The sequence below is a fragment of the Podarcis liolepis genome (genome assembly GCF_965112155.1).
Source record: "Podarcis liolepis genome assembly, chromosome: 7".
NCBI classification, from domain to species: domain Eukaryota; kingdom Metazoa; phylum Chordata; class Lepidosauria; order Squamata; family Lacertidae; genus Podarcis; species Podarcis liolepis.
Window position 1 is genome coordinate 11,967,587 of NC_139561.1, and position 140,017 is coordinate 12,107,603.

A 140,017-nucleotide genomic window follows, 5' to 3' on the forward strand; every position below is an offset into this window, starting at 1 on the left:
CTTAATGTCTATGATTACCTTTTATATGTTCTCAGCTTTTAGGTTTTTAATCTCTGTTATTATAATTTTTGTAAGCAGCTTTCAGTCCTGGTCTGGAAAGAAGGCGGGTTATAAAATATAACGACAACAGTAATGGTAATGAATTCATATTACAAATATTGCTGTTATTATTTATATCCCACCTTTCTTCCAAGGTTCCCTGCCAATCCCATCATTTTCTGCTCACAACATCCCTGTGAGGGAGGTTAGGGCTGAGTTTAATGACTGAATTGCAATTTGAACCCTGGTCTCTTCCAGGCCCTCTAACCCCTATGCCAGACTTTTTTTGTGTGAATAGCCATCAGTTTTATCCTTCAAGCAGATGGTGAGGGTGGCAAAATGGTGTCAAGAACGAACCAGGAAATTCCATTTTTATGCCATGAAATTTTGTCAGAACTGTTGGGGAACTGCCAGGCATAGTAGGAGAGCAGGCACTGCCCCCCCCCAGCAGATTTCCCACAGATTTTGACACTCAGATAGACACTCTCGGTTTGCGGAGGCTCCAAAAATCCATTTAGCCCATAATTCTGTTTCCAGTGACAACCGGGTAGAAGCTTCTAAGGAAGTTCTCAAGAAAGCAGGGCCTTCCCTGCTGTTCCTACTCCACCCCCATATGATCCTCTGAGGTATACTGCCTTGACAAATGGAGGTTCAGATCAGCTATAATAAGAGCCAGTGGGGGGGGGGGACACTTATCTCTAGTTTCGACAATCTGCTTTCCACAGAAGCCTTCATCAAGGCATGAAAGCATGAAGGAGATGGCCTGCTTCCCTCTTGACCGAACACAGTGTCAGGTATATTGCCTTGGAATATGGAGGTTCTGTTCAGGTGCTGAGACCAATACACTTCTGAAACGCCAGGGATGGGGGGAGCAGTCTATAAATTATTTCATGCTAACCCTATGCCAGGATTTATTTATCTTTTGCAATGTTTTATTTTTTGCTTAAAATTATTATTGTACAATATGGGTTGTATTCAACTCACTTTTACTCATAGAGTAGACCCATTGGACCTCAGGCATATCCAGTAATTTCAATGGGTCTACTCTGAGTAGGGGGACGTGGGTGGCGCTGTGGGTTAAACCAAGAGCCTAGGACTTGCCGATCAGAAGGTCGGTGGTTCGAATCCCCATGACGGGGTGAGCTCCCGTTGCTCAGTCCCTGCTCCTGCCAATCTAGCAGTTCGAAAGCACGTCAAAGTGCAAGTAGATAAATAGGTACCACTTCAGCGGGAAGGTAAACAGCGTTTCCATGTGCTGCTCTGGTTCGCCAGAAGCGGCTTAGTCATGCTGGCCACATGACCTGGAAGCTGTACGCCGGCTCCCTCGGCCAATAAAACGAGATGAGCGCTGCAACCCCAGAGTCGGCCACGACTGGACCTAATGGTCAGGGGTCTCTTTACCTTTACTCTGAGTAGGAGTAGTAGGGGATAGCTGTTTAAATTAACTTTAATTTTTAAAAAGCCAGAGGCTTTTCTATTAGGATTTGTAGGTGCTGATATCCCAAGGGAGCAGAAAATACTCTTTATGTATGCAACGACAGACGCACAGAATAGAGAAGAATGGCAAATAAAACTGTTGTTGGACTATGCCGAAATGGCAAAGCTTGACCAGAAAGCTCAGGAACCAAGAAGACCAAAACTTCAACAAAGAATGGGGGAAACGTATAATTTATCTTGGAGACCACTGCAAGCAGGTGAAAAGATTAGCAGAATTGCAATAACACTTGTAACCTAGCAAGTACTATGGAGTTCTTTAAAACGTGGGACTATTGAAAAAGATGCAGTAGGAAAGGTTTAATAATAGGGCCCATGGAGGTGAAGTCCAGAGATTCAGAGGAATCTTTTAATCGTTGATGTGTATGGTTGTATGTGTATGTTATGATTTTACAGTGGTGCCTCGCAAGACGAAAAGAATCCGTTCTGTGATTCTCTTCGTCTAGCGGTTTTTTCGTCTTGCGAAGCAAGCCCATTGACGGATTAGCGGATTAGCGCTATTAGCGGCTTTTAGCGGCTTATCTGCTGATCGGATCAGCTGATAAGTGGCTTAGCAGCTTAGAAAAAGGGGGGGAAAGGGGGGAAAAACCAGCAGGAACTCGCAAGACATTTTCGTCTTGCGAAGCAAGCCCATAGGAAATCCGTTTTGCGAAGCACCTCCAAAACGGAAAACTCTTAGCGAGTTTTCCGTCTTGCGAGGCATTCGTCTTGCGGGGCGCCACTGTATATTCAAAGAAAATTTATTTCAAAAATAAATAAATAAATGTGGCCCTTCCCTCAACAGCTCTTTTACCGATTTATTGTTTTTTTCCCTTTTTTGCAGACAGCTGAGAACACCCCAGAGTAAGATGGTGAACATCGGAGATTTGCCGGAAGACATCCTGATCGATGTGCTGTGCCTGCTCCCCGCCAGGGAGCTGGTTCTCCGCTGCCGCCTCGTTTGCTCGCTGTGGCGCGACTTGGCGGACCTCCCTTCGCTGTGGAAGCGAAAGTGTCACCTTGAAAGGTTCCACCCCCGTGCGCCGGATAGGAACATTCCCGACTGGAGGATATTCTACTTCCTCTCCACCCTGCGGAAGAACTTAATTCAGAACCCTTGTGCCGAAGGTTTGTTCTTGTCTTGTCAAGACAGAAGTACTGTTTTGGGGGGACAGGAGGCGGGTGGGTGTGGAGGACTCCCTGGTCCTGAATGGGGTAACTGTGCCCCTGAAGGACCAGGTGTGCAGCCTGGGAGTCATTTTGGACTCACAGCTGTCCATGGAGGCGCAGGTCAATTCTGTGTCCAGGGCAGCTGTTTACCAGCTCCATCTGGTACGCAGGTTGAGACCCTACCTGCCCGTAGACTGTCTCGCCAGAGTAGTGCATGTTCTGTTTATCGCCCACTTGAAGTACTGCAATGTGCTCTATGTGGGGCTACATTTGAAGGTGACCCGGAAACTACAACTAATCCAGAATACGGCAGCAAGACTGGTGACTGGGAGTGGCCACCGAGACCATATAACACCGGTCTTGAAAGACCTACACTGGCTCCCAGTATGTTTCCGAGCACAATTCAAAGAGTTGGTGCTGACCTTTAAAGCCCTAAACGTCCTCGGTCCAGTATATCTGAAGGAGCGTCTCCACCTCCATCGTTCTGCCCGGACACTGAGGTCCAGCTCTGAGGGCCTTCTGCCGGTTCCCTCACTACAAGAAGCTAAGTTACAGGGAACCAGGCAGAGGGCCTTTTTGGTAGTGGCACCTGCCCCGTGGAACACCCTCCCATCAGATGTCAAAGAGAAAAATAACTACCAAACTTTTAGAAGGCATCTGAAGGCAGCCCTGTTTAGGGAAGCTTTTAATGTTTAAAAGGTTATTGTATTTTAGTGTTTTGTTGGAAGCCGCCCAGAGTGGCTGGGGAAACCCAGCCAGATGGGCGGGGTATAAATAAATTATCATTATTATTATTATTATTATTATTATTATTATTATTATTATTTGGCGCCGATTTCAAGCTGATTTAGAGCACCCTTCCTTCAAACGTTGGTGGGGTGCGGGTGGCGTTGAGCTGGGCCTCAAAAGTCTGGATGATGGGATGCGGCCCTCGAGGCCTTTCTGTCTGGCCCTCAGGAATTTTGCGAGCCATGCCCCCTTCTCCACAAGCCACACCCTTCGCCCTCCCTGCTTCCCGACCTGAGCGTTTGTCCCTGGATGGGATGTAAAAAGGAGGCGGGTGGCGCTGTGGTCTAAACCACCGAGACTCTTGGGCTTGCCGAACAGAAGATCGGCGGTTCGAATCCCCACGACGGAGCGAGCTCCTGTTGCTCTGTCCCAGCTCCTGCCAACCTAGCAGTTCGAAATCACGCCAGTGCAAGCAGATAAATAGGTACCGCTTTGGTGGGAAGGTAAACAGCGTTTCCGTGCGCTCTGGTTTCTGTCACGGTGTCAGATTGTTGAAAGCCTTTGAAACTCAATAAAAAACAATGGGCGAAAAATAAAGAGAAAAGAACAGCCGTAGTGATCACTGTCATGGAATCATAGAATGGTAGACTTAGAAGGGACCACGACATAGCTGTCAACATTCCCTTTTTCTGTGGGAAATTCCCTTATTCCAGCGCTGCTTCCCGCTGCTATCCCAGATTGTTAGATATCCCGTAGACTGTCCCCGGGACTCGTGAGGCTGCTGATCCCTTATTTTCGAGGCTGCTGATCCCTTATTTTCAAATCTGAAAGTTGACAGCTATGGACCACAAGGGTTATCTAGTTAAACCCGCTGCAATGAGGGAATCTTTCGCCCCACGTGGGGCTCCAACCCACAACCCTGAGGTTAAAGAGTCTCATGCTCTGCCGACTGAGCTATGGAAGGATCTGGTAAAGTGTCAAGAGCGGTCAGAGCAATTCAGAGCCTTGAAAAGCACATCAAAGTGAAAGAGGAAGTGGAAATGAGTGCCTCTCTTTCAGTTTCCTCCTTCAGCTCTATGAACTTGTCAAGGGACTTGGAAAAGGTCACTGCCAATTGGACAGTGACGGTGTCCTCTGCTTTCATTATATCTTCTCTTTCTGCTTTCCCCTACAGCGGGCTTCAACTCCTGGAAAATTGAACAGAATGGAGGGGACGAGTGGAAGATTGAGGACCTTCCTGGAAACCATGGGAGGGAATTTCCTGACCCGCACGTCCGCAAATACTTCGTGACATCTTACGGGTGAGGATTGTGGGTCTTACGTGAAAGATCTTAGCGCTGTACCTGACAAACTTCTTCCTTTTCGGGTGTGCCAGTTTGCACCCAGATGCCACCCTCTGGGTTGTCTCCAGCCAAGTCCTACTGAGAGACAGGCCAGCTGAAATTCCTGGACCTAAATCAGTCTTGAGGACTAGTAACTTCCATTTTTTATTTATTTTTAAAATGAAATGAGATTCCTAGGGTGCACCAGTTTTCATCCAGATACCGACTACGTTCCATTCGAGAATTGACCCATTGAGGGGGGAAATGGACCATAGTCAGTCATGTCCCTTGACTGCAGTGGGTCTACTCTGAGTAGGACTAGTATTGGAAGTAACCCATGCTGAAAAGTGAGATCAGATTGGCCTCATTGTCTGGTTGCCAAAGAGAGCAGGAGGTAGGGTCATCGTGGCTGCCTGTCAGATGTTGGTGGGGGATCTGTGGCTTTGAGAAGTTGTTGGGCTTCTAGTAGCCATGCTCCAGGATGATGGGAGTCAGAGTCCAGCAACACCTAGAGGGCCACAGGTCCCTCATCTCTGTGTTATGTAATAAACAAAAATCTGCCCTTATTCCCTTACGGGGGACACAAGAGCCCTTATAGAGTCCTTTGTAGGTTCCCCATCAGTCAGAGGAAAGAACAGAGGCCAACCAGAGAATATTGAGAAGCAAAGCGGCTTGTAAGCCTGATCTTTATTGAACAGTTGCAACAGGGTGCCCCCTTCACACACAGGAGAAGGAGGAGGACCCAGAACCAAGGTGTGTCCCCCCTTATATACATTTTAAATTGCCAGCCCTGGAGTCCAAGACCACCCCCAGAAACATCATACATACATCACAGAAGGGGTGTAGCTTAAGACCACCCCCCAGATACATCATACCTACATCACGGAAAGGGAGGTCTACAGCGGAAATCTGAGTGCTTTGTTTACCTCCTGTCGTTGTTTATCTCCTGTCTGGCAGATTACCTGTTAATGCTTACTGGATTGATTCCCTGGGGAGCCTGGCCAATCTTTTGTAATGATAAATACTTAGTTCCTGAGCCAGATCACAGGCTCACCCTATTCATATACAGATAAGACAGGGTTTGTGAAGGAAAAGACAACGGGGAGGCTTTTCCATTTGACTTTGCAGAAAAAAACACCTGGCCAGTTTGGGAGTCAAAATGGCAACATGGCTGTTCTCCTGTGCAGCTTCAGACATGTGGTTTATATATTTATGTACGTGTTTGCTTGGTACATTTATGAACCTTTATTATATACATAAGACCTTAATTTTTTATTTCAGTTAAAAGAAGGCAGAGTGGTTATTGTCATGGAATTCTACTCAATACTGATCCAGAGCAGAACTCCGACATAGTTAGCAAAGTAAAAACTTAAACGTTGCAGGATTCCCAAAAAATAGACCAGAGGCAATTGTATTTTATCCAGCAGAGCTTTACTGCTACTGAAGGCAAATGAGCATAATGGTCACAAATAAAATACATACAGGATTGGCACTGTCCATAAGAAATCCAGTTGCAGCAGAAGTAACTTAAACTTACAATAACTTAGAATAAGTCTAAACCTTAACACTAAGCATACTATGTGCAAAACACCACACGAGAAGGAAAAGAGATAGGAATAGGAAGTGAAACCCAGACTCCTTCTGGCCCTACTTTTATAGTCAGCATGACCTTGACTGAAAGTGATAACAGAACCAGTTTAAGCCAGCTGTACTCAGCTTCTCTGAAGGAATAACCCAAAGATCATGAACCTTCTGCTTGTTTCTGTCACACGGAGAAGCTTGAGGCGTTCCCAAAGCAAAGGAAGGATTGAACTCTGATTAATAAGAAAGAGAGCCAGTGTGGTGTAGTGGTTAAGAGCGGTAGTCTCGTAATCTGGGGAACCGGGTTCGCGTCTCCGCTCCTCCACATGCAGCTGCTGGGTGACCTTGGGCTAGTCACACTTCTTTGAAGTCTCTCAGCCCCACTCACCTCACAGAGTGTTTGTTGTGGGGAGGAAGGGAAAGGAGAATGTTAGCCGCTTTGAGACTCCTTCGGGTAGTGATAAAGCGGGATATCAAATCCAAACTTCTTCTTCTTCTACACTCAGAGGCTTGAACCAGCAAGACTCTGGGAAGGGTGAGTATAAGAATCTCTGTCTCCACCCTCTAGCCCAGGTCGTTTTATTCACAAAAGAACTTTTTACAGAGTGTTCGTAAGAACCAATCAGATATCTTCTAAGCATTTCAACAAACCCCAAGTGGGGACAAAGTTAAACTACCGAAACTAATTAAGCACACATATTTCTGGGGTAAACAAAACAGAACTACAAAGGAGTGCCTTTGGCAACCCCTGAGGTCATGAACAAGCAATACACTTGATAAGATGGATGGCCAGGAAGACAGCGATCATTATCACCTTCCCTAAGATTAACATCCTAAGATTAACATATCAGAAAAGCTGCACCAAAGAAACTTGCCCACTTTCTTTATGGCCCAGGAGGCATGCCTGGCAAAGCAACTGGCAGTGTACGTGACTGGTCAAGCAAGAGAAGTGGAACAGGGATGCAGAGGTTTGGAATGATCAAGAATCATATCAAAATAGTTTAAACCCAGTCAATGCAATGCTTTCATTGCTGACACAGATGGTTTACTCTATATTTGTTATAATTCCTCATAGCAATCCCACCTGATCACTACAAAGCTTCCAGAATAAGTAGAATAGGAAAGATCTCTACATATCAGAGCGATGCTTTTTGCACTAAGAAATGCAAACTGACAGTTACGGTGGTAGCCAGGGGCAGTAAAGGCAAGTGATGGAGTTCAGGGATGAGGAACCTGTAGCCATCCAGGACTCCCATCAGCCCCAGTCAGCATGAGATAATGGGAGGTGTTGTCATACAACATCTGGAGCTTCTCCAGCTCAGCATTAAAAGGAAGCGGAGTTCTGACGGTGTTAGCTAGGGGCAGCAAAGACAAGTAACGGTTCAAATATGGTGAACCTGTGGCCTTCAGGATATTTTAGACCTTCCCCCTCAGCCAGCAGAGCCGATGACTGGAGATGATGAGAACTGTGTCCCAGAGCGACGCAGCTTCCTCATTCCTCCCGTAAAATTGGGTTGACGCGTTTGTTTGCCCCATTAGTCCTTCTGTCCCCCCTTAAATTTAATTTGAATTCAGCCTGATCTTTTATTTCCCTTTTCTTCCCTCCCCTTTTATGAAGATCACCCGCTCTGAGACCCCACAACTAATTCTCCTCCGGCCTCCTTGCTGGCCCAAGTAGGGCCCAGCTAGCCCTGGGGATTATCTAATGCTTATTTCCCCTAAATTGATTTCTGAATTTTGAATTTTATTGTTATTCATGTTTTTATACTGTATTTTATGCTGTTTTTACAATTAAGTGTTTTAAATTTGTTGTTAGCTGCCCTGAGCCCGGTTTTTGAACCGGGAAGGGTGGGGTATAAATAAAAAATTGATTATTAAATCTGCACTGAGACTTTCCAGTCCCGGAAGCTGTTTTCACTGCTTCGGCTCAGCTCAGAAAAAATCCTTAGCGGTTTCCTAGAGCTTTTTCTCTGGCGGTGTGCAGTACTGCCACCTTTTGCGGGGGAGACTGGAGGGCTCCAAAATCCTGTCAGAGTATTGCGCATACTTCCCCAAGCCTGGGGAAGCGCTTGCCCAGCTTTGGGAAGGATGCACGATGCTCTGACAGGATTTTGGAGCCCTGCTGCCTCCTTCCCAAAGCCAGGCAGGGGAGGCCTCTTCACATGGGCAGGAGCACCAAGCAGCTAACCCGCCCTCACTGTCCAGCCTTGGCATCAGGCTACGCCCCTCCCTCATGCACTGCTCCATTTGCTGGTGAATACCGGCACTTTTCCCCCCTACAAGAAAAGCATTGGCATACGGCCTCAGCCCAGTCTACCTGAAAGAGCGTCTCTACCCCCATCGTTCTGTCCGGACACTGAGGTCCAGCGCTGAGGGCCTCCTGGCAGTTCCCTCCCTGAGAGAAGTGAGGTTACAGGGAACCAGGCAGAGGGTCTTCTCGGTGGTGGCACCCGCCCTGTAGAACGCGCTCCCATCAGATGTCAAAGAGATACAACTACCTGACATTTAGAAGACATCTGAAGGCAGCCCCGTTCAGGGAAGTTTTTAATGGAGGTCTTTAAGCAGAGGCTTGACAACCATATGTCAGGAGTGCTCTGATGGTGTTTCCTGCTTGGCAGGGGGTTGGACTCGATGGCCCTTGTGGTCTATTCCAACTCTATGATTCTATGATTCTATGATTCTAATGTGTGACATTTTGATGTATTTATTTTTAATCTTTGCTAGAAGCCTCCCAGAGTGGCTGGGGAAACCCAGCCAGATGGGCAGGGTACAAATATTATTATTATTATTATGGCCCGATGGAGAAGAGATCAAAATGGCCCAACGGGAATCTCAGGGGTGTGGTCTCCCTCCCTCTCAAGAAAGTGACTCTGAAGGTGTTTGTTTGCTTGTTGCAAACCTCTCCTCCCTGCCACATGCACTCCCTGCCCCCCCCCTTTTGAACCACTGGTACCTTTGAACACCTCCAATGTGCCTTTGCAGGCTCTGCCTCAAAAACCAGCTTGTTACCTTAAAGAATCATGGCTACTGGGATGAGCTGATGGACGAGGTCAAGCCAGCTATTGTGGTGAAGGATTGGTAAGTAAATTGGGGTGGGCGGGAGGAGAGAACTCAGAGAAAGGAGGGCACAAAAACGGGAGGAAGGGGTAACAGCACTGAAAGCCCACTTTATTTGCTATAGAATGAGGCACACTTAATTCCTTGCAGGGGTAACTATTTGCAAAGGTATGTTCACCGTTAATCTCCTCCAATGGGGTGGTGGCCCTGGGTCTAGATACTATTTCTGCAGTGGGGTCTCTGCCTCCAGTATCCCAGAGCTGACCAATCGGCACAAAAGTGGAGCTTTTTAGCCACTGAGAAGGAGTCTTCTAACCCTTTGTGCCAACGGGAGCCAATTGGAGTGAAAAGAGGCAAGTCGGCCACTGAGAACGGGCTCCTAGGGTCCCTCTGGAGAAGGCATGTGGGAAACGAGTTGTTCTGTGTGCTTCAAAGCTATAAACAAGCTATAAACTGTAAACAGGTTGATACTGTTACGGAAAAATCTGGGTGCGGGGTTACTCTGCCACCCAGCTCATCGGACTAAGTCCGTGGGTCCCTGCGGAAGAAAATGAGCTCAGCCGGACGCAGGAGCAAACTGCAGAAGATCCAAGTTTATTGCGCAACAGGTTCAAGGCGAGATTGAACAGAGAGAAAGGGGTGACATGAACTTTTGAAATTTCCCTCCATGTCCCAGAATACAGTGCAAAATACATCCCAGTTACATCATGAATACATTAGGAAGAGGTTGGGTTACACAGATTACATCATGAATACATTAAGGAGAGGTTGGGTTACACTGGATTAACATATGGAGGAGGGAGGGGGGAATATGCAGAGCTGGAGATATGCGCAGATAAGCACATCCTGAGAAGACAATGGTCCATGTACGCATAGTCTGTCACCTGGCATTGCCCGAGGAAAGGTTTGGCAGAGTGATTTTGACAGGATTACTTGAGAGATTATGGAGGACAGGGGAGGGGTGATGGAGTCCTAGAGAAATTGAGCAAATATATTGTAGTGAAGAAGACATGCCCCCCCCCCCTTCCGTAACAATACAGTGGCAGGATTTTCAGTGAACACTTGCAACTAGTAGAAGATTAGATAAAATTAAGGGAAATAATAATTGGATAAGTGTAAGTATGGAAATGGGACGCGGGTGGCGCTGTGGGTTAAACCACAGAGCCTAGGACTTGCCAATCAGAAGGTCGGCAGTTCGAATCCCCGCAACGGGGTGAGCTCCTGTTGCTCGGTCCCAGCTCCTGCCAACCTAGCAGTTCGAAATCACATCAAACTGCAAGTAGATAAATAGGTACCACTCCAGCAGGAAGGTAAAGGGCGTTTCCGTGCCTGCTCTGGTTCGCCAGAAGCGGCTTAGTCATGCTGACCACATGAACTGGAAGCTGTACACCGGCTCTCTCGGCCAATAAAGCGAGATGAGCGCTGCAACCCCAGATTCGGCCACGGCTGGACCTAATGGTCAGGGGTCTCTTTACCCTTTACCTAAGTATGGAAATGCAGCAGAATTTTGTTTATATAAGGAGCCAGAAGAGGGTATGCAGGGAAGTCTAGAGATTCAAAGAATCTCAAAGAGAAGGTTCGTGAAAATGTATCTGTATAAATCCAGATCTGGTAGAAACGTGAGTTAACTTTTGTTTTTAATTGTGGAAATGTAACTGTGGAAAATAAATAAATTTACAAAAGAAAAAAAGCTCAGCATTTAGGAGCACTGAAATGCAAGGTTTCAAGGGTATGGTGTGCAAGCTTTTATTACGTACAGTGGAACTTCTAAAGTCACCTTGAAAATTGATAGTGCCGCACTCCAAATCATTTGCCCATGAAAGTAGTAGATCCAAGCAACTTGTGGAGATCTGCACTGATAGTTGCAATGCACCCCTCATTATTAAAGGTAAAGGTAAAGATAAAGGGACCCCTGACCATTAGGTCCAGTTGTGACCGACCCTGGGGTTGCGGTGCTCATCTCACTTTACTAGCCGAGGGAGCCAGTGTACAGCTTCCAGGTCATGTGGCCAGCATGACTAAGCCGCCTCTGGCGAACCAGAGCAGCGCACGGAAACGCCGTTTACCATCCCGCTGGAGCGGTACCTATTTATCTACTTGCACTTTGACGTGCTTTGGAACTGTTAGGTTGGCAGGAGCAGGGACTGAGCAAAGGGAGCTCACCCCGTCGCGGGGATTCGAACCGCCGACCTTCTGATCAGCAAGTCTTAGGCTCTGTGGTTTAACCACCTGCATCCCATTCCCTTGTTATTAGTATTATATAATTATAAGATAATTGCAGGTGTGTGGCTGTGAGCCGGTAGGGTGGCCTTGGAGGAAGGGCCCCAGAACTTCCAAATTTGACACCGCACTACCGACCTCCAGTGCCAGATTTACGTATAAGCTAAACATGCTCTAGCTTAGGACCCCACTCTCTTGGGGGCCCCCAAAAATTTTAAAGGAAAAAAACCTGGATGTTCATTTCCAAAATATAAGATAAAAAACAAATAAAATAAAACCTACATACAGCAACAGTGTTTTGTGTTGTGTAGGCTCCTATGATGTACATCTTTTGTTATGTGCAAATGGCTTTAGGTCCATAAATAGCATATATTCAACACAAAAAACAGTGGCAATTTGTTGTTGACAAAGGACAGCTGGACATAGAAAGGGCCCCATTACCTGTCAGGAGCTTAGGGCCTCATCAAACCTAAATCCGGCCCTGGATGCTGCAAAGACGCAAGGTTAGAGCTGGGGTCTGCCCCCACCTGTCCAGTTGTGACATCCTTCTATTCCTCGTGTTCCGCATCCTAGGTATGCCGCCCGACATGACTGCGGCTGTCGCTACCAGCTCCGGGTGGAGCTTCTTTCCACAGACTACATCGTCCTGCAAGAATTTCACCCCGAAGACGTGGTCATTGAAGCGTGGAGCGATGCAACATGGCACGAGGTGAAGGCATCAGGGTGGGGCGGGGCAGTGGGGTGGGCCTGGCATGGCTCTGCCTTCCCCCAGAGCACAACCGCAAGGTGGGCATTTGTTTTTTGCCGGTTTGTGGTCCTCGTGGGGCTCGTGTAGTCCAGCATCCTGCAAAGTGGCCAGTTCGAGGGCAGAAACAGGGATCTCCCTACCTGTGATTCCCATTAACTGATATTCAGGTACACCAGTTCATTTATTTATAGAAATATATTTGTAGACCACTATTCGTTTAAAAAAAAAAAAAACCACCATAGTGGCTTACAACATATAGAAAACCATATACAGTGGTACCTCATGTTGTGTAACCTCCAGGTTATGGAATCTTTGGGTTATGGCCACGGCAAACCTGGAAACACTTCCACGTTTCTCCGCTCATGCATGCGCAGAAGTTCTCTATCGCGCCACGTGTGTGCGCAGAAGCTGTGCCTCTAGTTACGGATTTTTGGAGTTTCGCATGGCACTCCGAAACAAATTAAATCCGTAACCAGAGGTACCAGAGGAAACTCTGGAAAAAATGTATTCTTAAAAGTCTGCATAGGCCTGGAGGAATAGAAAAGTTCAGCAGGCATTTAAACGTCGGCACAAAAGGCGCACCTGCCTGAACCTCTAGTGGCAGAGAGTTCCACAGGACTGGGCCGATGACACTAAAAGCTCGTTTTCTTGTTGTCAAGTGAGTTGTGAAATAACACTGCTGCAGTGGATGTCAGTGCTTGAGCTGGGAGATAAGGGTTCAGGGGACGCTTGAGGTAGCCAGGACCTAAAGTTGTTCAAGGCTTTGTAAATTAGTGCAAGGAACTTGAACCTGGCTTGGCAGTAGACAGGCAGGCAGGGGAGATGCTTTAACAACGGTGTCATGTGGTCTTGACCCATCAGCAATCTGGCCGCAGCATTCTGCACCAGCTGGAGTTTCCGAACCACCCCCAAGGGCAGCCCCACGCAGAGCGCATTGCAGTACAGTGGTGCCTCGCAAGACGAAAAGAATCCGTTCTGTGATTCTCCGTCTAGCGGTTTTTTCGTCTTGCGAAGCAAGCCCATTGAAGGATTAGCGGATTAGCGCTATTAGCGGCTTTTAGCGGCTTATCTGCTGATCTGATCAGCTGATAAGCGGCTTAGCGGCTTAGAAAAGGGGGGGAGGGGGGAAAAACCAGCAGGAACTCGCAAGACATTGTCGTCTTGCGAAGCAAGCCCATAGGAAATTCGTTTTGCGAAGCACCTCCAAAATGGAAAACTCTTTCGTCTAGCGAGTTTTCCGTCTTGCGAGGCATTCGTCTTGCGGGGCACCACTGTAATCTTGCCCAGTGGTCAGGTAACTTTGGTAGGTCTACTCTGAGCAGGTCTACAGCCTTAAAAGATCAGCAGAGGGCTGCTGCCTCTGTGCCTCGCGAGGCTCCTGATGTCGCAACGTCCGATTGGCTACCTGGAGAAGAGGATGCTGGGATGTTCGGACCTTTTGCTTCTTTATCCCGCGAAGGTGGCCTTACGATGCGATCAGAAACTTTGCAGCATCCAAACCTCTTCCTCTGGACAGCCTGGGAGTCATTTTGAACTCACAGCTGTCCATGGAGGCGCAGGTTGATTCTGTGTCCAGGGCGGCTGTCTACCAGCTCTACCTGGTATGCAGGCTAAGACCCTACCTGCCCGCAGACTGTCTCACCAGAGTGGTGCATGCTCTAGTTATCTCTCGCTTGTACTACTGCAATGCGCTCTATGTGGGGCTACCTTTGAAGGTGACCCGGAAACTGCAATTAATCCAGAATGCGGTAGTTAGACTGGTGACTGGGTGTCGCCGCCGGGACCACATAACACCGGTCCTGAGAGATCTGCATTGGCTCCCAGTACGTTTCTGAGCACAATTCAAAGTGTTGGTGCTGACCTTGAAAGCCCTAAACGGCCTCGGTCTTGTATACCTGAAGGAGCGTCTCCATCCCCATCGTTCAGCCCGGACACTGAGATCCAGCACCAAGGGCCTTCTGGCGGTTCTCTCATTGCGAGAAGTGAGGTTACAGGGAACCTGACAGAGGGCCTTCTCAGTAGTGGCACCCGCCCTGTGGAACGCCCTCCCATCAGATGTGAAGGAAATAAGCAGCTATCCTATCTTTAAAAGACATCTGAAGGCAGCCCTGTTTAGGGAAGTTTTTAATATTTAATGCTGTACTGTTTTTAATACTTATTATTATTATTATCCCATCTCTCTCTCCAGGTCTCGCACACGTTTCACGATTACCCTCGTGGAGTCCGCCACGTCATCCTTCACCACGGAGGCAGCGACACCCAGTATTGGGCTGGCTGGTACGGCATCAGAGTCACCAACAGCAGCATAACCATTGAGCCGGAGGTGGCAGAGTGAAAGTTTGTGGCGCTGCAAGGCTTGGCTGGATTTTTTAGAGAGACATATATACATATAACTATAAAACCTCCCTTTTCAGCACTTTCTTTCTTTCGCGTGGTTGATGGCGAAGCATCCCTTCCTGGCCCCTTTAAATTTGCACAGCCAATAATCCTCTTCCATTGCTGCCCTTGAGAAGGATCCCTTTTTTTGAAGACAACCTGGTTTGCCAGTTTATTTAGAGCAAGCTGGCTCTCGCAGCGCTGATTGGCTAGCCCTTGTGTCGGTCATGGCTGTGTGCAGCGCTGATTGGCTGGCCTGTGTGTCCGCAGTTAGGACGCCGCTTCCTTTACGTCTTGAGAGCAGAGTTGGTGTTTATGTCTGTCATAAAGCCAGTTTTTTTATTTTAAAAATATCTCCCAGAGGACCAAATAAATGCCCACACTTGAAAAAGAAAGTAACCAGCCATCTTAAAAGAAAGTTGGGGGCTTTTTAGTGGTGGGGGGAGGTGGGCAGAGAAGAGGGGAAACAGCCCCATCAATTTGGAGGCAGGCCTGCAAGGGAGATGCAGTAGTTCTGTAGGAGCACACCTGTTCAGGTAAGGCTGGGGAAAACTCCTGCCTGAAGCCCAGAGAGCCACTGCCAGTCAGTGTAGGAAGCACTGACCTAGATGGACCAACAGGAAAAGGCACCTTCCTGTTTAAACCAGCTCTTTATTCTAATCATGATGGACGCGGGTGGCGCTCTTGGTTTAACCACAGAGCCTAGGGCTTGCCGATCAGAAGGTCGGCAGTTCGAATCCCCGTGACAGGGTGAGCTCCCGTTGCTCGGTCCCTGCTCCTGCCAACCTAGCAGTTCGAAAGCACGGCAAAGTGCAAGTAGATAAATAGGTACTGCTCTGGCAGGAAGGTAAACGGTGTTTCCGTGCGCTGCTCTGGTTCATGGCTTAGTCCTGCTGGCCACATGACCCAGAAGCTGTACGCCGGCTCCCTTGGCCAATAAAGCGAGATGAGCGCCGCAACCCCAGAGTCGGCCACGACTGGACCTAATGGTCAGGGGTCCCTTTACCTTTACCTTATTCTAATCATGAAGGCTAGCCTCTTCTAATTTTTATGGGGAGGCAGTTGCTCATTGAGGGAGCCCTTGCTCTGTACGCAGAAGGGATCTCTGGCACCTCCGGGTAGAGCTGGGGGCGCTCCCTGCCCGAGACCCTGGAGATCCATTGCCAGTCAGTGTAGATAGCACCAAGCTGCATGGATCTGGTGGTCTGACTCTGCCTAGGGTGATGTCGTCGGTTTGTATTGGTGGCTGGGCGGATGGCAAGCTGGATCCTTCTCTCCATTTCCCTGTATGTCTGTATGCAAACCCAACTTTCAGGTGTTCTCTGCTATTCCTGGCTAGGCTGCAAGCAGCGATGTAGTGGGTTTGTTCCACAAGGTGGTGGGTTGGGCCAGGATTTCCGGATCACTGGTTATTGCAAGGATGTGGTCATGTCCTCTGGCTTTAGAGAGCAAGTCAGACCAACTTTATGGTGGTGGTGAATTCTATGAATGGATGCATCAGCTGCAATGACAAAGAAATGGAACCTCCAGCTTTAGACGCAGTCTACCTCCAAATACTTCTCGCTGGGCCAAAATAGCAGCAAATGGGAGGAATCTGGTTCCCTGCTGTGGGAAGTTAGAGCTGGATGGACTTTTCATCGGACACCAGGAGTTTTATTCCTTCAGGCTCTGATTGGGCGCCACACAGAGGGAAGAATGGAATCTGGTACCTGAATTGTGCTGGCTTTTGCTTAGAGAACGAATAGTACCCCCAACCTGGGGAGGGGGCAGTTGTGTGGGGAGAGGCCTTAGCTTCAGCCCAACCTAAGACTCCTGCCCTTATGGCTCTATTAAGATCGGCACGTCCCATTGTAAAGCTTTTTCTCCTGGAGGGGCAAACCTGTTTTCAGGGTCTTAACGTCTGCCTGCTAACATTTCTTTTCCACAGGTGTGTGGAGACAGTTAAAATCATGCCCTCCTCCTCACCAGCAGGGGGCAGCCTTTCTCGCCACTTTGCTGCTGAAAGTGCCTGTTCTTGTCTTGTGTTTGCTCCTTTCGCTGGAAAAAGAAATGCAGAGACTGTTTTGGCACATCTCAAAAAGATCTCTGTTTTGCTGTTTTGTGATAGTGGAGGCAGAAGAATGCATATACAAGTAATTAAAAAAACCCTGTTCAAACACCTATTTGCATGATTCCAGAAACCTCCTGCTCGGATTAGCAACGGTGTATCACCTAAACGCAGGGACACAGGGGGCACGTGGGTGGCGCTCTGGGTTAAACCACAGAGCCTACGACTTGCCAATCAGAAGATCGGCGGTTTGAATCCCCGCAACGGGGTGAGCTCCTGTTGCTCAGTCCCTGCTCCTGCCAACCTAGCAGTTCGAAAGCACACCAGTGCAAGTAGATAAATAGGTACCGCTCCGGCGGGAAGGTAAACGGCATTTCCATGCGCTGCTCTGGTTCGCCAGAAGCGGCTTAGTCATGCTGGCCACACGACCCGGAAGCTGTACACCGGCTCCCTCGGCCAGTAAAGCGAGATGAATGTTGCAACCCCAGAGTCGGTCACGACTGGACCTAATGGTCAGGGGTCCCTTTACCTTTACCTTATCACCTAAACATGAAAGGAAAGGAGGCGGAGGCAGCCCAGAAGGAAGGTGTTGGAGGGAGAGCAAGGGAGGTGGGAACAGGGGCTGGGGGTTTTTTATGATGGGGTGGGGGGAGACAGCAGGTGCCTGAGAAAAGGAGTACATACAAACAAGCAGCGGTGGGTGGTCAATGAGGGGAAGTGGGGCACCCCCAACCTCTCAGTGTGCCCGCTTTCTAGCTTTTAAGTGGGCCAGGGGGGTGGAGTTATCTGTCGCCTTCCTCCTCCTTGGTCTAGATGTTTCTCCTAGTAAATCTCATCAGGGAGGATGATGGGAACAAAACTGCAATCGGTCAACTCTGCCTATAGCCGCTTCTGGTGCCACCTACTGCTGACCTCTGTGCCTGTCACCATATCACTCTCTATGGGCACCAGAGGTCACTTCCTATATTGTTATAAGAATTTACGGTCATATATATATATATATTCATAACTGTACAAGGCAAGCACATATACAGTGGTACCTCAGGTTACAGACGCTTCATGTTACATACTCCACTAACCCAGAAATAGTACCTCAGGTTAAGAACTTTGCTTCAGGATGAGAACAGAAATCGTGCTCCGGCGGTGCGGCGGCAGCAGCGGGAGGCCCCATTAGCTAAAGTGGTGCTTCAGGTTAAGAACAGTTTCAGGTTAAGAACGGACCTCCAGAACGAATTAAGTACTTAACCCGAGGTACCACTGTACTTAGTTCCCGAGCAAGGTCACAGGCTCACCCTATTCAAACACAGACAGACATACCCTTAAGACAGGATTTGTGAAGGAAAAGACAATGGGGAGGCTTTTCCATTTTCCTTTGACCTTTCAGAGAAAACATTTGGTCAGTTTGGGAATCAAAAATGGTTTCAGGTTGGGTTTCCTGTGCTGATCTATGTAGGTGCTAGGTTGGTACATTTATGAACATTTAAGATATATCCAAGACCTTAAAATTCTTATCACACCAACATCAGGGTCTTTTCCAGGGAGTCTTCTCTTCTCATGAGGTGACCAAAGTACTAGAGCCTCAGCTTCAGGATCTGTCCTTCCAGTCAGCACTCAGGGCTGATTTCCTTCAGAATGGAGAGGTTTGATCTTCTTGCAGTCCATGGGACTCTCAAGAGTCTCCTCCAGCACCAGAATTCAAAAGCATCAATTCTTCAGTGATCAGCCTTCTTTATGGTCCAGCTCTCCCTTCCATACATACATTTATTCTATATCTGAGGCCTTAAAATTCTTATAACAGAGGCTTCAAATGAAGAGGCTTTTTAAAATATATATATATATATCCACCCCCAGCTAGGAACTGCAACTTGAAGAACTTCAGACCAACAAAATAAGTCCTTTTCATTGTTCATGCACTGTACTGGGGCTTCTGTCCCACATCTATCTCACACTTAACATCGCAGTGCTGGTGTTGTAAACAAAATCTGCCCTTTTTCCCTTATGGGGTATCCAAGAGCCTGTATAGAGTCTTTAAGTGGGTTCGCTACCAGTAGGAGAAAATAACAGAGGCTAACCAGAGAAAATTGAATAGCAAAGCAGCTACTAAGCCTGATTTTTATTCAACTGTTGCAACAGGGTCCCCACTCACCACACACAGGAGGGAGGAGGAACCCAGAACAATGGTATGCAAACCCTTATATAGACTTTTTGAAATTGCCCACCCTGTAAGCTTAAGGCCACCCTGCAACACATCATACATACATCACAGAAGGGGCGGTCTACAGCAGAATCCTGTCTTGCAGGAAACCTATTAATGGTCACTGACTGGATTACCCGGGCAGCCTGGCCATTCTTTTTTGATGGTTAATTAGTTCCTGAATCCAGGTCACATTTCGCCCTTGCGTCCCGAGTTCGAGTGTCTTCAAAGCCCACGACACTTTTGGTAAAGGCTGATTTCCAAGTGGCGCGCTCGCAGGCTAGGGTTTCCCAATTAAGATGGCATTAGCAGTGTTTACGGAACTGTTCACCTTTGGTTGAACACACAGGGTTAAAATAGGGGGTCTCTTTTTAGATCCATCTTTGCCAGTGTCAATGAGGCCATGATCTGCAGAAAAGAAGTTCTGGTTGCCACCCAGCATTGCGATGTGTCCTATCCAATGGGGGTGGGAGAAGAGGACCCCTTGCTATCCCAAAACCATCTCACTTAAAAAATAGAGTCAGTTTTCACCAGCCTCCTAGCCAGCCCATTGTGGCGATCACACAGGACCCCCGGACGTCTGACAGTCTACTGACCCTGTGCCACCACTGTGATTGCTTACTTTGCTGCCACCCGTTTCTCCCAGGGACACATGGAGTCCAGACAGTTGTTAACATTAACAAATAATCAAGTTTACTTTTAAATGCAGGAACAAGCGTATGGTTTCAGTTAATTTTTCTTGTCAGTTTATTAATCTTAGTTCCTTTGCTGTCCTATACGTTTCTAACAACTTCAAACTGATTATTCCAACTATCTGACTCCACCTAACAATTCCTCTCACTCTCTCACAATACAATTCAACCAACCCACTGCCTATTCCTCCCTCTTCCTTCTCCGACTCCCAGAACTCAACTGACTTTCAAAACCTCCCACTCGTAACTTTTTCTCCTCCCCTTGCATTCCCACTGGCCAAACACATCACACTCGTTTAACCCTTTCCTTATGTCCCATCCTAGGAGGCAAACGCCACACCCATCTCTTGCCTTGCTTTCATATTCAGACATGCTTCTAGATCACAGATATGTAGAAACAGAGCATCTGCAAAAGTTACAGGTTGAGAGAAGCAAAGAGAACGCAAAATTGAAGCTACAACTGGGTGCAAATTTAGCGCAGATGAGAGAAGGGATGATGGCGTTAAGGAGAGGAGCGGTCATCATTGTACCAGTCATCATTGTACCACGAATCACAACTGGACGCACTGTAAAAAAACTCATAAGGCCATTCGTCACCGCTGAAATGCTCCGATGAATCGGAGTAATCTCTGTAGTGGTAGTCGTAGTAATCATCATCCACTTCTTCTGCCACTAGTGGTGGGTGAAGTGTGATGCTGCTTTGCAACACCATCATCCCACCCCAGGATAGCTCCCTGTCTTCACTTAGGCCTTGCGCTTTGTGTTCAAAGAGGATATGACGGACACCTTGAGGGTAGTCGTAAATAGTGCGTGAAACCTGGAGAGGAGAGAGAAAGGGAGGAGGCTGCTGGGTCTGGGGGAGGATGCAGAGAGGAAACTACCCCTTCCAGGATGCAACCTCTCCCCCCACAGCTGTGTCTGGAGGGGCGGAAGTGGGGAAGTCAACAGTAGGGGGAGCCAGAGCCAAGGAGAGGCAGAGGCAGTCAACAAAGTCTAGTTTTGTCCCCATTCTCCTCTTGCCGAATGTTAAGCAAGAGGAGGAAGCTTGCAGGTAGTCAACCAGCTGAGCTGCTTGTCAGTAAGACGCTTGGAGGTTTTCTATAACCTAGTGGTATATCTCTTTTATGAAATATTTACACAAGAAGGCCTGCACGTCGTAGCAGACAGAGGTTGGTGGGACCCCTTTCACCCCCATAGACAACCCTCCACTAGTTTAACAAAGCTTGCATTTTCTACTCAGGCTCAGCTCACCGGAAACCACATTAACACACGACGTTCTTCATATTGATGTTCTTTAAGGACTTCAGAGTCTGCAGACAACAGCTTCACGGTCAGTTTATAGTCTGCATCAAACCAACTTGAAAAGCTGTTTTTGGTGGGGGGGGGGGAAGGAAGAGAGAGAAATTATATGAGCCTGGGACAAATTGAGGTCCAGCTGGGCACGTCAACCGCCACTGTTTCTGTCACTACAACATGGTGATTGAGAGAGATCTTGGCAGTGCTTTTTTTCCCTTAAAAATGTTTAGGGGTACTCTCATTTTGACTCAATAAAATCACCATGTTATACTTCAAATCAGGGGAAATAAATACAGTAAATGGACAAAAGTACAAAGAACATGTATTACTACATATTACACAGCTGACTATTCACCGTGCTAGAGAAGAAGCTACATTTTTTTAGTTTCTTCTCCCATTAGATTCACATGTTTAGGGGTATCTTCTTCTTCTTCTTCTTCTTCTTCTTCTTCTTCTTCTTCTTCTTCTTCTTTGGCGATCACTCGTACCCAAGTAAGATTGTCTTCCATAAACACGTTTTAACAATGAGTCCGTAAATGACTGTGGATGCCAGTTCTGGATCCACACATCTTTCCACAGTGGGGACAGAGGTTTCCGGGTGGGAGTTGATCACGGTGAGGGTTTGCCAAGCATGCCTTCCTCTTATCACGTTTCTCCCTTGCATCCTGAGTTTGAGCGTCTTCTTTTATATATATATATAAATATTTATTAAAGTTTTCACAATATGACATAATGAAAAAGAAAAAAGAATACAAAATAAAAAGCAGTTAAAAACAATTCCAACTTTTTGTCACTTATCTTTCATTTACTTGTTTCCCAGACCTCCTCATACCTCCCTTTTTTGTATTCCAGTTCAATTTATTAGTTCAGCAATTCCTTTCCCTCCTTATTTTATCCTGATCTTTAATCTAAATATATTATAGCATTAAATTTTTACCTGTTAAAAATCCAATTTTTTCATTTTCTTTTATACCATTACAGCTAGAAACCACTTAACTTCAATCCAACATCATTCTAGCATTCATTAATTTTGCAATATTTCTGTAAATAGTCTTTAAATTTCTTCCAATCTTCTTTCACCGTCTCTTCCCCCTGGTCTCGAATTCTGCCAGTCATTTCTGCCAATTCCATGTAGTCAATCACTTTCATCTGCCATTCTTCCAAGGTGGGTAGATCTTGTGTTTTCCAATACTTTGTGATGAGTATTCTTGCTGCTGCTGTAGCGTACATGAAAAAAGTTCTGTCCTTCTTTTGCACCAATTGACCGACAATGCCCAAGAGAAAGGCCTCTGGTTTCTTCAGGAAAGTGTATTTAAATACCTTTTTCAGTTCATTATATATCATTTCCCAGAAAGCCTTAATCTTTGGGCACGTCCACCATTGGTGAAAGAATGTGCCTTCAACTTCTTTACATTTCCAACATTTGTTATCGGGCAAATGATAAATTTTTGCAAGCTTGACTGGGGTCATGTACCACCTGTATATCATTTTCATAATATTCTCTCTTAAGGCATTACATGCCGTAAACTTTATACCTGTGGTCCATAACTGTTCCCAGTCAGCAAACATAATATTATGTCCAACATCCTGTGCCCATTTGATCATAACAGATTTCACCGTTTCATCCTGAGTGTTCCATTTCAACAGCAGGTTATACATTCTTGACAAATTCTTAGTTTTGGGTTCTAACAGTTCTGTTTCTAATTTTGACTTTTCCACCTGGAAGCCAATTTTCTTATCCAAATTATATGCCTCCATTATCTGATAGTAATGAAGCCAGTCTCTCACTTTCTTTTTTAATTTTTCAAAACTCTGCAATTTCAATTTATCTCCTTCTTGTTCCAAAATTTCACAATATGTCGGCCATATTGAACCTTTTCAAAGCTTTTGCTTCCATTGATGACAGCCACCTTGGTGTTTTATTTTCCAATAAGTCCTTATATCTTATCCAGACATTAAACAAAGCTTTCCTGACAATATGATTTTTAAATGCTTTATGGGCTTTGACCTTGTCATACCATAAATATGCATGCCATCCGAATACATTGTTAAAACCTTCTAGGTCCAAAATGTCTGTGTTTTCAAGAAGTAGCCATTCTTTCAACCAGCAAAAAGTTGCTGATTCATAATAAAGTTTAAGGTCTGGCAGGGCAAATCCACCCCTTTCCTTTACATCTGTCAATATCTTAAATTTTATTCTGGGCTTCTTGCCCTGCCAGACAAATCTAGAAATATCTCTCTGCCACTTCTTAAAACAGTCCATCTTGTCCACAATTTGCAATGTCTGAAATAAAAACAACATTCTCGGCAATACATTCATCTTTATCGCAGCAATTCGGCCCAACAATGAAAGCTTCAAATTTGACAAAATTTCTAGATCTTTTTTCGCTTCAGCCCAGCATTTTTCATAATTATCTTTAAATAGGTTCACATTTTTTGCTGTCATATTAATCCCCAAGTATTTCACTTTCTTTACCACATTAAATCCTGTCTCCTTCTGAAACCTATCTTTTTCGATCGGTGTTAAATTTTTCTCTAAAACCTTGGTTTTTAACTTATTCAGTTTAAAACCTGCCACTTGACCAAATTCCTGAATTAATTCTAAAACCCTTTCTGTACTAGATTCTGGCTCCTGCAACGTCAATACTAAGTCATCTGCAAATGCTCTCAATTTATATTGTTTAGCTCAGACCTGTATACCTTTAACGATCCGGTCCCTTCTGATCATATTTAGCAAAACCTCCAGGACCGATATAAAAAGCAGTGGGGAAATTGGGCACCCCTGTCGTGTCCCTTTTTCTATTTTAAATTCTTCCATAACCACATTATTTACAATTAATTTAGCCTTTTGTTCAGAGTATACTGCACCTATACCATTTTCAAAGCCTTGGCCTACCCCCATCCCATGTAAGTTCTTCTTCATAAAACTCCAAGAGATATTGTCAAAAGCTTTCTCCGCATCCACAAATATCAAAACTGCTTTAGTATTTATATTCACTTCTAGTTTTTCCAGAATATCTATTATATTCCTCAAATTGTCAGATAAGTGTCTCCCTGGGAGAAAGCCCGCTTGGTCTCTATGAATCTCTTCCATCAATACTTTTTTCAATCTCTTGGCCAAAATGTCTGTAAAAATTTTGTAATCCACATTAAGTAACGATATAGGGCGGTAGTTCTTAAGCTGAGTCTTTTCAGTCTCTGTTTTCGGTATAAGTGTAATGTACGCCTCTTTCCACGACTCTGGTGCCCTTTTCCCTTCCAATATTTCATTGCAGACTTCCTTCAAAGGTTGCAATAACCACTCTTTCAAAGATCTATAATATCTAGAAGTCGGCCCGTCAGGTCCTGGAGATTTGCCCAATTGCATGTTTTGAATGGCACCTTCAACCTCCTGTTCAGATATTTTGTAGTTCAACATTAACTTACTTTCCTGAGAGATTTTTTGTAATCCGTTTGTCTTCAGAAATTGGTCTATGTCCATTTCTTTCTGTGGCCCTTGCGTATATAATTGTTTAAAATACTTCTGAAAACAATTTTGGATCTCAAATGGGTTATGTATATTCTTTCCTTCCACTTCTAAATTTGTAATAGTATTTAATTTTTGTCTTTTTTTCATTTGCCAGGCCAGCAGTTTCCCACATTTATTAGCTGATTCAAATGTTTTTTGTCTCATTTGTTTAATTTTCCATTCTATTTCCTGATTCATTATTTCCATGTATTGTACTTGATATAGTTTTATTTCTCTCAAAATCTCCTGGGACTTTGGTTTTGCTCTCAATTTCTTCTCATTTTCTTTTATTTTCTCCAAGATTTTATCTTTCTTCTCATTTTGACTTCTCTTCTTTATAGCATTCTGTTGTTTCAAGAACCCTCTCATAACAGTTTTGCTTGCGTCCCAGATTACTCTCTTCTCCACATTAGTATTCATATTTAATTCAAAGTAGTCTCTCAATGTTTTTTGGGACTTCTTTAAAACTTCCTCCTCTCTAAATAAGGTGTCATTCATCCTCCATCTGAAGGAGCCAGTTGATATTAATCTCATCTCCATCTTAACAGCATTATGGTCAGAGCAGGTTTTCGGGCAGATTTCCACTTTCCTGGTCTTCGGTGCCATTCCTCTAGTTACCCATATTTGGTCAATTCTAGTCCATGTCATTTTGGCTTCAGAGAAGAAGGTTCCCTCCTTAGCCAAGGGGTTCTTAATTCTCCAAATGTCCACTAGGTCCAAGTTGTCTGTCATCTCAAAAAAGGTCTTCGGTAGTCTACCATCCTTGGTGACTACCTGTTTTTGTGCCTTATCCATATAAGTAGATACCACTCCATTCATATCTCCCATCAAAACTACATTGTAATCCAAATAGTCCATCAGGATCTCATGCAACTTTTTTTTTTAAAAGTCAGATTTCCCCTCGTTTGGTGCATAAACACCTACTATCAAAAAAATTTCTCCCTGTATTTGAATTTCAACTGTCACAAATCTTCCTTGGTCATCTTTAAATATAAATTTTGGTTGCAATCTTTCTTTTACATAAATCACAACTCCTCTTTTTTTTACCTTATCCGATGAGATGAACTCCTGACCAAGTCTTTTGTTCACCAATAATTTCCTATGTAACCTTGTTATATGAGTTTCTTGTAGGCAGATCAAATCCAATTGCTCCTTTTTTAATAAATGAAACACAGATCTCCTTTTCTGAGGGGAGTTCAAACCATGACAATTCCAAGTTAAAAGTTGCAGAGCCATGATATAGGTACTATGCTTCTCCTCCAACAGCACCCAGTGCCTGTTCCTGTTCTGTTGGTGGTATCACCTTCTTTAAACGCTCTTTCAGTTCAGGAGGGAGATCTGGTATGTCTAGAGTTTCACTTACAAGGGTTCTTAGCTCTCCTTCGGCTTTCTTCTGCAAGTCTTCTCCGTGGTCTCTCCAAAATTTAGTTTTGTCGTCCTCTGATTTTATCTTTATCTTTTTGCCTTTATAGCTGAAAGACAAACCTTCAGGAAATTCCCACTTGAAAAAGATTCCGTTACTTCTCAGTTGTGCAACCAAGTCCTTATAATTGGATCTGAGGTCCAAAAGATGTTTCGGAATATCCTTAAATATCTCCACTCTTGATTGATGTATTACCAAAGTCTTTTGGAAATGTAGACTCAAGATTCTATCTCTCTCCTCCTTTGTCCGGAGGGTGATCAGACAGTCTCTCACTCTATCTTTTCTCCCTCCTTTTCCAAGTCTAAAAGCCCTCACTATCTTGAAGCTATTCTTCTCCAAATCTGGGTTCCAAAAATCTGTAAATTCCTTTGTAAGAAAATCAATCAAATTGTTTTGCTCCAATTCAGGGACTGCCCTGACCCTTAAATTTGCTTGTTTCTCCCTCAACTCAATCAAAGAAAGAGTTGATTTGTGTTCTTGTAGTTGTTTATGTATTGGTGGAATCTTCTCATCTACAACAGTGGCTGTATAGTTTGCAATTTCTTTCGCCTCGTCCGCTGTCTTTCGTATTGAACTTGATTCCTGTACTAATCTCTGGATAGTCTCAGTGTTAATGTTCACTTTCTGACCCAGACTGTTAATGCTTGTGGTATTTTGGTTGATACTTGTAGTATTTTGATCAATTTTATTCGATGTCTCAGCTAATTGTTTACTTATTTTGTCCAAAGTCTCATTTATTTTGCTAAGAGCCTGGGCCACGGCGTCATCAGCAGCCATACCTTTGGGCTTAGGTTGTGTCAATGGGGTTGTTATTGGCAAGCCAGAAGGACTGGATGTCGAAGCTCTCCTTTGAAACCCAATGTCTGTACGTATTACTTTTCCAGATCTGGTTGCTTCTTGGGACTCTAATTTCTCTTTCCCATCAGCCATAACCCTCCAGATAAAAGCCAAGCTCAGTCACGTACTCAAAGTCAGAGTCAAAGTCTGTCAAGGTCAGTCACACACTCAGAGACAAAGAAACAAAGATTGTTTTGGAATGGAAAATTCCCTTGGTCCAGCCACAGTTGCAACAATTTCACAGTTCCTCTAGGGGGACACAGTATCAGCAACAGTCAATAATGGTTTTTTTCCTATTATTTAAAGTAACTTATTTTACCTTCCGTCCCCCGATCTCCAAAAGACAACAGTTCTTTTTCCAGTTTATTTATTGCTTGATACTTTAAAATCAGGAGAGACCAGTCAGTAATATTGTGTCTTAATTGTGTCCTCAAGCACAGAGTTAACTGTTGCAAAGGAAAGATACTTTCAGCGACAGCACACTTCCCAGTACGGCTTTTAACTGATCACAGGAGCTGGTCTCAGGGGTTTGAGCAGTGAATTTAGTTGCTCTGGTTCTCTCTTTTTGCAGGGAAATACTGTTCAAGTCCTTTCCCCCTCCTCCCCTGCCTCAGAAGGGGGGCTAGCACTTATTTGATGTTCAGATTATAGTCCTTCAAAACGACCTTTAAGGTTTCCGCTTACAAGTTCATTGCTTAACTCCTTTACAAAAACGGGAGGCAGACTTCCTTTTTATACCTCTCCACGTTCGGTGCCAAATCTTTAAAATCAGTTCCTTTAATTGCCAAATGACCTACTCACGGGTCGTAGATCTTGGTGCCAAATTTCAAGGAAGAAGGCAGCGCTCTCCGGCAACGGCTTTGCGGCTTCACTCCACGGAAGTAGCAGACGACTCACAGCACAGCGCCACTTCCCCGCTCTGCTCCGGAGCCCAAAACTGAGCTCCTTTGCAGATTGGGGGGGGCGCAAAAAGGTGCCCGCCGAGTCCCACAGCCACAGGCTTCACCCGCCTGTGGTTTTTAAGGGTTCCCGCTGCGCCGTAGCGGTAAAAAACCGAATTTCCGCGGAGCAAATTCCCTCTGTTTTAGAGGAAGTCAGCCATTTCCAATGGCGCCACCCCGGAAGTCCTCTGAGTTTGAGCATCTTCAAAGCCCATGACACCTTTGGTAAAGGCTGTTCTCCAACTGGAGCACTCGTAGGCCAGTGTTTCCCGGTTGTCAGTGTTCATACTACATTTTTTTTATATTTGCCTTGAGACAGTCTGTAAACCTCTTTTGTTGACCACCAGCATTACACTTTCCATTTTTAAGTTCGGAAAAGAGTAGTTGCTTTGGAAGACGATAATCAGGCATCCGCACAACACGACCAGTCCAACAAAGCTGATGTTTAAGAATCATTGCTTCAACAATGGTGATATTTGCTTCTTCCAGTACACTGATATTAGTTCACCTGTCTTCCCAAGTGATGTGTACAATTTTTCAGAGACACCATTGATGGAATCTTTCGAGAAGTTGGAGATGGCATTTATAAGTGGTCCATGTTCACAATAGCTTGGTAGTACAATAGCTTTGTAAACAAGCATTTTGGTTTCCCTGCGAATGTCCCGGTCCTTAAACACTTTGCATTGCAATCGGGAGAAATCCGCACTTGCAGCGCTCAGGCGATGCTGGATTTCAGCATTAAAGTTGGCCCTTGTGGAAAGATAACTGCCTAGGTAGGAGAAGTGATCGACATTTTCCAACATTACACCACTGAGTTAGATTTGTGGCGCTGCAGAGGGGTTCTTTTGTACTTGTTGGTGCAGCACTTTGGATTTTGGATGTTGAGTGATAGGCCAAGCTTTTCGTAAGCTTCTGCAAAGATATTTAGCAAGGTTTTGAGGTCATGCTCTGAACGTGCGCACACTATGTTGTCATCAGCATACTGAAGATTTTTCCCGATGAGCTTGTGAAGTTGTTGTGTGAGTTCAATTCCACCCACTTTGAAGATTTTGGCAGGTATCCCATCAGGTCCACTGGCTTTGTTGTTTTTCGTTTGGTTAATAGCTGTACACAACTCTCCCATATTTGGAGATACTGCAAGCTCATCTCTAACTTGTTTTTGCGGAATTTGTGAGAGGACCTCAGCAGCTACAGGGGAGTTGCGGTTAAGGAGATGTTGGTAATGTTATTTCCAGTGCAGTGCAATGGCTTCTTTATCTTTTAGAAGTGTGATACCGTCTGCTGAGCATAGGGGGCATAGGCCCATAGATGTTCTTTGTGGCTTTAAAGAAACTCTGTGCATCATGAGTGTCAGCTAAGTACTGGATCTCTTGAGCTTTTTTTATCCACCAGGTGTTTTTTAGTTCTCTGGTTCTTCTTTGAACCTCAGTCTTAGCGTTGGCATAGGTTTATTCTTAGTGGCACAGTTTCTATCTCTTTGCCTTCCTGAATGGCCTTCCTTTTCTTGTCAATCATGCGTTCAATCTCACTGTCATTCTCATCAAACCAGTCCTGGTGTTTCCTGGTTTGGTATCCAATAGTTTACCTTAGGGATATGTGCACCCCTGCGTCCCCCCAGGAAAAAAGGACTGGATCTTGGTACCGGCATTTTTATATTTCTGCGTATCTTTGGTCAGGGAAGTGAAGAGACTCAATATTAGGAAGTGTCTCATTAACATTCAAAATAAAACTAAAAGATGGGTTCCAGTGCCTTCCTGATTAACACATGTGGTAACTAATTTGGGCTGGGTGCCACTCTAAATAAGTGGAGACAAACTGCAATCCCTAATTGGCAGTAGCTCAGTGGTTGGAGCATCTGCTTTGCATACAGAAGGTCTCTTGTTCAATCCAGCTAAGCCTGGGAATGCGCCCTGACTGAAACCCTTGAGAACCACTGCCCTCTCTGTGCTGCCATGGAAGTGATAGCCAATGGCAGCCTTCCTTCCTCTAGACAACTCCCCCTGGGGCTGAAGCCTAGGTCCAAGCAGACCTTCCCCTGTGCCTCCAATTCACTGACCACATCTATCCTTGGGATCTCACAGATGCCGAGAACTTGGTTTGGGGTGTCCACCCCCCCTGAGCCCCAGCCGGGACAGGACACTTGGCACTCACCAGTCCTTCACCTCAATCGTGGGTCTGGCTTCATCCATCAGTTCGTCCCAGTAGCCCTCGTCCTTCAAGGTGATGAGCTGAGACTTGCTGCAGGGCCTGAGACATTAAGCAACACCATCACTACCCCACATCACCATCACTATCCTACAGCATTGGGGGATGCAGGTGGGTCTATGGTCTAAACAACTGAGCCTCTTGGGCATGCCCATCAGAAGGCTGGCGGTTCGAATCCCCATGACAGGGTGATCTCCCATTGCTCTGTCCCAGCTCCTGCCAACCTAGCAGTTCAAAAGCACGCCAGTGCAAGTAGATAAATAGGTACAGCAGCGGCGGGAAGGTAAATGGCATTTCCGTGCACTCTGGCTTCCGTCACGGTGTCCCATTGTGCCAGAAGCAGTCTAGTCCTGCTGACCACATGACCTGGAAAGCTGTCTGTGGACAAACGCCGGCTCCCTCAGCCTGAAAGCCAGATGAGCGTTGCAACCCCATAGTCACCTTTGACTGGACTTAACCATCCAGGGATCCTTGACCTTTACCTTTTACCCACAGCTTTTGGACCACATGTTCTAAAAGGCTCAGCAACTGGCTATTGTGGGCCACCTACAGCTCCCTGGAAAGAAAGTTTGCCCCCTCTTATGCAGAGGCAACGAATGATGGTCGGCTAGCAACCCATTGTAGGGAAAGCCATTGGGGCCTGTCTCTCACCACTCCCCACAACAACAAAAAAGAACAGCTCATTTGATAGGATTTGGTGATGCAAATTGCTCCACCTTTTTATGACCATTGCATTTTTATGGGTTATATTTATGGGGGGGGGCTCTACTTATGCAGAATACAGTGTGAAACACAAGAACTCGCACAAGGGCAAATGAAAACTCCCTTTCCTCATCTTTAAGTGGATTTGAATTTGGACAATGATAGGTTCCTCACCCGTTACGTGCAGCAAAGCATTTGTAGAGCTGAACAGGAGCATCTTCATCATTCTCCCAAAAATAGCCCATTTTATAAGGGCTGAGCATCTCACCGACGCTTTTTGAGTCTTCTATGGACAGTTCCTGAGTTTCCCAGTGGCCCTTGGCAGGTGTCTGGATTTGCCAGGAGTCCAGGCCATCTGACGCAGCGTGTGTGACGGGGAGACAGAAAATGAAGGGAGAGGCTTTGAGTGCATGGAAGCAGCCCGTGGGTTAGAAAGAAAACAAGAATGACTTAGGTCACTTTCAGACTGTCCCTGTTTCCAAGAGGGACTCAATCGCATAAAGGCAAGTTCAGGGTCTCCGATTTAGGCTGGTTTGGCGATGGTGTGCAAGCAACCTGCATCACAACAAAATCAGACTTATTGATGCAATGCCATAAAACCTCCCCACAAATGAATTTTCTCGATAAATAGCCAGTATCCTTAAATGTGGGGCAAATAATCAGGATGAAGGGGCAAAAAACAGGCAGCCTGGAAATGAACGTAGTTAAATTATCACCCTTGGTTGGCATGATTAAGTAGTAGACACCCAGAACTTCAAAACTGAAGTTAACTGACATTATTACTTTGGGTCCATTAATTCCAACAGGTCTACTCTGAGGAGCAGATGTAGGGAAACTTTGGCCCCCCAGATGTTGCTAAACTACCATTTCCATCATCCTGGGTCATTTCTCGATTGCTGGGGTGGATGGGAGCTGTAGTTCAGTAACCTCTCGATTCTTACACCTGGAAAAGACATGGTGCTTGGCTATTTAGAATATGCAATTATTTATATACATATGGTACAGTGTGTGTGTGTGTGTGTGTGTAGATAGGTAGATAGATAGATAGATAGATAGATAGATAGATAGATAGATAGATAGACAGACAGGCAGACAGACAGATAGATACTGCAGTCATGGCAAGGTGTTTCTGCCACTGCTGCTTCTTCTGTCTCCTAAGAGGCCTGCTGGCGGTCTGTCTGTCCCTGATTATTTGTATTTACTATGACTCACCACCGCACTTTGGATTGTCCTGAATACCACCATTTGGTAGCCAAGCCCAAAGCCAAAAAAGAAGAGGAGTTTGGATTTGATATCCCGCCTTTCACTCCCTTTAAGGAGTCTCAAAGCGGCTAACATTCTCCTTTCCCTTCCTCCCCCACAACAAACGCTCTGGGAGGTGAGTGGGGCTGAGAGACTTCAGAGAAGTGTGACTGGCCCAAGGTCACCCAGCAGCTGCATGTGGAGGAGCGGAGACGCGAACCTGGTTCACCAGATTACGAGTCTACCATTCTTAACCACTACACCACGCTGGGATGTAGTCCTGTTGGGCTGCATTTTGGCTTGCCTGCTGATGAAACTGAGTGTGTGATGATAATATTGTCATTTATCTGTTTTAGACCCCTACGTAGTAGCAGTTGCCAGGACATTGTCCTGTTCGCCTCTGTATAGTTCCATCCTCATTTCAGACATTGTGATAGGTTGCAATGTTTAGCTGGTGATATTGTCAGGTTTAGCTGCTGATAACATTGCAGTGTTTAGCTAGTGAGTTATCCCGATGTTGAAAACCAGCTCAAATATTATGAAAAAAATATCAGGTGAACTTCAAACCGGTCTTGGATGATATATTGCCCAGCCCTAGTGTAGCCATTACGGTGCTAGATGAACCAATATTGGGACTCAGTGTACAGCAGCTTCCTATGTTCCTAAAGGCTTTATTATTCATATTTCTGCCCAGGAGCGTTTTATTCTACCAGATAAATGGGGACATACCTTGGCCATCAGGATTCTTGATTAAGTTCTTCTTTAGGCGGGAGAAAATGTAGAAAGCCAATGGCTTTGGAGAAGAGTCGTGGTCCCTTTTCTGGAACTTGCGCTTCCATAGGACCGGCAGGTCTACCAAGTCCCGCCACTGAGAGCAGACCAGCTGGCAATTGCAAATGAGGTCTCTTGCTGGAACCAGAGACAAGATATCCAACAGAAGGTTTTCGGGCAAATTTTCCATGTTCGCTGCCATCTTCCCTTCAATGAGGTCTCAGCTGCCTGCAGAGATGAACCATGAAAGAGGGGAGCAAGGGGAAGGAGCAAACATAAAGTGGTACCTCCGGTTACATACGCTTCAGCTTACAGACTCCGCTAACCCAGAAATAATGCTTCAGGTTAAGTACTTTGCTTCAGGATGAGAACAGAAATCGTGCTCTGGTGGCACGGCAGCAGCAGGAGGCCCCATTAGCTAAAGTTGTGCTTCAGGTTAAGTACGGACCTCCAGAACAAATTAAGTACTTAACCCGAGGTACCACTGTACTAGATCTGCAAGTGGGCCATAGGCAAAGAAAAGCGGGGTACTGCAACAAAATGTTGCAGCATTAAGTGCTTCAGTTCAGCTGCTTTATACCTAGTCAGACCCCTATTGATCCATCTGGTTTAGCATTTCACCTTTTAAGTTGAATTACTGAAATAAATGAAATTTTCCATGATATTTTAATTTTTAGAGTTTCACACTGCCTTATTCCCGGAGGTCTCAGGGCAGTTCGTATAAGAAGATCACAGTATATAAATTAAAAATAAAAGCAATAACCCAACAATACATCCTTAAAAAGAGCCACATTTCAAAGGGTATGGGATGTTGATCAGAGCAACCAAAGGCCTGGTTAAAAAGGAACTTTTTGCCTGGCGCCTAAAGGTGTATAATGAAGGCGCCAGGCAAACTTCACTGGGGAGAGCATTCCACAGACAGGGAGCCACTGCAGAGAAGGCCCCGTTCTCATGTTGCCACCCTCTGGACATCGTGAGGAGGAGCCCTCAGAAGATGATCTCAGGGTCCAGGTAGGTCCATATGGAAAGAGGTGGTCCTTAAGGCATTGCATCATGTAATTGATTATGCAAGGCAGGGCTTACCTGCCCCTCCCCCCACATTTTATTCAAGTTGGCACCCCTGTCAGGGTCAATACATTTTTTTTGAAGGGTGGTGTGTGCGTTCGATCTTCACTCATACTAGTCTACCTTACAGGGGTGTCGTTCCACAGAACCTGCCTCTTTGTGAAGAGGGACACTTTGAGCATGTGCAGAGTTCTATCTGAGAGCCCAAGTGCAAATGGACTCCTGTCAGCTGCCCTTCCCAGATCCTGCCCCATTGTAAAGACCCACCCTTTGAAGAAATACCAAAGGACCTGAAAAGTCTCTTTATGTATGCGACAGCTGCGAGGATGCTTTTCGCCCAGGGGTGGAAATAAGAGAAAACTCCAACCAAAGAAGAATGGATAATCAAGATGATGGACTACGCCAAAATGGCAAAATTGACCGAGAAGATCAGACACCAAGATGATAAGAAATTTAAGGAATGGAAAAAGTTTATAGACTATCTTAAAGAACACTGGTATCTGAAGAAGTGTGCATGCACACGAAAGCTCATACCAAGAACTAACTTAGTTGGTCTTTAAGGTGCTACTGGAAGGAATTTTTTATTTTGACTATGGCAGACCAACACGGCTACCTATCTACTACTTAAAGAACACTGTAAGCACTTGAAGACGTTAGCAGGACTTGTAATGTAATTTTGTAGGGTTAAAGGGGGATATAAACCAATTTGGATAAATATAATTAGATGCAGTAAGGAAAAAAGAAGATATACATTATATATATTGGAAGCCATGGGGGGGGCGGGGGAAGCCCGGGGATTCAGGGAATCACATGATGTATAAAATTGATTATGCTTAAATACAAATGTTATCTGTAAAAAGAAAGATCCACTCTCCTGGATGCTCTTCTCTCCCCCCCCCCATCCCCTCCGAGTCTTACCTTGTCTGGAACGAGCGCAGGAGCCGCGCGGCGCCTCCGAGAGCAAGTCTGGTCTCCGCCCCGCTCCACCGCTAGGCAGCAGGGAGAAAACGAAAGCGATCCTAGTCCAGGCTCTCAATTCCGAGAAACGACCCGCCCACCGCCATCAATTCCTCTCGTCGGGAGGGGAATCCCCGCCAGGGCGTATTTGCATCAGATGACGCGCTGCTAGGAAGCCAACGCGCACCTCGAACCCAACTTTGCAAAGGCAAGAGCGGCGTGGCCGGAGGCTCCGTCCAGTAAAACAAAACCATTGCAAATGGATAAGGGTTACCGGCGAGCGTGGACCATACACACCTCATCCCAAGCCTTTCCCTGGCTCAGGAGAGTTAGCATCTGTGACAAATGACCAACGATGCTTCAAGGGGTATCCAACATCTTGTTACAAGGACGATGGAGTCATCTATGGAGATGAGGATGTCATGTAATAAACGAAAAATCTGCCCTTATGGGGGACACAAGAGCCCTTACAGAATCCTTTGTAGGTTCCCTATTGGTGGGAGAAAATAACAGAGGCCAACCAGAGAATATTGAGAAGCAAAGCAGCTAGTAAGCTTGATCTTTATTGAACTGTTGCAACAGGGTGTTCCTTTCACAGGCAGGAAAGGAGGAGGACCCAGAACCAAGGTGTGTCCGCCCTTATACAGACATTTTAAATTGCCCCCCTTGGAGTCCAAGACTACCCCCAGATACATCATACCTACATCACAGAAAGGGCGGTCTACAGCAGAAATCTGAGTGCTTTGTTTACCTCCTGTCTGCCAGGTTACCTGTTTAATGGTCACTTGATTGGATTGCCTGGGAAGCCTGGCCAGTCTTTTGTAATGATAAGTACTTAGTTCCTGAGCCAGGTCACAGGCTCACCCCATTCATACACAGACATACCCTTAAGGCAGGATTTGTGAAGGAAAAGACAATGGGGAGGCTCTTCCATTTGACCTTTCAGAGAAAACACCTGGTCAGCCTGGGAGTCAAAATGGCTCCATGGCTGCTCTCCTGTGCAGCTTCAGACATGTGGCCTATATATCTATGTATGTGTTTGCTTGATACATTTATGAACCATTATTATCTACATAAGACCTTTATTTATTTATTTCATCATCTAATCAGGGACTCGAGGCTGGCAGACTCCACACACGCGCCCATCTCCCATGGTTTTGCCTTGCAATTTAGGGCCGGAGTCACAAGACCAGGAGGATGCAAGCACAGAGGAAATATAATAGAATGGCAATAAAATCTGCATTGGAAATACTGGCTTGTACAGTGGTGCCTTGCAAGACGAAATTAATTCGTTCCACAAGTCTTTTCTTCTTGCGAGTTTTTCGTCTTGCGAAGCACGGTTTCCCATAGGAATGCATTGAAAATCAATTAATGCGTTCCTATGGAAACCGCTTGCCAGGCTGGCGGTGCGGAGAAGGGCTTTTCTCCCCACCGCAAGCCTTCAGGACAGGTACGGGAACAGAGGGGAAGGGGCACAGCGCTTCTCCTCTGTTCCCGGGGCTTGTGGTGGGAGGAGGGTTTTTCCTCCCCACTGCCAACATTCAGAACAGCATTCTGAATGTTGGCGGTGGGAAGGAAAACCCTCCTCCCACCGCAAGTCTTCAGGACAGCCATCCGAAGGCTGGCGCGGGGAGAAGGGCTTTCCACCCCACCGCCAGCCTTCGGAGCAGCCTTCCGAAGGCTGGCGCGGGGAGAAGGGCTTTTCTCCCCACCGCCAGCCTTCGGAGGAGCCTTCCGAAGGCTGGCGCGGGGAGAAGGGTTTCCGCCCCACCGCCAGCCTTCGGAGCAGCCTTCCGAAGGCTGGCGCGGGGAGAAGGGCTTTCCTCCCCACCGCCAGCCTTCGGAGGAGCCTTCCGAAGGCTGGCGCGGGGAGAAGGGCTTTTCTCCCCACCGCCAGCCTTCGGAGGAGCCTTCCGAAGGCTGGCGCGGGGAGAAGGGCTTTTCTCCCCACCGCCAGCCTTCGGAGGAGCCTTCCGAAGGCTGGCACGGGGAGAAGGGCTTTCCGCCCCACCGCCAGCCTTCGGAGGAGGTCCGAGGACAGTGGGGAAGACGCTGCGCTTCCCCGCTGTCCCGGAGATTTCCCTATGGGCTTTCGTCTTTCGTCTTGAAAGCAGTCAGCATGTTGGTGACAAGTTCTGCGTAGTTTCTGGCCTTATTGTTGCCAAGAAAGTTCATGGAAACAGAAAACATGGGTACTTGGTGAAGCCAGACTGTTGTCCCAACAAAAAGTTCACCATCTTCAGGTGAACACAAATAAACCACTTATGATGATCATAACCAATTTTCTCCAGCACATACTTCACCGCTTCATAGTTCTCCTTCAGTGTACTTGAGTGAGCCAGGGGTATAGAGGCAAACTGGTTGCCGTTGTGTAGCAGAACACATTTCAGTGATCGCTTGCTGCTGTCAATGAACACTCTCCAATCTTTGGGTTCGTACTGTGGCACTCCAAGCTTGAGCAGAAGCTGCGCAATATCTGCACAGTACACCAAGTCCTTCTCTTCCGAGAAAATACGGAGGTACTCTTGATGCCTGTTGCACAAGAAGCTTCTGCGAGCAGTGTCAGAGAGGAGGTTTTTTTCCTTCAATCTGGATGCCAACAGTTCGGCAGAGTCCTTTGACAAGCTGAGGTCGCGAACTAGATCATTCAACTCCTTTTGGGAAAACGGATGTGGAGCATCATCTTCAAGAACCACTTCTTCTTCTTCATGTCCTTCAACACTGGAGGCATCTTCGTCACTAATGTCAGGAAGTTCTCCGAAGATAGGCACTGGAATTCCATCACAATGAGCTACAGGACGACGTGCTGATTGAAGATCAGGATACTTCGTGGGGCGGCTGCCCCATTAACTTAGTTTTGATCCCCCAACTTTATGCTTTGCTGGACCAATTTATGGAAGATTTCGAGGTTTTATGACTTCAAACCCCCGTATCTTCTACCCCCGTATTTCTACCCCCGTATCTTCTCCGATGACAATCTACACTGTCCCCCCTCCCTGTGTTGCCATTTTATTCTCACGCCAACCCTGTGAGGTATGTCAGGCTGAGAGGATGAGCAACAGGTCCAAGACAACCCCAGGAGAGCCGTGGGCAGTATTCATGTTATTTCATGTCAAAGATTTATATTGGGGAGGGGCAGCGGCAAATGCAGAATGCAGAAGGTACGAAAGGGGGGGGGCTGAAGCAAACAATTTCAGAGGAGGCCTTTTTGTCTGTTTAAAGATGTGGCTAAGGAGACGGAATACATTTAAGGGAGCAAAACAGGGCGATAGCCGAAGAACAGCACAGTAAGCAGCAGCAACAGTGAGGATAGGAGACTCCAGAGAGGCTGGAAACGGACTAGGCCTCAACATGAAAGCAAAGTACCGTATTTTTCACTCTATAGGACGCACTTTTTCCCCTCCAAAAATTAAGGGGACATGTGTGTGCGTCCTTGGCTTCAGCGATAGCAACGCGAAGCCTCCGAAGCACAGAGGGAGAGCTCCCCCCGCGCTCTGGAGGCTTTGCGTTGCTTTTGCTGAAGCCTGGAGAGTGAGAGGGGTCAGTCAGCGAAAGGAACCCGAAGCCTTTGGAGTGCAGCACGAGTTCCCGCTGCGCTGCAAAGGCTTCAGGTGGCTATCCCTGAAGCCTTTGGAGCGCAGCGGGACCTCACGATGCACTCCAAAGGCTTTGGGTTCCTTTTGTGGAAGCTGGGAGAGCAAGACTCTCCTGGCTTCAGCCAAGAGGGAGAGCTGCGCAGCGCCCCTTCAGTGAAATGGGAGGAGAAATGGAAGGGGCTCCGTTTATCCTGCCGCTTTGCTGTAGGGGCGCTGAGCAGAGAGGGGGAGAATTCCCCCCCCCCTGTTCTCCCCCTCCTATGGTCCAGTGTGTCCTATGGCCCTGTGCATCCTATAGAGCAAAAAATATGGTATTTCATGGAGTTGGACCAGTAGCTTTCAGGCAAGGGTCCCTCCCACACCTACCTGGAGGTGCCAGGTTTCGAACCCAAGACCTTCAGCATGCTGATCAAGGGCTTTACTGCTGCATTGTGTTCCTTCCCCAAAAAAGTAAATTAAGGTGCTAGACCTCATGGTCTTGAGGGGGGGGAGAGCTGATTGAAATGGCACCGCTGGATTCCTCTGCTTCAACTGGAATTTTGCTGCTCTCCAGTTCTGCTGCGGCCACTGACCCTGCCCGTCTCCCCATCTCTCTCCTAGGCTCTGACGGCGTCATCCCAGGGCCTCCTGAACTGCGCCGTTTGCTGCTGGACCCAGCATACGTTCCATTGCATGAAGCGCAGGGCCTGCCAAGACGGCGAGACCCAGACGCCGCTCCTGCGGTCCCAGAAGAGGTTCTACGAAAGCACGCTTCCCGCCGCTGGCCGCCAGGCAGAGGCCAAGTCCGCTGCGGGCTCCACGGCGCTGTGAGCAAGGAGCTTTTGGAGTCCCTCTGGCTGAGCACCCGAAACTCTCTCCTCCCACTCCTTTGGCACCCCCTCCTCGCTGCCACGTATTGCCAGAGGGGAAGGTGGGCAGCCCAGCCACCTTGGCCCACCAGGCTCCCCACCTGATCCCACCCGTGCCCTGCCATGTTCAAGAGGCCTTATCCAGTCCAGTGCCCTGTAACCTACAAGGTGGGAGGGAACGGGCAAGAACTCTGGCATTCAGAAAAGGACAGGTCTACACAAGGAGCAAGACCGCGACTGGCCAGCGGCGGCAGCAACGGCAACCTCTCCCCAAAAGGCTACCTATCTGTAACTGGAACCTCTCCCCAATGAGCCTTTTGGTGGAGCAGGAAAGCTGAGGCTTCGTCATGGGACCTGGATGGTGTGTTGGACAACCATTATTTCTATGGGCGAGGGGGAGCCTCTTTGAATTCTGCAGCAGTTCCAGTACAGGAGATTATTCCAGGACTGTGTTGGAATCTGGATGTGGGTGAGAATAGGCTGCTGTGGGGCCGACCTTTTCTTCCTCAGAGCTGCTTGTTTTTGTCGTTTTCCACTCAACAGTAAAGACAAAAGGGAACATGTGGCATTTATTGTCTTGGATATTATTATTATTACTGTTAACATTTATATGAGCCAGTCTGGTGTAGTGCTTAAGAGCGGTGGACTCGTAATCTGGTGAACCGGGTTTGCGCCTCCGTTCCTCCACATGCAGCTGCTGGGTGACCTTGGGCCAGTCACACTTCTCTGAAGTCTCTCAGCCCCACTCACCTCACAGAGTGTTTGTTGTGGGGGAGGAAGGGAAAGGAGATTGTTAGCTGCTTTGAGACTCCTTCAGGTAGTGATAAAGCGGGATATCAAATCCAAACTCGTCTTCTTCTTCTTCTTGTATCTCATCTTTCCTCCAAGGAGCTCAAGCTGGCTTACCCCCTACTCCTCCCCACTTTACCCTTACAACAACCCTGTGAGGTCGGTTAGGCAGAGATACAGTGGTGCCCCGCAAGACGAATGCCTCGCAAGACGGAAAACTCGCTCGACGAAAGAGTTTTCCGTTTTGCAGGTGCTTTGCGAGTTCCTGCTGGTGTTTTTTTCCTTTCCCCCATTTTTCTAAGCCGCTAAACCACTTATCAGCTGACCCGATCAGCAGATAAGCCGTTAAAAGCCGCTAATAGCGCTAAGCCGCTTATCAGCTGATCCGATCAGAAGATAAGCCGCTAAAAGCCTCTAAAAGCCTCTAATAGCGCTAATCCGCTAATCCTTCAATGGGCTTGCTTCGCAAGACGGAAAAAACCGCTAGACGAAGAGAATCACAGAACGGATTCTTTTCGTCTTGCGAGGCACCACTGTACTGTGACTGGCACAAGAGCCACCCTGTGAGCTCTCCCAGACCTAGTCCAGCTCTCTAACTACTGCGCTATCACTGACTCATACACACACCACACCAGTGTGTGTGTGTGTGTGTGTACACTTGTACACACCGAGGGGGCCCTTTGAATACATTGCCAGTTGTGCACATCTCTGCATGCTTACTTGGAAGCAAGTGCCACCCCTGCAATGGGACTCTCTCCTGGGCAAGTTCGAGCAGCCATATAAGCGTGTCTCTCTTCCATCCTTTGCTCAGCCTAAGCTCAGTTTTGGCCAACATGGTGTCCTCCAGCCGCTTTAAACCAAAACTGCCCTCAGCCCTGGCCATCCAATTGCAAGAAAAGAATCTTGTGCTCAGCTCCTGCTTGTGGGTTGACCACATGCCTCTGTTTGGCAACTGTAAGAAGATGGTGTTGGGCTTGATGGCTCATTGGCCTGACTGGCAGGACTCTTCTCATGTTATGTCTTGGCTGTTTCACCCTGGATGAAAAGGGCGAGTGAGGGAAAGCCAAGTTTGTACACATGGTTAATTGTGCAAACCCAGTTCCTAAATGCTAGTGAAATGACACTCAACGGTCCTGAGTTAGTCACCCAAAAAGGACAAACTGTTTTTCTACTGCTAGGTTACACAGCACGGAGTGAAACATTTGATTTCATTAAACTATTTCAGTGCATTCTTCTTAAGGCTTTTGCAACTGGGGAAAAATGCAAATTTTATTAGAGCAAAGACCGTATTACAATTGCTCCTATTATAACGACTATATACAGGGGGAATTTATTTCTGGGATGAGGGAGCATGTGCGCCGCCCCCGACATACGGCTGAACTACAGTTCCCATCAGCCACTGGCGCAGCATGGTCAACAGCCAGGGATGATGGGAACTGGAGTCCACTTGCCACCAACCTCTGCTTTATTATAGATGCTTTGGAGTGCAGTCGATGTCTTAACAGGAGGTCCAAGGATGCCTTGAAATGTCCACAAGCATTACTCTTTGGAATCTGTAGAGTTCAATCCTTCCTTTACTTTGCAAGAGCGACAGGAATCAACTTTGTCAACATCTGGGCTGCTGCCTTGCAGATTCCCTCCAACCTGTGAGCTGGTGAATTGCCTAAACCATCCTGGTAGCTTCCACAGCCTTGGCACAATGAAAGTGATAGCGGCAAGAACCAGGATTCCTAGAGGGATCACTGTTTCAAAAGCTCGTTTCACGACTTTTGTGTTCCAGTTCTGCCTTGGAGACCCACCATCAATGCTTCCCCCGGACCCCCAAAACTTGCAGTTTGGAGGGGCCCAGCCGTTGTTGCAGTGGCAGTTATTGCGGTTGTTGCAAACACCTCTGTCACTGCACTGTTTATTGGGATCACACACTGCCTTCTTCCTGAAAATGCACGTCTGGTTCTTGCAGAGTTTCCCAGGGCCACATGGAGTGCCGTCAGGCACCATTCCGAGATCCACAAAATCTGTCCCGCCATGGTAGGCCACGCTCCAGCAGCCAGCACTAGCGCCTGACAACTCAGTGGGAGTCACGGTATAGTGTGGTATTGAAGGTACGTCTCTGACATTGCTACACTGAATTCTCCCGCACTTTACGTCTTGAGGCTGGCATTTCACAAAAGTACTTCCTGTCCAATCCCTGCCACAGTTGCCATACTTATCCCCCACAGTATTCCGAGACTGAAAGCAGGATGCTGGAGCCGCTGTGGCTCCATAGCCAAAGATTCTGGCGCACAGGTAGTTGTGAGTCCAACACTGCTTGGCATAACAATAGGAATCGTGTTTGCTGCACGGCGTCCCGTCTTGCATGTACACATCATTGGGGCACCACTCAGATTCCCCACTACAGTACTCGGGAAGGTCACACTCATTGATCTGACTTCGACAAAGGTCTCCACTTGGACGGAAGTGACAGTTTTTACAACATGCCCCAGAAGAGCACTGTGCACGTGGCTTCAAGGTGCAGTCAGCGTTGCAGCAAAGATTCTGCCTGCACCTCTGTGTGCCGCCGCAGTCACATTCTTCTCCCTTATCCAACAATCCATTGCCACAATGCTTGATGGGTGGTATTTTTGGGGGCCTGTTGGCCAGGCAGTCCAGGTTCCCTTTCAGCACAAGTTCTGCATAAGTGTGAATGCTGCAGTTGCTGAACTCGTTCGTTTCTGCCTGGTACGAATGCATGACACAGGTTTTGTATCCTCCACAAACACAGTTGGATTCGTCGTGTTCAAGCCCCATGTGATGACCCAACTCATGGGACATGGCCCTTGAAAAGAGAATTGGATTCTTCTGCAAGTAGCTCAAAACCCCTGCAGAATAGCTTGGCCTGCAGATGGCATTACCGTATGACTTCCCGAGGGTGTGCTCGAACTCCTGGTGAGTGAGCAACAGGGCTGTGTCGTGCTTCATCCACTTCGCAAGGCTGTTCACTCTCCAGCTGTTGAAATCATTCAGAAGCAACCCAACGTTATTTGTAACCTCGAAAGGGTTGCCTGTGTTCCAGATCTCCAGTCCAATCAGGACAATACTTGTGTGCAGCACCCGGAAGTGCACACCCATTAAGTTAACTATGTCCAAAATGAGGTATGCCATCCTGGTTTCATTGGCACCTTCAAACTGAAACAGCTTCTCGTCCACAACAATGTACAGCTCAATGTATTTTGGGTGCCTTGGGTCACGCCGGGTCCCCCTTTCCACCCTCAGTTCTTCTGCCTGACGCTTTGCAACTGGAGCTCTCATTCCACACATACAAGGCTTTGGTTCGTTGATCAGGTAGAGAAGGTGCTGAAAAGCTGAAGAATCGTGGAAAGGCTCTATGCCATAATTTCTGTCTCTGATACTTAGGAATCCTGTCAAGCCAGAGCAGGTCTTAAGAACCACAAGCGAATTGGCTACGCCATCCACATGCCCTTCGTGGTAGCATTCAACAGGGATGTAGGGATGACTTTCGATCCGTCTGCCCTGGGAACTGTATGTGAAGAGTGGGAGGTTTTTGACCAGGAAGTCATCCTTCCTGGGCTTCAACTGAATGACGTAGTCTTTTCCTGATACATTGAGGATATAGGAAAGGTCATCCTTCTTGGCTTTCCCTTCAAAAAGCACCAACTGCCTTGGGGTGATCACTTCATACCACGTATACTCAGGAGCAGGAAATGAGCTGGTGGGAAGGAGGAACCCCAGCAAAATAACAGGATTCGTCAACTGCAGAACCAACCATTTGTGGAGGCCACCACTGCCACGTGTCATGATCTGCTTCCACTATTCACTATCCTTAAACAGCCTAGAGTAGAGAGGAGAGAAATTGAAATTCAAGTACAAGGAGAGAAATTTTTGATTGTAGGAATAGACTGGGCTTTCTGACTTACCGTATTTTTCGCCCTATAGGACGCACTTTTTCGCCTCCAAAAATGAAGGGGAAATCTGGGTGCGTCCTATGGGGAGAATGCAGGCTTTCGCTGAAGCCTGGAGAGCGAGAGGGGTCCGTGCGCACCGACCCCTCTCGCTCTCCAGGCTTCAGGAAGCTATCCCAAGTCTTCAAAGCCCGGCGGGATGTGCCGCGGGCTCGCAAGGCTTGCGGGCAGCAGCCTGCACCCAAAAGCTGGGGACAGCGGGGAGGCGCAGCGCCGCCACCCCGCTATTCCCCGACCTGATCTGGAGGCTGGCGGGGGGGGGGAGAAGCAAGCCTGCTTCTCCCCCCCCCAGCCCCACAAGCTCGGGGGATAGGGGGATGGCGGAGCGCCACTACCCCGCTATTCCCCGGCCTCAACTGGAGGCTGGGGGCGGGAGAAGCAAGCCTGCTTCTCCCCCCGCCAGCCCCACAAGCTCGGGGGATAGGGGGATGGCGAAGCGCCGCCATCCCGCTATTCCCCGACCTGATCTGGAGGCTGGGGGCGGGAGAAGCAAGCCTGCTTCTCCCCCCCCCCCGCCAGCCCCACAAGCTCGGGGGATAGGGGGATGGCGGAGCGCCGCCATCCCGCTATTCCCCGACCTGATCTGGAGGCTGGGGGCGGGAGAAGCAAGCGTGCTTCTCCCCTCCGCCAGCCCCACAAGCTCGGGGGATAGGGGGATGGCGAAGCGCCGCCACCCCGCTATTCCCCGACCTGAACTGGAGGCTGGGGGTGGGAGAAGCAAGCCTGCTTCTCCCCCCGCCAGCCCCACAAGCTCGGGGGGATAGGGGGATGGCGGAGCGCCGCCACCCCGCTATTCCCCGACCTGATCTGGAGGCTGGCAGGGGGAGAAGCAAGCCTGCTTCTCCCCCCGCCAGTCCCAAAACCTCCAGATCAGGTCGCGGAATAGCGGGATGGCAGCGCTCCACCATCCCCCTATTCCCCGACCTGATCTGGAGGCTGGCGGGGGGAGAAGCAAGCCTGCTTCTCCCCCCCGCCAGCCCCACAAGCTCAGGGGATAGGGGGATGGCGGAGCACCGCCATCCCGCTATTCCCCGACCTGATCTGGAGGCTGGCGGGGGGAGAAGCAAGCTTGCTTCTCCCCCCGCCAGCCCCACAAGCTCGCGGGATAGGGGGATGGCGGAGCGCTGCCATCCCGCTATTCCCTGACCTGATCTGGAGGCCGGCGGGGGGGGGGGGAGAAGCAAGCCTGCTTCTCCCCCCGCCAGCCCCACAAGCTCGCGGGATAGCGGGCCAAGCTGTCCCTGAAGGCAGAAGAGGGAGACGGAGCACTCCGTCTCCCTCTTCTAGCTTGGGATGTTTGCGCAAACCTGGGGGGAAATAAAAAATTTTTCCTTGATTTCCCCCCCCAAAAAAATAGGTGCGTCCTATGGGCCCGTTGCGTCCTATAGGGCAAAAAATACGGTAACATCCCCACCAATCATTAATTCTCAAGAGGCTTTTTTAGACTTGTCAGCGAAACACAAGGCAATTCCTGCCACTGCCACCATCTCTCTCTTGACAGTCGTCAACATCATTTTGTTGTGAGAGAGTTTAAAAAGGTGAAGCGCCCACTGCTGTCTGGCATATGCAAATGGAGTTAGGGTAACCAAAGCACTGTCCGTCCTTAAACCTTTGACTCTAAAGGCCTCCACAACTTTAGGGCCTAGGCGCCACAAGTTTCTCTTCTCAGAAGCTGTTGTGGTCACCTTTCCGGGTGATAAGAAGGACCAAAAGGAGGAAGGGTGGACACCAGAGAGAGGAGGATACCCCAATAATTATATTCCTCTAGTCCCAGGAATTCTCATTTAATCTTCTAAAGTGTACTTCCAGAGACTTCTAGATGACAAAGGAGACGACAAAGAGGGAGGAGGAACCACCATACCGGTTCAAATGTCCTCTCCTGTGGTGGGAAATTCCATGAGCAGGCTAACGGTTTCTCATGCTTTTTTGAATGTGGACATTCCATCGGCTGAGGCAGGTGGGCATTGGAAGGGCATTGAGTGCCTTGGGTCACACCGGGTCCCCCTTTCCGCCCTCAGTTCTTCTGCCTGACGCTTTGCAACTGGAGCTCTCATTCCACACATACCAGGCTTTGGTTCGTTGATCAGGTAGAGAAGGTGCTGAAAAGCTGAAGAATCGTGGAAAGGCTCTATGCCATAATTTCTGTCTCTGATACTTAGGAATCCTGTCAAGCCAGAGCAGGTCTTAAGAACCACAAGCGAATTGGCTACGCCATCCACATGCCCTTCGTGGTAGCATTCCACAGGGATGTAGGGATGACTTTCGATCCGTCTGCCCTGGGAACTGTATGTGAAGAGTGGGAGGTTTTTGACCAGGAAGTCATCCTTCCTGGGCTTCAACTGAATGACGTAGTCCTTTCCTGATACATTGAGGATATAGGAAAGGTCATCCTTCTTGGCTTTCCCTCCAAAAAGCACCAACTGCCTTGGGGTGATCACTTCATACCACGTATACTCAGGAGCAGGAAATGAGCTGGTGGGAAGGAGGAACCCCAGCAAAATAACAGGATTCGTCAACTGCAGAACCAACCATTTGAGGAGGCCACCGCTGCCACGTGTCATGATCTGCTTCCACTATTCACTATCCTTAAACAGCCTAGAGTAGAGAGGAGACAGACTGGGCTTTCTGACTTACCACGTATACTCAGGAGCAGGAAATCAGTTGTAGAAATCTAGACAACATTCAAAAAGTTAAAAATTGTTGCCCAGTGTAATAATAGTGGCAAATCATGACATCTCTGATATGGGAAAGGGAGGGAGGAAATAGGGGAAGTGGCAGACTTTGCTGGCGGTATTTAAGCAGCGGCTAGGTGGTTATCTTCCATAGAATCATAGAACTGAGTTGGAAATACACAACCCCCCTCCCAGGTCATCTTGTTCCACCCCCTGCAATGTGGGAAAGCAGCATCGAACACAACCACGCCAGACATCCCTTTTCCGGAAGTCCCTTTGCCTTCCTGACAGCAGCATCTGAATCGAAGGAACTCGCTTGCCTGTTCCTGCAAATGGGTGTGGTATTAAAAGAAAGGCATTGTGGGTAGGTGATTGTTGGCTTATCTATACGCAACAAATGTTCTTGGATGCATCTTGCTGCCCTTTGGTGGCCAACGAGCTACTTCTTGTTCTCTTCCTGACACCTGTTTCCCCGAAAATAAGACAGTGTCTTATATTAATTTTTGCTCCCAAAGATGCACTAGGTCTTATTTTCAGGGGATGTCTTATTTTTCCATGAAGAAGAATACAGTACACATTTATTGTCTAATTGTGAGTCGGCCAGACTCCGTCAGGGCACAGCGAGCAGCAGGCGGCAGCTTGTCCAGGCAGCGGCACGGGCTCTCTGATTTAAAGAGATCTCGCACTGCCTGAACAGCTCTGGCTGCGCTTGGGCCAATCCGTAAGCTGCGTGGCGGCGCCTGCTGCTACGGTCCAGAGGAGTCAGACACCTTACAGTAGCTTCGGGGGCCTTATATTCCGGGGAGGCCCTATGTTTGGGGGAGGCCTTATTATCGGGGAGGTCTTATTTTCGGGTAAAGGTAAAGGGACCCCTGACCGTTAGGTCCAGTCGCGGACGACTCTGGGGTTGCGGCACTCAGCTTGCTGTATTGGCCAAGGGAGCCGGCCTACAGCTTCTGGGTCACGTGGCCAGCATGACTAAGCCGCTTCTGGCAAACCAGAGCAGCGCACAGAGACGCCGTTTACCTTCCCGCCAGAGTGGTACCTATTTATCTACTTGCACTTTGACGTGCTTTTGAACTGCTAGGTTGGCAGGAGCAGGGACTGAGCAACGGGAGCTCACCCCGTCGCGGGGATTCGAACCGCTGACCTTCTGATCGGCAAGTCCTAGGCTCTGTGGTTCAACCCACAGTGCCACCCACATCCCTTTATTCTCAGGGGGGTGCCTTATATTAGAGAGAGACAAAACTGGAAGTAGGTCTTATTTTGGGTGGATGTCTTATTTTCGGGGAAATAGGGTAGCTAAAGGTACCGAAGACATCTCAAAAAGATCTCTTGTTTTACTGTTTTTGTGATAGCGGAGGCAGGAGGATGCTTTTATAGGAGAAGGACTTCCAAGACCCCAGAGCCCCCAGCCGCAGGAGGGGAGGAGTCCAGCAACATCTAGAAGGTCAAAGTTTCCCCCCAGCCCCGGGGTCAAGCTGTTGTTGTTTTGGGGTACCCCACTTCAAGTCTCCTTGCAGGAGTCCCACAAGAAGCTGGCAAACAACGTAAGTGCTTCCTATTTATTGATCAACAGAAAAATATATATCTCACAGTGGACAGTCACAAGAGGTCCACTCAGGACACCTTCAGAAATCACACATACGGGCTCCCAAACAAACGACAACACAGAGTCACCGTGAGCCCCCTCTCGAAGCTCCAAACATAGCCCCCCTTCTGCACAATAAATTGGAAAGGCAGGCCTCACTCAGGTCTGAGTGCGCACCCAGGCACACAAAACCTGCCAGAGGAGGTAAACGTTTGCTCCTCCAGGATCTATTCTCTCCTTACATAAGAGAAAGAACGCTTTTTAAAAAACCAAAAACTTGCTCGCACACATTTTGTGGAAGAATGGTTGGCAGAGTGTGCCAAGTCACCAAGGATCGCCTGTTTTTAGCACCAGTGTTAACAGCAGCAGAGCAAGCGACAGCTCAGAGATGCCTTGCGCCTGGAGAGTATTTGAGGTCCCAAGGTACGGTGAGGAAGTGCTGGGAGTCAGGTGCCTTTTTGGGCTCTCTCTTCCACGTAGAGCTGCATCTGTAAATGGAGGCAGACGAGAAAAGCTTTTAAACAGAAGGCAGTGTTGCGTAGTGGTTAGGGTCGTGGATGAGGGCCTGGAAGAGACCAGGGTTCGACTGTCCACTCAGCCAAATGTCTCCTTGGGCCAGTCCCTGCCTCTAGGCCTCCCTCACAGGGTTGTTGTGGGGGTAAAACAGGGTGGGAGGAGCCATAAACGCCACCTTGAACTCCTTGGAGGAGGAGATGAGATAGGGGTGTAATAATAAGACTCATTCTCTCTAAAGCACTTTCATTAAATTTTTAATATTTTATTTTTTATATATTTTATTTAATATTGACTAAACAAAGGTCTACTCAGCAACTAAAAAGGGATGAAGTCCACACTGACACAGCCTTAGAGCAAACATCATGCAGGAGAAAAGAAGGGGAGAATCTTAATTGAGTTTAAGAAACGTTTAAAAGTTGGAAAATTTGTGGGGAGTAAACCACATGCCTCTTGCTTGCCTGGACAGAGGATGGGGAGAGAGTATATGCAGAAACCAGTCTAGTAATATAAAATACTACAATTAGAACCTTTTGCCCCGCCCACCTCTGGCTCAGGCCCCGCCCACTGCTGGTTGACAACTAAGCAGCAGGTATTATATGAGAACTTTGGTTCAGCTAAGCCTCGCCCGTTCTGCCATCCAATCGCCTTGCAGATGGGTGTGGCCACAAATGCCAAAGCTCCACCCACATAGTAAAAGATCCATCGCATCCTGGTCACTGTCTCTTCGAGCTCCTGCCGTCGGGACGGAGATACAGGACGATGAAGACAAGAACGAGCCGTCTTAAGAACAGCTTCTTCCCCAGAGCGATCTCGGCCCTGAATGGGAAGCCTGGACTTTGAAAGTCATCTAATCTTCCTTGCTGTATTATACTGTATTGTTTTAATTAGTGTTTTTATAGTTGTTTTGATTTTGTGTGGAGTGCCCTACCTGGGTGGATGGAGCAGCCAAGTAATTTCGTTGTCCCCGAGAGGGGGCAATGACAATAAAGATATTATTATTATTATTATTATTATATTGCAGGTAAGAATGCGGAGTCCTGTAGTCCCTTACCCTGCCCCTACTGGCCAAAAGGGGGAACTGCAGGCAGTTCGAGCCAATATACAGTGGTACCTCGGGTTAAGTACTTAATTCGTTCTGGAGGTCCGTTCTTAACCTGAAACTGTTCTTAACCTGAAGCACCACTTTAGCTAATGGGGCCTCCCGCTGCTGCCACGCCACCGGAGCACGATTTCTGTTCTCATCCTGAAGCAAAGTTCTTAACCCAAGGTACTATTTCTGGGTTAGTGGAGTCTGTAACCTGAAGCGTATGCAACCCGAGGTACCACTCTATTAGAAACAGCTGCGAACATTACCTATCTGGTCTTGAGATTGTTGCATGGTTTATTTAAATATTAAGGTTCATTATTGTTTCACAAGATGTGTATCTCTTTAAAGGCCAGAGTAAATATCATGACCTAGTTTTACAGCTGTGAAGCAGAATAGGAGGTGCAGTTAAGTTGTGTTAATTAAGCTGTGTCAGCAATTGGGCATAGTACATAGAGCAGCGTGTATCTCTCTCAGTACCCTGGTGAATGGGTCATACTTACAGATTTAATGTAAAAGGAGTTTTTGTTTTTGTAATTAAAGCCAAGCAAAAGATATTTTTGCGTTTCTTCATTGTTTCCTGAACGCGTGGTCTCCCCAGCACGCTTTCTGCAGTGCAATTAATCTGCTAAATTAATCTGTTAAGAAGTTCTCACCCTGGGCCAGCAGGGGGATACTGTAGATAGTTCAGGTCCACATATGCAAATAAGGGATTGAAAGTGACGTTCAGTGATTTCGCTCAGTGTATCAGCTCATCTCAGAGGGTGGCCGCGTCTGGCTATGCTCTGATGTCCATTGATCCCATCCTCGTCGCCAGTGTTAAGTTGTGGGTGAACATACTCGTATTTTTTGCTCTATAACACGCACCCGACCATAACACGCACGTAGTTTTTAGAGGAGGAAAATCCGTAGGCATGCCACCCATAGGCATTTCCTCCATAACACGCACAGACATTTCCCCTTACTTTCTAGGAGGAAAAAAGTGAGTGTTATGGTGCAAAAAATACGGTATCAGACGACACAGCGATTCTTCAAACAGCTCTTGCTTATTCACAGGCCAGAACAGAACTGAACTGAAGGGTTCAGCCAGCCTGCTTATATAGAGCTCCAGTACAACGTAACTGTAACAACTTTCTGTAACTATCCAATCACTGAACATCACTTTCGATCCCTTATTTGCATATGTGGACCTGAACTATCTACAGTATCCCCCTGCTGGCCCAGGGTGAGAACTTCAGCACATAACATACGCAACAGAGATTAGCTGAGGCTAGAGAGCCAATCCCAAGAAACCATGTGCTATAAAAGATGGGGCAGCTGTTTGCTGAGTGTAGATGGTCTCAGAAGCTTGTTGCACACACACACACACACACACACACACACACACGTCCCTGAGATGGTGAGTCTTGTTGGCAGATCTAGGAGCCTGACAGTCCCAGAGGGGGAAAAGGAATTGCTCTTCAAACGAATTTCATTTTAAGAAACAGCACCCTGCTGAACTCGCCTTTAAAAGGTCCGACGTCATGGTCTTCAGCGGGATGAGTCGAGGGTCACGCATATGGACATCTTGCTCATCGGCGAGAATCCAGGGGAAATCCTGGGGTTAAAGATGCAAATAATTTGCTTTGTTTATTTCATATTTTTATTTCGCTTCACTAAATTTCTATACCACAAGAATGTAGAGAAAAACCTCAAAACGGAGAACAAAAAAAGGCCTCATCGGGACAGAAACAGAGACCTGCAAACTACAACTCCCAGGATTCTTTGGAAAGAGCTACAGCTTTCTAAAGTGGTATTAAAGGGTGCTGGTGGGGCCTTAAAAGTAGGGTAAGGAGCTGGGACTGAAACGATTTAGCTAATAACTAGTAAGTAATAATAATAATAATAATAAATTTATTATTTATACCCCACTCATCTGGCTGGGTTTCCCCAGCCCAGGGGTCTGCAACCCGCGGCTCCGGAGCCACATGTGGCTCTTTTACACCTTTGCCGCGGCTCCGGGACGGATACTAGCGAGGGGAGGAGGCGCATTGTGCGCCCCGACACTCCCCCCTGTGGCGGGCGCTGTACTGGCTGTGACGTCGCATGGGGGCAGTGCGTGCGTTAGTCACGCACCGTCCCGACATCACCTTCCCGCCCGCTGTCAAATCGGAGGGCAGCGGCGTGCATGCTTTAAATGTCGCAATGGTTTTGCGGCTCCCAGGTGTTTTTTTCTTCGGAAACGGGTCCAAGTGGCTCTTTTTGTCTTAAAGGTTGCAGACCCCTGCCCCAGCCCCTCTGGGCGGCTCCCAACAGAATTAATGAGAATAATAATTAAAAAGCGATCAAACAGACATTAGAAACTTTCCTAAACAGGGCTGCCTTCAGATGTCTTCTAAAAATCAGATAATGAGGAAGGGGCTCCCAATTCCCATCATCCCTGACCACTGGGCATGCTGGCCGGTGGTGATGGGAGCTGGAGTCAAACAACATCCAGAAAGCTGCCCAAAATGACATAATTAATAAGAAACCACTCAGTTTTTTCTTTTCCTTTGCATTTTTTCTTTTTCTTTTCATATATTTGGATGAAACAATTAATTTATTCTTTTGTTTTGTAACTTTAAAAAACAGCGCAATAAAGATTTATTGTAAAAATGGGGGGGGGGACAAAATAGAAAGCTGTCCAGGGTTCCCCCTCACAGATTTAAATGATGGGAAGACTCGCCAAATATATCTGAGGCATTCAGGAGTTCCAAGAAGCTTCCTGGCAGAAGAGAGAGGCTCCCGTGATTCACAGCACCCTCCCTGTTGCAGAACTCGCGTATTCTATCGCCTCCTACCCTGATCACTTGGATCTTCTCCATGTTGCGAGTGGCAGCTTCTCGGGTGTGCACCAAGACGGTAAAAGTACAGCCTGAAAGAAAGGGAAGACGGGGTGGGTGGGATGGAATCTTTAGAGAAGGAGGAGAGATGGGAATGTCGCTTTAGAATCCAGGAGGGAGGGAGGGAGGGAGGAGAGAGAGAGAGAAAGCGAGGGAGAGAGATGGGGGGAGAGAGAGAAAGAAAGAGAGAGAGAAAGAAAGAAAGAGGGAGAGAGAGAGAGAGAGAGATAAAGACGGGGAGATGGAGAGAAAGAAAGAAGGAAGGAAGGAAGGAAGGAAGGAAGGAAGGAAGGAAGGAAGGAAGGAAAGAAAGAAAGAGGCAGGGGAGAGAGAGAGAGAGAGAGAGAGAGAGAGAGAGAGAGAAAGAAAGAAAGAAAGAAAGAAAGAGAGGGAGGGAGGGAGGGAAAGAGGGAGGGAGGGAGAGAAAGGGGGGAGAAAGAGAGAGAGAGAGAGAGAGAGAGAGAGAGAGAGAGAGAGAGAAAGAAAGAAAGAAAGAGAGGGAGGGAGGGAGGGAGGGAGGGAGGGAAAGAAAGAGGGAGGGAGGGAGGGAGGGAGGGAGGGAGGGAGGGAGGGAAAGGGGGGGAGAAAGAGGGAGGGAGAGAGAGAGAGAGAGGAAGGAAGGAAGGAAGGAAGGAAGGAAGGAAGGAAGGAAGGAAGGAAGGAAGGAAGGAAGATGGGGTGGAATTTTTAGAAGCCAGAAAGAAGGGAAGGAGAGACAGGGGTTTCTCTTTAGAAGTCTGGGGAATCGTAGAATTGGAAGGGACCCCAAGGGTCATCTAGTGCAGCCCCCTGCGATGCAGGAATCTCAGCTAAAGCATCCATGACAGATGGCCACCCAACCTCTGCTTAAAAACCTCCAAGGAAGGAGAGCCCACCACCTCTCATGGGAGTCCGTTCCACTGTCAAAACAGCTCTGACAGCCAGAAAGTTCTTTCTGGTGTTTAGTGAGAATCTCCTTTCTGGGAACTAGAAGCCATGGGTTCGAGTCCTACCCTCCGGAGCAGGAGAACACAAGCTTGCTCCATCCTCCAAGGCTACAGCAGGCCCACAGTCCTGGGACGCCAACAGAGCAATGCTGAAAGCTGTGCCAATACCCTGTGAACTGTGGGTGGAAACTCAGCCAGCTCAGTGTTAGCCGTCGGTCCATATTAAATGGCTGCTTTCCCCCCAGTTCTGTAGTGGGAGCGTGAAAAGCTGGGAAGAGAGGGGAGAAAGAAACTGCAGGAGCCGTAGCTGCTGTCCTGCTGCACTAAATCATAATTAGCGAGGGAGCATTGTGCACGATTGCTAGGCAATCTCCAAAGTATTCTCTCTCCCTCTCCCAGCCGTCAGAGAATCGTAGGTTCTAAGCAATTTGAGCGACTGGCATATTTGTTGAAGAGGGAGAACATCTACCCCCAATTAAAGTGGGGATCATAGTACAGAAAGGCGATAGATCTGATCAGATCAGGTTGGGTTTTTAAAAAAATAAAAAATGGAAATTAGAATTGGGTTCAGGAATAATGACTATCTCAGAACACACTGGAGGAAAGAAGCTATAACATTCTAGTCCTTAAGGAATTAAATAGGTTCTGCAGAAGAAGAACATCTGCTTATTTGTGTGATGCAAAAGAGATTTGTTTGACGGCTTTAAAAGAGCAAAACCTGAGGGTAATTTCTGGGTTGGAACAAGATTGCTGGGAGATAATGGGCATTTTCTTGTCTTGATCTCTCTGCTTTAAAAGGAAAGTTTAATTTGGGGTAGCACAAGCCAGAATGTTCAGACTGCTTAGTTCTATTTTTTTTTAAATGATATTTATTAAAATTTCAGAGAAAAAATGAATTACACAAAAACAAAAAACAAAAATACAAGGAAAATACAAAATACAACAACAACAAAAAAGGAATAAAAAACACTTAAAAAGAAGAAAAGGAAAATGAATCAATCTTTCTAAAGCTTACATTCATATCCTTGTTTCCCTGACCTCCTCATACCTCCCTTTTTTGTATTCCAGTTCAATTATTTAAGTCAGCAATTTCTTTCCCTCTTTGTTTTCTCATGATCCTTTAACTTAATATACTGTAACTTTAAATTTTCATCTGTTATCAAACTGCTTAGTTCTAATAAATATTCACCTAGCAGAATATTTCACCATCTCAAGATCGTTTGGCTGTGACATCACATCAGCTCCAGCCAATGGTTGAGACAGCTTGCAGGGCAGGTAAGTAACAAGAAAGAAAACAACACCAGCTGGTTTTATGGAATTTAAATCATGCCTATGGTTTGTGTCTTGCATTTGAGGAGGAGGAAAACAGGCTCAAAACATCTAAACAAGCTAACTTGGAAACACAAGCATGGTTGGCTGGCCTACCTGGAGGGTTGTTGTTCAGAACTGCATCGCAGACACTAATTTTCAAAATGAAGGCGCGCAGAAGCTGTTCCACGTGGTTCAGGAGGGAGTCGGAGCTGGGGAAGGAAGAGGTGGCAGGGCAGAACTCAATCACATGGTGGAAATGTAGTTATATAGATAAAAAAAGCTACCGTATTTTCCACTCCATAAGACATACTTTTTTCCTCCTAAAAGTAAGGGGAAGTGTCTGTGCGTCTTATGGAGCGAATGCGTGGTCCCTGCCTAGGGGCAAAAAGAAGATCATGCTTTTTTCTTTTTTTTTAAAGAAAGAGGGAAGGGGGTGTTGAAACGAAGCTGATGAGCAGATGATTGGCAAGCGATCGGGAGGGAGATAAGGGACGCTAGCGATAAAGGAGGCTGCCTGGGAGGGGAGGAGGTAAAGACAGCGAACTTGCAAGAAGAGGAGACAGGAATACTAAAACAAACAATGAGGAGAGAAATTGGAAGAAAAGGAGGAACAAAAAACTGCGCCAGCTAAGGAAAAGACGCTAAGGCAAACAAGAAGGAAGGGGTTGTTGAAACGAAGCCGCTGAGCAGCTGATCGGCAAGTGATCAGGAGGGAGATAAGGGAGGCTAGCGATAAAGGAGGCTGCCTGGGAGGGGGAAGGTAAAAGCCCATGGATGCTCAGGATTTTTGCATTGGGTCACCCCAAATTCACCATCAGATCGCATAGCATATCCATGGCTACAGCCTGCACCAAAAAAACCACACATCCACTGTTTCGTGGGGGCGCAATGGCGCAAAAACGTGGTTACAAAGCACAGATCCACATGGTTTCTCAGGATTTTTGCATTGGGCTACCCCAAACCCACCGTCAAATCACATATCATGTCTGTGGCCACAGCATGAACCACAAAAATCATACATCCACTGTTTCGATCAGAATATTTTTTTCCTTGTTTTCCTCCTCTAAAAACTAGGTGCGTCTTATCGTCAGGTGTGTCTTATGGAGCAAAAAAATACGACACTTTGATTAACTAAACCACAGGGAATCTGAAAAAAGCTGGGGTCCTCAAAATAACTCTTGTGGGCATCTCAAAACTGTCAGAAACACACAACCTTGGCACCAGCCATTCAGCCCACCCCTCCACTTTGGGGAGGGGGTCTTTGGGGGAAGATTCTTTTTAAGACAAGTTTTTTGGGGGGTTTTTTTCCAGAGCAGCACTGCCTGTTTTTGTTGTTTTGTTGTTTATCTGTGTTTTGGTTTTTGGAGATGTAGATGTTTTGCCTATTGGGAGAGAAGGTGAAATGTGCGTAACAGCTCTTTACGTTTCCAAATGTGCTGCCCCCCGCAGTGGGGAAGCCTCCAGCCTGAAAATAGCTCTACAGTGGAAATTCTTAAGTCAAGGACGTTGCTGGCCTGAAGCTCTCAACAGCTTCTGCCAACATGGCCAAAGGTGGGGGATGATGGGAGTTGGAGTTTTGCAATATCTAGAGGGCCACAGCTGCCCCATCTCTACATTAAGAGGAAGCAGAGATGTGATGGGGGCAGCCAGGGGCAGTAAAGGCAGGAGTGGGGAGAACATTGTTTGGTTCAAAAGCCCCCTCAGCCTCTTCCAACATGGCCAGTGGAGATGGGAGTTGGAGTTACCCGTGTTCTGAAAGGCAGATTAATAAGACTGCTCCATTCAGGTTTTCCTTTAGGTGCTTTGTCCACAACCAGGATGTTGGAAGAGTGTGTGGTTAGTTCAATACAGGCATGTGATGAGAGACAACATGCTGCAGTGGTTAGAGCATTGGATCAGCGCCGGGGAGGTTCAAATCACCACCAAGCCACAAAGCTCTACCCACTACACCACACTGCCTCTGCAAAGTTTGGTACAGCCTTTTGGGGGCAGAAAGGCCTCACCTGATAGACAGCAGGGGTGGCTGCGTGATTTCAAAGACAAATCTCTCCACAGGATGATGCTCCTTGTCCAGAATGACCACCACCACTTTTTCCACGTCATTCTGAAAAGCAGCAGAGCACAAGAACTTGTTTTTTTCTTACTTCAAGTATGTTTGTGGAAGAGCTCTGTGCAACACCAAAGTCTGCGTACACCCATACCCAGTTACATTGGTCCAATATTATTATACAGTGGTGCCCCGCAAGACGAATGCCTCGCAAGATGGAAAACTCGCTAGGCGAAAGAGTTTTCCATTTTGGAGGTGCTTCGCAAAACGAATTTCCTATGGGCTTGCTTCGCAAGACAACAATGTCTTGCGAGTTCCTGCTGGTTTTTTTCCCCTCCCCCCCCTTTTTCTAAGCCGCTAAGCCGCTTATCAGCTGATCCGATCAGCAGATAAGCCGCTAAAAGCCGCTAATAGCGCTAATCCGCTAATCCTTCAATGGGTTTGCTTCGCAAGACGAAAAAACCGCTAGACGAAGAGAATCACAGAACGGATTCTTTTCGTCTTGCGAGGCACCACTGTACCTACCATCACCAAAACATCTTGGGGCTGGACAAAATGAACCACCGAGTTCCAGTAATTCCCTGATCTTGTGCTGACCATCAAAAACTTACCTTCTCCAGCAAAGGTTTGATGCAATGGAGTGTGTCTTGGATGTACTGATTCAGCTCTGGGTGGCAGGACATCTGTTCAAACAAATATCTCAAGTTGCATATAAATATGCATGGATTTGTCAAGGGGGGAAAAATCCTGCCAGACTGATTTTTAAAAGAAATGTTACAAATTAGCAGATTGGGGGAATGCGAGTGACATAATTTAACTTGATTTCAGCAAAGCATTAGGAAGAATGGATACAAAAACCTTGGTTCTTGAACTTAATCCGTTCCGGGAGTCTATTCCACTCCTGAAACTGTTCGAACACCAAGGTGCAGCTTCCGATTGGCTGCAGGAGCTTCCTGCATCAAGTAGAAGCTGCGTGGGACGTCCGGCTTCTGAAAAACGTCCGCAAACTGGAACACATGTTTGCAGCGTTCAGGAGCCAATTTGTTTGGCAACTAAGCCATTCAGGAACCAAGGTTTGACTGTATGCAGAAATGGCGAAACTTACCGGAAGAATAAGAAATCAAGATAACAAACTTTTTATAAAAGAATGAAAATGGTTTCTTGAATATCTACAAATTGCACACAGATAAAAACATTGCCAGGATTTCTGCAGTTCCATAAGAGTATATATTTAAAGTAAATAAATAAATGAGCAAATTAAATGAATTGGGATATGCAGAAGTTATTAGAAAATAACTTTAAGGAACCACAGAAAGAGGGGGAAGGAAGTCAAGTTTTGAAATGTTAAAATGATTGTAAAATTAATGAAATGTATAAACCTGAAAAATATTTTTTTAAAAATTTAAATTATTTCAGCAAAGCATTTAACAGCAAAGCGGTTTAATAACAATTGGGGATCAGATGACGGTAAAATGATATGATGAGTAACTGGCCAACCTTAAAAGGTATGTTTGCGTGGTCCACCCGAAAGACAGTCACATCACTCACCTGGACAGGTACATTGTATTTTTTCCTTTTCTGAAAAATCCCGGTGGGGTAGACTTCTCGGACATAAAGGATGAGGTGAATGGCTACTTCCAGGAACTCAGAAAGGACATCAGCTACAACTGGAAGGGAAGGGTATGGATGTAACAGGTGGAGGGTTATTGTGTTGTTTGTTATTATATCATGTACTTTTGTGGTTTTATACTGTCCTCAGATGGACAAAATATAATTATTAAATAAAAAATGAAGTGGGTGGTGTTTGTTTTGGTGCAATTGGAAGGCACTGCCGAAAATACTGGTGAAGGTTGGTCACTGGGAGATGAATGCAGCTCTGTTGCACAGCCCTGGTACATGGGTTCCCCCTCCCCTTGATTTTTAATAGAGCTGGGAGTCAAAGCAGGATTCTGTTCTGAAAAATTTGGAGACAAACCGTGCCAGTACCTTGTCCGAAGTTGAGATCCTGTCGGGTTAAAGTGGTCATCACGGCAGCAACTTTTTAAAGATGGTTACAAAGGGAGTCTCGGTACCTGAAAGACTGATAGCATGGAGATATGAGGAGGGGAAGGGAGAAGATTCTGGATTGTATTCAACCAAGTATTACTCAAAGTAGACCCAGTCTTAAATTAGCCATGAGGACTAGTAACTTTCTTTTCAAAAGCAGGTGGGGTCGCATGCAAAGCTAGTCCTAGTGACAGTAGATAGGTATAACTGACGTCCATTCATTTCAATGGGTCTACTCTGAGCACAACTTAAATTGGATGCACCCCCTAAGGTTAACCTGAAAGGAACCCAATTTAGAGACTTGCAACACTAGGCATGCTAGTGGGATTTACAGTGCAATGTAAATGGGGGGGGGGGTATTGGGTTGTTGTTTTTATTTTTATTATGTATTTTGTGATTTTATATCTTGATTTTATTTTGTGAACCACCCTGCAACCCCTGGGTATAGGGCGGTATATAAATTCTAATCATCATCATCAATTTATGCAGATTGCTCAGAAGTAACCAACTGAGACTGGTGCCCTCAAGCTGCTTTGCCTTGCCACCGCCCCCCCCCCGCCCACGCCAGCCCATGCTTTGCTACTCCATAGATAGGATTGCCTTTCAGAGGGGCCAATTTGTATAAAATATGGGGGGGGGGGCCTCAAGTAAGCCCCGCCCAGACGTGGCGGGCATACACAATTTGAATGACAATGCCCATCAACTTTGGAGGGGGGGTCCCAGCCAGCCCCCTCAAATATTTTAGGGGGGGGCAAAAGGACCTTGGCCCTTAGGAGTTGGTTCCTATGCATCTTATTATACCTGGAACAAAGACTCATTGAATCCGGTGGGCGTACACGGGAGTAAGTCCAGTGGGGCTTCTCTCTGCGTAAACATGCCTGATCGAAACGCACCATTAAAGGTTGCCCCCCCCCCCCAAAAAAAAACCACCTTCAGCCCCTGCAAAACGCAAGGCAGACATCTGCTCGGGAGCCAGCCTCTCACTGGAGACCCTTTGGGTTTACTCCAGAGTAAAGAGCTTCCGGATCGGGCCGCGAAGCCGCGCGCACTCCGTGCGCCACGAGCGCACCCCGAAACGCCTCTCCACCGGTTCCACCGTACCTCTCTCCAGGGCGCAGCGCGGATCCCTCTCGCCCGACCCCAAGCTCGCGGCGGCGGGGAACAACGGCGCCTCCGCCCCGCCGGGAAGGCTGATGACGGCGGAGCAGCCGGAGGAGGAGCTGCCGACCCAACGACGCGGCCGCCTGACGTCCTCTCCGCGCTCCTCTCTTCGCCTCGCAGGTCTTAGCGCCGGGGCGCTTTGGCACCCGTGCGCGCCGCCCATCTCCGTGGCGTTGGCGCGCCGTCTGTCCAGCGGAGACTTAAGCGCACCTCTCCATCAGTGGGGCTATTTTATTTTATTTTATTTTATTTTAAACTCTCCTCGTCCGCCTCTCAATTGCTCATGGCTTAAAGGTTGCCAACTTCTCCCCCCTGCCCTGCTCCTATGCCTTTAGAAAAAAAACCTGAGCCGAAGAATTTCGCAGATGAATCTCACTGTCTCACTCACTCGCTTGCACATCCCCTGGATATTTGGGATGAGGAAGGGGAGAGAGACGATTCTGGATGGGTGGTGTTATGTACTGAAGTTCTCACCCTGGGCCAGCAGGGGGATACTGTAGATAGTTATGCAAGTAAGGGATCGAAAGTGACGTTCAGTGATTGGATAGTTTTAGAAAATTGTTACAGTTACGTTGTACTGGAGCTCTATATAAGCAGGCTGACTGAACCCTTCAGTTCAGTTCTGTTCCAGCTTACAAATAAAGAGCTGCTTTGTAGAAAACGCTGCGTCGTCTGCTATGTCTACCCACTATCTAACAGGTGGCATCCAACTTAAGTCCTACTCAGAGTAGGCGCATTGAAATCAATGGACCTAAATTAGCCCTGAGGACTAGTAGCAACTTTCGGTTCGACTAGAAATGAGATTCTTAGGGTGCCCCAGTTTGCATCCAGATACCACACCCTGGGTGGTCTCCAGTTCCTACTCAGAGTAGACCTTTTGAGTTTAACGGGCCTAAGTAAGTCATGTCCATTTCTGATGGTGGGCTCCGAGAATATCGGCATAGTCAGGATTTGGAGGGGGCAGGCCTTTTGTTAGGCGGGCAGGCCTTTTTGGGGGGTGCAGAATCTCAGTTTGCTACGTATTTTTAATAATTTTTATTTATTTAGGGGGGGCAGCCCATGGCTACGACCCTCTGCTGCTCATGGTGCAAACCTAGGCAGATGAGTAATTTGGCACGCAATGGTTTTGAACGGAGAAAGGTTGCCAACTTTTCTTCTCTTCGCCCGCACCTCTGCTTTTAACAGCTGCTCGTCACCCGCAGATTTCAGTTGCACAAAACTGCGAATTTAAAACGCACAGCTGGTACCAGCGTTGTCATAGCAGGTATTGGGGTTTCTCCTGGCTGAATATCGTACACAGTATATTGATTAATCTATATATATATTTAATGTGGAGCAGTTTAGAAGTGTTATGTTTTTGCGGGGGGGGGGGTATTGTTAGTTATAACAAAAGTGGGGGGGGGGGTCATAAAGCTGAACAGGGAAAAGCGAACACCATTTATATTTTCTTTTTGTTGCCTATTGCACCTCGCTTAGTTTTTATTTTATTTTTTTAATGCTAAGCGGGTTTAGAATGGATTTAGCAAAGCTGAAAAACCACGGAACAGCGAAGGAAAAAACCCCCGATGCACATAACTGGTAGCAAGGGTGTCATCAGTTTTCACAATGAATAAAGTCGATCTAGAGGCGGGAGACCCAGGTGGAGACCCCTCCCCTCTATTCTCCTGGGCAGAGGTAGGGGAGAGTGCGTGGAAAGTGGAGAGAGAATCGTTTTAACCAGCTCAGCAGGACCCTCTGGGTCTCGCTGTCATTACCCCTCTCCCTGCCTCAAAGGCATCAATTTACCCTTTGGGAGTTTCCCACAATCCTCTAGGAGGAAGGCGGGATGAAGATGATGGAGGTGAAGAGGGGGAGAGAAAACGACCCCCTACCACCACCCAGAGGGAAAGGAGCGCCAGGCTAGACCCACCCCCCTCTCTCCCACCCCACAGCAAGCCAATTCTCCCCCACTCCCGTCATCTCCCTGGGAGAGAGAATATTACATATAATTGCTGGACTGTCGCCTTTTTAAAACATCTAGGCTACTGGGTACCAGTTCCCTTTGTCTCCTTTGTGTGAGTGTGCGTTTGTCTCTAGACCGAGCAGCAGCTCCCCGGCACTGCTCCGGGGGCGCGCGCGCCTGGCGACGGGAACGCGCCTTCCCCTCTTTGCAATTCATAGAAATCCATCACTCCCCCTCCTAATCGTACACACACACACACACAAAACCACACCCCTCTCCGCATCAAAGCATGCGCCTTTTCAAACACTGTTTCTTTCTAAGTCTGGGAGCTTTAGAAAAAGTCCTCCCAGTTTTTTCCCCTGCTCTTGAAAAACCCCCGCACCTCACTTTTTTTTAGAAGGGGGGGGGGATAGTCCTAAGCCCAACCCCTCTCTCCCCTCCCCTCTATTTTCCCCTCTCCCTCCCGTTCAGCACTTCGGGATTCAAGAGAAAGCAGCGCCGCGTTGGACCAGCCGAGCTGCCTCCCAGCGCTGGCTTAGCAGCAAGCAGGTAAGCTCCGCACGCGCGCATCTGCGCGGCAGCCTGGCGCGTGCTGGGAACTCTTTATCTCCCCAGACTTCCCTCCGAGCAAAATATTTAAATTTTTTTTTAATTGAACATGGGAAATATTTGGTGGGTGGGTGCCTTTCCTAAGCTGTCCTTGGGTTCTTTATTCTTAAAAAGGTGAGGGTTCTGGCATCGAATTTTAAAGGGTGTTCGGATTATCTTCCCATTTTAGACATGTGAGGAGTCGTTGGGGATTTTTAAAGCGAGCAAGCGGTATATAAATTTTATGAAATAAATGGTTTCGTAAGCCGCTTTGAGTTTGGTGCCGGGAGCTCCACATAAATATAATAGATAGATAGATAGATAGATAGATAGATAGATAGATAGATAGATAGATAGATAGGAGATTTGGGGCTTTTTGATATGTTGTGTATCTAGGGCATGTGAATGGTGCAGATGCTAGCCCTACTCAGAGTAGACAGAAATTAATGGGCATCGCTGCCTTAGGTCCAACAGAGCGTAAGCCCACCAAGTTGCACTTGGAGCAGACCCATGAATGGTCTCAAGTTCGTCATCTTGATGGAGTTCAGTGGGTCTACTCTGAGTAGGATCTAACAGCCCCCGGAGGCAGAACAAGTCTCCAGCTTCCCTTTTGCACGTTATAATTCTAGCAGCCTGGATCCTTGTACATATCAGTTTGCTCTTGAGTCGCTCCTGTTTTCATTTAATTTAAATTCGACTTTTTTCTGTGTTGGCTTCAAACTGCACATACGTATATGTTGTGTGGGATGTGAACGAGGTTTTAACACACACTTCTTGTTACTGTGCAACTCCCTGGGACGCGTGCGTATTTTTAAAAACGACAGACGGTGAACAAATCTTGACATATGAAGTAACTTGCTGAGGTTTGCTTTAGGTGTGGAGTCCCGGGAGTTGGTGGGGATTAAGACCCTCGTTACCAATAGTAGTCTTAAATTCAGGGTTACAGGCTGCTTATCTTGGATCCGTTACCAACCCATAATTTCATAAAGCAATTAAGGCACGAGGTGGAAGTTGCCTCCCTTCCTCCCTGGATCGTGGCCAGACGCCTTCACCCACAAATCCCCAACCCTGGACACTTTTCAAGTCAAATAAAATGAAATAGCTAAGATCCAGTCCTTTTCTTTTGGAATAGCTCCACCCCCCCTTGAACAGGGACACCCCATTTCCTTGGAGAACTGAGACAAAGACACATTTCAGAGCTTTTGCATGGGGAGGGGGTCTGTTTCTCTCTCTTTTTCTCTCTCCCCCCCCCCCAGCCCTATTTTCTGCTCACCTGAGCCAATTTGTCTCCAAGGGATAATTCTAGATCTCTGGAGTTTGTGCCAAAAAGGTTTCCTAGATTGAGCGCGGCTGCAGTTTGAAAGAGAGTAAAATGTGTGTGTTTATGAAATGTTTCATGCTGCAGACGGGAACTTGTAAAAGTGGCAATAGGTCAGTTTCAGAGGAGGGAAGTATTAGCGACCCCATCTTTGGAAGATGCCCCCCCCTTTTTTTTAATGATACGGACATGAAGTGGCTGTTATACGTATCGAGAGTCTTGCCTCTTCCTTTTAAGAGTCCTTTCATCACAGAATCTCCAGTTGAGATGGTTTGATTAGAAATATGATTGCATCTTTGTGATGAGACTTTTTTGGGGGCTTGTTGGATTCTTTTTGGGTGGGGGCTGGAGGAAAAGGGGGCTATAAGGAGTAAAAATTTGCTCATTAACTCCCATACATTTCAAAATCCAGAAGATTACATGCACACACACATCCAGTTGAAACCAATTATAAATATTGTCCTTGAACCCAGAGCAATGCACTTCTTTAAATGTTGACTTTTCTCTGCACAAAATAAAATATTAGGGGTGAGTACTTAAAAATGCAAGATTCTCCTTCTAATACGGCTTTTTAATTGAATGTTGATATGAGAGTTTTAACTCATTTTGTTTGTTTGTTTCACTGAGTGTCCTGTACATAGAGACAGCTGTCATTAAGTGGAACAAAATTGTCCAAATTATAAAATAAAAAGGCATCAGGGAATCCCACACTTTGGACCTAGGCATGAATCTTATTAGGATTTAAAAATATAAAAAAAAACTAAGATGCACCATTCAAAATTAATGTTCCCAGTGTTTTGCCACAAGGGACATTTGAAATGCAATATGAAATGTCAATGGGGATTCCTTAGGTCAGGAAGGGTACAATTTCAGGCTTGTCAGATCTACTCTAGTTTATATTGGGACCCCCCAAAACCTAACAACCGGAGTGGGGTGCAAAAGACATACTCTTAATTTAAAAAATAAACAAATCAGAGTGCTTCTGAGCCCACGCAGAGCCTAGGGATTTATTTTCAGGACTGAACTTGCAATCCTTTCAGACACAGACCCCCTCCTGGTGGGCTGTCTTCATCTCAGCAGCCTAATTGAGGTGGGAAAAGTCATTTTCCTGTAGCTGTTAAAACGAGTGGGAGTCAGAAACCGATAGCAAAATCCACCAGAAGAGATCTTGTGTTGGGCATACATCCATCTTGCATGATATACTAAAAAGAGGGAGAGAAAAGAATCATGGTGCTCCACTGGTGCGGATTAAATTTGCAAAGAAAGACGGCAGAGATTCTGGAATTCTTAATAGTTAAGGCTTAACGGATTTCTGCTAAGGACTTGGTTCAGACAGAATGCTTAACCATGGTTTATTAATTCATGGTTCAGAGCAGGTGTGGGGAATCTTGGGTCCTTCAGATGTGGCTGAACTACAACTCCCATCAGCCTCAGCTTGCATGGCCAATGCCCAGGGATTATGAGAGTCACTCATGAGACAAGGAGAGGCGACTGCCTTGGGTGGCAGGATCCACAGAGGCAGAAAATTTGGCCTCTGGGGGCATTCCTCAGCTGCCCCCGCAATGCAACCTCTACAAATAGGGGGCGCTACTGGTCTCCTCCAACCCTAGTTCCCAATTGGCCCTGATGTAGATTTTAATTATCTCCTTGGTCCTGATGTACATCTTCACTCACCACTTCTTCCCTGGCAGGGGTGGGTGGGCAGTATTCTGTGGTTAGCCTCAGGTGCCAAAATGTCTTAGGACATTAGGACAGCCCTGCCTATAGTTCAAAGGACCAAAGGTTCCCTACCCCTGGCCCAGGGGCTTACCTGTGGTCGGCTGTGTGGTCTTCTTCTTCTTTGGTGATCCCTCGTAGCCGAGTAAGATTCTCTTCCATAAACACATTTTTAACAGTGAGTCTGTAAGTGACTGCGGGCGCCAATTCTGGATCCACACGTCCTTCCACAGTGGGGACATAGGTTTCCGGGTGGGAGTTGATCACAGTGAGGGTTTGCCAAGCATACCTTCCTCTTAGCATGTTTCTCACTTCCGTCCTGAGTTCGAGCGTCTTCAAAGCCCATGACATCTTTGGTAAAGGCTGTTCTCCAACTGGAGCGCTCGCAGTCCAGGGTTTCCCAGTTGTCAGTGTTTATACTACACTTCTTAAGATTTGCCTTGAGAGAGTCTTAAACCTCTTTTGTTGACCACCAGTATCACGCTTTTCGTTTTGAAGTTCAGAGCAGAGTAGTAGCTTTGGAAGACGATAATCAGGCACACAACATGACCAGTCCAACGAAGTTGATGTTGAAGAACCATTGCTTCGTCACTGATTATCTTTGCTTCTTCCAGGACACTGGCATTAGTACACTGTACTGGAAGTGTACTGTGTGGTCCAGGGATGGTGAGCATCAAACATTTCAGAGCCCAGCCAGCCATACCAAACCAACTTTCCATTCTTCAACTCAGGCTTCCCCAACCTGGTGCCCTCCAGGACTCGGTGGACTCCAACTCCCATCAGACGCAGCCAGCACGACCAACGGGCAGGGCTGATGGGAGTTGCAGTACAGTAAGTCCTGGAGGGATGCAGCCTTCCCAGTCTTGTCCTAGAGAGGGATGGGGAACCCCCAGATCTGGGCTGGCGTGTCCCATTTTGCTGCTCAAAGTGAACCAGGGTTGCCGCCTTGCCCTGCCCTGCCGCCCCACCCACATTTGACTCTGTGTGCCGTTCCCCATCATTGTTCCCCAACTCCATTGTCATGGAGTCCTGACATCAGATGTGAATCAGGTTTGAAGTCCATATCATGATATCAGTTTCGTGATTTTTGGCCTGGCAATGTATTGCGAAGCATGACTTGCATGCTATGCAAATGTGGGGGGAAACCAAAGCCTCTCTTGATTCCTGCAGCCCTTGTTAACTCTGCTGGCTCAGCTTTCCCTTGCCTCCTGCAAATCATAAGAGCGGACAATGGCAAAAAATCACAATGCGGGGAAAACCATGAAGCCAGCATATGCCTCTTCAGAGCTCCATCCTTATTTTAGACATACAGTGGTACTTTGGTTCTTGAACGGCTTAGTTGTCAAACAAATCGGCTTCCAAACACCGAAAACCCGGAAGTAAGTGTTCCAGTTTTTGAACGTTTTTCGGTAGCCAAACATCCGACACAGATTCCGCTTGAGTGCAGGAAGTTCCTGCAGTCAATCAGAAGCCGCACCTTGGTTTTCAAATGGTTTTGGAAGTCGAACGGACTTCCGGAACAGATTAAGTTCAATAACCAAGGTTGTTGTTGTTTAGTCGTGTCCGACTCTTTGTGACCCCCTGGAGCAGAGCACGCCAGGCACTCCTGTCTTCCATTGTCTCCCGCATTGTGGTGAAACTCATGCTGGTAGCTTCGCGAACACTGTCCAACCATCTCGTCCTCTGTCGTCCCCTTCTCCTTGGGCCCTCCATCTTTCCCAGCATCAGGGTCTTTTCCAGGGAGTCTTCTCTTCTCATGAGGTGGCCAAAGTCTTGGAGCCTCAGCTTCAGGATCTGTCCTTCCAGTGAGCACTCAGGGCTGATTTCCTCCAGAATGGAGAGGTTTGATCTTCTTGCAGTCCATGGGACTCTCAAGAGTCTCCTCCAGCACCATAATTCAAAGCATCAATTCTTCGGCGATCAGCCTTCTTTATGGTCCAGCTGGACAAAGACAACAGGCAATAACCAAGGTACCACTGTATTTTGGTATATTGTGATGTTTAACTGGGTGATATATCACAATGTTGAAAACTGGATTATCGCCAAGCCCTACTCCTAAGGGCCCCCCAGCCAACTGTTCCCCTTTGTAGGAGGACAGAGTGCTCTGTGTGTTGTGTGATACAACCTGGCCTGTGGCCCCTAAGCTAGCCTCTTTGCCTTTGGGTGTGGTGAAGGGTTTCGTTCCATTGCCAGGGTTGAGATAAGATTCAGGTGCCAGGCTGATCATCTCCCATATGTGGAGGGACTTGTTCACCCATTGCAACTTGCTCCCCTAAGAGGCCATGATGGCCACCAACGTGGATGGCTACAAAAGAGGACTGGACAAATTATTGGAGGACAATATGTCTACTAGCCACAATGGCTATGCTGCGTCTCCATGGGTGGCGCTATGGTATAAACCACTGAGCCTCTTGGGCTTGCCCATCAGAAGGTCGGCGGTTCGAATCCCTGCAATGAGTTGAGCTCCCGTTGCTCTGTCCCAGCTCCTGCCAATCAAGCAGTTCGAAAGCACACCAGTGCAAGTAGATAAATAGGTACAGCTGTGACGGGAAGTTAAACAGCATTTCCGTGCGCGCTGGCTTCTGTCACGGTGTCCTGTTGCACCAGAAACGGTTTAGTCCTGCTGGCCACATGACCCAGAAAGCTGTCTGTGGACAAACATCGGCTCCCTCGGCCTGATAGCAAGATGAGTGCTGCTACCCCATAGTCGCCTTTGACTGGACTTAACCATCCAGGGGTCCTTTATCTTTACCTTACCATGGACGGAGGCAGTAATGCTTCTGAATACCAGTTGCTAGAACCCACAGGAAGGGAGACAACTCTTGCGCTTGGCTCTTGCTTGTGGCTTTCCCATCGGGCCACACTGAGAACAGGATACTGGACTAGATGGGCCATTGGCCTGATCCTGCAGCCTCTACTTAGCTTCTAAAATCACATTCCATCCCCCACCTGGGAACCATAGATTGTTCAAGGTTCTGTGCATTGTAGCTCTATGGAGGGGGTGGGGTGGGTAAAGTATGTTTCCAAGCACAATTCAAAGTGTTGGTGCTGACCTTTAAAGCCCTAAACGGCCTCAGCCCAGTATACCCAAAGGAGCGTCTCCACCTCCATCGTTCTGCCCGGACACTGCGATCCAGTGCCGAGGGCCTTCTGGCGGTTCCCTCCCTGTCAGAGGTGAAGTTACAGGGAACCAGGCAGAGAGCCTTCTCGGTGGTGGCACCCACCCTGTGGAACACCCTCCCATCAGATGTCAAGGAAATAATCCACTATCTGATTTTTAGAAGACATCTGAAAGCAGCCCTGTTTAGAGAAGCTTTTAATGTTTGATGTTTCATCGTGTTTTTAATATTCTGTTGGGAGCCACCTAGAGTTATTGTTGCTCTTATTGTTATTGTTATTATTCCCCTAATTCTTTTTCTGGGAGTGGAATGCTGAGTGTGCTTTTCTGTACCCAATAATAATGTGCAAAGGCAGCCCCAGAATGCTTTAATGTGCAGATGAAGGCCATTAATCAACTCAGCATCTTCCTGCCATAGAAGAGCAGCCCTGCTTATAGGGGCGGCTGGGGTGTGCCTTCCTATAACGCATTGTGGCACGCCAATTGCTGTGTTGTGCCTGGGAAAGTTTCCTAAAGGCCCCTGGTTGGCCTCTGTGAGAATAGAACGCTGGATTCATTATTTTTTTTAATGATATTTATTAATGTTTCACAAACAATAAAAACAAATTCCAACATTTAAACTACAAAAGCAAAACAAATAAAAAATACACAGTAGAAAAAGAGTTGATAGAAAAAAAGAAGAAAAAATAAAGAGTAAAGAATAAGGACAGAGAGAAAGACCAAAGATCAAAACTAAAAATAGATTAATATTTTCAAATCTTATATTTTCTTCACTAATTTCGTTACCTCCTCACACCTCCCATTTTGTATTCCAGTTCAAATATTAAATTCAGCAAATCCTTACCCTCTAACGTTCATCCTTACTCCATATATTAACCTATTATTGCAAATTTCCATTTCCAATTATCAATCCCTATTTACATTTTCTTAAGCATCTCTTTACCAGTACCACATATTTTCAATCAAACGTCATTTCAACATTCCTTAATTTTACAGTGCTTCTGCAGGTAATCTTTAAACTTCTTCCAATCTTCCTCCACCGACTCTTCTCCCTGGTCACGGATTCTGCCAGTCATCTCTGCCAGTTGCATGTAGTCCATGAACTTCATCTGCCATTCTTCCAGTGTGGGTAGCTCCTGAGTCTTCCAGTATTTCGCGATGAGTAATCTTGCTGCTGCTGTTGCATATAGAATGCTGGATTCAATGGGCCACTAGCCTGATCCAGCAGGCTCGTCTTATGTTCTCAAAGCATATTCCTTCTGCCACCTGGGAACTCTAGTTTATTTAGTGTGCTGCATATGTAGTTCTGTAAAGGATAATCTACATCTCCCAGGATTCACTCTTGGGTGTTTGGGTGTTATTTAAACGTGTGGTGTGTAATGCAGCCCCAAATGTTGCAGAAGAGCAAACGATGAATGACCGCACCCTGACATTGGCACATCAAATACATGTGGATAATACAGATCTATTAAAATAGGAAAACAGGCGTGATTGCAGGCAACACAGCCTCTTGGTTTCCCGCATTTGAACATTTGTTGTTTAGTCGTTTAGTCGTCTCCGACTCTTTGTGACCCCATGGACCAGAGCACGCCAGGCACTCCTGTCTTCCACTGCCTCCCGCTGTTTGGTCAAACTCATGCTGGTAGTTTCGAGAACACTCTCCAACCACCTCGTCCTCTGTCGTCCCCTTCTCCTTGTGCCCTCAATCTTTCCCAACATCAGGGTCTTTTCCAGGGAGTCTTCTCTTCTCATTTGCACATTATCTCATTTGAATTGACTTGCATGATCCACCTGAGTTCAGCTTGTCAATTTCATTGCATTTCGAGCTGAATCTACCCACAATCTTGTTCTCCAGAAGAAGTCATCGTATCAAAGTCGCTTTGTCTCTCCAGTAAAAGGTAAAGGGACCCCTGACCATTAGGTCCAGTCATGGCCGACTCTGGGGTTGCGGCACTCATCTCGCTTTATTGGCCGAGGGAGCCGGCGTACAGCTTCCAGGTCATGTGGCCAGCAGGACTAAGCTGTTTATGGCGAACCAGAGCAGCGCACGGAAACGCCGTTTACCTTCCCGCTGGAGCGGTACCTATTTATCTACTCGCATTTTGACGTGCTTTTGAACTGCTAGGTTGGCAGGAGCTGGGACCGAGCAACAGGAGCTCACCTGTTTTCTCAAAAGAGAAAAAAATACCATATACAAGCAAAAGGGAACGGCAGTGTTAAGTGGTATGCGAAGAGTTGGAATGAAATAAAATGAAATAAAAAACATAAGACAAAAGGAGAATCAGCCGTACATTCATGACCGATTGGGAGAAATAGCCTCCTAGAGTGGCTGGGGAAACCCAGCCAGAAGGGCGGGGTATAAATAATAAATTATTATTATAAATAGGTTGGCCACTGTGAGAACAGGACGCCGGACTAGATGGGCGGTGGGCCTGATCCAGTCGCGTTTTTCTTCTGTTCTTGAAAGGGAAGTTGGGGAGGGGGGACGCCCCCCAAGTTGGAAAGGATACACGCTTGTCCGGAGTCCTTGGTGGGCCGTTTGTGAAGAACGAATTGCCGGAGTTGGCAAGGAATTTAAAAGACAGAGAGGCTGGTTGAAGCAAAGGGGGCGACCTCGGCTTTCAGAGCGGGCTGAATGCGCAGGAAACGGTCGGGGGTGGGATATAATAGACCAGTCCCCAGAAAAGAAGAAGAAGAAGAGGGGCTTCCAATGGATTCTTAGGGGGCGCTTTTCTTCTCTGCTCTTGGGAAGTTTGCAAAGCCAGCGGACTGGGGGCGCAGAGGCCTCGCGCGCTCGGCGGGGTCCCGGGAGCTCTCCAAACATGTCCCGTCTCTCCCAGGCCCGGGCGCGCAGCGAGCAGATGGAGGCCGGCGCAGCGGGGCAGGCTCGCCGCATTGAGCCCGGCACAATGGGACCCCGTCTCGCCTGCTCTCGCCGCCTTCCTGCGAGAGCCTTCTTGCAGCCCGGCTGCTGGTGCGCGCGGGGCCCGACGGGCGCTTCCGAGACGCTCGTCCATCATCCGGCGCGCCCCTGCCAAGTCCCATTGACGCGCCTGGAGTTTTTGGCACGGACGGCGCGGCCGCTGGTGGCGCATTGGGGCTCGCCTAGGACGCGCAATGGGGGGACCCGGGGGACTGGGAGGGGGGGAGGGAGGTGGACTCCTTCCTCTCATCGCTTTGGAAAATATAAAAATGGGGAGGGCTCCCTCCGTCTTTTCAGCACAAGCTCTGGCTCTTTCTCTCTCCCCCCTTTCCCCAAGGACGCGCGCAAGCTTCCCTCGCCCGGGCGCCGTGGAGAAAGCGCAGCCAGCACGACGCCGCACCTGTTCCTCCGGCCCGGCGAAAATGCCAACTCGCTTGATGGATTGCCAAGCGGCTTTGTGCAAATATATATACGCCACAGTGGGATATTTTTAAGGGGTGGGGGTGGGGAGGATAATAAGTCTTGGCTGGTGCAACTGGCCCAGTTTTTAACCATGCTTGGTTCTTTGATGATCCGGCTTGGGGAAAGGGCGGGTGGACCCAGAGGTTGTACTATTCATTATTATGTTTTATTTGTGGGTGGTGCTCAAAATATTTTTTTTTTTAATTTTTCATTATGGAATGTATATAGAACCGAGAGAACAGCTGAAAAGTAAAAGACGAAAAACCCAAAGTATAAAATAGAGGCTGGATAGCTCAGTTGGTCAGAGTGTGGTGCTGAGAACTCCAAGGCTGCAGGTTCAATCCCGTATGGGGCAGCCTTAGGGTGATTCTTAGGGTCCCCTTCCAACTTTACAATTCTGTGATTCAATAATTCTATGATTAAGCAGTTTTACGTGGGCTAAAGTAACAAAAGTCCAAGGAAAGACTATCGGTGTTATTGGATTATCAAGTATAGCTCCAGATTTGCCATAGGCATGGGACGCTTCATAAAGATGGTTCCGTTGTATATGTAAGAAAAGGGGCCAAATCATATTAAAAGTGCCTGGAAGTTCTAGCGCTTGTCAAAATCTCGAATTAGGCATAATTTCCCCGATTATAGATGAATTCTAAAACATTTTCTTGTTTTCAGATCTGGCTTGGGAAAAGAGCAGGTGAATTTAGAGATTATATTATGATTGGAATTAATTATAATTAGTGTTAGTACTAAAGGAGCATCTCCACCCCCCTCGTTCGGCCCGGACACTGAGATCCAGCTCCAAGGGCCTTCTGGCGGTTCCCTCGCTGTGAGAAGTGAGGTTATAGGGAACCAGGCACAGGGCCTTCTCAGCAGTGGCACCGTCCCTGAGGAAAGTCCTCTGATCAGATTCATCAAGGAGAGAAACAACTATTTGACTTTTAAAAGATATCTGAAGGCGGCCCTGTATAGGGAAGCTTTTAATGTTTGGGGTTTTATTATATTTTTAATATGTGTTGGAAACTGCCCAGAGTGGCTGGGGCAACCCAACAAGATGGGCAGGGTATAAATAATAAAATTATTAATATTAATAATACATTTTTATCTGCCATTTACCTTTCCGCTGCAGCAGTACCTATTTATCTACTTGCACTGGTGTGCTTTTGAACTGCTAGGTTGGGGGGAGCTGGGACAGAGCAACGGTAGCTCACCCCATCGCGGAGATTCGAACCACCGACCATCTGATCCACAAGCCCAAGAGGCTCAGTGGAAAATGGCATTTCTGTGCACTCTGGTTTCCATCATGGTGTTCTGTTGCGCCAGAAGCGGTTTAGTCCTGCTGTCCACATGACCTGGGAAGCTGTCTGTGGACAAGCGCCGGCTCCCTTGGCCTGAAAGTGAGATGAGTGCCGCTACCCCATAGTCGCCTTTGACTGGACTTAACCATCCAGGGGTCCTTTACCTTTTTACCTGTGCTTCACCAAAAGGTCCTGGGCCAGCTTACAACAATTTTAACTTTCAGAATTAAAAACAGGCAAGGTGTGACATAACTAGGCTTCTGAAGCACCACAAAGGTGCCGCAGAAATAATGTAGTTGGTTAAGGGAGCTGTGGGCCCAAAAAGGTTGAAAACCTCTGCTCTCGGAGGTTTCAAAACCGGACTCAGTGGCGTAGCATGGGTTGTCAGCACCCGGGGCAAGGCAAGTAATTTGCGCCCCCTAACCCGTGGATTTGCGCCCCCTAACCCGTGGATTTGCGCCCCCTAACCCGTGGATTTGCGCCCCCTAACCCTAACCCCCAGATGTTGCGCCCGGTGCGGCCGGCCCCCCCTGCACCCCCCACGCTACACCACTGACCGGACTGGCACCTGCACCAGCCCCTGCTGCTATTCCACCAAAGTTTTCTGCTGCAGGCATGTGAGATGATCAGGGAAGACAATGGCATGGAGCCAGCCACTGTGATCGCCCATCACAGAATCTAATTCTTCCTTCGGATATATCTTTGTAGAAAAGGGGCTTTGTGGAAGAACGTGTGGGGTGTGTGTGCTGATACAACTTGTTTCTTGCTGTTGATAATGTTCCTCTGTTTCTTTGGCCTTGGTGAAGTAACAGATGCCAATCTGGTTTCCGTCATTTTCGATTCTTTCTTTCTTTCTTTTTACACGTCGTTTCTGGTGGAGGAGAAATCCTGGAACATTTACTTGGCTGCCGTTAATGTGCTGGCTGACAACGCCCCCCCCCCCCAATTTCCTTTCAGGGCAAGGCGTTGCTTCCGCTGTGATCTGTCAATTTTCACAGAAAAACTCGAGCCGAGGGAAATTGCAACTTGGCTGGTCGCCTATGGTGCACTAGAACGCCTCTCTAGGCAACCAGGCGGGAGAAAAATCACCATCAAATACAGGAATGAAAAACCACCAGAAGTACAACAGAGGCTAACGTTTTAAAAAATAGGTCTGGGAGGACAGAAAAGTCTTAAAACTGGCAGAGCTCGTGTCTCTGTGGGCTCTGCTAGGTGGGGCATTCCATAGCTAGGGACGCCGCCACCCAAAACTCGCTCTGGACTTCAGAGTGATGGAGAACAACACAGAGAAAGGCCTCCTTAAGGTTCAGGTAGGTACATAGGCTTGACTACTGCAATGTGTTCTGTGTGGGGCTGCCCTTGGACTTAGACTGGAAGCCCCAGCTTGTGCAAAATTCTGCAGCTAGACTGTAGATAGGGTAAGCTATTGAGAGCATATAACTCCAGGGCTCCAAAGCTAATGCTCGCATTAATTTATGATTACAGATAGGTAGCCGTGTTGGTCTGCCATAGTCAAAATAAAAAAGTTCCTTCCAGTAGCACCTTAAAGACCAACTAAGTTAGTTCTTGGTATGAGCTTTCGTGTGCATGCACACTTCTTCAGATATACTGAAACAGAAGTTGCCAGATCCTTCTATATAGTGAGAAGGTCGGGAGGGGTATTACTCAGAAGGGTGGTGGGAATGGGTGATTGGCAGATAGCTGAGATGAGCCTGTTGACGACTCTTAACGACTGCAATAGGTTTTACAGGAAAAGGCAAGGGGTGAGAAGGTGAAAAATGGCTTAGTCATGTATAATGAGATTATAATGGATTCTTATCTCATTATACATGACTAAGCCATTTTTCACCTCCTCACCCCTTGCCTTTTCCTGTAAGACCTATTGCAGTCGTTAAGAGTCGTCAACAGGCTCATCTCAGCTATCTGCCAATCACCCATTCCCACCACCCTTCTGAGTAATACCCCTCCCGACCTTCTCACTATATAGAAGGATCTGGCAACTTCTGTTTCAGTATATCTGAAGAAGTGTGCATGCACACGAAAGCTCATACCAAGAACTAACTTAGTTGGTCTTTAAGGTGCTACTGGAAGGAACTTTTTTATTAATTTATGAGGCCCTTAACATCTTATAGGGATGCGGGTGGTGCTGTGGGTTAAACCACAGAGCCTAGGACTTGCCGATCAGAAGGTCGACGGTTCGAATCCCCGCGACGGGGTGAGCTCCTGTTGCTCAGTCCCTGCTCCTGCCAACCTAGCAGTTTAAAAGCACATCAAAGTGCAAGTAGAAGGTACTTCCCAGCGGGAAGGTAAACGGCGTTTCCGTGTGCTGCTCTGGTTCAGCAGAAGAGGCTTAGTCATGCTGGCCACATGACCCGGAAGCTGTACGCCAGCTCCCTCGGCCAATAAAGCAAGATGAGCGCCGCAACCCCAGAGTCGGCCACGACTGGACCTAATGATCAGGGGTCCCTTTACCTTTACCTTTAACAACTTATATCCCTACCCTATCACTGAAATCCTGGGGGAAGTCTACAGGCGGTCCCATATGGCTTGGTTGCATGGCTCGTAATGACCAGAAGCTGGGCATTCATCGTTTTATGCCCAAAGCCTGCGGAACTCCCACCCCCATGAGATTAGGCAGGCAACTTCCTATCTGCACATCAGGCATACAACAAAGGCTTTTGTATTCTAGTAGGTGTTTGAAGGTAACGTTTGTTTCATGGTGATCTTCTTGTGTTCCTCTGTATGGTTTGTCTGATGCACACTGCTTGCAAATGCCAATGATGAAACAGTATATCAACACCGTAAGTAAATACAGTGGTACCTCTGGTTACGTACTTAATTCGTTCTGGAGGTTCATTCTTAACCCGAAACTGTTCTTAACCTGAAGCACCACTTTAGCTAATGGGGCCTCCTGCTGCTGCCTCGCTGCCAGAGCACGATTTCTGTTCTCATCCTGTAGCAAAGTTCTTAACCCGAGGTAATATTTCTGGGTTAGCGGAGTCTGTAACCTGAAGCGCATGTAACCCAAGGTACCACTGTAAATAGCAGCGGAGGGATTCTGCTAAGTTTGAACCCTTCTCCCTGAAATATTAGATTTCTAAATGTGAGGCATTTACATTAGATTTTTAAGTGCAATGCATTTATACTAGATTTCTAAATGCAAGGCATTTGTCGTCATTTGGAGGCTCATTCCATCAGCGTGAAGGCGGTCACAGTCCAGGCGCAGGTTGATTATCGCTAGGCTTTCGATTTTGGGAAGGCCAGGGATTTCCCCTCTGGAGTTTTATTTTTCGCTCCAAGGTCGGATGCGTGAGTGACAAGTCGGGTGGCCACCTGCTCGCCATCTGCTTCAGCATCTTCAACTTCCTGACTTTTTTCCACTGAAGGCAAGCCAGCTGTGCAGCACAGGCAGGCCGGGAGTGCCAACCAGATCTGGCAGGACAGCCCTGATGTGGCAGGGCGCAACAGCTGGCGTGCGGCAATGCGTTATTGGGAGGCACCCCTGCGCACACAGGGTCACTCTTCTATGACAGGGAGACGCTGGGTTGATTAATGGCCTTCATTTGCACATGAAAGCATTCTGGGGCTGCCTTTGCACCTGATTCTTGGGTGCAGGAAAGCAGACTTAGCATTCAAAATCTGTGTGTTTGTGCTTGTGTGTGTGTCCAATTTTTTCCGCCAGGAAAATAATTATGGGAACTGTTGTTGTTGTTTAGTTGTTTAGTCGTGTCCGACTCTTTGTGACCCCATGGACCAGAGCACGCCAGGCACTCCTGTCTTCCACTGCCTCCCGCAGTTTGGTCAAACTCATGTTTGTAGCTTTGAGAACACTGTCCAACCATCTTGTCCTCTGTCGTCCCCTTCTCCTTGTGCCCTCCATCTTTCCCAACATCAGAGGCTTTTCCTGGGAATCTTCTCTTCTCATGAGGTGGCCAAAGTACTGGAGCCTCAGCTTCAGGATCTGCCCTTCCAGTGAGCACTCAGGGCTGATTTCCTTCAGAATGGAGAGGTCTGATCTTCTTGCAGTCCATGGGACTCTCAAGAGTCTCCTCCAGCACCATAATTCAAAAGCATCCATTCTTTGGCGATCAGCCTTCTTTATGGTCCAGCTCTCACTTCCGCACATCACTACTGGGAAAACCATAGCTTTAACTATACTGACCTTTGTTGGCAAGGTGATGTCTCTGCTTTTTATGATGGGAACTGTAGTTTTCCCAAAACAGAGCTTAAATGCACAGAACCCTGAACAAACTACAGTTCCCAGGTGGGGAAAGGAATGTCCTTTCAGAAGCTAAGAAGAGGCTGCAGGATCAGGCCATTGGCCCATCTAGTCCAGCATCCTGTTCTCAGCGTGGCCTAATGGGAAAGCCACAAGCAAGACCTGAGTATAATAATCATTTTTTATTTATACCCTGCCCACCTGACTGGGTTTCCCCAGCCACTACAGCTCTCTCTCTTCTCCTGCGGTTTCCAACAACTGGTATTCAGAAACATTCACTGCCTCCAACTGTGGAGGCAGAGTAGACTCATCATGGCTAGTAATTTACCCCTCCCAGAGCTACAGCTCCCTTTGCAAACTACAGATCCCAAGATTCTCTGCGGGGACACACACACACACATACACACACACACAGGGCAGCTTCCAACACACACACACAAAAATCAAACATTAAAAACTTCCCTAAACAGGGCTGCCTTCAGATGTCTTCTAAAACTTGTGTAGTTCTTTATCTCCTTAACATTTGGTGGGAGGTCGTTCTGCAGGGTGGGTGCCACCACCGAGAAGGCCCTCTGCCTGGTTCCCTGTAACCTCACTTATTGTAGGGAGGGAACCGCCAGAAGGCCCTTGGAGCTGGACCTCAGTGTCCAGGCTGAGCGATGGAGGTGGAGACGCTCCTTCAGGTATACTGGGCTGAGGCTGTTTAGGGCTTCAAACACTTTGAATTGTGTGTGGAAATGTACCAACACTTTGAATTGTACGTGGAAATGTACTGGGAGCCAAAGTAGGTCTTTCAGGACTGGTGTTATAAGGTCCTGGCGGCTGCTCCCAGTGCAAGTCCAGCTGCTGCATTCTGGATTACAGTGGTATCTTGGATTACATACGCTTCAGGTTATATACGCTTCAGGTTACAGACTCCGCTAACCCAGAAATAGTGCTTCAGGTTAAGAATTTTGCTTCAGGATGAGAACAGAAATCGTGCTCCAGAAGGCTTGTGTGTCCTGAGCTGACGGGTGTCTTCTTCTTCTTTGGCGATCCCTCGTAGCCAAGTCAGATTGTCTTCCATGAACACGGTTTTAACAGTGAGTCCGTAAGTGACTGTGGAGGCCGATTCTGGATCCACACATCCTTCCACAGTGGGGACGTAGGTTGATCACAGTGAGGGTTTGCCAAGTGTGCCTTCCTCCTAGCACGTTTCTCTGAGTTCAAGTGTCTTCAAAGCCCATGACACCTTTGGTAAAGGCTGTTCTCCAACTGGAGCACTCGCAGGCCAGTGTTTCCCAGTTGTCGGTGTTCATACTACATTTTTAAAGAATTGCCTTGAGAGAGTCTTTAAACCTCTTTTGTTGACCACTGGCATTATGCTTTTCCTTTTTAATAATTTTTTTATTGGAAATTTTATTTACAACATAACACAACCCCCCCACCCCCCAACACAGAAATCCACCCCCATCAGACACAAACTTAATAAACAACAAGCATAATTTACAACAATACAAACAACCAAATAAAAGACTTCCTTTATCTTGTTTCTGGCATCCTTATTTACTTCTTATAAGCTGTTTCCTTTTATTAAGATTTTTCTAATTATAACTTAAATATCCACAAAGTCTCCTGCAGACATTAAGCGAAACAAGTCCAGGTATGAATTTTAGGGCACTGTTTTGTGAAGTATTTTCTGCATTTTCCCCATGCTTTTTGAAATTCTTGTCTAGTGTGATCTCTAATTGCCTCTGTTAATCTAGCCAGTTCAATATACCGTATTTTTTGCACCATAACACTCACTTTTTTCCTCCTAAAAAGTAAGGGGAAATGTCTGTGCGTGTTATGGAGGGAATGCCTATGGGTGGCATGCCTACGGATTTTCCTCCTCTAAAAACTACGTGCGTGTTATGGTCGGGTGCGTGTTATAGAGCGAAAAATACGGTACTCTAACAGTTTGTCTTGCCATTCCTTTTTTGTTGGCACGGTCTCTTTTTTCCAGTTTTTAGCAATTAGGATCCTTGCCGCTCCTGTAGCACAGAGGAATATTTTCTGATCTTCTCTTGCTATACCTGTGTCTGTTTCTTCTCCTGGCATTATGCTTTCCATTTGAAATTCGGAATAGAGCAGTTGCTTTGGAAGACGATCATCAGGCATCCGCACAACATGACCAGTCCAATGAAGTGTACCGGTGGGAAATAAATGCAATTGGGGAACCGCAAATTGACACCCTGCTTCTTCCGTTACAGGTGAGGCACCTGGAAGCATGGCCTGCACCGCCTCCTCCTCTGCCTCCACCATCTTTGCCTTCTGCCTCCTGACCATCTGCCCCACGGACTCCCTCGACCCCGGGCCCGCCGCACCTCCCAGCCTCCCTGAGGTTGGCAACAGCTTCCCGAGCCGGGAGGCCTGGCCGCACCCGATGATACGGACCACGGCGCACCACCGCGGGCACGGCGGCCTGGGCAAACATGACCGGGCCCATTATGGCATGCTGGCACCCAGAGGGGGCAGGGAGGGGCCCGGCCTGCGGATGCTGAGCCGGCCGGCATCGGTCGACGACCCGGGGCGGACGGACCGGCCGGCGGGTCTCCGGCAAAAGGACGTTTTCCTGGGCTTTGAGTTTCCGTATCCTGAGCAGGAAAACCATGCCCCTGGGTCCGAACGGGTGAAGAAGCAGAACCGTGACCACAGGCGACACAGCCGGAGAGACAGGTTGAGGCAGCACAGAGGTATCCTTTGAGGGGGGGGTGGAAGGTTGCCTGTTTAGGGAAGTTTTTAATATTTAATGCTGTACAGTGGTACCTCGGGTTACATACGCTTCAGGTTACATACACTTCAGGTTACAGACTCTGCTAATATGATGTTAGCTGTTCTCGGCTTTGGCCGGGGAGGGCGAAATACAAATAAATTATTATTATTATTATTATTGTTATTATTATTATTTAACGCCATCCAAGCGGATGGCCATTGCTGCCTCCTGCAGGAGGGAGTTCCACAGTTTAACTGGAAAAGTATTCCCCCCCTCCTGTCCTGAACCTTCCAACATTCAACTTCAACGCAGGAAGGGCGTTATTATTTTCTCTCATTACGACGTTATGTATTTTTGTGCTTTTATATTGTAAACTGCCCCGTGATGCTCGGATGGAGGGGTGGAATAGAAATTTATCAAGTAATAAAAAGAATAACGGGATGCCATTGGGTTCTTGCACTATGAGAGAGGGAAAATAAACTTTTCTGCGTCCATTTGTTCTTTTCGCTCTGATTTCGCACTCTCCGCCTCCTGCAGGAAAAGCTTCTGACCCGGGTCCAAGCGCCCTGTACAAGAAACCCGAAAGCTTTGAGGAGCAGCTTCAGACCCTTCACGGCGGGGAAGGGTCTTCGGCCGGCTTGCCTCCCACCTCCTTCCTGGGCCCCACGGTAAAGACATCCACCCAGGAGCCCCCTGCCCTCCAGGCAACGTCCGCCCGGCCTCGGGTGCGAGTCAGGCAGGAAGGCGACGTTATGCCCACCCTGGACATGACGCTCTTTGACTGGACTGACTACGAAGATCTCCGGCCGGATATGTGGCCTTCAATCCGGAAGAAAGGTGTGTCATGTTTTATCATCTCCTTTTTGCGGGGTGGGTGGGGGTGTAGTACAGAAGGTCCCGATCCCTAGGGGACTCCAGGTTATTTATTTCACAAAAAAATTATGCCGCTTGATTGCTTTTTAAAAAACCACCAAAAACACCCTCGAAGCGGTTTACGGAAAGAATAAAACAATAAACACCCATACGGTGGTACCTTGGTTTTCAAACTTAATCCGTTCCGGAAGTCCGTTCCAAAACCAAGGCGTGCTTTCCCATAGAAAGTAAGGCAAAACGGATTAATCTTTTCCAGACTTTTAAAAACAACCCCTAAAACAGCTGTTTTAACATGAATTTTACTATCTAACGAGACCATTGATCCATAAAATGAAAGCAATAATCAATGTACTATAAAATAAATAAGACAGTATTGTAGGTGATAAAAATTAAAATTAGTTTTTTTTCTTACCTGCACCGATGATAGTCATTGTTTGGATGGGGGGCTTTTATCCATTTCCGCAGTCAGTCAGTCAATCAATCAATCAATCAATCAATCAATCAGTAGCTGAACTGGGTTCCACACAGTCACAAAAACAAATGAACCAAAAAGCCTTTTTTTAAAAAAAAGCAAAATAAATAGCAAAAACAAAAGTGCCAAATACAATGGTACCTTGGTTCTCAAACTTAATCCGTTCTGGAAGTCCGTTTGACTTCCAAAATGTTTGAAAACCAAGACATGGCTTCTGATTGGTGCAGGAGCCCAAGAAACAATAGCTGACAACCGCATCAGACATTTGGTTTCCGAAAAACGTTCGAAAACCAGAACACTTACTTCCAAGTTTTTGGCGTTTGGGAACCAAGGCATTTGAGTACCAAGGCATTTGAGAACCAAGGCGTTTGAGAACCAAGGCGTTTGAGAACCAAGGTACCACTGGACTCAAAAACAACTATGGGAAACCTTCCTGAAAATAATTAAACTCGACAATAAGCTAAAAACCGGATTAAAACACACACCAGCTGGCCAGACGTACAGTGGAGGCACCTGCCTAACATCAATAGGCAGGGAGGTCCAAAGTATACTATCGATGCTAAAAGATTAGTTTCTTGCGGAATTGCAACCAGGCCTGAGGGTCTCATACGTTTGTGAACAACCTTCCTGGGCTCATTTCCCGGCAGTGGGTGGGGCCAGAATGAAAAGTGGGTGTGGCAAGAGGCAAAAGTGGGTGGGGCAATGGATGGGAATCCTACCCATGTAAAACGCAGGTCTTTATACTCCACTACCCCCCCCTTGGGACACGGGTGGCGCTGTGGGTTAAACCACAGAGCCTAGGACTTGTCGATCAGAAGGTCGGCAGTTCGAATCCCTGTGATGGGGTGAGCTCCCGTTGCTCGGTCCCTGCTCCTGCCCACCTAGCAGTTCGAAAGCACATCAAAGTGCAAGTAGATAAATAGGTAGTACTCCAGCGGGAAGGTAAACGGTGTTTCAATGCGCTGCTCTGGTTCGTCAGAAGCAGCTTAGTCATGCTGGCCACATGACCCGGAAGCTGTACGCCGGCTCCCTCGGCCAGTAAAGCGAGATGAGCACCGCAACCCCAGAGTCGGTCATGACTGGACCCAATGGTCAGGGGTACCTTTACCTCCCCCCCTTCTCATCCTTTCTCGCTTTCTCCCCCGCTAGACAAACAGCGTGGTAAGAATGGGGGCAACGAAACCACCCCCGCCGAGGGAGAGTCCTGCGACCATCACCTCGACTGCCTCCCAGGTGAGCAGCAGCTTTCATGAGGACTAGCGCCGGTGGAGGCAAGCAGAATTGTATGTGGTGTCTTGAGCAGAGCAGGCCCTGCCTCCTGCCCCTCCTCAACCAATCCAGAAGAGCAAAGACATCCACACCATGGCTCATTTGAAGCACATGACTCCCCCCAAAGCACCCTGGGAACTGTAGTTTACCCCTCTTAGAGGTTCCCAGCACTCTTAACAAACTATAGTACCCAGGAGTCTGTGACTATATCGTTGTGGATGATCCCAAACTTCAGGCATTGAGGGGGTTCCTTGTTGACGGAGACTGTGGTGTCTTTAGATATATGGCTTTATTTACACCTGCAACCTGGGCTTGGGATGGAAGAGCTAATGGCATTAACAAGCCCAAAAGAAGCTTCCCCGTTAGGTTTCCAGGGGAGCATCCCAACTACGGCATGGAGCAAGACATTTCTGTGTCTCCAGCTTCCAGCACTGGCCAAAAAAACTCTCACGCAAATCACAGCCCCCCTTGGCCTGTTGTTCTCCATCTTAGGATACAGTGGCTTCCATCCAGGTGAGGTAGGAAAAGGTCCACCTATTTGTCTCCATGGCAACGGAGCCCACTCTTTTGAGATGCAAGTGGTGGGTACTTAGCTGAGCTGCTAAAGCTATTCATTATCTTGACCGGATCTGGACCAATTCTCCTGTAGATTGTAGTCTCCCATACGCAGGATCACAACTTTGATAATAATAATAATAATAATAATAATAATAATAATAATAATAATAATAATAATAGTATTTATATCCCAGCCTCCCCAGCCGAAGCCGGGCTCAGAGCAGCTAACAGCAATAAAAGTAACACAGCATTCTAAAATTGATATTCTAAAATCAATTCAAAATCAAATGGCAACCATTGGGCTAGAGTTCTGTGAGGATTACCAAAGGAGGGGGTCAGGCTGTGCCCTGGCCAAAGGCCTGGTGGAACAGCTCTGTCTTGCAGGCCCTGCGGAAAGATGTCAAGTCCCGCAGGGCCCTGGCCTCTTGTGACAGAGCGTTCCACCAGATCGGGGCCACAGCCGAAAAAGCCCTGGCTCTGGTTGAGGCCAGAGATCCCTTTGGCAGGGATCCTCAGAGGTCATCCAGACTGACCCCCTTCCCCCCAAAAAACCCATAACACTGTGGTCCGCTAGAGAAGAGAGTTTGGATGCTTCTTAACTTCTTCCCTCCTTGAATTGGCAGGATGTTGCTGTGATCTACGGGAGCACCTTTGCAAACCCCACAACCGCGGCCTTAACAACAAATGCTACGATGACTGTATGTGCACAGAAGGTGAGGGCTGACGCTTGCCTGGTGGGAGAGAGTTGAAGCTGTCCCCCTCCCCAGTGACACAGCACTGGGGAGCGCCAGGAAACCGGGAATTACGTTCATGTGTGGTGGGGGTGTAAATATGTACAATTTTTCTGGCATAGCGTGTTTAAGGAGATAACAGAAATCACTGGGTTCTAGAGCAGGCATAGGCAAACTCGGCCCTCCAGATCTTTTTAGGACTACGACTCCCATCATCCCTAGCTAACAGGACCAGTGGTCAGGGATGATGGGAATTGTAGTCCCAAAACATCTAGAGGGCCGAGTTTGCTTTGCCTGGTCTAGAGGTAGCATTATTATCAATTTACGATGGCATGGAAGGTTTGCAGGCTGTGAAGGACTTGCTCACAAATTTATTGACAGCTGCACGCATTATGATAGCTAGGAAGCGGAAGGGGCAAGCAGAATATAAAATTGAATGATGGTACAGTCATACCTCATGTTACGGACGCTTCAGGTTATGTGTTTTCGGGTTGCGGACCGCGGGAAACCCGGAAGTACTGGAACGAGTTACTTCTTGGTTTTGCCATTCACGAATGCGCAAAAGCGCCAAATCGCACCGGGGTTGCGGACGTGCCTCCATCACGGCAGTGGCGTAGCGTGGGGGGTGCAGGGGGGGGCCGGTCGCACCGGGCGCAACATCGGGGGGTTAGGCAAATCCACGGGTTAGGGGGCGCAAATCCACGGGTTAGGGGACGCAAATTACTTGCCTTGCCCCAGGTGCTGACAACCCACGCTACGCCACTGCATCACGGATTACGTCCACAACCCGAGGTTCCACTGTATAAAGAGGTGTGTGGGATATAGCTATGAATGATAAATTAACATGTGCCATTAAGGTAAGACAGGGAGTACGCAGGAGAAATGATTTTGAGGAGATGTGGAAGGTGTTTGTCGAATGTGTCCTGTTAAAACAGAAAGGGGTCAAACCATCGCAAGAGGTGTTGAAATTTTGGGAGGTTGGCTAGTTACAATGGAATGGTCTCAGTGGTGGGGCGCACATTTTTATTCTTATTTATTTATGATTATTACTTTGTCAAAATAAAATAATCATAACAATAAAAGGGGAGAAAGGAGGGGGGAGCACTGGGGAGCAAGTCTCTCCTATGAGGTGCTCAGATGAGTGAGGAGTTGCCACCAGACACCGAGAACAAGGCAGGGCCAGCACAAACCACAGAGGCACCTGCTTAGGGGTCAGCCTCACTTTCAGACTGGTCTACCTTGCAGGGTGGTTGTGAGGATAAAAAATGTGTGGAGGGGAGGGAACGATGCTTTTGATTTATTGACTGGAAATTAGATACAGTGGTGCCTCGCAAGACGAAAGAATCCGTTCTGTGATTCTCTTTGTCTAGCGGTTTCTTCGTCTTGCGAAGCAAGCCCATTGACGGATTAGCGGATTAGCGCTATTAGCGGCTTTTAGCGGCTTATCTGCTGATCGGATCAGCTGATAAGCGGCTTAGCGGCTTAGAAAAAGGGGGGGAAAGGAAAAAAAACCAGCAGGAACTCGCAAGACATTGTCGTCTTGCGAAGCAAGCCCATAGCAGATTCATTTTGCGAAGCACCTCCAAAACGGAAAACTCTTTCGTCTAGCGAGTTTTCCGTCTTGCGAGGCGTTCGTCTTGCGGGGCACCACTGTATCCAGTTAGACCTTTTAAATATTCAATATCAGGGGTATAGATCTGTTTTTGTTTCCCTCGGGAGAAAGTTGATTTCTCCTTGGGGTGAGGGAACGTTGAATTTTCCTCATCACAAATTTGCCGTTCTCCTCACTCAAGGCCTCCCCCTCTCTCCCAATTTAGGCCTACGCTGCTACGCCAAATTTCACCGCAACCGCAGGGTGACCCGGCGAAAAGGCCGCTGCGTGGAACCAGAGTCCGCTGATGGAGATCAAGGATCCTTTATTAATGTCTAGAAGGGTACCAGGGTGCTTTCTCTGGGCCTGGAAGCAGGAGGAATTAATTTATAACTAGTGCCACCCGGGAGGGACACGGGCCAAATGAGTCAGACGCTGTAGGCTAAGCTGGGATTGAGACAAGTGCGTAACAGGGGCAGATTTTCAAAATTCAGTTGCAGGGGGCTGGGGCACCCAGCCCTTCCAACTCATCGATTCTATGAAATCTGGAGGCACAATTCTACATCTCCCCAAAGGATTTAGCAGATTTGGTCTGCTAAAATTAAGAATTAAACACTCCCAAGAGGAGCTTGCTGGAGTATGCCTGTTGCTGCTCTTTCTGAGTTGCTGTTCCTGGCGGAGAGACCCCTCTTTATTGGAGGCAGACTCCTCTGGGAGTGTCTGTATCGGGAGTGATTGAATACTATAAGCACATACACACTCAGTGAGCCATGGGGCAGAACGATAAACTTTTGTTGGAAGCCAGAGCAAGGAATCAGCAAGGGTTGCACCCCTCTCGTGTCAACTGGGAAGTCTGGAGCGAGGAGTAAATCCTGCAGCCTGAGCTGTCTGCTGCAGGTCTGCTGCTTTGAGACTTTGGCTTGTATACAGTTGGGCGTACTGACTGGGGTGTACGTACCAGAACAAAGAGACACCTCATATACATGTCCAAGCCAGGCACTGTTATAACTGCACCAATCTGTGCGAAGGACCCCAAATTCAGAAGGACTCAAACGATGCCCCACGAGAATCTGAATTTCACACCTCGTGCGTTTGATCAAGCCAATTCCTAGTACTTTTGCTTATTATCCATTCGTCTGCACACATCAATTTGCTTCTGCTTCCTGTCAGTTGGGAGAAGGTCTGCAAAGCCCTGCCCCATCTCTTCACCTAGAGGTTCCTGTTCATTGCCAAGCTTACCTCCATCAGGTCTAGAAACTTGAATCCCAGCAGCCATGGCATGGCTTATGAGCACCTGGTTCTTAACTTCCTCCCTCCTTCTCATCCAGGACATTGTCTCTTTTTTAAAAATCAATGAATCATTCCCTGCCGGCTTTCAGCGTCTAATTCATTTGGTTAGCACCTTCCAATCTCAGTTATTTATCATTATTTTAGGAGGAGTTGGGGGGGTCCTTTGGTGGGGGAAGGGGGGGATATTTGCCACGTGAAGAGCATAAGAACGTTTCCGGTTGCAGGGAGTGGATCGCCTCCTGTTATCCCTTTAGTCAATGCCGTGATGTGCTTGCATGTTCCTATTTTGATGAGATGTAAATAAAGAGATAGTTATCCTTCACACAACCGCATCCGGGCTCCTTTTTCTTTGAACAATCAGATGAGCTGCCTGCAAGCAAACTCACACCCCCCTAAGATCTGGGCTGTTTCCAGTGGCGTAGCGTGGGGGGTGCCAGGGGTGCCGGCCGCACCGGGCGCAACATCTAGGGGGGGTGCGAGTCCAGAGGGAAGGGACAAGTTCCTTCCTCCACCGGGCTCCCCGCCGCCACCGCCAGCCTTGCGCCCTAGCGCGCGTGCCCTGCCGCCGCTGCGGCTGCGCTCCACTCACTGCTCGCAGGAGGAGCAGCCGCTGCAGCAGCGCCGCTGCCGCCACCGACGCCTGGCCGGGCACGGGCAGCCTCCGCACCCCGACCTGGCTGGGAGGAGGAGAGGCGCTCGCCAAGCCCGGATCTGGAGCTCCACCTACAGCCCAAGGAGAGGAGGGGGCGGGGAGGCGCCCGAGGGGAGGGGGCTTCGGCTGCCTCGGCCCGCGGGGGCTCCGCAAATAATAAATTTAATAAATTCCTGCTGAGCCTTTGGGGGGGGGGTCCTTGGCTCCTTCGCTCGCCCCCAGCCCCAGTGGCGTAGCGTGGTGGGTGCAGGGGGCCGGGCGCAACATCTGGGGGGGGCGCTAGCACTCGAGTGCTAAAATCCATGGGTTAGGGGGCGCAAATTACTTGCCTTGCCCCGGGTGCTGACAACCCACACTACGCCACTGGCTGTTTCACAAGTGCCCTCCTGCCACCCTCTCCCACCCAGCCAAACTGACCTCGCACTTTGCTTTCGGAACCTGCGCTGCCCTTCAACATTCTGTGACCAGTCCTTTCTCCCTCCCTGTGCCAGCAGAGCACCTGAAATATACTTGGAGTCGAGAGTGGATTTCATGCTCTTTATTCAGCTCATAGTGGTGAGGAGGAATGGAAGTTCCCCCACAGTATCTGCTTTGTATACATTATTTACACAATGGGCTGCACGTGATTGGCTAATTCCGGGATTCTCCTGTAGGCCAATCAGGTTGTGGATTCACTTCCATCTGGAGCTGGATTGGGTGGCTCCTGCAGACCAATCATACTGCTGCATTGTTCTAGGACCAATCAGACTGCTGCATTCTGAATCCTATTGTTCTAGGACCAATCAGACTGCTGCCTTTTGGATCCTATTCAACTCAGTTCATAACAGCATCCAAGATCATTGCATGCTGAGCCAACAGATGGCCAGGGTTTTGTTTTTGTGTTAAATCATCAGTCCATTTAGCTCAGACCTGTTTGCACTGTCTGGCAGTCTCTGGGGTTTCAGAGGGTTTCCCCACCCCAAATGAACTTAGTCCCTTTCCCAATAAATAAAGCAAGATTCTAGTCCTCGTGGCTTTGAAAGCATGGGTTGATTTAAATAGGAACATAAGACGATGTCTTATGCAGAATCAGGCCATTGCTTTAGCTGGTTTAGTATTGCGTACACAGACTGCTCTAGTTATCTCCCACTTGGACTACTTCAATGCGCTCTACGTGGGGCTACCTTTGAAGGGGACCCAGAAACTACAGTTAATCCAGAATGCAGCAGCTAGACTGATGATTGGGAGCGGCCGCCGGGACCATATAACACCAGTCCTGAAATACCTTCATTGGCTCCCAGTACATTTCCGAGCACAATTCAAAGTGTTGGTGCTGACCTTTAAAGCCCTAAATGGCCTCAGCCCAGTATACCTGAAGGAGCGTCTCCACCCCCATCGTTCAGCCCGGACACTGAGGTCCAGCTCCGAGGGCCTTCTGGTGGTTCCCTCCCTGTGAGAAGTGAGGTTATAGGGAACCAGGCAGAGGGCCTTCTCGGTAGTGGCACCCGCCCTGTGGAACGCCCTCCCGTCAGATGTCAAGGAAAGAAACAACTACCTGACTTTTAGAAGACATCTGAAGGCAGCCCTGTTTAAGGAAGTTTTTAATGTCTGATGTTTTATTATATTTTTAATATTTTGTTGGAAGTCACCCAGAGTGGTTGGGGAAACCCATCCAGATGGGCAGGGTATAAATAATAAATTTTTATTATATTATAAACAAACCATCGTTTACAGGCACTAGTTGAACTCTTGTCTTCTGTCCGTTTGGCTCTGCTAGTTCTAAGGTGCAGTGGCTGCAAAAATTACTCCCCCTGCACACAACTGGGTTGCAGCAAACCACAGTTAGCATGAACTATGGTTTGCAAAACCAACTTCAGACCACAGGTGGTTGAAGACATCTGAAGGCAGCCCTGTTTAGGGAAGTTTTTAGTGTCTGATGTTTTATTGTATTTTTAATATTCTGTTAGGAGCAGCCCAGAGTAGCTGGGGAAACCCAGCCAGATGGGTGGGGTAGAAGTAATAAATGATGGTGATGATGACTGGCAGGCAGGCAGGCAACAAGGGCACTCAGGGATTTCAGGCAAGAGTCTCTCCCAGCCATTCCTGGAGTCTGAACTCAGGTCCATCTTCATGAAAAACAGACACTCTACCGCTCCTAGGAAGCTGCTTTGTAACAGGAAAGAGCTTAGTAGAGCCTGCACTGACTGGCAGCAGCTCTCCAGGGTTTCAGGCAGGGGACACGGCCAATCCTTGCTGGAGATACTGGGGAATGAAGCTGGGAGCCTGGGCGGGCAAAGGAGATGCTCTGCGACGGACCGGCGACCTCTCCTTTTCGCAAAGGACTCCTGGTGCAAACCCCTTTTTGTAACTCTCTGCCCCTTATCTTTCCTGCAGGGATTCTCGCTGTCCTGCTTTATCACTCCTGCAGAAGAAAACTGGGTGCGAAAACTGCAAGGCCGCAAAGAAATGATACCCAGGGCACAAACAGATTAAAATTGCTACATTGCTTCGGTTGGCATTGGAGGAGGAGGGGGGAATTTTGCTAGCCTCGGACAGTAGGGTTTTGAGTGGGTGTTAGGATGAACCACAGCCAAGGTTCTCTGTACACGCTCTATTTCCCCCCATAAACCCCTTTGGAGGGACGTGGGTGGCGCTATGGGTTAAACCAGAGCCTAGGACTTGCCGATCAGAAGGTTGGCGGTTAGAATCCCTGCGACGGGGTGAGCTCCCGTTGCTCAGTCCCTGCTCCTGCCCACCTAGCAGTTCAAAAGCACGTCAAAGTGCAAGTAGATAAATAGGTACCGCTCCAGCGGGAAGGTAAACGGTGTTTCCGTGCGCTGCTCTGGTTCGCCAGAAGCGGCTTAGTCATGCTGGCCACATGACCCGGAAGCTGTACGCCGGCTCCCTCAGCCAATAAAGCGAGATGAGCGCCGCAACCCCAGAGTTGGCCACAACTGGACCTATTGATCAGGGGTCCCTTTACCTTTATGTAAAACCCCTTTGGGTTTTAGTCCCAGGGGGAGGGGAGTTACTCTGCATGTGCTCAGTGGAACACAGACCTTAAAAGTCTTTTAAAAGGCAAAAAAAGCCTTTTGTTCCAAGTCGTAGGTGGGATGGCACTCTGCCCATGGTCAGAGACACCTCACAGCTAGCGGCACCAATAATTGTTGCATTCTTTTGGGCGGCAGAAGGCAACCACATCAATGAATTCCGTGGATACATCACTCCGCGCTCACAAAGGCAGGAAATAATTCAGGTTTGACAGTTTGGTTTTATAAACTGGGGTTTTTGTGTGTGTTTCTCAGGGTGCCGGCCCTGAAATCCTAACTTGGAGGAAGCGGGAAATGCTCTCTGTACATGCTCAGAGAGGCCCCTTCGCATCCAGGGCCAGATTTGGGTTTGATGAGGCCCTAAGCTACTGAAGGTAATGGGGCCCTTTATAAGAAAGTAAAAATATTAATATAATTATAATATTATATATAGTATTATAGCAGCACGTGGGGGTAACAGGGAAATGTACTAGTAAATAATAATATAGGCATGCTGCATGTTGCCATGCAGAATGTAGGCACCCTATATATAGAAATGAGGAAAGCAGTGATATTTTAGGGAGCAGGCTAGCAGGCGGGGCCCATTACGTACATCATAGGAGCCTACACAATACAAAACAAAACACTGTTGCTGTATATAGGTTTTATTTTATTTGTTTTTTACCTTATATTTTGGAAATGTACATCCAGTTTTTTTCCTTTGTGTTTTTTTTTTGGGGGGGGCCCAAAAGAGTGGGGCCCTAAGCTATAGCTTGTTTAGCTTATACAGTGGTACCTCGGGTTACAGACGCTTCAGGTTACAGACTCTGCTAACCCTGAAATACAGTGGTAACTCGGGTTAAGAACTTAATTCCTTCTGGAGATCTGTTCTTAACCTGAAACTGTTCTTAACCTGAAGTACCACTTTAGTTATTGGGGCCTCCTGCTGCCGCTGGAGGTAATATTTATGGGTTAGCAGAGTCTGTAACCTGAAGCGTATGTAACCTGAAGCGTCTGTAACCCGAGGTACCACTGTAGTACCTTGGGTTAAGAACTTTGCTTCAGGATGAGAACAGAAATCGTGCTGCTGCAGCAGGAGGCCCCATTAGCTAAAGTGGTGCTTCAGGTTAAGAACATTTTCAGGTTAAGAACAGACCTCCAGAATGAATTATGTTCTTAACCCGAGGTTGTTGTTGTTGTTGTTGTTTAGTCGTTTAGTCGTGTCCGACACTTCGTGACCCCATGGAGCAGAGCACGCCAGGCACTCCTGTCTTCCACTGCCTCCCACAGTTTGGTCCAACTCATGCTGGTAGCTTCGAGAACACTGTCCAACCATCTCGTCCTCTGTCGTCCCCTTCTCCTTGTGCCCTCCATCTTTCCCAGCATCAGGGTCTTTTCCAGGGAGTCTTCTCTTCTCATGAGGTGGCCAAAGTATTGGAGCCTCAGCTTCAGGATCTGTCCTTCCAGTGAGCACTCAGGGCTGATTTCCTTCAGAATGGAGAGGTTTGATCTTCTTGCAGTCCATGGGACTCTCAAGAGTCTCCTCCAGCACCATAATTCAAAAGCATCCATTCTTCGGCGATCAGCCTTCTTTATGGTCTAGCTTTCACTTCCATACATCACTACTGGGAAAACCATAGCGTTAACTATACGGACCTTTGTTGGCAAGGTGATGTCTCTGCTTTTTAAGATGCTGTCTAGGTTTGTCATTGCTTTTCTCCCAAGAAGCAGGCGTCTTTTAATTTCGTGACTGCTGTCACCATCTGCAGTGAACATGGAGCCCAAGAAAGTGAAATCTCTCACTGCCTCCATTTCTTCCCCTTCTATTTGCCAGGAGGTGATGGGCCCAGTGGCCATGATCTTTGTTTTTTTTTGCTGTTGAGCTTCAGACCATATTTTGCGCTCTCCTCTTTCACCCTCATTAAAAGGTTCTTTAATTCCTCCTCACTTTCTGCCATCAAGGTTGTGTCATCTGCATATCTGAGCTTGTTGATATTTCTTCCGGCGATCTTAATTCCGGCTAGGGATTAATCTAGCCCAGCCTTTCGCATGATGAATTCTGCATCTAAGTTAAATAAGCAGGGAGACAATATACAGCCTTGTTGGCAAGGTACCACTGTACTAAATCCGGCACTGTCGCATAGCACGAGGTGGCTTTGCTCTGAGCCAGAGAGCGGCGGTGGCCAAAAGGGACGCCACTCCGGAGCGGCTCCGGTTCCTGGAGCTGGCCGGGCTTTGGCGCTGCCCTGTTGCCGAAGGAGGAGCCTCTCCCCCCCTCCCTCTCCGGCTGGAGGGAGTCACGGGTCCTCGGCAGGGCTGGACGGGGCGGAGCCCGGCCGAGAAGGGAAAAACGGAAGGCGAGGAGGTGATGCCAAGTGGAATTTGGGAGCCAGAAGCGGCGCGGCGCGAACGCTGCGCTGGGGCGGCTGGCGGGGCGTCATGGAAGTGCCCGCGGTGAACCTGAAGGTAGGCGCAGGAGAGGAAAGCGAGCGGGGTAGGAGGAGGTGCGAGGCGCGACGGCGCAAGGGGCTTTTCCTTGCGAGAGGGGCTCGTGCGCAAAGGAGGGCGCAAGGCCTGGTACCTGGGTGCAGTTGGCAACTGAATAGGAGGCAGGTGTGTCCGGGGGCGCAAGAGAAAGGACTGGGGGGGCTGGGTGGGAGGCAGTGGGTGTGTCAAAGATGGGCTGGTGTCCAGGTACGAGGCTGGGGGATGCACTGCTTGCTTGCATTTCTATCCCACCTTTTGAGCCATGGAGCGCAAGGTGGTTGGCATGGTTTCATCAGTTCATCCCCACAACAGTTCATCCCCACAACAAGCCAACTTGTCATTCGAGACTGACATTCTAACTCCTGCACCACGCTGCCCTGCTGACCGGGCGTGTGAGCCCGAGAACACGGTTTTAGTAAGTTGGCAACGCTAGTAAGGAGAAGCACCCGGGGCAACTTGTATATTTGGCAGCCAGGGAAATTTCCTAGAGGAGTTGATGCATATAGGACGCATATTCTTTGTTACGGGCAATGGTTTGTAAAACACGCATTGAACCTCTTCTTCTACAGTGGTACCTCGGGTTACATACGCTTCAGGTTACAGACTCTGCTAACCCAGAAATAGTGCTTCAGGTTAAGAACTTTGCTTCAGGATGAGAACAGAAATTGTGCTCCGGAGGCGCGGCGGCAGCAGGAGGCCTCATTAACTAAAGTGGTGCTTCAGGTTAAGAACAGTTTCAGGTTAAGAACGGACCTCCGGAACGAATTAAATACTTAACCCGAGGTACCACTGTATTCTATTGCTTGTGAAAGATAAGTAAGCGAGGAATAGCTGGTGCATTTCTGAGAGTGGGAGGGTGTGACTTGGATTGAGAGCAGGGATCGTTCCCTGCTTTTCCATTGCATCCGGGTTTTGGGTCCTGAATGTCCATCCATGTGCAATATTTGTGCACTGGCTCTCTAAACACGAAGTCCATAATAATAATAATAATAATAATAATAATAATAATAATCTATTTGTACTCCGCCCATCTGACTGGGTTGCCTCAGCCGCTCTGGGCAGCTCCATGACTCTTGTTCCCCTTTGAATTTTTCTCTGCCCCTACACCCGGGCTGATGTACTCGGACAGCTTTATAGCATCAAAGAGTGGTAGAGTGCGAAGGGAACCCCAAGGGTCATCTAGTCAAACCCCTGCAATGCAGGAATCTTAGCTGAAGAATCCCTGACAGAAGGCCATCCAACCTCTGCTTAAAAACCTCCAAGGAAGGAGAGTCTACCACCACCTTCCGAGGGAGTCCCTTCCACTTTCAAACAGCTCTCACCACCAGAAAGTTCTTCCAGATATTTAGCTGGGATTGCCTTGCCTGCCATTTGAATCCATCGGTTCACGTCCTAGCCTCTGGAGCAGCAGAAAATGAGCTTCCTCCACTGTCCATGTGACAACCGTTCAGATATTTCAGCCTCCCCCAAGGAACTCCTCCCCACCCCGACACCCCATGTGATGCAAAACACTGTCCTCCAATATGTCGAAATCCACACTCGGCCATGACCCACAAAATTCCTGTTAGTGGCAGTTTTTATTGCTGTCTCTGGCCTAGATTGTCATCTCTAGGGGAAACCAAAACCTGCAATGCTTGTGGTTAAGTTTCATAGAATCATAGAATCATAGAGTTGGAATAGACCACAAGGGCCATCGAGTCCAACCCCCTGCCAAGCAGGAAACACCATCAGAGCACTCCTGACATATGGTTGTCAAGCCTCTGCTTAAAGACCTCCAAAGGAGGAGACTCCACCACACTCCTTGGCAGCAAATTCCACTGTCAAACAGCTCTTACTGTCAGGAAGTTCTTCCTAATGTTTAGGTGGAATCTTCTTTCTTGTAGTTTGGATCCATTGCTCCGTGTCCGCTTCTCTGGAGCAGCAGAAAACAACCTTTCTCCCTCCTCTATGTGACATCCTTTTATATATTTGAACATGGCTATCATATCACCCCTTAACCTCCTCTTCTCCAGGCTAAACATGCCCAGCTCCCTTAGCCGTTCCTCATAAGGCATCGTTTCCAGGCCTTTGACCATTTTGGTTGCCCTCCTCTGGACACGTTGCGGTTTGTCAGTGTCCTTCTTGAACTGTGGTGCCCAGAACTGGACACAGTACTCCAGGTGAGGTCTGACCAGAGCAGAATACAGTGGCACTATTACTTCCCTTGCTCTAGACGCTATACTCCTATTGATGCAGCCCAGAATTGCATTGGCTTTTTTAGCTGCCGCGTCACACTGTTGGCTCATGTCAAGTTTGTGGTCAACCACAAAGTTTGGAGGTCGTCACATGACGATCTGATCACGTTTAAGGTTCTGTTCTTAGTTTGGGCTAACATATATACATACATCATTTTATTTGTATGTCGCCTTTCCATAGTTCAAACCAAGCTCAAGGCGGCTTACAGCATGAAAAAATACATCATTAAAGACATAACAGAAGTAAAGGTAAAGGGACCCCTGACCATTAGCTCCAGTCGTGGCTGACTCTGGGGTTGTGGCGCTCATCTCGCTTTATTAGCCAAGGGAGCTGGAGTACAGTTTCCGGGTCATGTGACCAGCATGACTAAGCTGCTTCTGGCGAACCAGAGCAGCGCACGGAAACGCCGTTTTCCTTCCTGCTGGAGCGGTACCTATTTATCTACTTGCACTTTGATGTGCTTTCGAACTGCTAGGTTGGCAGGAGCAGGGACCAAGCAATGGGAGCTCACCCCGTCGCGGGGATTCGAACCACCGACCTTCTGATCGGCAAGTCCTAGGCTCTGTGGTTTAACCCACAGCGCCACCCGTGTCCCATAACAGAAGTAGTCATAAACAATAAACGTAAAAAATACACAACGAAATTGAACAATTTCCACATAAATCATAATAAGATCTAAAACAAAGAGACAAAAAATTACCGTATTTTTTGCACCATAACACTCACTTTTTTCCTCCTAAAAAGTAAGGGGAAATGTCTGTGCGTGTTATGGAGGGAATGCCTACGGGTGGCATGCTTATGGATTTTCCTCCTCTAAAAACTATGTGCGTGTTATGGTCGGGTGCATGTTATAGAGCGAAAAATACGGTAATACAAATAACAGCAACAAACTGCCCCCAAGCAATACCCCAGCCCAAGAGTCTGTTCAGCAGCCTCAGTTTTTGCAGCTGGAGTCAGTCAGGGGCCCGGTCTCGCAGGGCAGGTGGGAAAAGGCCTGCAAGGTTCTAACGCTGCCTTGTTTTTGCTTTATGTCCCTGGGTTTTTGTAGATACTGAGTACATCCTCGAAATAACGAGGTAAAAATCTTTCTAGTAAAAGCAGCACACCCTCCAATTACATTCGCATTCATATTTTCATTCACATTCAATACGTTTTTGCAACAATATCAAAAATTATCCTGCTTCTGTCCTTTTGCCTGGTATCTCAAATGATATCTGGTATCTAAAATGGTATCTATCTAACGGTAGACTGGAACTATAAACCCCACCCTGTTGCGGTTTGCACTTCCAGAGATACAAACAAGAGTGTCTGGCCAGAGTGGTGCATGCTCTGGTTATCTCCCGCTTGGACTACTGCAATGCGCTCTACGTGGGGCTACCTTTGAAGGGTACCCAGAAACTGCAATTAATCCAGAATGCAGCAGCAAGACTGGTGACTGGGAGTGGCTGCCGAGACCACATAACACCGGTCTTGAAATAACTACACTGGCTCCCAGTACGTTTCCGAGCACAATTCAAAGTCTTGGTGTTGACCTTTAAAGCCCTAAATGGCCTCAGCCCAGTATACCTGAAGGGGTGTCTCCACCCTCATCATTCTACCCAGACACTGAGGGCCTTCTGGTGGTTCCCTCGCTGTGAGAGGCCAAGTTAAAGGGAACCAGGCAGAGGGCCTTCTTGGTGGTGGTGCCCGCCCTGTAGAACGCCCCCCATCAGATGTCAAGGAAATAAACAACTATCTGACTTTTAGAAGACATCTGAAGGCAGCCCTGTTTAAGGAAGTTTTTAATGTCTGATGTTTTATTGTATTTTTAGTATTTTGTTGGAAGCCACCCAAAGTGGTTGGGGAAACCCAGCCGGATGGGCAGGGTATAAATAATAAATTTTTATTATATTATAAACAAACCATTGTTTACAGGCACCAGTTAGCTCTCCTCTTCTGTCTGCTTGGCTCTGCCAGTTCTAAGGTGCAGTGGCCTTACGAGGCAGAGCAGCCGCTGCAAAAACTACCCCCCCTGTACACGATTGGGTTGCAGCAAACCACAGTTAGCATGAACTATGGTTTGCAAAACCAACTTCAGACCACAGGTGGTTGTTCTGGTGTAACAGTTAATTGTAGGCTTGGGTTCGAGCAGTTTGTACATTATGCTATATTGGGGGCGGGCAACCTTCCTCGAGGGCCACTTGCAATGATGGATGGGCAGTTGAGGGCCGCATGCCAGGGGTAGAGGCTGTGGCTGGTGATTGTAGCGCGCTCTCATATGCAAGGGCACACAGAAAGTACCACTTGGGCCCCCGGGGGGGCTGCTCTGAACCCCCCCCCCGAGGGCCACATGCCAGGTCTGTGTTGCTGACATGTGTGCTGTACCATCATTTAAATTTGGTGTGATATAAGAAGCTGAAGTTGTCAGGCATGAGTTTGAATGCTGTCTTAATTTGCTGCAGACTTGATATTTGGCTTTGAGTAGCTTCTGAGCCTGTTTTTTTCTTTCTGTCAAATGGAGGTGACGGTGGGCTACCTTGCAGGGTCATGCTGAAGATGATCTTATTACACAGCACCAATATCAGATGCGTCCCTAGGCCTCTCAGCGTGCCTGCCTGCTGAGCTGATTTATCTGGTTAGCAAAATGCACATAATGGTAGATGTCCTTTATTAATGCCCCCCCCTCTTCCGTAGAAACCTAGCTCATCAGGATGATTTCTGAGCACGGGTCCTCTTCCTTGATGTGCTAGCTTTCTAGCTGCAGGGAGAGTGGGCTTTGTTTCTCCGTGTCTACTCACAAACGTGCAGATAAAGTTTCTAAATGGATAGTGCCTGTTGAAATTTAGAGAGCGAGAGCATGGCCCTTAACTTGGGGAGGGCATGGTGAGACGGAATTTAAAACTGCTTTGTATTTTGGCAGCCTTGCAAATCAAAGGTTCTGTGCTATGATCGGTTTGGTTAATTATTAAAACGTAAGTGCTACTAAAAACAGGTTTTCTTTCCCTCTCTCCCAACCCCCCCCCCCACATGTCTAAGCAGAGTTTGCTTATATATCTCCCCCTTTTATGGGGGGGGGGATCCCCAAGAGAGTAGGGTTGCTTTGATTTTCTTACATGGCGAATCCTAAAATCCCTGCAGCATTCTTTTTAGGAGATTTTGAGAGAAGCAAGAAAGCTGTGCCTGAAACTTCCAAAGTCTGCTCCTTTTGCATGAATCATGGGATTGAAACTAGGTTGTCGAGGTACACCAGAGGATGGAGTTTGTGCACCCTTAATAGTTGTTTCCTCCTGCCATTAAAGGTGCAGTAGCCCTGTAATATGTACTCAGAAGTAAATTCAGTGGGGCTTGCTCCCAGATAAGTGAGTGCTGTGCATACCTGCAGCCTTAAACTTCAGATTACAGTTGTACCTTGCGTTACATACGCTTCAGGTTACATGCGCTTCAGGTTACAGACTGGAGAAATAGTGCTTCAGGTTAAGAACTTTGCTTCAGGATGAGAACAGAAATCGTGGTCCGGCGGCGCGGCGGCAGCAGGAGGCCCCATTAGCTAAAGTAGTGCTTTAGGTTAAGAACAGTTTCAGGTTAAGAACAGACCTCTGGAATGAATTAAGTACTTAACCCGAGGTACCACTTTTCCCTTGATGAGTTGTCGGGACTGACAATGAGCAAAGTGGACAAGTATTTTCAGAGGTGCTTGCTAGCGTTGTGCCCCTGTCTCCAGGAAACAAAGCTGAACTGATGGAGCCTCCTTCTTCAGGGACAGTATACCTCTGAATTAGCAGTTGCTTCAGAAAAAAAAGCTTTTATCTCCGTGCCCCGTTTATGATTTTGGGCTGACAACTGGAAGCTGGTCTACAGGGCTTTTTGGCTCCGTCCAACAAGGGAATTCTTAACTTATCTTTTACGTAAATCCATGCCTGCCCCCTACATTCTTCTAGGGCTGCCAGCAAACTCCCAAGCAGCTGATTTTTTTCTGTCTCAAGGCTAGATAAAATGGGTTACTGTATATTTTCTTTGGGGAAGTCTCTCTCTCTCTCTCTCTCTCTCTCTCTCTCTCTCTCTCTCTCTCTGTGTGTGTGTGTGTGTCCAATGTTAAATAAGCAAGGACAGGGGTCAGCAGCCTAAGGCCCATGAACCGGAAGCAGCCCACAGAGGTCATTTGACCGGCCCAGGAGCCACCCCCGAACCAAGTTGCCCAGTCTGGCGCTGCGCTAAACTGCCGCAGTGCGGCATGGGGACTCGTTTTCGCGGTGCCGAAAATCGCATCTGTGCAGACGCTGAAAATCGTGGGCGTGCTCTCTCTCTCTCGATCTGGCCCACGGAGGGATCTCCGTGGGTCCAATCTGGCCCAGGCAAGACAAACCTTGCTGACCCCTAAGCAAGGACTTACTGATAACAGAAGACTGAGAGTCCTGCTGGATCAGACCAGTGGCCCACCTAGTCCAGCAATTGGTATTCAGAAATTTCAGAAGATTTACAGTACCGACATTGGAGGCTAAGGTTGCCACCTGTCCCTAGAAAGACGGGGTAGCCCTGTTTTGGGACAAAAGTCTGCCACTGTTTGGCCCTCTCCACCGCCCTGACCTGACCTGACCTCTCCTCCTCCCTCTGCGCTTGAGTCTCTTCCGATGCCAGCATGGGTGAGAGGCTGGAGATGTATGAAACGGTGAAATCTGTTATGATTAAATGGGCACAAGATGTTGGACATAATATAATGTTTGCAGGCTGGGAACAGTTATGGACCACAGGTATGAAGTATACGGCATGTAATGCTTTAAGAGAGAATATTATGAAAATGATATACAGGTGGTACATGACCCCAGTCAAGCTTGCAAAAATCTATCATTTGCCCGATAATAAATGCTGGAAATGTAAAGAAACTGAAGGTACATTCTTTCACGTTTGGTGGATGTGCCCAAAGATTAAGGCTTTCTGGGTAATGATATATAATGAACTGAAAAAGGTATTTAAATATACCTTCCTGAAGAAACCAGAGGCCTTTCTCCTGGGCATGGTCGGCCAAATGGTGCCAAAGAAGGACAGAACTTTCTTTATGTATGCCACAACAGCAGCAAGAATACTTATCGCAAAGTATTGGAAGACACAAGATCTACCCACCCTGGAAGAATGGCAGATGAAGGTGATTGACTACATGGAATTGGCAGAAATGACTGGCAGAATCCGAGAACAGGGAGAAGAGTTGGTGAAAGAAGACTGGAAGAAATTTAAAGACTATTTACAGAAATATTGTAAAATTAATGAATGTTAGAAGGATGTTGGAAAAAAACTAAGGGGTTTCCAGCTGTAATGCTTTAGGAGATACGAAAAAAAGGTTTACAAATGGGTAAAAGCTTAATGGTAAGGATTTGCTGAACTAACAAATTGAAGTGGAATACAAAGAAGGGAGGTATGAGGAGGTCTGGGGAAATAAGCGTAAGGAAGATATGTTATGGAAAACTATTTGTTTTTTAATTTGTTTTTATTTTGTATTTTGTTTCTTTTTATTTTTCATTGTTATATTTTAAAAACTTTAATAAATATCTTTTGGGGGGGAAAAGAGAGGCTGGAGCTGTAGTTCAAGTCACCCATGGGAACCGGCCGTCTACCTCTGGCCCCTGCCCATCCTCGTGAGTCAAGGGGGAAAGCGGGGCCAGGGTGGTGAGGGAGGCAGGAAAGTGGAACATTTGGTATTATGAGTGTGTGTGTGCCCCCCAATCCCCACCCTCTGACCCATCCTGTATTTTGCCTGACCAAAGGTGGCAGCCCTAGGAGGCAGAGAGTAAACATCAGGACTAGTAGCCGTCAATAGCTGTCTCCTGGGCTTGCCGATTGAAGGTCAGTGGTTCGAATCCCCACGACGGGGTGCTCTGTCTCAGCTTCTGCCAACCTAGCAGTTTGAAAGCACACCGGTGCAAGTAGATAAATAGGTACCACTGTGGCAAGAAGGTTAACGGCATTTCTGTGCGCTCTGGCTTCCATCACGGTGTCCCGTTGCGCCAGAAGTGGTTTAGTCCTCTGGCCACATGACCCGGAAAGCTGTCTGTGGGCAAACGCCGGCTCCCTCAGCCTGAAAGCGAGATGAGCGCCACAACCCCATGGTTGCCTTTGACTGGATGTAATCATCCAGGGGTCCTTTACCTTTTTTACCTTTACCATGAATTTGTCTAATCCTCTTTTAAAGCAGTCACTGCCTCCTGTGGGAGTGAGTTCCATAGATTAACTCTGTGCCGTGCAGATAAGGCCTTTCTGTTATCTGCCCTGAGTCTTCCAACATTCAGCTTCAGCAGATGGTCCTAAGTTCTAGTATTATGAGAGGGAACCAAGTTTTTCTTTAACATGTCATTATCCTCACATTTGTTTATTTACAGCATTTCCAGCCAGAAATGCTTCCAGCGTGGCTTGCATACAATCAGTCAAGACAAGGCAGGCTTTCAGTCTACATATAGAAACATACAAACAAACAAACAAACAAACAAACAAACAAACGGCATAAGAGGAAACAGGGATAGGGAGGGAAGAGGAGGAAATCAAACTTGGGCACTTATTAAATAGTTGTTTTTCTTTTGTTCTTCTTTATTACATTTGTATACTGCCCTTCATCCAAAGATCCCAAGACAGTTCCCAATATAAAAATACAAAATGGAAACACAGAATACATAATAAACAAAATCAAAATCAATAACTCCCCTCCCACAGACACATAGAAAAGGCCAGATAAACATTTTCGCCTGGCACCTAAAGAGATGTAATGAAGGCACCAGTTGAGTCTTCCTGAGGAGAGCATTCCACAAATGGGGGCCACTGCTGAAAAGGCCCTGTTCTCGTGTTGCCACCCTCAGGACCTCTCGCAGAGGAAGAAGGGCCTGAGAGGATGATCATAGGGTCCAGGTCGGTTTATATGGGGAGAGGCGGCCCTTGAGGTATTGTGGTCCTGAGCTGTTTAAGGCTTTATAAGTCAAAACACTTTGAACTGGACCCAGAAACTTATTGGCAGCCAGTGTAGTCAGGCCCCGATTGGCATTATGTGCTCAAACCGTCTTGCCCGGTGAGCAACTTGGCTGCCGAATTCTGCACCAGCTGATACTTCCAAACCATCTTCAGAGGCCGCCTCACATATAGCATGTTACAGTAATCTAATTTAGAGGTTACCAGAGCATAGACAACAGAAGTTAGGCTATCCTTGTCCTGACCACTTGGCACATTTTTGAGAGTTAGTGGTGGGGTCCTTTCTTGAATTTCACAACAATCACCTAGGCAAAAGAGAACAAGGAAATGGCAACGACTGAGCAAACAGAGAACCAAAAAGAGAACAGATGTTTCAGGTTGGATTCCTTTTACATGATGACCAGCGATTACTTCACTATTTCCTGAGCTGGGAAGAAAACATCATTCATTCACTTCTCTCTGTGTGTCCTCTCTGATGTCGTCGTGCTCCACAGATTTGCCCAATCATGACCAGTCACTGGTCTTGTCATTCTGGGGTTTTCTTAGAAATGAAACTAAAGGTTTTGTTTTGCAAACCTGCCTTTTTAAGAGCTCCCCTAAAGAATGCAAAACATATCTGCTGATGCATAACTCATGAAAGTAGTAACTTTCCTCAAACGCTGGTTTTTATTTTATTTTATTGTTCCTTGCGTGCAGTGTGAAATACCTGTTCTTTTAGATTCATGGTACTGCATCAAGGTCCTGAAGTTCTACTGGTCAGCTTCATTTGCTGGTCTCACTAGGGTGAGAAGTGGCAAGCAAGTGTTTATTTATTTACAAAAGTATTTCTGTACCATCCCCTAACAAAATATTAGAACAGCTTGCAGCAATATCAGTGTGTTTTTAAAGCATTACGAGAAGCACAAAACAACCATTAAAATGACTTGCTACTCACTATTTTTTTAAAAGAAAAATTCACAGGGCTGTTGTCATTAAAAAAAATTTTTTCAAGAGACACCTGAAAATCAAAAGTGTGGATGTTCCCTAGCTAGCTGCTATTGGCTTAGCTGCTGTGATGTCAGAGACAGACAAGGCAGCTCCTGGGAGATCATAAGAGTCTTAGCTTTGGAGATTTTTATGGGTCTGTTTTCTTTGGTCTGTGGCCAATAATGAATAAAACAGAGTCCTTTGTGGTGACCTTGAAAGTTGATCTCCATTTTTTGGCATCTCATCAGTGGGACCCCCCCCCTCACAACCTTGAGGGAGAGGTTGTGTGGGGCACTGTGTGCTTATGGATCAATTTGCAAATAGGCTGTCAAAATCCTACTCTGTGAGTTTTGGGGAGGGGAAAAAAATCAAGAAGGCCTTGAGGAATTCTAAAACTCCCAGCTATTCCTTACTCCTTGTGAACCATCGTTGGCTGTTGTGAGAGTTTCTTTCCCTCCCCTCGCACCAAAAAAACACCCCCAGACCCGCAAGCAATTATGCATCAAAGGTTATAAAATGTTTACCAGGTTCCTGCGGGCAGAGACCACCACTCCCAGTTTTTCATTCTGTAAGCCATAAGGGGGCAATTAATTTTGTCAAAAGTCCAGCTGTGTTTGCAGAGGGTCTCGGTGTTAATTCGTGTGGTGGTCTCGAGGGCATTTACAGAGCTTGGGGAGGAGCAATTTTTTTTAATTAGCTGAGGTTCTTTTTAATGAATGTTGCATATTGAGTGGATGGCTGTGGGGTGGGGGGGCAGATTTTTAATTAGCCAAGTCTTTTTTAATGATTGTTGCATATTGGCTAAACACCCCCGTCCCCAGAAGCGTTGCTGCTTAATATAATTGGACATTTTTTAAAAAGCTGTCAGCTTAGACGTTGAATATATTAAACGCTGTCGGCTTCAATGATTAATATACAAAATTATATTTTCCCTGTTTGCTTAGGGCTTCTTAAAGAGAATTACCATAGTGATAATGGCATTGCGACATGTTACTGGTTCAGGAAATTGACAAATCTCCAGTGGCATTTCACTGGCCTTTGTATATATATCTGTTGTTGTTTTTCCATTACTTTGACAGATGATGTTTTACTCCACTTTTCAATCAAGATTGGCTCTCGCCGAATCTTACACTGGACCAGAAACTTTCAAGGATTTTATTATTTGCATGTACATTATTTTAATATGCCAAGACATTGGGCTGTATCCAATTTAGGTGGATATAACTAAGCTCTACTCAAAAGTAGACCCACTGAAGTTAATCAACCTAAGTAAGACTAACGTGGGAGACAACCAAATATCTTAAGCATGTGGTGGTAGAGGCTTAGTAGGGAGGGAAGGGTCCTTCTCACATGCTCAGAGGCACTTCTAAGAATATTAAGGATTATTTTGCTGGACCGCACCAAAAATCAAGCATCCTGTTTTGTGACTGCAGCTAACCAAATGCCTCTGAAGAGCTCACAAATGGGGGGGGGGGCTATGCCCATAACATCTGGCATTCAGAGGTATACTGCACCTGTCAATGGAGGTTTTGTTGGGCTCATAGCTGGTGAAAGATTTGTTTATCTATTATTACATTTTATTTATGTGTCCGTTAAAACATGTTAAATGTTATTGCATCCAGACACATAGATGCTGACATGTTTCAATCCTTTTCAATTATTTGTACACTAGCTGCTTTTCATTCTCTTTACCTGTTTCTTTATTGATGGTTTTAATATGTCTTCGTAACCTGCTTAGAGGTTTTGCTGCGCCATCAAGTGCCGTATATACATTTTGTTCAATGAAAGAAACAAATTTAATGAATTTCTATCCCACTGTTCCTCCAAGGAGCTCAGGAAAGGCATGTGTGGTTTTCTCCACCTGCTCCCCTCCTTATTTTATAAAGGAGCGTCTCCACCCCCATCGTTCTACCCGGACACTGAGGTCCAGCACCGAGGGCCTTCTGGCAGTTCCCTCACTGCGAGAAGCCAAGTTACAGGGAACCAGGCAGAGGGCCTTCTCGGTAGTGGCGCCTTCCCTGTGGAACACCCTCCCACCAGATGTCAAAGAGAACAACAACTACCAGGCTTTTAGAAGACATCTGAAGGCAGCCCTGTTTCGGGAAGCTTTTAATGTTTGATGTATTATAGTATTTTAATATTCTTTTGGAAGCCGCCCAGAGTGGCTGGGGAAGCCCAGCCAGATGGACGGGGTATAAATAATAAATTATTATTATTATTATTATTATTATTATTATTATTATTAAGCTCACAACAACCCTGTGAGGTTGGTTATGCTATGACAGGCAGCAAGCTGCCCAGGATCACTCAGTGAACGTCCTATGGCCAAGTGGGGGATTTGAACCCCAGTCTCCCAGGTCCTAGTCCAGAACTCTTAACCACTACACCAACCCTGGGTCTCTCCATCTGTCCCCCATAAAACAAATTTTAGAAAGCCGTTCAAGCTTGTTTAATCAGCTTGGGGGTACTTTTGTGTTGCTTTTGCACCACAGGGGCTGTCCCCCAGGATTGTCTTAAACCCTAGGCTGAATCCTATAGGAAGGAAGCTGTGGAAAACGGATGCTTGGCACAAATTTCTGGACTGGGATGTTTGCCCAATTGCGTCAATAACAACAAATCTACATTCTCTTGTCATCGCAGGTCAGAAAGGACACATTGCTCCTAAAACACAAACACCCTTGTTCGTTTTCTGCTTCCGGTTTCTCAATTATTTCTTAGCAATTTTATTTAATGCTGCCTCATACCAGGAAGAAGGAAATGGGTTATGAGTGCATTTGGCGCTGCTTTCAAACATTGCAAAATGACAGAGAAAACAGGTCTTGTTTAGAACTTGCATAGAGCCCCAAATAAAATACAATTAGTTTATTAAAGTGTATGGTAGCTGCTCTTCCGCTGTGGCTCTCAGAGTGGCTGGTTTTCAAACAGCTTATTTCTCAAATGTTTTGGCTCCTGAACACCGCAAACCTGGAAGTGACTGTTCCGGTTTGCGAATGCTTTTTGGAAGCTCAATGTCCGGCTGGGTTTCTGCAGCTTTCGATTGGCTGCAGGACCTCCTTGCAGCCAATCAGAAGCCGCGCTTTGGTTTCCGAAAGTTTTGGAAGTCGAACGGACTTCCGGAATGGATTCCGTTCGACTTCCAAGGTACTACTGTAGTTCCTTAAAGCTGTGGCGGGGCATCTGTGGCTCTGCAGGTGTTGCCTCAGATGAAACCCAACCAAAATGCTATCCTTCCCTTTAATACCTTCTGGTAGCTCTTTTTTCTCTCTTCACCCCCACTTCCCAGCCACTGCTGAAATTCCCATTGTGATCCCTTATCTGCCTTTGAACCCTGGGAAGGCAGAGTCTCCTTTGGGGTGGGAGGGCTTCTCATGTTTAGGAAATTGGCAAGTTACCTGTTCTGGATGGGGTTGTATTCCCTCTGAAGGAGCAGGGGCATAGCCTGAGGGTACTCCTGAATACATCAGTGTCACTAAAGGCCCAAGTGTGTGGCTAAGTTGCCTTTTACCAGCTTCATCTGGTTCACCAACTACAGCTGTTCCTAGATGGGACAGTCTGTTGGGTTTTCTTAATATTGAGGTGGTCACTGGTGCTACTCAGAGGTGTGCGTTTGTAATTATACCCAGAAACACCTACTGTGATAGTGCCAATACCTGAGATGATGGGGCGTCCTGGATTTTCTGCTTTCTGTATTTTGGGAAGAAGATAGAAGGTACCTGGGTGTGTTTGAGTGGATCTGTTCTTGGATGTGAGGGGGGGTAGCCCTTTAACAATCTTATTCAGTTCTTTTTTGTATTCCTGTGTGGGGTCTGAGTCCAGTTTTTTGTAAAAGGCGGTACTGGGGAGTTGCCTGTGAGCCTTCTGAATGCAATCAGTTTTGTTCATGATGACAACAGCTCCACCCTTGTCTGCCTCCTTAATTATAATGTCTGGGTTGTTCCTGAGATTGTCTATGGCCCTTCCTTTCAGCATGGTTGAGATTTTGTTGTGAGCAATGGTGTTTTATAACCTGCATGGCAGCACACCTGTGAGCTCTTGACAATACAGCACACGTGAGGTATTTTAACAATTTAACTAATTAGCAGGGGTAGTTTACCTGCTGCACCGAATGCAGTAATGTGATAGGGTAATTGATTATTTTGAAAACTGTCTTTAAGTTGACCAAATGCTTTGTATGGTGCTGGCTGGTGAGTTACAGCTGTTTGATTATTGTTTAAAAATAAAAGATAAGCAAAGATACTGCAGGCAAGTTTTTATTCCATCGCCCTAGTCGCTGTGCAAACTCGGTTGGCGAACATAGCCTGACCACTGTAGTCTCTGCACTTTGGGACTAGATTACTGCAATGCGCTCTGTGTGGGGCTGCCCTTGGGTCTGGTTCAGAATGCTGCGTCCAGATAGCTGACAGGAGCTTCTCATCAAGAATTTGGGACGCCTTTGTAAAAGCACTGGCTGCCCATCTACTACCAAGCCAGGTTCAAGATTCTTCCAGTAATTTGCAAAGCTCTGAACAACTTAGGTCCACGATAACGCAAGGATCGCCTGAACCCTCACTAAGATCGTCTGCAGGAGTGTCGCTGTTATTCAAGTTGGTGAGGCTCATTTGACAACAATGAGTAACTGAGCCTTTAGTGCCATCGGCCCAGTCCTGTGGAACTCTCTGCCACTAGAGATTCAGCCAGGTGCGCTTTCTGTGCCAGCTTTCCAACACCTGCTGAAAACCTTTCTGTTATTCCAGGCTGATGTAGGCAATTAAGAGTACTTCCCCCACAATGTTCTACTGATATTAGCTTTTAACACTTTTGCTCTTAACTTGTTTTTAACTTTTTATGGTTTCATTTTATACTGCTGTAAACTGTTGAGATAAATTCCTATGGCACAACGCTGTCTAGATATTTTGGGAGATTAATAATCAGGCTACATTATTTTCTCCTTTCCACTTGCAGGCTATCATCCTGGTACACTGGCTGCTGACGACATGGTAAGTTAGTAATACCGCATTTAATTACGATAATTGGTTGATTAATTCATTTGTGGCACACCCTCTCTAGTGAGGGGTGCCTGTCTCCGTCCCTATAACTTTCAGGAAGAATTTGAAAATGTTCCTTGTAACCCAGTTGCATTTGCTGGCTGAAGAATACTGTTGTTGTTTTTAAGTCCTTTTGGAATGATTTAATCATGCTGTCACTGGCTACTAGCCAGGGTGGCTTTGCTCTGCCTTCACAGTTGGAGGTAGCAGTGCTTCTGAATACCAGTTGCTGGAAAGGGCAGGAGGCAGGAGCTGCTCTTGCGTTCGAATCCCGATTCTGGGTTTCCTGTTGAGACATCCGGTTGGCCATTGTGTAAACAGGATGCTGGACTAGAGGGGCCATTGGCCAGATCCAGCAGGCTCTTCTCACATTCTTTTATTTTCTTTCTTTTGCTCATCATCCTCTTCTGCCCTGGACAGGGGCTGCATGGCATATTGGCTGCCAATTTCCTACCCGTGGGGCAACTTCACCATTCTCGCCCTGGGCGTCTGGGCAGTGGCCCAAAGGGATTCTATTGATGCAATCCTCATGGTAAGTTCTTGTTGCTGTTGTTTAAAAAACTCACCCAAATCACCGTTTTACGAATACATTTGCCTGATGAAAAAGGATTTTGGTGGATTTTTTTTATTTCAAGGTGGTTGTCCCTAGTTTTAACATGCCTATGAGAGGTGGGCTGGTCACCATGGTACAATTAGGAATTGTAACAAAGCCTTGCTGCCTGGAATCTTTTTATTCAGGCTGCCTGCCAGCCAGCCAGCCAGCCAGCTGTACCCTCGTTTCAGGAGACTCCATTCCACTCCTTCCAGTTTCACATCTCTCCCCCCCCCCTTTACAGCAAAAGGGCTCTGGAGGTGCTGTCTGTTCCCAGGTGCCCTGGCTTTGCAGTGCTTGGAAATGTTGCACAAGGGGATTTTGATGTGCGGGTTGTGCTTCTGCAAACCGTTGAACATCTCCATGCCTGCTGATGGCCTTCTTGTGCATGCACGGTTGTTTTTTTGGCACTCAAAAGAATGAGCCCGCTATTGGTATACAGTGGTACCTCGGGTTACATACGCTTCAGGTTACATACACTTCAGGTTACAGACTCCTCTAACCCAGAAATAGTACCTCGGGTTAAGAACTTTGCTTCAGGATGAGAACAGAAATCGTGCGGCGGCGTGGCGGCAGCAGCAGCAGCAGCAGCGGGAGGCCCCATTAACTAAAGTGGTGCTTCAGGTTAAGAACAGTTTCAAGTTAAGAGTAGACCTCCAGAATGAATTAAGTATGTAACCAGAGGTACCACTGTATACCGGAGATGGGAAACCGGTTGTCCTCTAGTTGTTGTTGAACCACAAACCGCCATCATCCCTGACTGTTGAACCACGTCAGCTGGGGCTGACGAGAGTGGAACGACATCTGGAGAACTGAAGGTTCCCTGGTTTATAGGCTATATTGGTTGGTCCTCCATTCCTGAAATAGACCCTTACTTGCCTTTACTGCCCCCAGTGATCTCCATCACAACAATGCCTTTTGTTCATGGAGAGCTGGACAACCTGTGAACCCTCTGTCTGTGGTTGAACTCCGCTTCCCATCATCCTGGACTGTTGACCATGCTGGCTGGGACTGATGGGAGTGGTAGTTCAGAAAGGCAACCATCACTTGCCTTCACTGCCCCCGGTGACCTCCATCTTTGTTCATGGAGAGTTGGGCAACCTGTGTGTCCATGGTTGAACTCGTGCTTTCCATCATCCCTGACGGTCGGCCATATTGGCTGGGACTGATGGGAGTGGTAGTTCAGAAAGGCAACCATTGCTTGCCTTCACTGCCCCCGGTGACCTCCATCTTCGTTCATGGAGAGTTGGGGAACCTGTGGTCCTCTGTCCATGGTTGAACTCGTGCTTTCCATCATCCCTGACGGTCGGCCATGCTGGCTGGGACTGATGGGAGTGGTTGTTCAGAAAGGCAACCATTGCTTGCCTTCACTGCCCCCGGTGACCTCCATCTTCGTTCATGGAGAGTTGGGGAACCTGTGGTCCTCTGTCCATGGTTGAACTCGTGCTTTCCATCATCCCTGACGGTCGGCCATACTGGCTGGGACTGATGGGAGTGGTTGTTCAGAAACGCTTGCCTTCACTGCCCCCATCTGCCTCCATCGCAACTGGAGAGGCCACAGATGATCACCGTCCTTGGCTTTATAGGCTATAGTTGAATGAAGGGAAGGATGAGCAGTGTCTTGTACTCCTTTCTCTCCTTCCAGTTCCTCACTGGACTTCTGTTGACGATCCTGACGGACATAATCCACTTCAGCCTGTATTACCCTCAGTCGTCTTCGCTGCCTGACACCACCCGCTTCAGCGCCGGCATGGCCATCTTCAGCCTCCTCCTCAAGCCCTTGTCTTGCTTCTTCGCCTACCAGATGTACCGGGAACGTGGAGGAGAGTATGCCTTCAACCTAGGTAGGCGGCCATCGCTCAATCGGCGGCCTGGGTTTTGGTCCTCTGTGGATGGTCCTGGCCTTCATGTTCTCTCCCATGCGGCCCACCATGTTCTTTGGCCCTGCCGATCTTAGCCAAACTACCGCCCCCTTCTTTTTTCTCTCTTGTCAGCTTCCCGTTCATCTTCCTTCTTAAGTCGTGCATCCTTTTCTCCCTCTGTTTGATTTCTTTTCCCTTGCAGACTGGGAGGCTTCGTCGGAGCGATATTCTGCCCAGGATGGTATTGACTCCACTGCTTTATCCCTCATTCGCCATTACTGAAATGCCTTTCTCTTTTGTTTATCAAGTTTTCTTGCCTTTGTGTGCATTCCTGCTCATTTGGAGACAAGTGTTAGCCTCCCATCTTCCTCCTGGAAGCTTTTTAAAAACACTTTTTAATGAAGGTCAACAAATGTGAGGAGAAAAGGTCTCTGAGAGCAAGATGGCCGACCTTGAGGCAATAGAGGCCTTTTGACATGAGGAATTTGTCTGAGAAAAATGGCCGCCCATAAGGCAGTAGAGGCCTTTTGACGTGAAGAATATCTTGGAGAGCAAGATGGCCGCCCTTAAGGCAGTAGAGGCCTTTTGACATGAAGAATATCTTGGAGAGCAAAATGGCTGCCCTTAAGGCAGTAGAGGCCTTTTGACATGAAGAATATCTTGGAGAGCAAAATGGCCGCCCTTAAGGCACTAGAGGTCTGTTGATATGAAGAATTGCTCTATAAAATAGGCCCTTTGATATGAGGGTGTGTAGCCTTGGCAACAGAAGTATAAGCACAGGGGTAGCCCATGTGGTGTTTTCTAGATGTTGGACTACAACTCCCATCATCCCTTGACCGCTAGCCATGCTGGCTGGGGCTGATGGGATTTGGGAGTCCTGACATCACCTGCCAGCTACTCCTAGTGTAAAAACTGTCTTGGCTTTTGAGGTTCTTAATTTTTTTTTTTTAGACTTCTTTGATTCCCTTTAGCAAGCTACGATTCCAAGAGGGAAGCCATATATCTCTCCGGAATCAGCTTAGGGCCGAGGTTCTTGCAACAATGGCTGTTTTAACTTGCACTGGTTGGATTCAGGTATCCCCCAGCTGCAATGAGAGAATTAAGCTTCAATGATCACAGTATTCAGCGGAGAAGGGAATAAAATCCTGTCAACTTGCTCTGTGCAGCCTTTTTATTTATGTCCTTGTCCCCTGGTGCAAATCCGTGACACCCTCCTTTTCAGAAAGGTGCCCTCCATATCTGTATTCTGCAAAAAAGAGGAATTTATTTAAAACAGATATGGGGTACCTTTAGCTCTTTGGTTTCCTGCTCCTGATTTGTAAGAACATTTTGGGGATCTGTAAAGATTGGTTCACCTTTTATGATGAAATTTCTCTGTGTTTTTTGGGTGTTTTTGGTTTTTTTGATGGGGGGACCTTTTGGGACTCAAATAAAGGTGTCGGTCCTATAGACCAGAGCACATTGTCTCTTCAAAGAAGCAAGGAGTGCTGATGGCATCTTATTAGTGCCAATTCATCATTTTCAACCATCATTTTGTTGATAGCAGTGTCCTTTCTGAGCCATATTTGGACCCTTCTGCTTCTGGGCCTGTTTTGCAAACTGCAGAGAATGAGGTCAGTGGGTATATTAGGAGGAGTCTTAACCACGACCGCCTGAAAGAATCATACACACATATATAATATCAAACTAAAGTCATAGGTACACCACAAATTTTAAACACATCCATTGCACACTTGTGAGAGCCAGTGCAGTGCAGTGGTTATTGTATTATGAATTGTTTTTTTTTAATAAAAACATTTTTTAAAAAATGAGTTTCATGATTAAATGAGTGTGGGGAGGTGAACCATGTGTGGCACCTTGAGTTCCTCAGGTAAATGTGGGATATAAATGCAATTAAATAAGCACACAAATTTCCCCGGAGAATCCTGGGAACTTTTCCCCCACTCACAGAACTATAGTTCCCAGCACCCTTAAACTACAGTTCCCAGGATTCTTTGTGTGAAAGTCATGTGCTTTGAATATATGGTGCAATCTCTACTTAGTTCTGCTAAGAGGACACACATTCATATTAATGGGCCTAAGTTGTATTCATTAATTTCAGTGGGTCTACTCTGAATTCAGCTAATGTTGGCTACAACCCATCTCATGTAAAAATGAGTTCTTGTATTTGGACAGCGTGCTTTCTATATATATCTCCTGAGGAAGACTCGGTGGTCCTATGTACATTTACCTGAATGTAAGCTGAACTCAGTGGTGCTTACTTCTGAACAAAACGCATGGGCTGGCAATTTGTCTACTCACAAACCAGTTCCACTGTGTTCAGTGGGCCTTACTCCCACTGAATTGCTGAGTTCAGACTCCTCCATCTCTTGCCAAGCAACTCTTTAGTAAAAAATAATAATAATGAATGTCCAAAGTGTGCTTCTGAGAGATTTTACTTTAATGTGAAGTGAGCTCTGACGGCTTTGGACCAAGTCACTATCGAGGGCTGAATCCTTTCCCCAACAGTGAACCAGATGCGGTACTTTTTGGGGGGGGGGGGCAGGCTGCATTCAATGCCATTTTGTTTGTCAACAGCACCTGATATCCAGGGATAGATTGCCTCTGAACATGGAGGCTCAACTTTCATTGACCAGAATAACTTATTTTTCTTTGGAAGGATTTAAGTCCTAGGAAACACTGTGATATTTTACACATTTAAAAAAAGCAACACTTGAATTGAAGCCTAACGAAAACAGAAATCTTATTAAAGGCCTTCCTAATCCAGTGTCCTGTTGCTATCAATGACTAGAAATCACACGAGTGGGGCATATGTCTGTAATGGTGTCTCTCCCCCCCCCCCCCATTTCAGGTGTGGTGAACACTTGTCCCTCATGGTTGCTGAACTACACATGAACTACAAATCCCATCATTCCTGCCTGGGGGTTAATGGAGGCTGGAGGGCTACAGATTCTTCCTCAGGCCCAAAGACCATCACTTGCCTTTACTTCCCCCTAGCTGCCTCTGTTGTAACTCTATTACTGCCATGTGCCGTTATTGGCCCAGGCCACCTCCGTCACAATTCTGCTCTCTCTTAATGGATGAGGAACCCGTAACCCTCCAGATTTTGCTGGATTCCAGCACCATTCTGGCTGATGGGTGTTGGAAGTTCAGCAACATTCAGAAGGTGACAGGGGCCTGCCCCTGTTCTAAAAGCTGACCTTTAGAGGTAGACTGTCTCTTGTTTAGGAGGCTCAGTTTAGCTTTGGTGGTCAACAGCTCCATCATAAATAGACCCTAGGGACGCAGGTGGCGCTGTGGGTTAAACCACAGAGCCTAGGACTTGCTGATCAGAAGGTCGGCGGTTTGAATCCCCGTAACGGGGTGAGCTCCCGTTGCTCTGTCCCAGCTCCTGCCAACCTAGCAGTTCGAAAGCACGTCAAAGTGCAAGTAGATAAATAGGTACTGCTGTGGCAGGAAGGTATGCGGCGTTTCCGTGCGCTCTGGTTTCCGTCACCGTGTCCTGTTGCGCCAGAAGCGGTTTAGTCATGCTGGCCACATGACCTGGAAAGCTGTCTGCGGACAAATGCCGGCTCCCTCGGCCTGAAAGCAAGATGAGCGCCGCACCCCATAGTCGCCTTTGACTGGACTTAACCTTCCGGGGGCCTTGACCTTTTACCTAATCGTAGATAGACCCAAGCTCCCGGAGTTTACCAAACTATTTTTAAAGTCATCTGAGACTGGGCCAATGGAGTCTAGAGTGTTTGCATAAAGAAGGTACCGTAGAGCATGTGTAGAGTGCTTCCCCACCTAGTTGCTCACAGCAACCAAAAGTGCCACCTGAGAGGCAAGGTTTCCTGGACACAAAGCACCTATCCCTCATTTTGGAAATTGATCACTGGCAATGGACAACGAAGTGCAATGGCTAAGGGAACTTGTGACTCTCCAAACATGGTTGGATTGCCAACAACCATCAGCCAGCATGGCCAGTAGGGGCAAGGATGGGATTTGTTGTCCATCAACAAGGCCGCCTGGCCATGCATAAAAAAAAGATGGCAGAACTGAGAAGGAACAGGGGCAGTAAAGGCAAGTGATGGTCTGGTTTATTGATGCGGAACCTGCAGCTTTTGAGATGAGATTCCACTTCCCATCAGCCGCAGCTGCCATGGTCAGTGGTCCCTAGGGGTAGTGAAGATAAGCGATGGTCTAGTTCAGAGATGGAGAAACAGTAGCCCTCCAGCCAACATGGCCAATGGCCAGAGCTGTGATGCAAGGTTTAAAAGGTAAAGGGACCCCTGACCATTAGGTTGAGTCGTGACCGACTCTGGGGTTGCGGCGCTCATCTTGCTTTATTAGCCGAGGGAGCCGGCGTACAGCTTCCGGGTCATGTGGCCAGCATGACTAAGCTGCTTCTGGCAAACTAGAGCAGCGCACGGAAACACTGTTTACCTTCCCGGTATTTATCTACTTGCACTTTGACGTGCTTTCGAATTGCTAGGTGGGCAGGAGCAGGGACCGAGCAACGGGAGCTCACCCTGTCACGGGGATTCAAACCGCCGACCTTCTGATCGGCAAGTCCTAGGCTCTGTGGTTTAACCCACAGCGCCACCCGCGTCCCATTGATGCAAGGTATAGGGGGCTGTAAAGGCAAGTGATAGTCTAATTCACAGCTTGGAAACTTACAGCTAGCTCTCCAGCTGCAGCTCATCCCAGCACTTAGATTCTTGCTGGGAACACCTTGAACCCTGGGTGCTTCATCCGAAGACTAAAAGCTGTCGCTTTCCCCTTTCCTTCCGCACAGGTGTCCTCAACGTCGGGCAGGACCGCAGCTCGTACCAGCCCATCGACCACCCGGAGCCGCCGCGCCCCTACCCAGACGTAGCTACCAAGGCCTCCCCACCTCCCCCTTATTGAGGCGTCCCCTTAACCGTCCAAAGAACACTGGGCCCTTTCCTTGCTGCACTGGGGAACAAAACCGTCTTCGCCACTTAGCCCCAACCCCACTTCTTCCTCCACACCAGACGAAGCGTGGTTTCTAAAAACCAGTCTAGGAGGGGAGGAAAAAAACTTTGGCGACAAAGCAGTCTGTGGCTTCTCGTTCCTCCTGAACGACTTGAGGGTTTTGTCATAGTTTCTGCTGCAAATCCAGAGCGCACCTTGGACAACGATGTTTTAAAGTCCCCCCCCCCATCCCAGAAATGTCATATGTACAACTCTCTGCAATTTCCTTCTGCAATAGCAAAGTTCTCTGTATTTTTTTCCAGCCACATTGATGCTGATCGATTGAGCCTCTCAAGGCTACCCTGGGAAGAGTAGCCCCCCCCCATAAAATAGTCCCCCCCTCACTAAAAGACTCAGTAAGAGAGTTGTTAGCTGGAGGATCTGTCTGCTTACAGGAGCCAGCTAATATTATTTCCAAAGAGCAATCCATGCCCTTGCCCGTTGCTGCAACTGTGCCATTTTTCTGCCGATGATTTGCTGCAGGAACTCACCTTCTGATGACTGCTGTAGGTGTGCTGATCGTTTTTCTCTCTCAAAAACACTTTTGTGCCTTAGAGAAAACACACAGCCTTCCTTTCTTCCCATGATCTTTGTATGTATGATTGTTTCCCTGAAGAAAATTAAAGAACCTTTTTAATAAAACATTCCAGTCTTGAGTTTGATAATGGCGCTGGCTTCTTTCTGCTAGGCTCACTTGTTGGTTTGAGCTGTAACAGGTGAACGGAGCTGGGTGGTTGCTAAATGGGGAGGGATGGGGGGAAAACAGAAGTCATGGAAGAATCATAGAGGACCCTGTGGGTCATCTGGTCCAACCCCCTGCAACGCAAGAATACGCAGTTGTCCCATACGGGGATTGAACCTGCAACCTTGGCATTATCAGCACCATGCTTTAACCAACTGAGCTGCTCAAAGGGCCATCTAGTCCAGCATCCCATGGTTGCAAACCAGATGCCCCAAGGAAAAACCCGCAAGCAGAACTCAAGCTCCAAAGCACTCACCCCGTAATAATAAACCATAATAGCTAGATGTCCTGCATGAATTTGTCCAATCTTCTTCTAAAGCCATCCAAGTTGACCAGGAGTTCCATAGTTTGTGCACTGCAATAATAAAAATAAATAAATAAATAAATAAATAAATAAATTTTTATTTATACCCCACCCTCCCTGGCCAGAGCCGGGCTCAGGGTGGCCAACACCAATAAAATCACTGTAAAAACATAATAGGGGGGAAAGAGATGGGGAGGCAATTTAAAATACAGGTTAAAATGCAGCCTCATTTTAGTAGCCAATAAATCAATGAATGACTTCCTTTCGTCTTTGCTGAATCGCATTCAGTTTCATTGGATACCCCGGAGCTTAAGCATTATGAGATCGCGGGGAGGGGGCGGGATATCTCCCTCTGCTCTTTCCAGTGTTAGAAATTTGCCAGGTGCCTTTTTTGCGACTGGCACAGTTCCAGTTGCGACTATGTGGGTGCCAGGTTGCCAAATGACACCTCCATCTGGCTGGCAGGTAAGCCGAAGAGCTCATTTGCTGCAATTCTATCCCACTGTTTTCCCCATGTGGTTCACCCCAGTTTTCAGCTAATCCCTACAACGACCCTGCAGAGTAGGTTAGGTGGCTGGCTCAAGGTCACCCAGGTGAGCTTCATGACTGAGTGGGGGGATTTGAACCCAGGTCCACGTCCGACACTCTAACCACTACACCACTCTGGCTTCCTAGAGAGTATTCGTGCTATGGGGCCATGGGCACAGCCGGGGTGTGGGGGTGTGCAGCTGCACTCCAAAAATAAAAAATAAAAAATAAAAATCAAGTAAGTCAATAAAAATACTTACCTAACTGACCAATCGCTTCACAGATAACTCAGTTCTCCCCCCCCCCAAAAAAAATTCCTGATGTATGGGGCAGCTTTATAAATTCAGTAAGTGAATAGTCAGTTTTATTGCACATAGCCAAAGGCTGCTGCAATGTACACAGGATCATTCAACAATTAAAAGAAAATATGCTGGATTAATACAAAAAGCTTATAACATTTATATTATCAAGACATTACCTGCTCTAAACAGAGCTATAGAAGTACCTTAATATACAGGTTAAGACATTAAACAATAAAATGTATAGGCTAAAATCACCACATGGCCACTAATATATTTTTAAAAAATGTTAATACAATGTGCAATTACATTCGGAGTTTGGTGATAAAGATAGAATATAGCTTGATGTAGATAGGGTCAAATAAATTCATCTCCTTTACAGTTGGTGGCTATCTTGGCTATATAATTTGCTCTAATTTTCCAAGCGATGGGAGACACAGAGGCATACCAACAAACGAGCGTGTTTGCATTAGGGGATATCTTGAAGTAGTACGTGAATAAATATGGGGCAAGTCAGCCCCGCGAAATGTGCAGCAAAGCGGCGCCTTTCCGGCCCTTGGGCGCCCCTCTCGAGATCCCTGCCGCGGCCCCATCGGAGAGGCTGCGAAGCCGGCGCGGCAGCTGTGGGCTGTCCGAGCCCACTTGGCTTCCCCCCGTTGCATTTCCGTCGGTTTAAAGGAAGGCGCGGGAGCTTGGTTTGCAACGGAAAGGGAGTCTCTTCCTCCGCCTCGTCTCGGGGGCTTCTCTCCTGTCCTCCCTCCTCACTGAGCGACAGTCGCTTGGCTCGGTTATTTCTTTGGCAGGGACACAGGTGAGATTTCCCCACCCGAGCGGTGTCAAGGCTGTCCGCCGTCGGGAACAGGATACTAGGTTAGGAGGAGAGGCTTTCCCGATTTGCTCCAGCGGGGCTCTTCTTCCGTTCTTAGGTAGAAGGAGTGCAGAGCAGGCCTGAATGCAGTGGCCTAGGGCCACCAGAAAACCACTCGCATCATGCAAATCGGAAGGGGGTGAATCAGGAATAATAAACCCCCTTAAGACAAAGGCGGATCTGGGAGAAGGGAGGTTATCCAATTCAGGATTGGGGCCACCAAGCCCCAAACAGATCGGTGCTGATTATTATTATTAATTGAATTTATATATCACCCTATACCTGGGGGTCTCAGGGCAGTTCACAGAATAAAATCAAGATATAAAACCACAAAATACATAATAAAAACAAAAACCCAATAGCACCCCCCCAAAAAAAACCCCACTTAAAAAGGGCATAGAATGCAAATCAGATCAACCAAAGGCTTGGTTAAAAAGGAACGTGATTAGGAGTACAGTGGTACCTCGGGTTAAGTACTTAATTCGTTCTGGAGGTCCGTTCTTAACCTGAAACTGTTCTTAACCTGAATCACCACTTTAGCTAATGGGGCCTCCTGCTGCCGCTGTGCCACCAGAGCACGATTTCTGTTCTCATCCTGAAGCAAAGTTCTTAACCCAAGGTACTATTTCTGGCCTGTGAAAAAACAAGAGCTGTTTGAAGAATTGCTGTCTCGTCTGATATGTTCACCCATAACTTAACAGTAAGCACTACAGCTTCCAAGATTCTTTGGGGGGGGGGAGGGTGTGCTTTAAATGTATGGCCGCTCACTAGCCCATACTGACTTTCAGAGCCGTTACTTGCCTTAGAATCATAGCAGCATGGAGTTGAAAGGGACCCAGTGCGGTCATCTAGTCCAACCCCACTGCGATGCACGAATAGCAGCGAAGAAGATCGCTTTGTTTACCTCCTGTTGCTTTGATCTTCCAGGCAGTTGGTGCTGTGGCGTCACCCAGGGTTTCCTGTTGCAGGATTGGCCTTGGGTCTAAAGGGACGACGCAGGTGTGGAGGACCTGGACAGGATGCTGAGAGGCAAGAAGAAAGAAAACATCCCTCCTTTTCTGAGTGGCTATGTGGCGTCTGGTAAGCTGAGGCTTCCCTGGAGTCCACTAGGGTGGGGTGGCCTTGACTGTCGGCTCCCTCCTTGCTTAGTCTCAGGGTTGCCCCTTGTAGAGCCCAGCAGGAAGGAGGTGGAGGCAAATCTGGAATAAGTTGTCTCCACCTGCCATTGGCTGTGGCGCCCCCTGCTGTTGGCCTCCACCGGTGCCAAAGGGTACCAGCCAACCACTGCCCCCCTGGACTGTAGCTGGTGTGTCAATCAAGCTCAAGTGATCCTATTAATTTTTTTTATTATGTTTTCCAAAAGGGTTAGGAAAGAGATAGTGGGAAATGATCCATAATGAATTGCGGGGAAAAAATGTTTTAAAGTACCGTATTTTTTGCACCATAACACTCACTTTTTTCCTCCTAGAAAGTAAGGGGAAATGTCTGTGCGTGTTATGGAGCGAATGCCTGCGGGTGGCGGGGGGATCTGCTGCAGTCGTGAGCAGAGGATCCATGGTTCCCCTTCCTTCCCTCCTCCGTGGTTACAAAGCATGGATCCACATGAATCCTCAGGATTTTTGCATTGGGCTACTCCAAACTCACTGTCAGATCACATGTCTGTGGCCACAGCATGAACCACAAAAATCATATATCCACTATTTTGTTTAGAATATTTTTTTTCTTGTTTTCCTCCTCTAAAAACTATGTGCGTGTTATGGTCTGGTGCGTGTTATAGAGCGAAAAATACGGTACTTTCCCAAAAAACCCAAAGTCTTTTCTGTTGGGGACAATTCAGACTGAAATTCCCAGGTGTCAAAAAAAGGTTATTTATGTATGCCCTTGTTTTATTAGCCCCAAAATAGAAAACGAGCGAGGTCCCAACCAAACAAGAATGGCAACTTAAGTTGACAGAATATGCACAACTCATAGACTTAACATATAGAAAAAGACTACAAGAAGAACATACATTTAGAGAAGACTGGAGAATGTTTATTGAATATATGGGAAATAATTGTGAACAGCTGAATATGCTGGCAGCATTAAGATAATTTCAGCAGTGTAAATAAGTTTGGATGGGTGCAATAATGGAAAACTGATTGGTATAGTTTTTGTAAAATATGCAGGGACTTATGATATGTAAAATGAACCATGGAAAAAGAAGGAAGGTCATTGATATTTTAAGGATGTAAAAATGAGTACTTTAAATTGTATAACAGAAAATTTAATAAAAATTATAAAAAAGGAAAGAGATACAGGGGAGGGGGCCCATTGTTTTGTTTTTGTTCCTGTTTTATATATGTGTGTGTATGTGTATTTGCATATGTAAATATCTATATTGCGTTTTTATGCTGGGATCTTCAGACAAAGATTGTTTGAATAAGTAAATAAATGAAATTGTATTGGGAGCAAAGTCATTGGCAACTCAGGTTGGAAATAGATGTGCTCGCATTTGCGAAAGGGGAGATTAAATTCTTAGGAATTGGTTGGAAAGGTTTCTAGTCACATCGTTTATCAAGTTTAAGGAAGGAGGGGCCTGTGGAAGACAAGTGGGTGAGTAGTTTCAGGATTGGCATAGTATAGTAGGCAAGCAGCTGTTGATACTTGGATGGAGGTTTTTAAAAAAATATATTGAGGAAGTAATGAGAATTAGAAATTAAATATGTTATTTGTCTTTCTACGTCTTGACATGGGGTAAGATGCATGATTATGGTGTGTCCTGAGGAGTGCGTTGTCTTAGAATCAGAAAAATATTTGTGTAAGGGTGTCCCCTGAGCTCGCTTCCCCTCTTCCCTCCTCCTCCCTTTTTCCTTGTACGTTATGTCCTTTTAGACTGTAAAACTTGAGGGCAGGGACCCGCTTAGCGTTGATTTTCGTAAGTCGCTCTGGTGAGAGCCATGTTTGGCTAAAGAGGCAGGGTGTGGATCCCTGAAGTCGTATGTCTTTGCTCTTGAGCAATGATTACAGTGGTACCTTGGGTTACATACGCTTCAGGTTACAGACTCCGCTAACCCAGAAACAGCACCTCGGGTTAAGAACTTTGCTTCAGGATGAGAACAGAAATCACGCTCCAGCGGAGCGGCAGCAGCAGGAGGCCCCATTAGCTAAAGTGATGCTTCAGGTTAAGAACAGTTTCAGGTTAAGAACGGACCTCCGGAATGAATTAAGTACTTAACCCGAGGTACCACTGTACTGCGGGCATTTGAGAATTGCTTGAAATAATTCACAGAAGATATTTTTCTACGGGCAAGACATCAGCATGCGGTTCTGCTGCCGCCGCCGGCCAGACAGACTGGGTTGTTCTGGAGCTAATTTGCCCAGCTCGTCTTGAGGACGGAGCTCTAATTAGAAGTGGATCAAAGCCTCCTTGCTCCTCTTTTCCACCGCCCTGCATGCTGGACATCTGGTTCCACAATGACTAACTGGGATCTTAAATCGTGGGCTCTAAGCTGCTTAGAGCGACTCAGCTGGCTAGCACACTTCGGCTTTCGAGCATTAAGCGTGCCGTCAGCTGCCGGGGAGAACCCAGCACGGTGGGGTGTTCTCGTTGCTCCGCCGCCCCAACCCATCAAGGTCAGAGAAGCAAACACAAAGGGGCATCTGCTTCTGCCCCACACCCTACCCCACAGATCCGGACGGAGCCGGGAGCATGTCCCACGGTGCTGATCGGAGTGAGTAAGGCCGCTGCGGGAAGAGAGGCGGTTTGGCTGCAGGAGGTGCGTCGTAAAGCCGCACGCTTATGATGCGCTGAGAGAGGCATTCGGCAGCTTAGCTCAGGCACAGGCAAATAGCGTTTGGCTGGGGAGGTGGGCACCCTCTGCTCAATTTAGCAGAGGGACGAGTGGCAACTGCAGCAAAATGTGGCAGAGTATCTTGGTGTCCTAGCCAGCGCTCAGAATCCTACAGCTACTGAGGTTGCCTTGTTCTCAATGAATATACAGTGGTAAAGGTAAAGGGACCCCTGACCATTAGGTCCAGTCGTGGCCGACTCTGGGGTTGCGGCGCTCATCTCGCTTTATTGGCCAAGGGAGCCGTACAGCTTCCGGGTCATATGGCCAGCATGACTAAGCCGCTTCTGGCGAACCAGAGCAGTGCACGGAAACGCCATTTACCTTCCTGCCGGAGCGGTACCTATTTATCTACTTGCACTTTGATGTGCTTTTGAACTGCTAGGTTGGCAGGAGCAGGGACCGAGCAACGGGAGCTCACCCCGTCGCGGGGATTCAAACCGCCAACCTTCAGGATCGGCAAGCCCTAGGCTCTGTGGTTTAACCCACAGCACCACCCGCGTACAGTGGTGCCTCGGGTTAAGTACTTAATTCGTTCCGGAGGTCCGTTCTTAACCTGAAATTGTTCTTAACCTGAAGCACCACTTTAGCTAATGGGGCCTCCCGCTGCTGCTGCCGCACCGCCGGAGCACGATTTCTGTTCTCATCCTGAAGCAAAGTTCTGAACCCGAGGTACTATTTCTGGGTTAGCTGAGTCTGTAACCTGAAACGTATGTAACCCGAGGTACCACTGTATATATCTTCCCCATCTTTCTATCGACCTATATTTGGGGAGTTTCCTGCTCAGGTTTATACTTAGCCCCGTTTTGCTCCATTTCGGTTGGCACCGAGCGCCTGAGTTTGCTGTTAAAGGGAGGGGCGAACCATAGCCGAAAACTCTTATTTGTGGCAGAGCCTGTGAGAAGGAGTGGGTTGGTCACAGCCTCTCTGGGGATTGGCTGTGTATCGCTCGCTAATCTGAAATCCAGGGACGGACTGTTCTAGGACACGAGTCAACCCCTTGCAACACCTAGAGAATCACGGCGTGCATTTGAAACCCAGGGGTTGACGGCATGAATAAGTCCTTCCTAATGTCTGCCCTGAATCTTGCAGGTTTCAGCTTCATTAAATTAGCCCCATTAGGTTCCAGTACTATGAGAGAAGGGGGAAACCTTATTCGCTTTCTGCAAACACAGCGTAATTTTACAAACCTCTGTAATGTTTCACTTTCTCGCCGTTTTTAGAAACTTAAATGTTCCTCGATTGCTGCGTCAATTTACAGTGTTCATTGTAAGTGTATTATTATTATTATTATTATTATTATTATTATTATTATTATTATCAGAATACAGTTGTACCTTGGATCTCGAACACCTTGGCTCCTGAACAAGTGTTCTGGTTTTCGGACGATTTTCAGAAGCCAAACATCCGACGGGGCATTCACGGCTTCCGATTGGCTGCAGCAGCTTCCTGCAGCCAATCAGAAGCCGCGCTTTGGTTTCCAAACATTTTGGAAGTCGAACTGACTTCCGGAATGGATTATGTTCAGCTTCCAATGTACGACTGTAACAGTGTGCTTTGCTTTCCCACAATGCACCTGCACTACACATTTAAAGCACATGGCTGCCCGCAGGAATCTTGGGAAATGTAGTTTGTTAAAGATGCTGGGAATTGTGGTTCTGTGAGGGAGAAATGACAGTGCCCAGGATTCTTTGGAAGAAGCCATGCGATTTAAATGTGCAGTACGGATGTGGCATTCAGTAAATGTATGTCAGTTTTCCACACGTTCTTCCTCCTTCGGCTCAGATTCCCTGTTTTTAGACATTGCGGCACGTCGGTAATCCTTGTTTGCTTTTGTGAAGTCACGGAATGTTCACGCACATCCCAACTTGCAAAGTTGAAGGATCTGATGTGGGTCATGGTTAAACGTCAGGCACTGGAAGGAATGGAAATGTATTTGACATGCATGCTGAGTCCTAACACAAACAGCTTTCTTCCTCTGCAGAGCAAACAAACGTCCAGAGAAACATCAACATCAATCTGTACCTGTCCACGGAAAGGAATGTAGCAGCCGACTCCGTTGTCCGCAGGTCAGACTGCGGAGGAGCGAGTGCCCAGGGGGGGAAACGGGCTGCGTTCACGGGAAAGGGAAGCAATGACCTGCAGCAACACCGTGCGGTTCAGACCAACCTCTCTTGCCCTTATTGGCCTTTCCAGGATGCCACCGGCGGCTCTTTACCTAAACGGCAAAGCAACCTTGCGTCGAAACTGCAGAGGGGTGCATCTGGAGACTCCGAGTTTACCAGTGATGCACCGATTTCCTGCCCCTCTCTCTGCTCATGCTCAGAGCAGCTCGGTTTAAAGGGCAACCCTCCCAGCCACCTCTCGAGTAGAAGCCAGAATGTCTCTCATGACTGCGGCACCCTCCCAAAGAACAGGATGGGAAGCGAGGGCCGGTATGGGTCAAAACCAAGCCACGTTTGTGCATCGAGAAGAATCTGCGGGCATCTCAGGGACTGCGGAGCGTGCTTCTCTCTGGCCGAATTGCCCGTGACATCCCCTCCTGGCTCCGTTTCCTGCCGGTGTCCTCCTACGAGCCCTGGCAGGAGCGACGACTCTTTCCATCGTGGGCCAGGCCTTACCTCGGACCATTTAAACTCTTCGACTTTGGTGGAGAGCGCTGGGTCTTCTGCAGCGCTCCAGACCCTCTTGAAGTCTTCCCGGACGTCTGCTGACCTGCACCGCTCCATCCGGCAGCTCAAGCGAGAAGCCGCCGCCTCAATGGGGGCGTTGGGCTCCTCCCCCTGGGAATCCAAACGTCCTCTTTTCCCTTGCCACCTGCTCCGCAATCCTCAGGTCTCCGCCTCGACCGTGCTGAGTGCTGTGGAGCATCTTGCGGTGGGAGAGAGCTACGCCAGGCAGGCCAGCGTCAAATGGCGAGCCCCTTTTCCCAGGGACTGGGGCGGCACTTCCACCGTGGGCAAACCCACCTCCGTTGTCTACAGGTGCGACAACGCTGGACTGCAGACGTGCCCAACGGAGGCCTTGGACCAGTCAGGTTTCCGTGGCCGCGTTGATCTGACCTCGCTGGCCCTTCGGGGAGAAGACCTCTGTTCCAAAACCTCCATTCGCTATCTCGGATGTTGCTCGGGCGGCGGATGGCGGACTCCAGAAAGAACAGGTGCCTGCGGCTGTTCCGAAAACTGCTGCCACCGAAAGGCGGCTGATCCGGAAGAGCTCGCCTCCGGAGCGTTGCGTCGCTCGGAGTTGAGTCTCTCAGACCATGCCGTGAGTCTCCTTTCCTTCGACAGCTTGGAGGTCTCCCTGAAGACGTCGTGCGCCGATTCTCCGGCGAACCTGGGGTCTCCTGTGTGTGTCAGCCTGGCGGTGCGTTCTCCTGCATGCCGGTTTAGGAACGGCGCCCAGGATTCTGACGTCTGTGAAGCTGGGGACGAACTAGGAGAGGACGGCGGGGGCCCCACACTCTCCGCAGGGGAGCACGCTGCAGATCTGCCCCATTGGAAGCTCAGCCGCTTTGGAGAACATTGGCAGGCTGCCAATAGTATAGGTGCGGCTGTTGTTGGGAGAAGTGGCATCGGCTCCTCAAATTCCGTGCCCGACGACTGTTGGCCTGATGCGGAAAATAGTCAGGGAGGAGGGCTTTCAGCGGAACAGACCGGGAAAAGGACCACAGCGTTGTACGACGAGGAGAGCAACAACAGGATGGATGATAAGCAAAAGGAGGTGAGCTCAGTCTGTCTGTTACTAACTAAAGCAGGCATAGGCAAACTCCGGCCCTCCCAATGTTTTTGAGACTACAATTCCCATCATCCCTGACCGCTGGCCCTGTTAGCTAGGGATGATGGGAATTGTAGTTCCAAAACCTCAGGAGGGCCGGAGTTTGCCCATGCCTGAAACTAAAGCCTGGATTTTTTCATTTCATTCCTTGCTTTGTTTCCCTCCGTTTTTCTTTTCCTGTTTGACTTCTTTTGTCTTTGTTTTGTCCTCTGGGGTAAGGAGAAGCTCCCACATGAGAACTGGGAGAATCCACCTCTTTCTGGGTCGGGTAAGAGTTAAGATTTACCTGTGAGAGAAGACTTTGTATTTTTCTTTTTCTTTCTTTTTCTGTTTTTTTTCTTTTTGTCTAGATTACTTCATTTTTTATTGTCAAGTATTATGAAAAGTCTTAATAAAATCTTAGTTTTTTTAAAAAATAAAGTTTGGATTAATAGGTTATTGAGTTTTAGTGTTTTGTTGGAAGCCGCCCAGAGTGGCTGGGGAAACCCAGCCAGATAGGCGGGGTATAAATAATAATAATAAATAATAATAATTATTATTATTATTATTATTATTATTATTATTATTATTATTATTATTATTATTGGATTCAGGAGCAGCTCCGTTACCAGCTAACGGAGCGGCATGTTGGATGTACATTGAGTTTTGTGGCTCGTGGCCTTCACTCCCAGCTTGTGGCGGTGAGTTCCACAAGTTAGTTGGAAGCAAAACTAAATTGTGTGAGATAAGCTGATGTATGCCAGGGTGTGTATGTTATTTTATTTCGATCTGCGCTGTGGATTCAGGTGGTAGATTTCTGCTTTCCTCAAGTTTCTTCAGCCCAATTCAGGTTACCATGGCGCAGAATTTAGAATCTTGTGGGTGTGGAATGTCCCAAGCCTTGCGTGGTGCCCAGAGATTCCATAAGAGGCGGGATGAGCTTCTTCCAACATATTGTCTTGATTTTTCTTTCTTTTCTTACAGGACCTGGAATCGATGGAGAAGAAGAGAAACAGGTAATGCTTTTTCCCGTCTTTAAATGCTTTTGGTGCTCTAAATGTTACAAAATGTGTTTACATTTTTTTAAAGAAACCTCTCCCCCGTTTAAATCTAATAAAGTAGTACCTTGGTTCTCAAACTTAATCCGTTCTGGAAGTCTGTTCCATAACCAAGTCGCGCTTTTCCATAGAAAGTAATGCAAAATGGATTCTTCCGCTCCAGACTATTAAAAAACAACAACCCTTTTTAACATGAATTTTACTATCTAATAAGACTATTGAGCCATAAAGCAATAATCAAGGTAAAGGTAAAGGGACCCCTTACCATTAGGTCCAGTCGTGACCGACTCTGGGGTTGCGGTGCTCATCTTTATTGGCCGAGGGAGCCGGCGTACAGCTTCCGGGACATGTGGCCAGCATGACTAAGCCGCTTCTGGCAAACCAGAGCAGCGCACAGAAACGCCGTTTACCTTCCCGCCAGAGCGGTACCTATTTATCTACTTGCACTTTGACGTGCTTTCAAACTGCTAGTTTGGCAGGAGCAGGGACTGAGCAACGGGAGCTCACCCCGTACCGGGGATTCGAACCGCCGACCTTCTGATTGGCAAGTCCTAGGCTCTGTGGTTTAACCCACAGCACCACCCGTGTCCCTAATAATCAGTGTACTGCAGTATAAAATAAATAAGACAGTTTTGTAGATGATTAAAAATTAAAATTAATTTTCTTCTTACCAGCACTGATGATAGTCATTGTTTGGATGGGGGGCTTTTATCCATTTCTGTAGTCACTCAATCATTAAATCAATCAATCAATTAGTAGCTGAACTGGGTTCCACACAGTCACAAACACAAATGAACTGAAAAAGCCTCTAAAACACAAAACAAATAGCAAAATCAAAAGCGCCAAACGTAATCCGTTCCGGAAGTCTGTTTGACTTCTGAAATGTTTGAAAACCAAGCCACAGCTTCTGATTGGTGCAGGCGCCCCAGAAACAATAGCATACAGCCATATTGGACGTTTGGCTTCTGAAAAATGTTCCAAAACTGGAACACTTACTTCCAGGTTTTCATCGTTTGGGAACCAAGGCGTTTGAGAACCAAGGTACCGCTGTAGTAAATAAATATTTTTTAATAGCAGCATGTATTTTAAAAAGCTGTAGGTGGGGTGAACGCCTGTCCATCCCAAGCGATGTGCACGTTGTCTCCGAAACCTGCTTTCTCTTTTGAAGTATTGCCTGTTCTCTTAAAGAGATCCGATTAGATTAATCAACTCGAGCTGATCACTTAATCAACTTAAATTTGTGGGGGTTACTTGGTTAAACGGAACACTAGCTCTTGTTTCCTTCCTTCCCCTCTCTCCCAGGCCTTTGCCCCAGAGGGTGGACCCCCAGCTGGAGACATGCTTTGTGGCCTGGCGCAACCACGTCTCTGGGAAGATGGCCGCTGCCCGGGCTCTGTATGAGCACCAGCTGTTGCGCAAGGGTCTTGCTGCCCTGCGGTGGGCCGTGCAGTTAAGGAAGGTTCAAGCAGGCATTGCCCAGAGGAACCACATTCTGGTGGTGCTGGCTGCCAGCTTCCGCAAGGTAAGAGGGCTTGGGGGTGCGTTAAGAGAGCAGGGTGCAAGCAAGATGGGCCCAGCTTCTGGGTCCAGCTACGCCTCACTGGTAGAACACACACGCTCTCTGGTTTTTTGATAAATCATTAAATTTGGAGAGCTGCTGCCAGTCAGAGCAGCCGATCATGAGTTAGATCCATGAATATGCCAATTTGCAGGTGGTAGGTTCCTCAAGTTTCCAAGTTTGCCAGTATTTTGTTCTAGCCAAAGGCCATGTCAAACTTGTATTAAGGCAATTGTTGTTTAGTCGTGTCCGACTCTTTGTGACCCCATGTGACACGCCAGGCAGTGGCGTAGCGTGGGTTGTCAGCACCCGGGGCAAGGCAAGTAATTTGCGCCCCCTAACCCGTGGATTTCGCCCCCTAACCCGTGGATTTGCGCCCCCTAACCCCCAGATGTTGTGCCCGGTGCGGCCGGCCTCCCTTGCACCCCCCACGCTACGCCACTGACGCCAGGCACTCCTGTCTTCCACTGCCTCCTGCAGTTTGGTCAAACTCATGCTGGTAGCTTCGAGAACACTGTCCAACCATCTCGTCCTCTGCCGTCCCCTTCTCCTTGCGCCCTCCATCTTTCCCAACATCAGGGTCTTTTCCAGGGAGTCCTCTCTTCTCATGAGGTGGCCAAAGTATTGGAGCCTCAGCTTCGGGATCTGTCCTTCCAGTGAGCACTCAGGGCTGATTTCCTTCAGAATGGAGAGGTTTGATCTTCTTGCAGTCCATGGGACTCTCAAGAGTCTCCTCCAGCACCATAATTCAAAGCATCAATTCTTCGGCGATCAGCCTTCTTTATGGTCCAAAATATGTGTTTTAAGAGAGGATACCAATTGGATGTTCCTAATTAGTTGCAGGTCCCTTGTGGGTTGTATCCAGAAGAACCAATCCCGTAGTTGACATTTACTCATTTGCTTCCCTGCTCCTGTTTTAGAACGAACCACACCTCAGTCCTTCCTGGGTGATGTAGGGTTATTTTTTTCAGGTATATTTTTTTATTGAAGGCTAGAACTATGTGAAAAAAATTCTGAAGCGTGAAATTGAAGCTGTGATTCCTGCATTGCAGGGGATTAGATGACCCCTGGGGGTCCCTTTCAACTCTGTAATTCTATGATTGTATGTCTGGAGGCAGTTGGAGGGTGGATGGTGGCTAACAGATTGAGGTGTAATCCTGACAAGACAGACGTACTATTCTTGGGGGACAGGAGGTGGGCAGGTGTGGAGGACTTCCTGGTCCTGAATGGGGTAACTGTGCCCCTGAAGGACCAGGTGCGCAGCCTGGGAGTCATTTTGGAATCTCAGCTGTCCATGGAGGCGCAGGTTAATTCTGTGTCCAGGGCAGCTGTCTACCAGCTCCATCTGGTACGCAGGATGAGACCCTAACTGCCCGCAGACTGTCTCACCAGAGTGGTGCATGCTCTGGACGCTTGGACTACTGCAGAGCGCTTTTTGAAAGGGACCCGGAAAATGTAACTACTGTAATCCAGAATGCGGCATCTAGACTGGTGACTAGGAGCGGTCACTGAGACCATATAACGCTGGTCCTGAAAGACCTACATTGGCTCCCAGTACGTTTCCGAGCACAATTCAAAGTGTTGGTGCTGATCTTTAAAGCCCTAAACGGCCTCGGCCCAGTATCCCTGAAGGAGCGCCTCCACCCCCATCATTCTGCCTGGACACTGAGGTCCAGCTGTGAGGGTCTTCTGGCAGTTCCCTCCCTTCGAGAAGTGAGGTTACAGGGAACCAGGCAGAGGGCCTTCTCGGTGGTGGCGCCTGCCCTGTGGAACGCCCTCCCGTCAGATGTCAAGGAAATAAACAACTATCTGACTTTCAGAGGACATCTGAAGGCAGCCCTGTTTAGGGATGTTTTTAATGACTGATGTTTTAATGTGGTTTTAATATTCTGTTGGGAGCCGCCCAGAGTGGCTGGGGAAACTTAGCCAGATGGGTGGGGTATAAATAATAAGTTGTTGTTGTTATTTATTAATTATTCCAAGCCTGGTTCTTTGTTAGTGGCAGGATGCTTTGGCGAAGCAGCGGAAGGCACAACCTTCCCCGCAAGTGGAGGCAGGGAGCCCCAGCAGAGGCCCTCCGACAACCCCAGAAGCAGGGGGCGTAAGGATGTCCCCCAACCTATGCCACCTACCTGCGGAACACCTGGAAGACGCTGCCCGGTATAGCAGGTACGTAAAAGAGGAGAAAGACAGGAATCCCGATTCGGATAGTTTGCTCAGGATTGTAGCATTAAATAGAACACAACACCACTTCGAGGTAGGCTGGCTCTGAGAGATGGCGCCAATCTAATCTCTGTAGGTGAGCAGGAATCTGCATCCCGGCCTCCTCAGTCTGAAACTGGCCGCTGCACACAGACACGCACTTTGGGAGGATAAACAGAACTACCGTGCCTTTTTTCTTTTTTGAATTTATTTGTTTTTTCAAATTAAAGTTTTACAGTCACATATCCAACGTATAGAGGGACGCGTGTGGCGCTGTGGGTTAAACCACAGAGCCTAGGTCTTGCCGATCAGAAGGTCGGCGGTTCAAATCTCTGCAACGGGGTGAGCTCCTGTTTCTCAGTCCCTGCTCCTGCCAACCTAGCAGTTCGAAAGCATGTCAAAGTACAAGTAGATAAATAGGTACCACTCTGGCGGGAAGGTAAACGGCGTTTCCGTGCGCTGCTCTGGTTCGCCAGAAGCAGCTTAGTCATGCTGTGCACATGACCCGGAAGCTGTATGCCGGCTCCCTAGGCCAGTAAAGCGAGATGAGCGCCGCAACCCCAGAGTCAGCCATGACTGGACCTAATGGTCAGGGATCCCTTTACCTTTTATCCAACATACAACATAAAAACAAGATTCCATAGAATCTCCTGGACTTCCCTCCTCCCCTTTGTGGTTAATCATTTCCTACTGCAACTTTTATGATCATCCAAAATCTTTTACCTCTCCATTGTGTCCAAAATTCACCCTTAAACTACAAGTGATATCCCAATCCTACTAACGATTTTAACTGTTTACAATGGTTTTTAAGATAAGTTATAAATTTTCCCCATTCCCTATTAAAATTTAGGTCTTCCTGATTTCTGATTCTTCTGGTCATTTTGGCCATTTCGGCATAATCCATCAATTTGATCTGCAATTTTTTCTGGTAGGGACTTTTACCTTCTTTCCACCTCTCCTTTTTTTCAGGGCGGAGGGAAATCTCTGGACGCAGCTTCGTCGCCAGCAGGGAGGGGGCGAGAGCTGCAGAAAGGCTGCGGCTCTACGGGATGTGAGGCGCTTGGCTGGTAAGGCTGTTGCCCCTGAGCAGCTGCTTATATAGTGGCTTGCGATAAGTTGAGAAGGAGTGACCGTCAGGTGTAGAGCACATTTCCACCAGCAGACAAGCCTCTCTCTCTCTCTCTCTCTCTCTCTCTCTCTCTCTCTCCCCCTTCCTTCCTTCTCTCTCTCTTTCTCCCCCCTCTCCCTTTCATCTCTCTCTCTCTCTTCCTTATCTCTCTCTTTCTCTCCCTTCTCTCTCTCATCTTTCTCTCTCTCTCTCTCCCTTCCATATCACTCTCTCCCTTCCTTCCTTCCTTCTCTCTCTCTCTCTCTCTCTCTCTCTCTCTCTCTCTCCTTTCTCTCTCTCCCCTTCCTTCTCTCTTTCTCTCTCTTTCTCTCATCTCTCTTTCTCTCTCTCTCTCTCTCTCTCTCTCTCTCTCTCTCTCTTCCATATCACTCTATTCCTTCCTTCCTTCCTTCCTTCCTTCCTTCCTTCCTTCCTTCCTTCCTTCCTTCTCTCTCTTTCTCTCTCTTCCTTCTCTCTCTCTCTCCCTTCCATATCACTCTATCCCTTCCTTCTCTCCCCCTCTCTCTCTTCCTTCTCTCTCTCCCCTACCTTCTCTCTCTCTCTCTCTCTCTCTCTCTCTCTCTCTCTCTCTTTCTTCTCTCCCTCTCTCCCCCTTCCTTAGAGAGAGAAGGAAGAGAGCACACTTCCACCCACAGACAAGCCACAGCTGTCTAACCTTTTGCTCTCTTAGTAGTCTGCTGTGCCCTGTCTCTTTTGATTAAACATTGTGCAAAGGGAAAGTGATGCGGTGGAAACAGGTGCCAAAATAACTTTGTACCACACCACAATTGGGTGATTGGAAGACGTGTAAAGGGCACAGTCCAAAATGTATCTGACTGCTTTTGCATATTGTGCTAATAAAAAGAGCCTCGGCAGAGCTAGCTGGCAGCTTGCTTATGCACAGCTCACCTGTATTATCAACTCCTGCCTCATGTCCTTCACTTCAGTTAGGAAGCTTGCAGCGGGGGTGCCCTCTGTGCAGGATGCCTGCTCCGCCAGCCACACCCTTTCCCAAGGTGTTCCGTTCCGTTCCCCCCCCACCGACGATGACAGCGGACCACTGAGCATGCTCCTTCCTCCATGGGCTGCTTGGGGGGGGGCTTCTCCCTCCCTTAATTCCCCCTCCACACCTCAACCTCAGATATTTTGTACTTCTGCAAGCTTTGAGATGCCCTGGACTACTTTTTTAAAAATGCAATAATTTTTATTAGTTTTCACTTAGAATAATCCAATGGTAGCCTCGTTATAACAGTGCCAAACTATAATGCAATTACTAATCTCAGTCATTCAGATGCCAAATTATATAATTTGGGTGGCCTCTCGCGTTCTAGAATGGATGGTTTGGTGATTTGCTTTGTTTCCGCGTTCCAAAATCTTGTTCATCTCAATTACATTCCAGTCAAAATAATCCCTTATACGACAACTGCATCCATTCGTCTTGACACATTAAATGATTTATAAAACCATAGGTGAACCATTCAAACTATATCCTTATTCCTTCTGTGTGTGTCAATTATTCTGTCTATGGTGTTCCTTCCTGTCCTTCTAAAATGTTACGTCTGTCTATTCCCAGCTGTTGGGCAGAGCTAATATTCCATTGTTATCTCAGAAGTTCTCCCCCTGGACTACTTGTTTGCATAGATCAGGGTGGGTGAATCTCAGGTTTGGAGGCCAAAAGTGACCCTCCAGTCCCCGTCCCCCCCATCCCTAAAACTCCCCATAACCACACCTTTTACTGGCCCTGTCTCACACCCTCCTTGAGTGTTTGTGTGCGATGGGGATATGCCCTTGTACTCTGATCCCTCAAATAAAATTTGATAGATTTGTGGATTTGGAAGGGACCCCAAAGGTCATCCACTCCAACCTGCTGCAATTCAAGAATCGCTATCTCCATTGTGCCTCGGGCTCCACCGACCAATGGCCCTCAGAAAGGAATACGGCCCCCGGGCTGAAAAAGCGCTCCCCACTCATGGGGCCGCAAGAGGTCTTCTTAGGCGTTCTTACAGCACGCAAAGTATTTGCCCCAAGCTTAGAACAATAATTATAATTATAATTATTTATACCCCACCCATCTGGCTGGGTTTCCCCAGCCACTCTGGGCGGCTTCCAACAAAATATTAAAATACAGTGGCCGGTTAAACATTAAAAGCTTCCCTAAACAGGGCTGCCTTCAGATGTCTTCTAAAAGTCAGGTGGTTGTTTATTTCCTTGACAGCAGCTTTCGACATGGTCGATCACGAACTTCTGGACCACCGCCTTGCCGACGTGGGGATCCAGGGCACAGTCCTTCAATGGCTGCGCTCGTTTCTCTCTGGTCGGGGACAGAGGGTGGCGCTTGGGGGGGAATTGTCATCGTGCCACTCCTTGGTGTGTGGAGTACCTCAGGGTGCGATACTCTCCCCGATGCTTTTCAACATCTTTATGCGCCCCCTCGCCCAGCTTGTTCGGAGTTTTGGGCTGGGTTGTCATCAGTATGCTGATGACACCCAACTCTATCTGTTGATGGATGGCCATCCTGACTCGGCCCCAGACACACTGGCCAGATGTTTGGAAGCTGTGGCTGGATGGTTACGTGGGAGCCGGTTGAAGCTAAATCCTTCGAAGACAGAGGTCCTGTGGCTGGGACGGGGCGATATGGGATTGGGGGGGCAACTCCCATCTCTTGCGGGGGCGCAATTAGTGCCAGCACCGTCCGTTAAGAGTTTGGGTGTAATCTTCGACACCTCCCTTTCCATGGAGGCGCAGATTGCAGCTATAACAAAGGCGGCATTTTTCCATCTCCGCCAAGCTAAGCAGTTGGCTCCTTACCTCTCTCGCCCTGACCTAGCCACTGTGATCCATGCGACGGTCACCTCCAGACTGGATTATTGTAACTCGCTCTACGTGGGGCTGCCCTTGAGACTGACCCAGAAACTCCAGCGGGTGCAGAATGCTGCAGCGAGACTCCTTACGGGGTCTTCGCTGCGGGATCACATTCACCCGGTGCTATACCAGCTGCACTGGCTCCCGGTGGAGTACAGGATCAGGTTTAAGGTGCTGGTTTTAACCTTTAAAGCCCTATATGGCCTAGGACCCTCGTACCTACGGGACCGCCTCTCCTGGTATGCCCCACAGAGAAACCTACGGTCTTCAAATAAAAACATCTTGAAGGTCCCAGGCCACAGAGAAGTTAGGCTGGCCTCAACTAGAGCCAGGGCTTTTTCGGCTGTGGCTCCGATCTGGTGGAACACTCTGTCACAAGAGACCAGGGCCCTGCGGGACTTGACATCCTTCCGCAGGGCCTGCAAGACAGAGCTGTTCCACCAGGCCTTTGGCCAGGGCACAGCCTGACTCCCTCCCTCGGCAATCTTCGCAGAGCTCTGGCCCAATGGTTGCTAGTGGCTTGAACTAATTAATTTTTATAATGAATGATTTTAGAATGTTGTTTATGTTGTACTTTTGTACTGTTTTATTGCTGTTAGCCGCCCTGAGCCCGGCTTCGGCTGGGGAGGGCGGGATATAAATAAAATTTATTATTATTATTATTATCTGATGGGAGGGCGTTCCACAGGGCAGGCACCATCACCGAGAAGGCCCTCTCCCTGGTTCCCTGTAACCTCACTTCTCGCAGCGAGGGAACCGCCAGAAGGCCCTCGGCGCTGCACCTCAGTGTCTAGGTAGAATGATGGGGGTGGCGACGCTCCTTCAGGTATACTGGACCGAGGCCGTTTAGGGCTTTCAAGGTCAGCACCAACACTTTGAATTGTGCTTGGAAACGAAAATCTACCCGCCTGGCGCTCTCCTCACCCCCAATGTCTCCCCCCCCCCTCTTTTCCCCTGCAACGCAGCAGCTTTCAGATTGTGGCGCCTTCAGAAGGAGCGTCTGGAGAAAGAGGAGATTCGCGCCCAGGAAGCTCTCGCCCTCCTGGAGAAAAAGAGGCTGGTGAGCGCGTTTGAGGCCTGGCGTTCCCGCTACAAGTCAGCCCGGCGGATCCTGCCACTGGTGGCTCAGGTGCAGAGAGGGCTGCTAAGCCGGTGAGCAGAGCACAGTGATGATAATTTTTATATGTGGGCTTCTTGGTCGCACCTTACGTTCTTTACCTCTTTGCGACAACTTTCCGGGGTAGGTTTGCATTAGCACAGTGTTTCCCAACCTCAGGTCTCTGGCTGTTTTTAGACTACAACTCCTATCATCCCTAGCTAGCGGGAATTGTAGTCCCGAAACAACCTGGAGACCCAAGTTTTGAAACACTGCATTAGCATCACGCAATGCTGCTCTACGTCTTTGCCTGATTAGTTTGCAAGTGGGTGCTCTGCATTCTTCACAAGAGCCTTGCAAGGGAGGCCAGTATTTGCTGTCCTGCAGCTTTCACAACAACGATATTTATTTATTTATTTATTTATTTATTTATTTATTTATTTATATACCGCCCATCTGGCTGGGCCTCCTCAGCCACTCTGAGCGGCTTCCAACAAAATATTAAAATACTGTAATACAGTGGTACCTCGGGTTACATACGCATCAGGTTACATACGCTTCAGGTGACAGACTCCGCTAACCCTGAAATAATACCTTACGTTAATAAATTTGCTTCAGGATGAGAACAGAAATCGTGCTCCAGCGGCGCGGCAGCAGGAGGAGGCCCCATTAGCTAAAGTGGTGCTTCAGGTTAAGGATGGACCTCCAGAACGAATTAAGTACTTAACCCGAGGTACCACTGTACATCAAACATTAAAAGCTTCCCTAAACAGGATCCTGCTGCCAGGCTCTTCCTAAGCCGTTCTGTTCCTTTCCCCACCCCCCTCAAGCTGTTTCCAGGCCTGGAAGTCCGTGGCAGACCGGGAGGCGCTGTGCAGACACAGCAGGGAACGCCTGCGTCTCGAATCCCTGAGGGTGCATTTCCATCAATGGGCCCTGATGTTGCAAGTTCGGGAAAAGGCCAGGAAGACTCTGCTGGAGCTGTGGGACTTGAAGCGGAAGAGAGCCCACGGTGAGAACTGTAGCAAAGTTAAGGCATCGGGTCCAACTTGCTTGGGATTACCTGCACTGACTGGCAGCATCTCTTTGGGGTTTCAGAGAGAGGTTCCTCTTTCTGAGCTGCAGCCTCCCCCTGAAAAAAGGAACTGAGATTCTAGTCCTCATGGTTTTGAATAAAGGGCTGGCTTTCATTAGGAAAGCTACAAGGAAAGGTCCTTGTTCCATCTAGCTCATAGCTGTCAACTTACAGATTTGAAAATAAGGCCTCGAAAATAAGGGATCAGCAGCCAAAATAAGGGATTTTCAGAGCACAGGGATGTTCACCTTCTGAGCCCCTCCGAGCCAAAGGCAGAAAGCCCAGCCAGCAGCCAAACGAAGCCTCAAGCGGTGGTTCCCACAGCGCAGCAACCCGGCAAAGGGGATGCAGCAAGGAAAACCACCGTCACCTCTCCACTGGGAAGCGCTGAGCAAAGGCGAGTCCCCAGGCAACGCGGCCGATTTGATCGGCACAAGGCATGCAAGCTCCACCCCCAGTCGTTCTTAGACTCCTTATTGGGTGAGCAACGCAGCCAAGCAACACAGTTGGAGCCTCCCTCCTCCCTGGCCGGCAGGGAGGGAGGGAGAGGAGCTGCTTCCTTTGAAACCCGGGAAATTTAAGGGACATCATCAATAAGGGACAGCTGTGGGACACAGCGCTGGGATAAGGGACCTTCCCGCCAAATAAGGGACGGTTGACAGCTATGATCTAGCTGAGCGTCGCCCACACTGGCTGGCAGCAGCTCCGCAGGGTTTCCAGGTTTCCTTGGAGACGCTGGGATTGAACCTGCCACCTTCTGCACAGAAAGCAGGTTCTCTACCACTGAGCTGCTCCCAGTGCAGGTTTCTGGAAGTTTAGAAAAACCTCATCATTTGTGTACAGTCGTACCTCGGGTTACAGATGCTTCAGGTTGTGCGTTTTCCGGTTACGCACCACGCCAAACCCGGAAATACTGGAACAGGTTACTTCCGGGTTTCGGTGCATGTGCAAAGCACCAAATCGCACTTTGTGCATGCGCAGAAGCACCGATCGCGACCCGCGTGTGCGCAGACGCTGCGCTGTGGGTCGCGAACATGCCTCCTGCACGGATCATGTTCGCAACCCGAGCATCCCCTGTACTTGAAATCATAGCTGTCAACTTACAGATTTGAAAATAAGGGACTAGCAGCCTCGAAAATAAGGGATCGGCAGCCAAAATAAGGGATTTTAGTCCGCCTGCTGAAATACGAAGTTAAAAGGGACCAGATAATTTTGGAGAGCAGTGCCAGTTTTTAGCCCTTCATTTCCAACTGATGAAATATTGCAATTAAATACAAGCAGCAACCACTTTTTCGCGCAAAACGAAGTCCAAGCTACGAAGATGCTGCTGCAGTTCTGTATCTTTTCTCTCGTGCTCCATCTGCAGCTCTCAGTTCCATCAGGCGGGGCGGGAGGAAGGGGGGGGAATAGCGCCTGAAGTAAACCCTCAGATCAGACCATCTATGCTAGTCTACCACTACAAATCTATGGGAGAAGCGCTTGCGGTCCTTCCTCCGCTTTCCCCCTCTATGGTTAGCCCTTGGAACACCTGCCCGCACCTCCACCTCCTCCTCCTCTCTCTGAACTGCTTTCCTTATGGTTGCCCTCGCTCTCATCTCAAGACTCCTCAGTCCTGGCAGGGAGGGGCTTCCGGGGGCCGAGGCTGGTGAGAGGAGGCCAGGGGGGCGGGGGGGCAGCCAAGCAACACTGTTGGAGCTTCCCTCCTCCCTGGCCGGCAGGGAGGGAGGGAGAGGAGCTGCTTCCCTTGAAACCCGGGAATTTTAAGGGACATCATCAATAAGGGACAGCAGCGGGACACGGCGCTGGGATAAGGGACTTTCCCGCCAAATAAGGGACGGTTGACAGCTATGCTTGAAATTCCTTCTAAATGCTTCCCCCCCCCCTCCCTCTCCCTCCCGCACTTAAATAAGCAGAGAACATGGATGCAGCTGAAAAGGTTCCTGCAGCCCACGCGAGGTGGTCCCAAAAGAGTGGCTCCAATGCCCTGGACGACTTCTACCGCGCATTGACGTTGCAGCAGGCGTTCCGGACTTGGGAACTGAGGTGGCGGGAATCCCAGCGGGCGACGTAAGTGCTCAGAGCCTGACCTAAGAGCAAAGCAATTGGGGGTAACGGGCACAGAGAGGTCTTTTTGTATCCAAACCACAGATTTCACGTTTCATTGTTTTGAAAAGGCAAGCTTCTAGTCCTCATTGATAGAGGGCGAAATTTTGGAAGCCAGAGAGAGGTGGCTGAATCCGGTTTGCGAGGGACTGGTTTCCCCCTCCCATGCCTAGCCGTATGGGAAGTTGCAGAATTCTGGTTGCAGAAATTTTTTGTTTACTTTTTCTTTCTGGAGTAGGCAAAAGGCCCTGGCAGGATCTTCCTCCTTCCCATACCAGTTATTTTGGGGACATATTGTGTTCCGGTGGCGCAGCGGCAGCAGGAGGCCCCATTAGCTAAAGTGGTGCTTCAGGTTAAGAACAGTTTCAGGTTAAGAAAGGACCTCCGGAACGAATTAAGTACTTAACCCGAGGTACCACTGTACTTTTCTCCGAAAGCTCACAAAGGTCTTTCCCTTACAGCGCTTTCCGCCGAGTCTCGGAAAGGCAGCAGCTGAGAGAAGCTCTTGGGCTCTGGCGTCTGAAGACCCTCTGCCCGCATCCTCTGGGACTCGGCCCCGGGGACCTCGCTGACGACCTTCTCCTTGCATCGCCGGATTCCGAGGAGTCTTCCCTGTCCTCTGGTTTCCATAGCAACGTGCCTGCCCCGCCTCTCTCCAGCGGTTCGCTGGACAAGGTGAGGACAACTCGCTGACAGGCTTCCCTCTGACCCCAGGGCCAATGCTTTGGTGCATAGGTGGGAGCGGATCATGCAGGGGCAGCAGATAGATAGATATACACACATCTACCCACACACGATTGATT

At 47.7% G+C, this 140,017-nt stretch overlaps 7 protein-coding genes across 24 annotated transcripts in view; 4 read left to right on the forward strand and 3 right to left on the reverse strand.

Moving 5' to 3' along the window:
- Positions 1-16,871, forward strand: part of LOC310712083 (F-box only protein 6-like) — a 20,559-nt gene extending 3,688 nt beyond the window's left edge. For 2 of the 6 annotated variants that reach the window (XM_083514727.1, XM_083514726.1), the window contains exons 2-6: positions 2,357-2,640; positions 4,586-4,712; positions 9,297-9,392; positions 12,165-12,300; positions 14,528-16,871. In XM_083514727.1, coding sequence (XP_083370853.1) covers positions 2,382-2,640; positions 4,586-4,712; positions 9,297-9,392; positions 12,165-12,300; positions 14,528-14,674 — 765 coding nt within the window. In that variant the 5' untranslated portion in view covers positions 2,357-2,381 and the 3' untranslated portion in view covers positions 14,675-16,871. Of the gene's footprint in view, positions 1-578; positions 834-2,356; positions 2,641-4,585; positions 4,713-9,296; positions 9,393-12,164; positions 12,301-14,527 lie in introns of those variants that run through there. The other 4 variants (XM_083514725.1, XM_083514728.1, XM_083514729.1 and 1 more) reach the window with 4 other exon arrangements.
- A 1,972-nt stretch (positions 16,872-18,843) lies between these two features.
- LOC310712080 (F-box only protein 44-like) lies at positions 18,844-35,121 on the reverse strand. The gene is made up of 6 exons (XM_083514722.1): positions 34,557-35,121; positions 32,532-32,801; positions 30,735-30,915; positions 29,805-29,900; positions 20,900-21,014; positions 18,844-20,465 (listed from the first exon to the last, which is right to left on the reverse strand). Exons 2-6 carry the CDS (start codon positions 32,773-32,775, stop codon positions 20,151-20,153), a joined length of 951 nt encoding a protein of 316 aa, XP_083370848.1. The 5' UTR covers positions 32,776-32,801; positions 34,557-35,121; the 3' UTR covers positions 18,844-20,150.
- Positions 35,122-41,079: 5,958 nt separating this feature from the next.
- On the reverse strand, positions 41,080-43,711 carry LOC310712053 (disintegrin and metalloproteinase domain-containing protein 21-like). The gene has a single exon (XM_083514664.1). It carries the CDS (start codon positions 43,621-43,623, stop codon positions 41,368-41,370), a length of 2,256 nt encoding a protein of 751 aa, XP_083370790.1. The 5' UTR covers positions 43,624-43,711; the 3' UTR covers positions 41,080-41,367.
- A 4,299-nt stretch (positions 43,712-48,010) lies between these two features.
- On the reverse strand, positions 48,011-60,095 carry MAD2L2 (mitotic arrest deficient 2 like 2). 3 transcript variants are annotated; one of them, XM_083514760.1, is made up of 9 exons: positions 59,943-60,095; positions 58,782-58,875; positions 58,344-58,462; positions 57,407-57,478; positions 56,752-56,852; positions 54,863-54,957; positions 52,470-52,543; positions 51,155-51,247; positions 48,011-48,538 (listed from the first exon to the last, which is right to left on the reverse strand). In XM_083514760.1, exons 2-9 carry the CDS (start codon positions 58,819-58,821, stop codon positions 48,497-48,499), a joined length of 636 nt encoding a protein of 211 aa, XP_083370886.1. In that variant the 5' UTR covers positions 58,822-58,875; positions 59,943-60,095; the 3' UTR covers positions 48,011-48,496. The 3 variants fall into 3 exon arrangements, with proteins under 3 accessions (XP_083370886.1, XP_083370887.1, XP_083370888.1); XM_083514761.1 differs by lacking the exon at positions 59,943-60,095 and adding an exon at positions 59,772-59,926; XM_083514762.1 differs by lacking the exon at positions 59,943-60,095 and adding an exon at positions 59,643-59,763.
- A 1,426-nt stretch (positions 60,096-61,521) lies between these two features.
- On the forward strand, positions 61,522-87,425 carry DRAXIN (dorsal inhibitory axon guidance protein). Of its 5 annotated transcripts, XM_083514706.1 has the most exons (7): positions 61,522-62,493; positions 72,739-72,760; positions 79,812-80,294; positions 80,852-81,151; positions 82,809-82,892; positions 84,110-84,199; positions 86,035-87,425. In XM_083514706.1, the coding sequence occupies exons 3-7, from the start codon at positions 79,829-79,831 to the stop codon at positions 86,145-86,147; spliced, it is 1,053 nt and encodes a 350-aa protein (XP_083370832.1). In that variant the 5' UTR covers positions 61,522-62,493; positions 72,739-72,760; positions 79,812-79,828; the 3' UTR covers positions 86,148-87,425. The 5 variants fall into 5 exon arrangements, with proteins under 5 accessions (XP_083370832.1, XP_083370830.1, XP_083370829.1 ...); XM_083514704.1 differs by lacking the exon at positions 72,739-72,760 and having other exon boundaries at positions 61,524-62,493; XM_083514703.1 differs by lacking the exon at positions 61,522-62,493 and having other exon boundaries at positions 72,440-72,760.
- A 5,641-nt stretch (positions 87,426-93,066) lies between these two features.
- On the forward strand, positions 93,067-116,470 carry AGTRAP (angiotensin II receptor associated protein). Its single transcript, XM_083514723.1, has 5 exons — positions 93,067-93,224; positions 108,312-108,346; positions 108,815-108,926; positions 110,632-110,830; positions 115,629-116,470. Exons 1-5 carry the CDS (start codon positions 93,198-93,200, stop codon positions 115,739-115,741), a joined length of 486 nt encoding a protein of 161 aa, XP_083370849.1. The 5' UTR covers positions 93,067-93,197; the 3' UTR covers positions 115,742-116,470.
- A 1,905-nt stretch (positions 116,471-118,375) lies between these two features.
- Positions 118,376-140,017, forward strand: part of LOC310712039 (uncharacterized protein) — a 44,224-nt gene continuing 22,582 nt past the window's right edge. For 3 of the 7 annotated variants that reach the window (XM_083514622.1, XM_083514621.1, XM_083514616.1), the window contains exons 1-11: positions 118,390-118,512; positions 119,538-119,649; positions 124,381-126,119; positions 127,137-127,168; positions 128,513-128,732; positions 130,768-130,937; positions 131,940-132,037; positions 135,906-136,092; positions 136,867-137,048; positions 139,022-139,178; positions 139,676-139,889. In XM_083514622.1, coding sequence (XP_083370748.1) covers positions 119,589-119,649; positions 124,381-126,119; positions 127,137-127,168; positions 128,513-128,732; positions 130,768-130,937; positions 131,940-132,037; positions 135,906-136,092; positions 136,867-137,048; positions 139,022-139,178; positions 139,676-139,889 — 3,060 coding nt within the window. In that variant the 5' untranslated portion in view covers positions 118,390-118,512; positions 119,538-119,588. Of the gene's footprint in view, positions 118,513-119,496; positions 119,650-124,380; positions 126,120-127,136; positions 127,169-128,512; positions 128,733-130,767; positions 130,938-131,939; positions 132,038-135,905; positions 136,093-136,866; positions 137,049-139,021; positions 139,179-139,675; positions 139,890-140,017 lie in introns of all 7 variants that reach the window. The other 4 variants (XM_083514617.1, XM_083514620.1, XM_083514618.1 and 1 more) reach the window with 4 other exon arrangements.

Coding starts and splice junctions, on each gene's coding strand:
- MAD2L2 (XM_083514760.1), bottom strand. CDS start 58,821: ATGACCACTTTAACCCGACAGGATCTCAACTTCGGACAAG. Junction 52,544..54,862: donor TCTGAACAACAACCCTCCAG/GTAGGCCAGCCA, acceptor CCTTTCTTTCAG/GCTGTACTTTTACCGTCTTG. Junction 51,248..52,469: donor AGAAGATCCAAGTGATCAGG/GTAGGAGGCGAT, acceptor CTTTAACCCCAG/GATTTCCCCTGGATTCTCGC.
- AGTRAP (XM_083514723.1), top strand. CDS start 93,198: ATGGAAGTGCCCGCGGTGAACCTGAAG. Junction 93,225..108,311: donor TGCCCGCGGTGAACCTGAAG/GTAGGCGCAGGA, acceptor TTCCACTTGCAG/GCTATCATCCTGGTACACTG. Junction 108,347..108,814: donor CACTGGCTGCTGACGACATG/GTAAGTTAGTAA, acceptor TGCCCTGGACAG/GGGCTGCATGGCATATTGGC.
- LOC310712053 (XM_083514664.1), bottom strand. CDS start 43,623: ATGACACGTGGCAGTGGTGGCCTCCACAAATGGTTGGTTCTGCAGTTG.
- DRAXIN (XM_083514703.1), top strand. CDS start 72,709: ATGAATTCTAAAACATTTTCTTGTTTTCAGATCTGGCTTGGGAAAAGA. Junction 72,761..79,811: donor CTGGCTTGGGAAAAGAGCAG/GTGAATTTAGAG, acceptor CTTCCGTTACAG/GTGAGGCACCTGGAAGCATG. Junction 81,152..82,808: donor GCCTTCAATCCGGAAGAAAG/GTGTGTCATGTT, acceptor CTCCCCCGCTAG/ACAAACAGCGTGGTAAGAAT.
- LOC310712080 (XM_083514722.1), bottom strand. CDS start 32,775: ATGGCAGCGAACATGGAAAATTTGCCCGAAAACCTTCTGTTGGATATC. Junction 21,015..29,804: donor ACGATTGAGGTGAAGGACTG/GTGAGTGCCAAG, acceptor CACCAAAAACAG/CTTTTCAAGTTGGTTTGATG. Junction 20,466..20,899: donor GTGTGTTAATGTGGTTTCCG/GTGAGCTGAGCC, acceptor TCTCCTCTCCAG/GTTTCACGCACTATTTACGA.